At 50.0% G+C, this 140,535-nt stretch overlaps 4 protein-coding genes and 1 long non-coding RNA gene across 11 annotated transcripts in view; 3 read left to right on the top strand and 2 right to left on the bottom strand.

Moving 5' to 3' along the window:
• Fitm2 (fat storage inducing transmembrane protein 2) overlaps window positions 1–893 on the top strand; it is a 5,630-nt gene extending 4,737 nt beyond the window's left edge. The window contains exon 2 of the mRNA XM_048349470.1: window positions 1–893. This exon is cut by the window's left edge and continues 2,420 nt beyond it. The gene's annotated coding sequence lies outside the window, so the exon portion shown is untranslated.
• A 21,583-nt stretch (window positions 894–22,476) lies between these two features.
• Gdap1l1 (ganglioside induced differentiation associated protein 1 like 1) lies at window positions 22,477–40,724 on the bottom strand. 5 transcript variants are annotated; one of them, XM_048349461.1, is made up of 6 exons: window positions 40,545–40,724; window positions 32,599–32,828; window positions 31,594–31,787; window positions 27,012–27,106; window positions 26,311–26,425; window positions 22,477–22,820 (listed from the first exon to the last, which is right to left on the bottom strand). In XM_048349461.1, the coding sequence occupies exons 1-6, from the start codon at window positions 40,722–40,724 to the stop codon at window positions 22,477–22,479; spliced, it is 1,158 nt and encodes a 385-aa protein (XP_048205418.1). The 5 variants fall into 5 exon arrangements, with proteins under 5 accessions (XP_048205418.1, XP_048205419.1, XP_048205420.1 ...); XM_048349462.1 differs by having other exon boundaries at window positions 31,594–31,767; window positions 32,636–32,828; XM_048349463.1 differs by having other exon boundaries at window positions 31,594–31,767; window positions 32,636–32,838; window positions 40,546–40,724.
• Window positions 40,725–51,037: 10,313 nt separating this feature from the next.
• Oser1 (oxidative stress responsive serine rich 1) lies at window positions 51,038–72,800 on the top strand. 3 transcript variants are annotated; one of them, XM_048349466.1, is made up of 4 exons: window positions 51,038–51,216; window positions 67,003–67,120; window positions 69,953–70,066; window positions 71,530–72,800. In XM_048349466.1, the coding sequence occupies exons 1-4, from the start codon at window positions 51,207–51,209 to the stop codon at window positions 72,215–72,217; spliced, it is 930 nt and encodes a 309-aa protein (XP_048205423.1). In that variant the 5' UTR covers window positions 51,038–51,206; the 3' UTR covers window positions 72,218–72,800. The 3 variants fall into 3 exon arrangements, with proteins under 3 accessions (XP_048205423.1, XP_048205424.1, XP_048205425.1); XM_048349467.1 differs by lacking the exon at window positions 51,038–51,216 and adding an exon at window positions 61,180–61,322; XM_048349468.1 differs by lacking the exon at window positions 51,038–51,216 and adding an exon at window positions 61,859–61,959.
• Window positions 64,695–80,600, bottom strand: LOC125353805. Its single transcript, XR_007211353.1, has 3 exons — window positions 80,590–80,600; window positions 79,612–79,620; window positions 64,695–65,149 (listed from the first exon to the last, which is right to left on the bottom strand). It is a non-coding gene; the product is annotated as an uncharacterized LOC125353805 (long non-coding RNA).
• Jph2 (junctophilin 2) lies at window positions 80,442–139,861 on the top strand. The gene is made up of 6 exons (XM_048349459.1): window positions 80,442–81,525; window positions 105,459–106,281; window positions 134,141–134,259; window positions 136,791–137,488; window positions 137,691–137,786; window positions 138,358–139,861. The coding sequence occupies exons 1-5, from the start codon at window positions 81,147–81,149 to the stop codon at window positions 137,769–137,771; spliced, it is 2,100 nt and encodes a 699-aa protein (XP_048205416.1). The 5' UTR covers window positions 80,442–81,146; the 3' UTR covers window positions 137,772–137,786; window positions 138,358–139,861.
• The last annotated feature ends 674 nt before the right edge of the window (window positions 139,862–140,535 follow it).

Here is a 140,535-nt window from a genome sequence, read left to right as displayed (position 1 = left end):
CTGTGTCACCCAGGTTGAAATTTCTCAAGTTACATGTTCAGCACCAGCAGGGAACAGGCACAGGTGTTTCTACAAGTTCACTTGTCACACGTCAGTCTCCAGACACTTTTCTTATGCTCTGATCCAGGCTTACCACTAAATGGACTACAAGTGGGAACTGTCGGTTACCTAGTCTTCTGTGTGTACTGGGCCTTTGCCACCTGCTCATCCTTGATGCCCTTAGTTTTCCTTTCGTTTTGTGTTTGCTTTTGGTTTTTAGTGCTGGGAATGCAGCCCAGGGCCTGGTGCCTGCTGGGCAAGCCCTCTGCCTCTCAGCCACATGCCCAGCTCCCTTTGGGACCCTAAAGAGCATGCTCTCCTACCCTGTGTGAGGCAGCATGGCCTCACACGCCGAAGTGGGGGGCTGGCAAATGTGGGATGTAGGCTTGAACCTGGGTGCCACCCCCAAGTGTCCCATGGCCATGTGGGCAAGATGATACTGTTGGGGTTAAAAGAGATGATGCACGTACAGTGCTGAGCATCGGCACTTTGCAGGTGATCTCTCCCCATCTCCTTTTCCCAGGCAGCCTTTGGGATGGATCTTTGGGCTCCTCTAAATACCCTCTAACATCTCTCGTGGAGCCATTTGCTGTCTGGGTCACCCATCAACACAGTCTCATAGTGTCTTTTGAAGTGTTTATTGTCCCCAGGTGCTGAACACGAGGCTTTGGGATTGCAGAGTCTTGCCATGCGTGTTTTGCCTCTAGGTAAAGGTTCACTCACTCGTTTCCGTGTGCATCTGTCATTGTCTGGGTGCCAGATTGTATTTCGAGAATGGCTCGTGCCACTGTTAAACACACAAATTCTGTGTGGAAACAAGCAGATTAAAGTACACTGGAGATAACAGAAACGCATACCCTGCTGTGTCATGTGTTCTTTTCCACACCCCTGAGCAAGTCCAAGTCCATGGTAGGTGACTCTTTCTTGAGTTATTTGTTGTGGTAGGGTAATTCATACCTGTATGTTTTTTTTGGCTTTTGTTTTGTTTTGTTTTTTTGCCTACATCCCGTATTCTGAGCACACCTATTTCCCTGCCTGCCTTACTCTTCTGTCAGGATCTTGGGGCCTGGGTTAGCCAGAGGGGAAAGGCAGAGCTGGGCCTCTGAAGGCCTAGCTGAAAAGCAGTGACTAGGTTCACACTGGTGCAGACACCTTCCCAAGCACTCACAGCTCCCCCCCCCCCCCCCCCCGCCCCAAGGCCACCACACCCTGACAGTGTCTTGCATCTCCAGTGCCTACTCACTTGTCAGCCGAGCTGCTTTGACACCTCCTGGCGGCATCTGTCAAAAGCTCGATGGCTCCAGGATTAGTAACTCCTCAGGCAGAAGACGTCCCTGTTCATGCTCCTTCTGGGGCATCAGATCAGCCCTCCCAGAGATCACACTGAGCTCAGAACGGTGGGGGGAGCGGGGCACGGGGGACCGGAGGAACCAGAGTTCCTTCCTAGAGAAAGTCCTGTGCTAGGCTTGAAACTTTGACATGTTTCTCCACATTGGCGGCAAAGTCTGGGCCTGAGAACATAGGGCAGGAAATGATCAGCCTAGGTGGATTATCCAGGAGCATTTTCCTAAAAGGTAACAGTTCTCTGAGGTTCTGAAGGACGAAGAGTTGAAGCAGTTTGGTGGAAAAGGAAGCCCTTGGCAGGAAGACAGTACATTCAAAGGCACAGAGAGTCCCATGATTCTTTGCATGTGTGCTGGTACCAGGGCTTGAACTCTGGACCTGGGTGCTGTCCCTTAGCTTTTCTGCTTAAGGCTGTCACTTGAGCCACCTCTCCTAGCTTTTTACTGGTTACTTGGAGATAAGAGTCTCACAGGACTTAGTTGCCTAGGCTGGCTTTGAATCTTGATCCTCAGGTCCTCAGCCTTCTGAGTAGCTAGGATTACAGGTGGGAGCCATGCCTGGCCTGTCCCATGATTTTACTTAGATGGGGAAACCTAATTTTCATGACATTTTTAATACCCGAAATTGAAGAAAGGCACACTGAAACGACTGTCATGGAGGCCATAGGCGTGCCCCACTGACAGAAACCACTGTCAGCTGGGACAGACAGGCCTGGAGCCTGACCTGGGCTGGGTTCTACCAGTTTTGCTGTGGCATCCTAAGCTAGTCACTCAGCAACTCAGTCTCGGTATCCTCATCTGACAGACACTGGGGCCTGACTGAAGAGTTTCCCTAACCTGCTAACCCTCTGTACTCTTATTTCTCTGTTTTGCTTGGTGAGAAGTTCTCCCAAGCTGGCTATGGCTTTTATTTTAGGAAACGAAGTGAGAAGAAAATCCTCCTCAGGGCTGAGGTGGCAGCTGGCTTCCTGGTGAGTGATGGAGAGCAGACTTGGAGATGATCACCGCCTGCCTTTCTTTTTTTTCTCCATGGGCACCCTGATGAGTTCAGGCCTGATTACATGTTTGTCGCAGGAAGCAGCTTCCCCAGAGGAATGAACTATGGAAGTCTTTACGAAGTCTCCAAAATCAAAGTTTGTTGGGGGGGGGGGAGAGGACTGCTGGGAATGGAACCCAGGATCTTTTAAGTATGCCAAGCAACTGCTCCACTACTGAGCCACAGCCCACCCCACTTTTTTTTTCCTTTTAATTTGGATACAAGTTGTTGCTAAGTTGCCCCGACTGGCTTTAAACTTGCTAGGTAGCTCAGACTGGCCTCAGACTCATGATCTTCCTCCCTAATAACTGGATTTACAGATGTGCAAAAAAAAAATTATAGCTATCAAGAAGGTAGGTTTTAGCCAGGAGCCAGTGGCTCATACCTATAATTCTAGCTATTTAGGAAGCTGAGATCTGGGTATCACAGTTAAAAGCCAGCCCAGGCAGAAAAGTCTGTAAGACTTTTATCTCCAACTAACCACCAAAAAGTTGGAAGTGGAGCTGTGGCTCAAGCGCTGGAGTGCTAGCCTTGAGTGGACAAGCTCAGGGACAGCATCCAGACCTCTGAGTCAAGCCCCAGACTGTTACCAAAAAAAAAAAAAAAAAAAAAAAAGGTAGATTCTGTTAAGAGAACCCCTGTACAGCTTAGACACCGCTGAACACATCGTACAAAGAACAGGGACTCTCCTATCTTAAAGGAAAGGGGGCTGTGACAGAGTGGTACCACCTACTTAGATAATCACTTCAGATGTGCAGACCCAACCATCTCTGTGTAGGGCTTATGCTGTCAATTGCTTATGGAAAGATTTTATTACAGCTGTCTACAAGAGTGAGAAATAATGGAGAACTTAAATGTCAGTAGTTGCATAAATGATAGTAACTATTAAGCTAGTAATCTAATGCAGTCACTACAAGAATGATGACAGTAGATATAGCATAGAGTCTGGAGGCAGAAATGTGTGGGTTCATGCTATGAGTGTGTAGTTCTGCATCCCTGAGCGCATTTCTGGAGTGTAAAATAGGGCTAATGGTGCCGTGTTTCAGCAGTCTCTGGCCCATTAGTGGAAGAGCACCCAAGGTGCTAGGCACTGTACTCGGCACAGGGATGCAGCTTTCATTCACAGACTCAGGCCTGCCTTCAGTGAGTTCCCGTCTAGCTGGGTGCTGGGCCAGGATAGTAAAACAATAGCACCGAGTGTCTAGAGCAGAGTTGGTGTCTGTTTTATTCTGACATTCCATCACTGTGACAAATACCTGAGAGACTTTGGGTCTGAGTAAGGCCGAATGTCATGGAGCAGGAGCTTGTGGAGGAGGCTCCTTAACATCGAGTAGCCAAGAAATAGAACGAAGTGCGGAGAAAAGCACTTGCCTAGCAAGTATGCTCTGATTCCTTCCCCAGGACTCCCCCCCCCCCAAAAAAAAAGGACTTAAGAGGTAGAGTGAAAGAATAGGAAGGGCCCAGGGCCAAGCTATATGGTTCAACGGCACACCCCAATGACCTCTCTAGTTGGTGGTTCCCCCTTCCACAATTCCACCACTGCTCAATAGTCTGTTCAAATCTTGAGCATCAGTGAATTAAATCATTGATTACGTCAGAGCGCTCAGGGTCTAATCCGCCTCATGCCCTCTCAGACACATGGAAAGTGTGCTTTACCAATGTAGACGTCTCTCAGTCTCATCAGGTGGCTGATCACAATAAGCTGTCACCAGCCTGCCCCCTGTCCGCTGCACACCCAAGCACATTTCTATACACTAGACTGAATCTCCAAAGAAAAACAATAAAATGTTATAATTTTACTCATCATGGTATAACTACCCTGCATACAACCAAAACCATACCAGTTCCTTCCTCACAATCTCAGTTCCAGTAATGCTTAAAAGTTCAAGGCCAACCCAGGAGCCAGTGGCTCATGCCTGTAATCCAAGCTACTCGGGAGGACAAGATCTAAGGAATGTAGTTCAAAGCCAGCCTGAGCAGGAAAGTCTGTGAGACTTCTGCTAGTCAACAAAACCCTTACTGGAGCTATGGCTCAAGTGATAGAGCACAAGCCTTGAGTGAAGAAACTTAGGGACAGTGTCCAGGTTCTGAGTTCAACTCAAGCTTCAGTACTGGCAGTCCCCCCGTCCCAGAGTTCAAAGCTGTGAGCCCTTATAAAAATCAAAAGGAAAAGCCGGGCGCTGGGGTCTCATGCCTGTAATCCTAGCTACTCAAGAGGCCGAGAACTGAGGGGTTGCAGTTTGAAGCCACCTGGGGCAGAAAAGTCCATAAGACTCATCGCCAATAGAGATCTCAGACAAGCTGGAAGTGGCACTGTGGCTCAAGCGGTAGAGTGCTAGCTTTGAGCAAAAGAAGATCTCAGATGAAAAGAGGAGAGAATCACAAAGGTGCAATACCCAAGTGCCTCTTCATATGTATATAAAATAGTACACATACTGAAATGAACTCCAAAGACACGGAAACAAGGACTTAAATTTTTTTCTGATGATTCCGTATTCTTTACCTTATATACTCTTTGCCTTATATATGGTGTATTCATGTGCATATTTGGGAGGGAGGGGAGGCACAGAATTGGAGAAAAAAGAGTGGAAAGAAAATGCAACATGGGAACGTACTGAATGTTGATGAAAGTGAACTACACAATTCTTGGGTGGTGATGGGAAGGAGGGAATGGGAGAAGAGGGAACAGATGACACTAGACAAAAGGAAATGTACTCATTACCTGATACATGTAAATGTAATCCCTCTTTATATCACCTCTATAATATCAATAAAGTAAAATTTATAAAAGTTTTTTTTTTTTTTTTTGGCCAGTCCTGGGCCTTGGACTCAGGGCCTGAGCACTGTCCCTGGCTTCTTCCCGCTCAAGGCTAGCACTCTGCCACTTGAGCCACAGCGCCGCTTCTGGCCGTTTTCTGTATATGTGGTGCTGGGGAATCGAACCTAGGGCCTCGGGTATACCGAGGCAGGCACTCTTGCCACTAGGCTATATCCCCAGCCCAAAGTTTTTTTTTTTTTTTTTTTTTTTTTTTTTTTAAAAAAAAGCTCTCAGGGACAGCACCCAGAATGGGCACCCCTCTCCCCCCCCCCCCCCCAAAAAAAAGTCAAAGAAAATTTGCATAATTCCAAAGGAAGGAGTTGCAAAGGAGAAAGGAAAGATTGAACCAAAGCAAGACCAGAATACAGTAGGGAAAGCTCCAGATCCAGCAGCTGGGTCACGTGGTGCTGTGATGTGGGCTCTGGAGGGCCTGGGCAGCCCCTCTCAGCTCTGGCCTTGCCTCGTGGCTTCTTTATTGGACTAGCTACACTCACTGCCTGAGGCTGCTTTTAGGCATCCTCCCCATCCCAGCGCCTCCCCTGAAGCTTAGGTAGCCCCTTTACTATTTCAAGCATCACCTTCTTAGGGACTCTGACCTCTAGGGCTTGTCTTTGAAATCCAGGTGGAAGCCTCCAGAATCCTGCCCCTCACCTTTTGCATACCTACAAACCCAGCATTTTTGGATGACACCAAGGTCAGCTGCCAGCTAGAGCAGAGCAATAACTGAACCCTCTTGGTTTATGGCTCTGGGTGCTTGGCAGCGGGGCATGGTGAAATTAATGCTGAGGAGACACCTTCTATGTGACACTGTATGGGGCTTGAAGTCTGGGCCTGGGCATTGTCCCTGAGCTTTTGTGCTTACGGCTAGCCCTCTACCACTTGAACCACAGCTCCACTCTGGTTTCTTTGTGGTCAATTGGAGATAAGAGTCTCCTAGACTTTCCTGCCTAGGCTGGCTTTGGACAGCAATCCTTAGATCTCAACCTCCTGAGTATCTTAGGATTGCAGAAGTGAGCCACTGGGCCTGGCTTTAATGCTGTCTTTTTTTTTTTTTTTTTTTTTTTTTTTTTTGCCAGTCCTGGGCTTTGGACTCAGGGCCTGAGCACTGTCCCTGGCTTCTTTTTGCTCAAGGCTAGCACTCTGCCACTTGAGCCACAGCATCACTTATGTGGTGCTGGGGAATCGAACCCATGGCTTCATGTATACGAGGCAAGCATTCTTGCCACTAGGCCATATTCCCAGCCCCTAATGCTGTCTTTTTAAGGGGAAGACTTATCTAATGAGTTTCCACTTTCATACCCTGGAGGCTGAAGATAGGGCGAATCTTGCTGATTTCTGAGATGCTCTACAGGCATCTTATGGTCCCAGAGCTAAGTGCTTGACTTCTTAATGGAGGAGCTAATCTATTTAGCAACTGCTGGAAACTTGCTTTTACTTGTACTTTTTTACCAAAATTAAGTTTTTCAAAGCCTTCTGCCCTTGCGTCCACTATACACCTGGCTAATAGCAGCCAGCAATACCCATGTGGCAACCTAAATACCAGGCTGCCTTGAAATTTCTTCTGGCAGATTAATTAGCCCATCAGCCTCCCAGTAAGTCTCAAGGTATGGACAAGGTGTAGACAAGTTCTCTGCCATAATGCAATATGAATGGGCTCTCCTGCTGTTGCTAATAGAGTCCTTGTTTCCCTCGGAAGCCTAATGAGCAGTCTTTTCCTGTCTGCATTCCTCCGGACATTCTGACCCTTGGGCCCCCTACCAGAATTGCACATTTATACATTAAGCTCTGTTTATATTCTCGCCCTTCTCCAGCTTGCTTCTCTAACCTTTTTCAAATTCTTCAAAAAAAAACAACAAAAAAACCCAGCTCCTCATGGTTAGGTACAATCACAGCAGTGACCCCACTCTTGGTAGCAACCTATGGGGTTAGACTTTTCGTTGCTGTGACACATGCCTGAGAGAAAGAATTTAAGGGGAAGAAAGGTCTGTTTTGGCCTGTGGTTTCAGACGTTTTAGTGCAGAGGTTACTGAAGGCGATGCTCACCTCATGGTGATCTGTGGAGTGCCGCATCTAACCACTAGCCACACAGCACAGGGAAGGCCACTGCTCCCATCACATCGGTCCACGAACAGTTCATTCCACTGTCCCAAGGTCATGGGAATGCCTGCTGTCCATGCAGCAGGAAATAGGCTCCTCCCACAGTGGGAGGGGCTGCAGTTTCAAGGCAAATGCTGTCAAAGTAAAGTTCTGTTGGGATTTTACAATAATCCAATCTTCCGCTCATACCTTGGAAATTTGAGCTCACTGAGCCTCCATTTCATCATCAATGAAACAGAAATCTTTCCGTGCTCTCTCTCATTCTCTTGTAAAAGTCCTAGTGTCATGAGGTAGAGATCGGTCCATTACAGAAGAGTCCTGAGGGTTTTGGGAAGGGCTTGTAGTTCTGAGACAGGCATCCCTGTCTTTGCAATGGCAGTCACCTCTGAGTCTTCATAAGACTAACAAACTTTCTTTTCCTTCTGATCAATCAGACCTTCCCCTACCCTCAGCGACCCAGGCACAGCCTTCATTTATCATTGTCCACAGCTGCTTCCCATCCCTGCTCCGAGTTCTACTGACTTTCCAGCCATATTTCTCCCTTATGCAATCCCAAGGCTGGAGGTTCCTGGGGTGGGGGGTGGGGGTGGGAGGCACAGGGACCTGGCCTTATTTAAGGAGTGTGAGTCAGGGTGTATCATCCAGCAGTGTTTGTCAGTGGATTCTTCTCCTCACCCTCCTTGCCAGTTACTGAGCCCAGGTCAGCACTACCTTCCTGCCCTGCTTCCTCCTCCTGCAGACAGAAGAGGCTGACACAGCATCCTTCCAGTTCAAATCCTTGAGAGAGTCCAAGAAGGCCCAACACACTCATCTTTGCCTTCTGATCAGAAGTGGAATGACAAAAACATCCTTCACAGAGTCAAGCTATCCCCTGTAAATGAAAGGCAAGTTGCTGCAAATCCTGCTACTAAGACAAAGGCAGAATTAGTGGCCCTCTTTGGATTGGTGAGGCAACTGGTACCCAAGTACATATGCTGCTGTAAAGCATTTACGAATTGTCCCGACACGCAGGACATCAACAGGGGAGACCACCTACGAGAGAGAATGAAGGGAAAGGGAGACGCAAAGAGGACAGCAAGACAAATGGGAGTCTGTTCAAGCTGCCAATTTATTTTGATTTTTCACACACTTATATACTCTTAAAGCAGGAGGGGGCAATCTTGGAGCAGGAGGGGGCAGTTCTTCAGCACCTGTAGGAAGTTGGCTTGGGGTAGCAGGACCTTGGCAGGGTGAAAAGGTTACTGGTCATGCTATAGGGGAGAGTTGCTAAGTGACCTGACCACAAAATGTTCCTATACACTGGGTCCTACCTGGGTTGCTAAGAGACTTGACTGTAGGACGTTCTGGTAGGTTTATTCTCAAGAATTATCTATTATTATTGCTCTATGAACTGGGCCATCTAGTGCAACCAAGGTGGTGCTGAATCAATGGTTGGTTTCTTAGCATGTTTTCTATGGTGGCTTCTAGCCAGAGGCTCAATAGCATGTTTTCTATGGTGGCTTCCAGCCAGAGGCTCAAGTCAGGGTCTCGGTCCCTGACATCTCCTCCCTTTACTTTTATTTAGGACCAAGCAAGAGCTGAGGAGACTTAGAGGGGCGACAGGGGCTCCATCCCACAAGGACATTTTCCTGGAGGCGGCATCAGGAACCGTGGGCGTCCCCTCGGCCCCTGAGCTTACTGGAAAGGCGCAGTTTTGAGTGGGGGCGGAAAGGGATTTCTGCGCAACCGCCATGCAATGGAGTATGCCGCCGGGGTACTCAGGCTTATCGGAGGACTCCACCGAGTCCTTACCTCGCACAGTCCTGGCTGTGCCCTCTTTGCTCCTCAACACTTGAGCCCATGTCCCAAGCACATTAGCATCCCCGCCTGAGATTTGGGGAATGTGCAGGGGGGCTAGGGGCGATGCCCCTGTCCTCTAGGTCTAGCCGATGATAATGGACCTGAATGCGCTTCTCCGAGCTTTCTCTGAGCTGTGTTTGAACAAACTGCTTTAGTCGCGAGAAGGCCCATGGTCCAAAGGTTAAGATGATAATTAGGCCGACCAGTGGTCCAAGGAGGGAGGAAGCAAGGTGGTGAGCCATGGAGAGGTGGAAAACCATGTTTGAAACCAACCAAGCTCCTTTTCTCTTTCTCGCTTACGCTTTTCTAATCCTTCTCTTACTTTGGCCATGCTATCTCTAGCGACCCCAGTGTGATCAGTATAAAAACAACATTCTTCCTTGAGGGCCGCACACAGGCCTCCTTGCTGGAGGAACAGCAAATCTAACCCTCGGCGGTTTTGTAGGACAACCTCAGAAAGGGACGTGAGAGATGTTTCCAGGGCGGAAATGCCTTTTTCTAGTTGTTCTATATCCTCGTCTATGGAGGCCCTAAGTTCAGAATAATGTTTATTGGTTAAAACCATGGACGCTATGCCTGTCCCTGCCCCTGCGGTTCCTAATCCTAACAGAACAGCTAAGGTGATGGTTGAGATAGGCTCTCGTTTTTGTCTAGGGAGGGACATCTCTTGGGCTGGTACACCTTCCCACAGGGCAGAAAACTGTTTCTGGGAGTAATATGTTAGGCGAGGAATAACTTGAACTAGAATACAGAACAGCGGGGAAGCAGCCGTGTTAAGCTCTAGGGAAATGCAAGGAGTTAGGCCATCGGTGCAGGCCCACCAGGTGTCGTTGGTGGGAAGGATGTATCTGGAGGTGTCTGTGCTGTGGAGAAAATCAGTGGTGTTACAGAAAGGCTGCAGGTAGGATGAGGGTTTGGCTCCTGCAGTGATCAGGCATCTGCCCTGTCCCGTAATCTGGGAGAGTGTTAATCGGGACTCAGGTGTTTGTTGCCACCTGCGGACAAGACCAAAAGTTGAATTTCTCCAGAATAGTCACTGTCGAGTATTCCTGGGTGGATTTGAATACCTTTTAAAGCTGAAGAGGCGGGGCCAAGAATGAGGGCATGAGTGCCGGGATGGGGAGGCCCCCAAACTCCGGTAGGAATTACTTGAGTGCCTTTGAGGGGGTCTAGTACTGTGTTGGTGGTGGAACAGAGGTCTAGGCCTGCGCTGCCAGGGGTGGCGCGCTGGAGGGATTGAATACTTGGCTTGGTTGGGGAGCAGCCTGTAAGGCCCCCTGGGGCGCTCCCGGAGGTGTGGGGGCCAGGGGCTGGCCCCGAGGGAAGTTTCCCGACTTCCGAGGGAGAAGCTGACGCCCCTGACTATCAGTCTTGGAACGGCACTCATTTGCCCAATGAAATCCTCGTCCGCATCGGGGGCAGAGAGAATTGGGCAAAGGGCGTGGAGTAACACCTGGGGAGGGCATGGTTGGAAGGGCTGCAGTTCCCCGGGGAGATTGTTTTTGAGGACACTCTCTGGAAAAATGACCAGGCTGTTTACAGGTAAAGCAAAGGCGATTTTGTGAAATGCCACCAGAGGGGCGAAAATTGGCTGCCTTAAGGGCTGCCCCAATGGCCAATCCAATAGCATGGGCGGAACCGACCCCCGCGCAGAGGCGGACATAATCAGAAAGGGTGGCTCTCTCCCGATGGGGGCGAAGGGCCTCTTGGCAAGCCGGGTTGGCATTTTCGAAAGCAAGGTGTTTAACGAAGGTACTTTCGTTTTCCCCGGAGCCGAGCAGCCTCTCTGCCGCATCATTAAGGCGGGAGATAAAATCACTATAAGGCTCGTCTGGTCCTTGCCGGACTTTTGCCAAGGAAGTGGTGGCGGAGCCCTTCTGAGGGAGCCGCTTCCAGGCCTTAAGGCCTGCCATTTGAATTTGTGTTAAGAGTCCCGGCGGAAAGGCCGCCTGAGTTTCATTTTTATCATAAGGCGCCGTGCCTAGAAATTTGCCAACTGTCCAGTTTTGGGAAGTAGGGCTCTCGCTGTTACGGCGGGCTAGTTCCCGAGCCTGTTCAGAATAATCAGTCTTCCACAGAACAAAATCTCCCCCAGAGAGGGTGGCACGGGCAATAAAATGCCAATCATTAGGAGTGAACCATGTCTCACTCTGGTTTTCAATCAAGGCCAATGTAAACGGAGCCGTGGGTCCGTATTGACTGCAGGCGGCTTTGAGACGTTCAAGAAACCGAAGGTCTAGCCTTTTGTAGCGCTGGCCGTGGCCAGTAGTGGGATCTTCACCCGTTCCTGTATCAGGATCGTCCTCCCCGCCCTCAATTGGGTTTTCCTCCTCCCTTTTTAGGGGTGGTGGGGAATCTTCTTCCTCAGACTGAGAGGGACACTGAGTCTGACTGCGGGTGACTGGGAATGCCAGGCGGGTCTGAGCTTTTGTCTTAAGTGGAATGGTTTTAGTTTGTTTATTTTGCAGTGCCAGGTCAGAGAGTTCCTGGTCTAGGGACCGAAGTTCCTTTAAGAGACTCAGGTGCTCGTGGCGCGCCTCCAGAGTGGCCCGCAACTGGCGGATGCTGTCAGGGAGGTTTGAAGGGACCGGTATGGCGATAGAAAGAGAGCCATGGTGCCCATCAAGGAGCGGGCCGCAGAATGGGTGTTTTTTGGGGGAATTTGTATGGTGGCGGCTGGGAAAATTGGGGTCTTGGGTCCTGTCCGAGGCTATCAGGGTTATGATAATGAGCAGCCTCCTCCTCTAAAATGGCGGCGTCGCCAGGGTCAAGGGGTTTTGGGCCCTCAAAGTCTGCTAAGGAGGGATAAATTTGTTTAGGCGCGGAAGGCACTGTCCCCTGTTCCATATCTGACAATTCTACCACTGAGGGTGGGCCCTGAGAGGAAGCTCTGGAGGGGGGTCTACTCTGTTTCATAACCTCCTCTCCTTGGGAAATAACTGACTGAATATCGGGGGCAGGGGTGTGGGAGTGGACTTTTAAAATGTCATTAATTAAGTTCCAATAAGAAAATGTAACCACAGGCACCTTTTCCGGGCCGAAGGATCGATAATAGTCTTTGAGACAATCCCCCACACGAGCCCATCTTTTTACATCTATTGTTCCTTCCTGTGGAAACCATGGACAACAATCATCTAAGCGATTAAAGAAAACTTTTAAATCTTTTTTACGAACCCTCACTCCTCGCGTCTTGAGTGCCTCCTTGATGCCCCTGACAAACTGGTCATGGGCTGAAATGCCCTGTCCCATGGTTCGGCGATCTGCCTAAGCCGAACTGCGTCCCTGTCACCGTTTCTCACCTTAATAGGCTTCTCTTGTGGTTGGGCCGGGTGCTCCCAAAGAGAATGATGACCACCAAGCGCTTGGATCTTCCGACAGGGACGTTCTCGTCTCGTGAGGGAAGGTCGTGCCCCACGTTGGGCGCCAGTTGTCCCGACCCGCAGGACATCAACAGGGGAGACCACCTACGAGAGAGAATGAAGGGAAAGGGAGACGCAAAGAGGACAGCAAGACAAATGGGAGTCTGTTCAAGCTGCCAATTTATTCTGATTTTTCACACACTTATATACTCTTAAAGCAGGAGGGGGCAATCTTGGAGCAGGAGGGGGCAGTTCTTCAGCACCTGTAGGAAGTTGGCTTGGGGTAGCAGGACCTTGGCAGGGTGAAAAGGTTACTGGTCATGCTATAGGGGAGAGTTGCTAAGTGACCTGACCACAAAATGTTCCTATACACTGGGTCCTACCTGGGTTGCTAAGAGACTTGACTGTAGGACGTTCTGGTAGGTTTATTCTCAAGAATTATCTATTATTATTGCTCTATGAACTGGGCCATCTAGTGCAACCAAGGTGGTGCTGAATCAATGGTTGGTTTCTTAGCATGTTTTCTATGGTGGCTTCTAGCCAGAGGCTCAATAGCATGTTTTCTATGGTGGCTTCCAGCCAGAGGCTCAAGTCAGGGTCTCGGTCCCTGACAACGAATGCCCATAGGACTGCCAGTTTTGAATGGGGATTCTGCCAGCTGAGGCTCATGATCAAGCAGATCCACTGGTGCTTAAATTGTCTGCCAGATAGGCATAGCATAGGAAGCTTCCAGGAGGTAAATCTCCATGCACCCCACTGGTCACCATTTGGGACAAAGACATGCCCTCCTTTGCAAGTAAGAATTGTCTTTTCAGCTTGATGCTAGTGGCTCACTCTTATAATACTAACTACTCAAGAGGCTGAAATATGATGACTGTGGTTCAAAGCCAACCAGGGCAGGAAAATCCATGCTCTTTTTTTGGGGGGGGCAGGGGGGCATGGGGCTTGAACTCTGGGCCTAGGCGCTGTCCCTGAACTCTTCAGCTCAAGGCTAGCGCCTTACCACTTGAGCCACAGCACTACTTTCACTTTTCTGGTGGTTATTTGGAGATAAGAGTCTCATGGATTTTCCTGCCCAGGCTGGCTGTGAACCAGGATCCTCAGATCTCAGCCTCCTGTATAGCTAGGATGACAGGCGTGGGCCACTGGCACCTGGCCCCATGAGATTCTTGCCTCCAATAAAGTGCCAGATCAAAGGAGGATACTCTTAGGGGAGTATGCCTATGTGTCTCTGATCATATAAAATAATGTTTATCAAAATAAACTCCAGGAAATGAAAACAAGAGGCTTTTTTCTTTGTTAAAAAAATAAATCACACACCCTGCCCCCACCCACAAACAAAAACCCAGAAGTGGAGGTGTTTCTCAAGTGGTAGAGCACTAGCCTTGAGGGAAAAAAAAAAAAAAAGCTCAAGGACCCTGGCCCTGAGTTCAAGTCCTAGGACTGAAACAAAGAAAGAAAAAAGAAAGGGGCTGGGGATATGGCCTAGTGGCAAGAGTGCTTGCCTTGTATACATGAGGCCCTGGGTTCAATTCCCCAGCACCGCATAAACAAAAAATGGCCAGAAGTGGCGCTGTGGCTCAAGTGGCAGGGTGCTAGCCTTGAGCAAAGAGAAGCCAGGGACAGTGCTCAGGCCCTGAGTCCAAGGCCCAGGACTGACAAAAAAAAAGAAAGAAAAAAGAAAAACAATTGTTATTTGAGAAGTACCATTTGCTTGCTGCTGGTCCCTGGTAGAGACCGAACACTTGATCTTTTTTTTTTTAATTTAATTTATTTATTAATTGAACACAAATTTTTTTGACAAGGTGTTGTGCAAAAAGGGTACAGTTACAGGGCTGGGGATATGGCCTAGTGGCAAGAGTACCTGCCTCATATACATGAGGCCCTGGGTTCGATTCCCCAGCACCACATATACAGAAAATGGCCAGAAGTGGCGCTGTGGCTCAAGGGGCAGAGTGCTAGCGTTGAGCAAAAAGAAGCCAGGGACAGTGCTCAGGCCCTGAGTCCAAGCCCAGGACTGGCCAAAAAAAAAAAAAAAGGGTACAGTTACATAGTAGGGCAGTGTGTACATTTCTTGTGATATCTTACGCCCTGTTTTTCTTTCCCTTCTCTAGGTCAGGTAGACATATATGCAATATACAATGTATTAAGAACATATACAGTAGCCATGTGGCCAAGCCCAAGAAAATTCGCCTAGGGCTTTAAATGTAATATCGATATTAGACAATATGTTGACAGTAGTCTTATATGAACGTACATACATAGCTTTTGAGCTATTGTATTCCACTGAGAGGTCAATTTTTGACCTTTATATGTTGAGTAGTTGTTTGGTTTTAGTTACATACTGTTGGGTCACTGCCCCAATCCTGTGGGAAATACCATTTGACAAGCAGTTTTTGGTTTCACAGACCTGGTCTTTACTGTCTCTCCGTCTCCCTTTCTTAACAGTCATATATCAGGGAGATCATGCCCCTTTGTTTTCTGTGTTCTAGGCTTGTCTCGCTCAACATTATTTGTTCGAGTTCTGACCATTTCCCTGCGAATAACAATATTTCACCATTCCTAATTGCTATGTAGTATTCCATTGTGTATAGGTAACATATTTTTTGGATCCATGTGGAGGGGCATCTGGGTTGTTTCCATATTTTGGCTATTGTGAATTGTGCCGCGATAAACATGGAAGTACAAATGTCTTTTTGGTATCTTGGGACTTGCTGTTTAGGATAGATGCCTAGGAGTGGTATGGCTGGGTCATAGGGTAGGTCTATATTGAGCTTTTTGAGGAACCTCCATACTATTCTCAAAAGTGGTTGTACTAATTTGCACTCCCACCAACAACGGAGAAGGGTTCCTCTTTCCCCGCACCCCCTCCAGCATTTGTTGTTGCCTGAGTTCAGAGTATAGGCCATTCTAACTGGGGTGAGGTGGTATCTCAGGGTTGTTTTTATTTGCATTTCCTTTACTACCAGGGATGTTGAACATTTCCTCATATGTTTCTTTGCCATTTTTATTTCTACTCTTGTGAAGTCTCTCTTTAGCTCCTTTGCCCATTTCCTAATAGGTTTATTGGGCTTGGAGGGGCTTAGTTTTTTGAGTTCTCTGTAGATGACAGATATTAGGCCTTTGTCTGTTGCTGTGCTGGTAAAGATCCTTTCCCATATGGTTGGCTGTCTTTCTGTTTTGGTGGCTATGTCCTTAGCTGTGCAGAAACTTTTTAATTTGTAGTAGTCCCATTTGTCGAGTCTCTCCCCTATTTGTTGTGCCCCTGGGACTATATTCAGGAAGTTCCTTCCTGTGCCTATAAGTTCTAGCGTCTTTCCTACTCTGTCCTTCAGTAGTTTCAAGGATTCAGGTCTGATATTGAGGTCCTTGATCCATTTTTTTTTTTTTTTGCCAGTCCTGGGCCTTGGACTCAGGGCCTGAGCACTGTCCCTGGCTTCTTCCCGCTCAAGGCTAGTAGCACTCTGCCACTTGAGCCACAGCGCCGCTTCTGGCCGTTTTCTGTATATGTGGTGCTGGGGAATCGAACCTAGGGCCTCGTGTATCCGAGGCAGGCACTCTTGCCACTAGGCTATATCCCCAGCCCCCTTGATCCATTTTGAGTTGATCTTGGTGCATGGTGATAGGCTTGAGTCTACTTTGAGTTTTCTGCATATGGCTGCCCAGTTCTCCCAGCACCAGCAGTTGAAGAGGCTATGTTTATTCCATTGTATGTCTTTAGCTCCTTTGTCGAATATCAGCCGACTGTAAGAGTGCAGTTTTATTTCTGGATCTTCAATTCTAATCCATTGGTCTTCTGATCTGTTTTTTTTTTTTTTTTTTTGGCCAGTCCTGGGCCTTGGACTCAGGGCCTGAGCACTGTCCCTGGCTTCTTCCCGCTCAAGGCTAGCACTCTGCCACTTGAGCCACAGCGCCGCTTCTGGCCGTTTTCTGTATATGTGGTGCTGGGGAATCGAACCTAGGGCCTCGTGTATCCGAGGCAGGCACTCTTGCCACTAGGCTATATCCCCAGCCCCTTCTGATCTGTTTTTATACCAATACCAGGCTGTTTTTGTTATGATGGCCCTGTAGTAGAGCTTGAAGTCTGGTATTGTGATACCTCCTGCACTGCTTTTTTTTTGCCTAGAATTGCTTTGGCTATTCTAGGTCTTTTGCTGTTCCATATGAATTTATGGATTGCTTTCTCTATTTCAGTGAAGAATGTGACTGGGATTTTGATAGGGATTGCATTGAATTTGTATAACAACTTGGGCAATATGGCCATTTTCACTATATTGATTCTGCCTACCCATGAGCATGGGAGGTCTTTCCATCTCCTTGTGTCTTCTTTGATTTCCCTTATTAGATTTTTATAGTTTTCATTAAATAGGTCCGTCACATCCTTGGTTAAGTTGATCCCTAGGTACTTTATTCTTTTTTTGGCTACTGTAAATGGAATTGTTTCCATAATTTCCTTTTCTGTTTGTGTATTGCTGGTGTACAGAAAAGCTGCTGACTTTTGTGGATTGATTTTGTATCCTGCTACTTTGCCAAAATGGTAGGAGTTTGGGGACTGAGTTTTTTGGGTCCTTCAGATATAAGATCATTTCGTCTGCGAATAGGGATAACTTGATTTCTTCCTTGCCGTTGTGGATCCCTTTGATGTCCTCCTCTTGCCTTATTGCTATGGCTAGGGATTCCAGCACTATGTTGAAAAGAAGTGGGGAGAGTGGGCATCCTAGTCTTGTTCCTGAGTTAAGGGGGAATGATTTAAGTTTCTCTCCATTTAATATGATGTTAGCAGTTGGTCTGTTGTATATGGCTTTTATTGTTTTGAGGAATGTTCCATCTATTCCTGTTCTCTCCAAAGCTTTTAATAAGCATGGATGTTGTATTTTGTCAAAGGCTTTTTTGAGCATCGACTGAGATAACAATGTGATTTTAGTTCTGTTTATGTGGTGAATTACGTTGATTGATTTATGGATGTTGAACTATCCTTGTGACTGTGGGATGAAGCCTACTTGGTCATGATGTATAATTTTCTTGATCAGTTTCTGGATCCTGTTAGCTAATATTTTATTGAGGAGCTTTGTGTCTGTGTTCATTAGTGATATTGGTCTGTAGTTCTCTTTTTTTGTTGGGTCTTTGCCTGGTTTGGGAATGAGTATGATATTAGCTTCATAGAATGAGTTTGGGATTTCTCCCTGTTTCTATTTTGCAGAAGAGTTTGAGGAGTATTGGTATTAGCTCCTCACTAAAGGTTTTGTAGAATTCGTTGGTGAATCCATCTGGGCCTGGGCTTTTCTTTGTTGGGAGGTTCTTGATTACCTCCTGTATCTCACTGTAAGTTATTGGTTTATTTAGTTGATTTATTTCTTCTTGGTTCAGTTTGGGCAGTTTATACTTCTCTAAGAATTGATCCATTTCTGTAAAATTATTGTTTTTTAGTGAGTAGAGGTTCTGGAAATAGCTCCTTATGATTGTTTGAATATAGTTTGTACTTGTTGTAATTTTTCCGGTGGAGTCCCTGATTTTACGTATGTGAGTCGCTTCTCTTCTTTTTTTTGTAAGTCTTGCGAGGGGTCTGTCAATTTTATTTATTTTCTCAAAGAACCAGCTTTTAGTCTTGTTTATTTGTTGAATGGTCTTTTTATTTTCAATCAGATTTATCTCTTCTTTAATCTTTGTGATCTCTCTCCTCCTAGTCATTTTAGATTCGGTCATTTCTTTTTTTTTTTTTTTTTTTTTGCCAGTCCTGGGCCTTGGACTCAGGGCCTGAGCACTGTCCCTGGCTTCTTTTTGCTCAAGGCTAGCACTCTGCCACTTGAGCCACAGCGCCACTTCTGGCCATTTTCTATATATGTGGTGCTGGGGAATCGAACCCAGGGCTTCATGTATATGAGGCAAACACTTTACCACTAGGCCATATTCCCAACCCCTCGGTCATTTCTTGTTCTCCAGTTGTTTTAGTTCCATCGTGAGGTTATTCACCTGCTCTGCTTCCATTCTTTTAATGTGAGTACTGAGGGCAATGATCTTGCCCCTCAGTACTGCCTTAGCTGTGTCCCATAGGTTTCTTTGTGATGTTTTTTCATTGTCATTGTGGTTTATGAATTCATTGATTTCATCTTTAATTTGGTCTGTGGCCCAAGTGTTGGATAACAGTGTGGGGTTTAGCCTCCAAGAATGTGTATAGCCTCTGTGGTAACCGTTGTTATTAAGGGTTACCGTTAATCCACTGTGATCAGATATAATACATGGGATGACGTCAATACTTTTGTATTTGCTGAGGTTCTTTGTGTGGGCTATGACATGGTCTATTTTGGAGTATGATCCATGGGCTGCTGAGAAGAAGGCGAACACCTGATCTTGAGACACCAAGTGACTTTGTAACCTGAACTTGGTGTTATCTGATCCACCTATCCACACAGTGAGGCATCTGGAGTGAACAGAGAGCCAGCATCCTCCAGAAATGGGGCTGACAGAGGAGCTTTGCGAGGCTCATTTCAGAGAGGGATGAGCATGTTTTCATTTCACTAGGGCCACTGGCCCTGTTGGTGTAAAGATCCTTCTCCTCCTCTTCCCCCTCCCCCTCCTCCCCTCCCCTCCTCCTCCTCCTCCTCCTCCTCCTCCTCCTCCTCCTCCTCCTCCTCTTCCTCCTCCTCCTCCTCCTCCTCCTCCTCCTCCTCCTCCTCCTCCTCCTCCTCCTCCTTCTCCTTATCCTTCTCCTCCTCCTCTTCCTCCTTCTCTTCCTCCTCATCCTCCTTCTCTCCCTCCTCCTTCTCCTAGTCCTGGGGCTTGAACTCTGGGCCTAGGCACTAGTCCTGAGTCCCTTTTGTTCAAGGCTAGCATTCTACTACTTGATACAGAGTGCCACTTCTGGGTTTTTCTGTGATTAATTCTAGATAAGCGTTTCTCAGAGGGCTGGGGATATGGCCTAGTGGCAAGAGCGCTTGCCTCGTATACATGAAGCCCTGGGTTCGATTCCCCAGTACCACATATACAGAAAATGGCCAGAAGTGGTGCTGTGACTCAAGTGGCTAGCCTTGAGCAAAAAGAAGCCAGGGGGGCTGGAGATATAGCCTAGTGGCAAGAGTGCCTGCCTCGGATACACGAGGCCCTAGGTTCGATTCCCCAGCACCACATATACAGAAAACGGCCAGAAGCGGCGCTGTGGCTCAAGTGGCAGAGTGCTAGCCTTGAGCGGGAAGAAGCCAGGGACAGTGCTCAGGCCCTGAGCCCACCAAGGCCCAGGACTGGCCAAAAAAAAAAAAAGAAGCCAGGGACAGTGCTCAGGCCCTGAGTCCAAGGCCTAGGACTGGCAAAAAAAAAAAAAAAAAAGAGTTTCACAGAGTCTGGTGCTGGTGGTGGCTCATGCCAGTAATCCTAACTACTTAGGAGGCTGAGATCTGAGGATCACAGTTCAAAGCCAATCCAGGCAGGAAAGCCTGTGAGATTCTTATCTCCAATAAACTACTCAGAAAAAGCCAGAAGTAGTGCTATGGCTCAAGTGGTAAAGTACTAGCTATAATCTAGCACTCAGGAACAGTGCCCAAGCCCAGAGTTCAAGCCTCAAGACCAGTAAAACAGAAAGAAAGAAAAAGAGAGAAAGAGAGAGAGAGAGAAGGAGGGAGGGAGGGAGGGAGGGAGGGAGGAAGGAAGGAAGGAAGGAAGGAAGGGAAGGAAGCAAGAAAGGTCTCTCACAGACTTTCCTGCCCTGGCTTGTTTTGTACCATAATCCTCAGATCTCAGCCTCCCGAGTAGCTAGGATTATAGGCGTGAGCCACCAGCACCCAGTGATATCATGCTTGAGTAGGAGTTTGACTAGGAGTTGTGGGGTGAATAGTCCTTCAAATTCTAGCCAAAGTCATGCCATTTTGTGTTAGGTCTACATTTGTTTGTTCTTGGTACTGAGGCTTGGTGATAGGTTGCAGGAAAGCAAAACTATCCTTCCTGTGGTCTGACTTCAAAATCTCTGATAAGGACAAGAAAGGCATCCACACGCATAGTTCCTTTCCAGGCGTGGGTTGTTTCTGCTCTCAGCAAGGTGTACCATAGACTGAGCAAATAGAAGCCGGGGGTGGCAACTGTCTGTGAACAGTCCAACGCAGCAAACAGCCCCTAACATTCATTCCCTCATTAAGGTGGACTTGCTCAAGTGATTGTTTGGTGTGTGGGTGCCATCCCAATTTGGAGGCAGGAGCTTCTTTTCTATTTCCCTGGAAAATTCACACAAGAGTATAGAGGGTCTGTATGAATGTTGGACAGCCCATTGGGGTAGGCAGAGCCAGGCAGTGAGTATTTGTAGTCTCCAAGTCTAATCCTTGTCCTGTCTTTTCCCTGGGTATATTTTTCGCCTTGTTGAAAATATACAAACTTTTATATTTTTACAAAAATAAATAAAATTGTACCTTATATCCTATAAATTAATACTTTTTTATGTTTTGAGACAAAGTCTTACTATAGAGTCAAGTCTAGTCTGGAACTTAGTATGTAACCCGGGCTGGCCTTGAACTCATGATCCTCATGCCTCAGCCTCCTGAATGCTGAGATTACAGTTGTGTGCCACCACACCCACCGACAAGTTATATATGTTTCCCACTTAGAAACTGGGGGTAGAAGGAATGTATCCTGTATACATGTATACATGTATCATGTATTCTTGTAAACAAATGATTGGGAATATGCTCTGTAACCTGCGAAGCACTTGTGTCCAAGACAGGTCAGAGGTCTGGAAAAGTCTGTCCAGGAGACAACTCAGACCCAGAAACTTGAGGTCAGAACTCCACTCTTGCTTGCTCTCATGAAGTTTCTATAACTGCCAAGAGAATGACTCAGGGGAAGGGGTCGGAGGGTGCTTGTATCTCCATTCCTCTGCCCGCCCCCCCCCCCCGACTTTGGAAATGAGAGCTGGGTGGACCGCACAGTTCAGAAAAGCAAAGCCACTGCTCCTCCTGGATGCTTTATTGGGGGCTTTCAGTGGTTTCGAAGCATGAGCAGCAGTGACACCCGGGCCCTTTCCCAGCATGCAAAAGGCACAGGAAAGTGAGACCGACCAGGGGGCAGCATGGAGAAGACAGAGGCCCTTCCCCTGCATGCAGCACAGAGGAGCCCCTGGAAGATGGGAAAGGTGGGCATTGAAGGAGGTGGGGAGGGACACACCCTGCACTCGAGCTGAGACTGACCTTCTGGGGGAAGGCCAACATGGCTTTTGCTGAAAGTCCCACTTCACGGGGTGGGACACACAACTCAAGGCGGGGTGGGTCCATGCTGTCACCTTCAGGGATTTCAACTGAAACGTCAAACCGAACTCATTGGCCTATTGGGGAGGCGAGTGAAGGGTGTGTGCTCATGGGGTCCGTCCCGGTCACGGCCAGCTTTGGGGATGTCGCGGCCTTGGCTTGAGCCAGTGCTGTCTCAGTCCATGTCCAGGAGAAGAATGAAGCCCCTTCTGATCTTCAGGAGCCTCTCCAGCCCCAGATGGAGGTACTGGTTAGAAGGTCGAGTCTCTGGTGTTGGCTTTGTCCTGTAGAAGAGGTCCCTGGCGAGAAGGAAGGGGAGGCGAAGGGTCAAGCCCTCTGAGCCCCCGGCACCTCCCAGAACCTGAGCCCTGATGGACGGTACATCCTGGGACTCACCTCAGATCCTAACCAGTCCCCACAATAACGTCTTGAGACCTTGAATCAGAAGAAAAGGCATTCGTGTTTTGTTTTTGTGTTCTTTCTTTCTTTCTCTCTCTCTCTTTCTCTCTCTCTCTCCTAGTAGGGCTATGACCTCAAGTCACAGCATTAGCGACGTCTACTTCTAAACTATGGAATGTGGTCACACTGACGATAGAATTACTGGGAGCAAGGGGCAGGGAAGTGCTGTCCATGTTCACAGGGCTGAGTTACTGAGAGGTCTTTGGGAATCACACAGCACAGAGACACCAACAGTCAGACACCAAGCCCTTGGGGGGGCCTGGCTCTAGATATATTTTTTCTTGAGGTACCAGTAGGCAAAATAGCCCATCCCACCCAGGGAACCCATGAGGAAGGATGCCCCAAAGAATGATGGGGGTTTCCGCTTGACCAGCCGGAATGCGTTGGGGATGACAGCCGACAGCAGGGTGGTGTGGATGTCACCGAGGACTTTCCGGAAGGCAAAGCGTCTCTGGACCCTCTCAAAGAAGGACTGCAGGTTGGGACGGCTGCCATCTTCCCAGTATTTCTTGGACAGTCCTAGGAACTTGAGTCGGTGCAGGGTGGCCCCCAGAAGGACGTCAGCAAGGGTGAAAGCACAGCCACAGAGCCATAGCTCACATTTCTGTCCTGGATGGGGGACAGAGAAAAACCTGTGCATTCACTTCTCTCATTGTGCTGCCATTACCTCCCGAGTCATTGTTCCCATGGGCCTTTGATGATCTCTAATATTGATCCTTTTTTTTTTTTTTTTTTGCCAGTCCTGGGGCTTGACCTCAGGGCCTGAGCACTGTCCCTGACCTTCTTTTGCTCAAGGCTAGCACTCTACCACTTGAGCCACAGCGCCACTTGCAGCTTTTTCTGTTTATGTGGTAGTGAGGACCCAGGGCTTCATGCATGCTACGCGAGCACTCTACCACGAAGCCACATTCTCAGCCCCTGGAGATCCTTATGTGTGCCACCTCTATTCTTTTTATTTTAGGTGTGTGTGTGTGTGTGTGTGTGTGTGTGTGTGTGTGTGTGTGTGTGTGTGTATGTGTGACAGTTCAAGCTAGTGCCATTAGTAGTAGAGCACATGTGTGCATGCGCCCACGTGCACGTGCCAACAGTGTGACTTGAACTGAGGTCCTCAAATTCTTGCTTGGCTGTTTTACTCATGGCTAGGCATCCTGCCTCTTGAGCCATATCTCCACTTCCTCTTCTTCTTCTTCTTCTTCTTTTTTTTTTTTTTTTTTGCTACTTATATGGAGATAAGAGTCTCTCAGACTTGTCTGCTCCAATTAACCCCAAACCTCAATCCTCATATTCAGCCTTCTGAGTAGGTAGGATTCTAGGCACTTGACTCAACTGACTGTTTTGTGCACACACGTACACCAGTATTAGAGCTTAAACTTAAGGTTTCTTACTCTCCTTTGGCTTCTTGTACTCAAGGCTGGCACTCTACCACTTGAACCACAGAACCACTTCTGATTTTTCCAGGTAGTTTATAGAGATAAGAGTCTCATAGGCTTTTCTGCCTGGCTGGATTTGAATCCTAGGATCTCAACTTTCTGAATAGCTAGGATTACAGGCATGAGCCACCACTGTCACTTAGCTAATCAAATTTATCTTCAAAATACATCTTATATCTGGTGTCACCTCCACTTTTGCCATCTGAATCTAAACAACCGTAAGTTCTACTTGCACTATCATATGGTCCCTTGGGAGGCCCTGCTGTTCCAGCCCCTACCCCTTGAGTCTATTCTCAGCACAGAAGCCAACAAGATCCTGTTACAACCCAAAGGAAGCCCTCACTGGTGTATTAGTTCAGCAATCCTAGCTACTTGGGAGGCTGAGATCTGAGAACCATGGTTCAAAGGCAGCCCAGGCAAGAAAGTCTATGAGACTCTTATCTCCAATTAATCACCAAAAAATCTGGAAAGTAAAGCTGTGGCTCAAGTGATAGAACATCAGCCTGGAGTGAAAAAGCTAAGGGACAATGCCTAGGCCCTGAGTTCAAGCCCTAGTGCCAGCGCGTGCGCACGCGCGCGCACACACACACACACACACACACACATCCTTTGTCAAAGCTACACCATATTATGGTGAGAGTAGATGAGGCCTTTCAAGCCATACAAAGCTTTCCTTATGTGATGTGTCCCAGGTGCCTTTCAGACTCCAGACTCCAAGTGTGTGTGTGTGTGTGTGTGTGTGTGTGTGTGTGTGTGTGTGTGTAAGAGAGAGAGAGAGAGAGACAGACAGACAGTTCAAGCTAGTGCCATTAGTAGTAGAGCCAGGAAATGGACAATACTAACACACACCTGAGGACCAGGGAGCAAACCTGGGGTCTCTGGATTTAGAGATTGGGCAACCAGGAATAACCAGCATAGAAGAGAAGGGAGTGTGAAGTCCTGGAAGCTGAGCTAAGAAAGCATTGGAGGAGAAGGCAATGCATGGGTGTGTCAGAAAAGGAGGCCTGAAGTCAGGTACCAGTGGTTCACGCCTATAATCCTAGCTACTCAGGAGGCTGAGATCTGAGGACGGTGGTTCGAAGGCAGTCCTGGCAGGAAAAGTCCATGAGACTTTTGTCTCCAGTTAACTAGTCAGAAAAGGCTGGAAGTGGCACTGTGGCTTACATGGTAGAGCACTAGCTTTGAGCAAAAGAAGCTCAGGGACAGCACCCAGGCCCTGAGTTCAAGCACCAGGACCAGAAGAAAAAAAGAGGAGGCTTGAGCCCTGGCACAGACATTCAGCAACTGGTGATCTTGACAAGAGCACCCGGAGGAAATGCTGATGGCGAAGGCCTGGCTGGAAGGAGTTCAAGAAAGAAAGGAGAAGTGGAGATGGTGAGCAAAACTCCCTCCCTCTCTCCCTCTCCCAAGGAGTTTGCTGTAACGGGAGGGACAGGCTGGCAGTGTGAGGTCAAGAGCATGTGTGTAAGCCAAGAGGAAGAAAAAGGGTGTTGATGGAATGATCCAGCAGAAAGGTCAAAATGACACTGCGGAAAAGAGTGGAGATCTTTGATCTGATGAGTACAGATGGGATCCAGTACGGACAGGGACTCAGAACTGTCTAGTTCAAGAACAGCTCCTCCTTGGTGACAAGCTCACTTGTGCTACCATGATTTGTCATATCTAAGCTACCATCAGAGGCAGGAAGCCCACTCAGAAGTAAGAGAATAATTCGGCTATTGGTTGTAGGAAATGTCCCAATGCCAGAGCTGTTAAGATGGAATTTAATAATGGTGCATCTTGGAGTAGCTAAGTGGACTCTGCTGCTGGGTGGGTGGACTATCCTGAGGTTGGGCTGTGCTCCCATTTCCTGCTACACAGAAAGGAAGAAGCTAAGGTCCCTGAAGGAGAATGCTCACAAGTGAATTCTGCCTGTGTTTCTCCAGTCGTGCATTAAGGCCAGGTTAGTTAGGGTCACAGTTTGCAAGTACTGGGTAAGTGGTGATCCAAGCTTATCTGGATCTGAGGTCTGACCAAGTGAGCCTGAGGAGGCCAGGGAGGGGCAAAGGTGCTGGACATGAAGGCAAGGACTTGCCCGTGCTGATGGCTCGGGGAATTCCTGCTAGGTATGGGGGAAGCGAGGATGATGGATATAAGGTGGCAGGGTAGGATAAAGGGAGTTACTTCCCTGGCCACAGACTGCATGGAGTCAGCAAGAGACTGAATGTGGACAGACTGAGCTCAGGGCCCTCTTCTTTCAACCCTTTTACAGTCTCCTTACAGCAGGCGACACAACTTCTGCTTCATTCAGCAAACAGCAGCCTTTAGTCCCCTCCAGGAAGCCACAAAGCCCTTTCACTAATCTGTGTTAAACACACACCTTGTGTGTAGCCCTGATCTGCCTCTCTGTGTGTATCACTTGATATGATGTCTCAAAAAGGCTCATGTGGGGTTTCACATAACAAGTCCTACTGTATATGTGGGAAATTGAGTGCCTTGTCCAAGTGCACTCAGCTGGACAGTGGCCAAAGAAGGACTTGAACCAGGTCTGCTTCTCCAGCCCATGGCCCAAATGAATATGAGAGGATCTCTGAGATCTTGGGGGAAGAAAAGAGTATATTCCTGGGCAGGACAGGGGGTGGGGTAAATGAGTGGGCTGTGGCATCACCCACCCCAGAACTGGCACCTACCCTCATTCTCCAGCTTCCTCTTCTCCAGTTCTGCCTCGATCTGGTCCAGCACCATGGCCAGCTCCCCGAGGATCTTCTTCAGGTAGCTCACATCATCGTGCTCCAGGATCTTAGCCTGTAGTTAGAATAGGCAGGAGCCATAGGCTGAGCTGGCCTCTTTGGAGTGAGGCAATCCAGGGATGGAAGAACCTTTGCCTAAACCCTTACTGTGCACCAAGCCTCCAAATATCCCTTGCCTTGCTATGGCAAAGCATCTTCAATTACCTGGCACTTAACCAGCCCTGTCTGTCAGCCCTGTCTGACAGTGGCTCACCTGTTCTTCGCTAAGGAAGGAAGCACTGCCTTGTCCAGAAATACACTGCAGTTACCCTCTTACCCGTTGGCAGTCAATGGTTGACTGGCCTGAGGGTACTAAAGGGTGGCCTCAGGCTACAGGTGGACACTCCAGAGCTTCTTGTGCAATTGAGGGAAAGGCTTGGGACTTCTTACCTACCCTCTCATGCTTACTGGGATTTCCTCACAACACTTCTCAGTACCACTCTATGCAAGAACCTGAGTTCAATACTCAGCTTTCAGGCCATGACCTAAGATACAGGAGCCTGAGGCCCCAAGGTAGCAATCTGATCCTCACAGAACTAGCTTTTCTCCATGGGAAGGGGAAGAGGGAGCCCCCCTCCCCCACCGCAGGCTGGGGCTCTCACCATGAGCTTCTTTTGTTTAGAAAGGTAGGGCTCTGATAGCTGAGGCTCCTCATGATCCAGCTTCATGAGGTCCGTGGTGGCATTGGCTAAATGTCCTGGGGAGAGAATAAGAAAGGCCCCTCATACCCAGGGTCTCCCCAGCCCCTCACTGGCCAGAGAAGTTAGAATAGCAACAGCCAGCACCAAGCAAGCCCTTCAGGCTGCCACGTGGGCCTGGATGAGAGCTGCCCTCAGCTCAGCCAGTCACACACACACACACACACACACACACACACACACGGATATCTCATGGCAGCATGATCGGTGTGTAACCAGGAAAGAACAGAATGGAGGACAAGAATGGGGGACACAGAGGGCGGCCTGCCTAGGGCACAAGGGGCCCAGAAATTTTGAGGAGGAGGAGACTATCCTTAAGGGTGAGTAGGAGATTGCAGAAACAGATAGAACCCCAAACCCAATCTCATCATCCTCCCTCCCCACCGCGGCATCCCGCAGCACCCCTCCCCCACAGGAAGCCAAGACAGATGAGGAAGGGGGAGGTCCCAACTCTTCCAGACCCCAGTGGATCTGATCTGCTGTCCAGAGAGCTCTAGCTCCTCCCACTTAACCTCCCCCTCCAGCCCGCCAGCTGCTGCTTCACACAGACGCACAGCCACTCACATACCTGGAGCTAGGCTGTCTCTCCACCCTCTCCTAGCTCCGCAAGAGACCTCCTCACCTACGTCCCAGACCCTACCACTCCCAGTTTGAAGCTCATCCCTGCCCTGATAAGTGTCCCTTCGATAGTGTCCTCTCCATCTCTGTTTCCTCTCACCAGCTCCATGTTCTGTGGGTTCCCTCCAGGGTGTCCCTAGCACCAGACATATGTCTCAGTCACTCCAAAAGCTTCCCACTCCCTGAAGGTGCCAGAACATTCCAAAACTCCAGGCCTCTGTACACACGACTTCTCTCTCCTGGAATAGCCATGCCCTCGATTCCCGGAAGCCTCCTTGGGTACACACACACACACACACACACACACACACACACACACTCCTCTGTGAAGCCCAGCCTTGAGTGTGAGCCTCTGTGCCTTTGTCCCCAGTGAACACTCCACAGATCTCTGACAGGCAAAGCCATGGCGGACTCCCTCCACCTGCGCAGTGCACAACCTTGCTTGCTGTGTGTGGAAATGTTAATGCTAACATGGCAGTCTGTGGATGCAGAGGTCTCCCTATGGCACCTGAGATTTTGCAAGGCAGTCACTGTCACAGATGCAGCTTGGTTCCCTTACAGCCCAGCAATAAAAAGAGCAGAGAAAGCAACGAGTGTAGTTGTGTAGCTTCTGCCCACTGAGGTTTAGCCATGCACCACCCACCCGCAGCTCCACAAGGTCAGTCGCCAGTAAACACTCTCTAGGGCTTTCCAGTGCTGTGGCTATATTTAAGTCTCATGGATGTTTTATGAATGCCAAGGTCAACTTGTCTCGTGCCCATCCCCCAGGGCTTCTCTTGCGGCTCTCTTGAGACTTCAGGAGGTCTTAGATGATTTGGGGTGGTGTCATTTCAGGTTGGCTTTCTGCCCCCCTGCCTCCTGGGAGGTTTCCCTTTGTCCCATCTTAGTTGAAGTCCTTAGATGCTCCCTGCTTCTTCAATGGAGGTCGAGGGCTGGGCCTTCTCTTGACCCCACTGTCTCCCAGATGCCCCACGTAGCTCAGGACAAGAGGAAGGAAGCAGCCCACCCTCAAGAGGCAGGGATCTGTCCCTAGGCCAGGCCACATCACCATTTACCTAAAAAACCACCAGGGCCTCTGAACCGCTCCATCTGCTTTTACTGCCCCCCTGTCACTCCCCACTAACTTCTTGATCGAACCCCTCATCTGCCAGACCCAGTTCCCCAGACTCACAAAAGACCCCCCAACACCCCTTTGGCCTGGGCTCTACTGCGCTGAACTTCCCACAACCCCTCACACATCACGCAAGTCCTCCCACAACCTGGCCCCCTCGCCTCCTGCTCCTTCCCCAGCTGCTCCAATCTATCCTTGGATGGTACCAGGCCCCTAGGGGTCAGGATGGGCATCTTCCATGGCTCCAAACCTCCATTAGACTCCAATCACATGGTTGGGAGTAGATAAAAGATTTTTTTAAAACTGTTTTTGTACAGGGTATACCTGCAGACTTGTTTTTAAAAAATTCCAACAGTGCTAAAGAATGTACAGTAGCAGTAAATCTCTCTCCTCTCCATCTGCAGATGGGCGGCTCTGCTCCTCAAAGCCTATTGCTGCTGGCAGCTTCCTGTGTGCTTCCTCCCAGAACCCCCCTTGCCGGTACTAAGAGCCCCTGTGAATGTTTAAGTGTCTCTTGTCCTTTTTGGGGGGATGGGGGTGGTGTGGAGACAGTCTGACTATGTAGCCCACAATTCACAATCCTCCTGCCTCAGCCTTGCAGGCATGTCACATCAAGCTTGCCCTCCCCTCCCCCGCCCCCTTTCTGCTTTTTCCACTCCTTAGTCTCTCTGAGAGAACATCACATGCCTACTGTTCTTTTTTAAACATCTGCACAGTATTCCACTGTACGGCAAGGCCATAACTGATTTACCCACTCCCCACCCCATGGGTAGCTGAGTTCTTTCTGCTGATATTTCTCACTCCGACCGACTGTGCTGCAGTGAACCTCTTTGCCCATCCCTCTCAGTGGCCAAGTCCAGTGCAACTGCGCAATAGTCTCCAGACCCTTACAGGTTTGATTGAGGCTGTCCAAGCTTACTCTGCGTCACATTGTAATGCCCAGGTCCTTGTCTTCACGCTGGTGGAACTCTGGCCCTGGACACACAAGTCAAGTCCACCCCTGCCCATCCTCAGCCCCTGCCCAGCGGCTTATAAGTGTTGTCAGACCACACAGTAAATAAATCCTGAGGGGCTGGGGATATGGCCTAGTGGCAAGAGAGCTTGCCTCCCATACATGAAGCCCTAGGTTCGATTCCCCAGCACCACATATACAGAAAACGGCCAGAAGGGGCGCTGTGGCTCAGGTGGCAAAGTGCTGGCCTTGAGTTGGAAGAAGCCAGGGATGGTGCTCAGGCCCTGAGTCCAAGGCCCAGGACTGGCCAATAAAATAAAATAAAATAAATCCTGAGGATAAGAGGCAGGGCTGATGTTACACCCAGAGCCCTCCCTGCCTTTGTCAATCAGCGAGACAGTGGAATGGGAAGGGAAGGGATCCTACAAGGTAGAGTCACAGGACCCTGAGGTCCCAAATCCCCAAATCCCTGTGAGCAGCTACAGAGGGACGATCTGACTTAACCAACTTCCACTTTGCTGGGTGCTAGATCTAAAAGGATGAACCGGGCTGTGGACATGTTCAGGCTACTGACAAGGGTAGCTCATGGTTGGCCATGAAATTGAAAACAGAGACACCCCCCCCCCACACACACACATACACACACCGAGCAGCCTTAACAGTCCCACCCCTGAGGTTACCCAGTGACCTGAGCAGCCAGTTAAAGGGCCTCTTCCTGAGCCCCAAGCCCAGGGGTGTGTGGTTAGGACTAATTGAGGATCCCAATCCCTCCCTCCACCCCCTGCCAGCTTCACAGGGACCAAAAAGCCTCTCAAGGACAGAAGACCCCATAGCTTCTGCATGGGGTGGCAGGACCAGGGCCAGGGCAAGGGGACAGAGCCATATTCCATTAGAAACAGTGAAAGGGATGGAAAGCCAGAGAGAAGGGAAGAGGAAGAAAGCAGGAGGAGGGAGAAGGAGAAGGAGGAAGGCGAGAGAGAGGAAAAGGGACAAAAAATATCTCATATTGACCTGGGCATGGTGGCTCGTGTCTGTAATTCTAGCCACTTGGGTGGAGGACATAGAAGGATCTTGGTCTGAGGCCTGCCCCAAGGTGGATAGGAGGGGGAACTAACCTTAAAAATTACTAAAGCTTTCCTCTAGTTTTCCTTTATGTGTTTATGAGGTGGGCACTTTTGTAATAGTTTACCTACTTTCTTGATTTCTTTGTCTTTTGTTGGTCGTGGGGCTTGGAGTCTGGGCCTGGGTGCTGTCCCTGAGCTCTTCAGCTCAAAGCTACTACCCTACCACTTGAGCCACAGTGCCACTTCCGTACCTACTTTCTTTGCTGGTTGCAATCATATTTATTTCCCTACTGGTCTACTTTGTATAGATTTTGATCATTACAGATTGTACATACTTACTGAATTACCAAACTGTACTCCATGAAGACAACTGTTATCTCTATTTAAAATACGTTAAATTTGATATGTTGAATTAATACTTCTTTGTACAACTATTTAAAGATTTAAAAAATTAATGTAAAAAATGTAAAGCAAAAGGGGTTTCAGGTAAGGCCCTGAGTTCAAGTCCCAGTACAGAGAGAGACATAGAGACACACACAGAAGTGGAAAGAGAGAGAGAGAGAAGAGCATGCCAGCTCCCAGTAAGAGACAGAATCCCCAGTGACACACAGAGAGGCGAGAAGGAGAGAGGGAGGAAAGGGGAGGACAAGGAGAAAGAAACCCAGGCTGGAGGACAAATCACAAGGCCTCCTGCCTACAGGAGGGGGGACAGGGAAGGGCCTCCAAGCTGCTCGCACTCACTGCGAATCTCGGCCGTGGCGTACTTGGGGATCATGGAGTCAGTGGTGAGCTCAGGGTGCAGGATGCAGCCGTGGGTGTAGGCGTCCATGGGCAGCGCGTCTAGCAGCTCCCTGTACTGCAGCACCCGGGCATGCTGCGGGCTGCCAGCTTCAGGCATCAGGGCCACCACGTGCTCTGCGGGGCATGGCCACAGGCTGGGCCAAGTCCTCAACTGGCCCTGCCTCAGCCACCCACCCTTACCATCCCAGAACCCCAAATGTCACCCCCAGAGGTCCCAGGCACCTTTGTTCCCAGAACTGGGACTGGTTAACTGGACATAAGAGTCCCACGGACTTGCCCACCCAGGCTGGCTTCAAACCATGATCCTTAAATCTCAGCCTTCTGAGTAGCTAGGATTACAGGGGTGAGCCACCATTGCCCATCATAATGCATCATCATTATTATTATTTTACCGTATAGCCACTGTGCTGGCCCCCTTCAGTGGCTGCCTGAGTCTCTGCCACAGGCAGCTAATCCTGAGCCTGTTGAAGGCCAAGGGCGGGAGGGAATACAGGGCCCCTACAAGGTTCTGGGGTCTGCAGGGTGCTCAGGTGGCTGGCACTCTGTTTGTGGTGTGCCTGGGAGTCTGGCCCCTACTGGGTTACAGGTCACACGGTGCTGGATTGGAGGAAATCTGTGAGACATGGGGGGAACCCCTAGAGTGTCTGTGTCCTGGCCTGGGTCTCCAGGGGTTCTGGGGACTGGAGCTGCAGGTCCTTCCTAGGTCCCCACCATGTCCTCTCTGCAGGCCAGGGGAGCAAGTTGGGGGGGGGGATTGTAGGGGGCTAGACCTGCAGCAGTCCTTACCACTCTGAGATTCTTGGGGGGCATCTGACCACTGCCTGTAGCCCAGGGAAACATTTGGGTGGTAATGGGCCTCACCAAAGGTCCAGTGGCTTTCTGAGACTCCAGGGCCTGGCATAAGCCAGTGAGGCCTGTAGGGCCTGCGGCTGGGTGTCCCCCTGCCCCTGTGGCCCGGCGTGGGGTCCCCCCCACCAGGTACCTCCAGTGAAGGTGCGCTCCACGTAGTCGATGATCTGGTCGTAGTCACTGATGATGTTGTCCCGGTGGATGATGACGGGCACCTCCTCACCCAGGTTGAGCCGCATGAACCAGGGCTCCTTGTGCTCGCTCTGCGGCAGGCTCACGTCCCGCTCCTCGCACGCCAGCCCCTTCTCAGCGATCACCAGCCGCACCTGCAGGCGCCAGGGTCAGAGCGGGGACGGCAAGGCGGGCGAACACGGGGACACTCTGCCCGGGTGGGGCGGGGCGTGTGGGGAGGGAGGTCAGAGGTCACACACAGGAGGGGACACTGTTGCTTTCAGCCCATTCTTGGTCATGGGGGTGGGGAGTTATGTGTCCCAGGGGCAGTGCTGGGTGGGGAGGAGGGATGGGCCAGTACCAGAGCTTGAACTCAGGGCCTGGGTGCTGTTTCTTAGTTTTTTTTTCACTCAAGGCTGGGTCTGTACCACTTGAGCCACGGCTCTGTTTCTGTCTTTTTGGTGGTTAATTGGAGATAAGAGTCTCATGAACTTTCCTGACCAGGCTGGCTTCAAACCACAATCCTCACATTTCAGCCTCCCGAGTAGCTGGGATACAGGCGTGAGGCACCAGCACCCAATATTTTGGGAGCTCTTAGAAACATTAGGAGGCGGTGCTTGCCCGCAGGAAGTGGGTCACTAGGAGTGACTTTGAAGGCTGTGCCTCATCCCTTGTCCCTTCTGTCTGTTTTCTGTCCGCCATGAGGTGAACAGTCTTCTCTCCACCCTACACCGTGATGCCCTGTCTTACATAGGCCTAGAAACAAGGAGCCAGCAACCATGGGCTAAAACCATGAGCCACAAATACTGCCCCCACCCTTTATTTTTCTCAGTTGTTTGTAGCAATGCTGACATAACTACCAGGTATGGGCAATTAATAGGACCCATTCTAGTCTCCAAACACCTCCCAGCTGATCACCCAGTTGGGTGCTCACAGCAACTCCCCACACAATGGCAGAACAGGCACTGATTCCCTATTTTCCTTACTGAGAAGACGAAAGCCCAGCGAGATCAAGTGACTTACCTGAGGTCAAACAGCAGTTCAGCAAGGAACTTAAAATGGAAAGGACGGTTCCTGACTCCCACACAGAACCCTCTTCCCTGAGTACTCTGGGGAGTCCTGACTTGCCCCCCTCCTGAAATGGTCTTGTGTCTCCAGGGAGCGCCCAACAAACACTTGTGATGGAATCTGCCAGCCTCAAAACTGGCCTGGGAGATGGCAGAATCCCATCTTCCCTCTGTGCATTTCAATTGTGCCAACCTCAGACCTTGTCCCAGGTCCCCAGCAAGAGGTGGCAGGGACTCTGATCCATAGAGATTGGATAGGGAGGGAGAGAGGGAGGGAGGGAGAAGGAGGAGGGCACCCCTGTGAGGCAGGGGCTCATTCTCCTCCAACATCCCATCCTCACACACTCCAGGGGTGCTGGCCTGAGAACCAGGCACCCCAGCCTTCCTCCTAGGTGCCAGGAGTTCAGCTTCCAGAAGAGGCAGTGTGGCATCTGGGGAGCGCCCTCATGCCATGTCACTCGAGTATCAGCTCCCGCCCTGCCTTGCTGGATGCTTGGCTTTCTACCCTGCTTCACTTCTTCCAGAGTTCCCTCCAGGCTTGTGGGAGGATGAAACGCCTGACACGGTAGGAGCGATGGGTCTTAGCTATGTGCATGAAACCAAGTGTTGGAGGCAGACAGATCTGGAATTGAAGCTTGGCTCTACTGCTGTGTGACGTTGGACAGGTCACGGGACCTCTCTGACCTCTAGTTTCAGTGAGGTAAGGAGTGTAATCTGCTTGAGAGTGGTGTGAGGTTGAAGGGGAGTGATATGATGCACACACCTGTATTCAGTAGTGGCCTAGTTCCCTCCTACCCTCCCTCACAGCTAACACAAACACTTTCTTTTCAGTTGCCTGTGGGAAAGGAGAAACACTCACTCACAGGTCCATTTGCTCCGTTAACCAAAATCCAGTCCCATGGCAGGGAGGGGAGAGGAGGGGCACGATGCTGGAAACATCCCTGGGCTGCCGGCAGGGCCTTGGCTCACCTCGCTGACAGCTGTGGCAATGCTGTGTGACCTCAGAGCCTCACTGCACCTTTCTGAGCTTCGCTTTTCATACTGGCCGTGAAGTGTGGGGGTGGATTCCATCCTAGGAGCACCCAGCAGCTGTGCTGTGGGCTATGAGAAAGAGGCCCCTGCAGGAGACCCAGCTGCTCTGTCTCGCCAGGGGGCCGTGGGAGGGGCTGCTGGTTCTGCACCATGGATGGAGAGCAGCAGGCCTGCAGAGGGTGAGCTGCCGGGGTTGGGGGGGGGGGGCGGCATCTGCTCAGGTTTGGGTGTGTGAGGAGCATGTGTGGGTGAACAGGCGTGTGAGCTTGAGCATGGCAGTGCATGGATGAGTATACAGAGGTGTGTGTACTCAGGCCATGGCTGAGGGTTACTGCACATCTGTGTGCACAAGTGAGTATGTGTCCATGTGTGTGTGGTGTGCCCGAGTGAGCGCAGGTGTGGATGGGTGTCTGTGGGCACTGGATGGCCCATGCCCTGGAGAAGCACAGGGAGTCCAGGCTGGAGCTGCATGGGAGAAGCTCACTCTCCCGGCATGCTTTGGGTGTGGTAATCCCAGCTGGGAGGGGCTTCTGGGTCACCCTGGCCTGTGGTCAAGGAGACGCTCACCTTTAGCTGAGCTGCAGACCAGAGCCATGTGCCATTCTGTGGGGGGAGGGGAGCCCAGAGAGGAAGCTGGGCCCTAGGGAAGGGCAGGCAGCCACCAAAGCCATCTGCCATCTCTGCCTCCTGGAGGCTTTATAGACTTAAATGGTCACCACTTGGTGTCCCCAGACTTCAGCCATCTCTGGGTACAGTCTTCCCTGTGGATGCCTGAGAAGGGGCCACTGGTGTTTCCTTTCCTGCGTCACATGGGATGGGTCCCCCTTACCAGGCCTTGTTATGTGATGGATGCCCCAGGTAGGCCGCTCTGACCAGCCCTTTAGTTGCTGTGTGACTATTCAAGGAATCCAGTCTCTGAACCTTATTAATCTCAAATATCTTCTCTTTAAAAAAAAAAAAAAAAGTAATAGATTTTTTGTTTTGTGTGTGTGTGCACATGCACATGCACAGGCTTAAGAACTGGGGCTTGAACTCAAGAGCCTCACACTCACACTTGGCTTTTTAACTTAAGGTTGACATTCTCCCACCTGAGCCATACCTTCATGTCTGGCTTTTGACTGGTAAATTGGAGACAAGAATACCCTGGTTGGCTTAGAACCATGATCCTCAGATTTCAATCTCTTGAGTAGCTAAGATTATCGTCATGAGCCACCAGTGCCTGGTCGATTTTAATTTTAGAGCAGTTTTGGGCTTACAGAATCCAACACCTTCTTCATCTTATGGCTTATCAACACATTGCTTCACAATAAGCATTCACGGAGTGCTTGCTAGACCTAGACTTTGTTCTGAGTCGGGGTGGCTCTGTCCTGAATGAGACAGATCACTGCCCTTGGGAGCTGGGGTTCCAGGGGGGCAGATGCACATTAGGCACTTAAGACAACAACATGCTCAGAGGCAGAGGTGGTTTTAAACATGGAGGTCCAGCAATCAAGGCCCTGAGGAGGTGACATTGGAAGGAAGTTTGGAACAGGGTAAGGGAACAGTCAGACAAGGGCCTGAGGAAGGAGCTCCAGGCAGAGGGACAACCAGTGTAAAGGCATTAAGGAGGGGGCATGGGGACAGGTCTGAGGCTAGTGTCAAAGCCAGGGTGGACAGGGATGAGAATAGAGGGGCAGAGAAAGGATCATGTGTAAATGCTTTAATGGGGACTCCCAGACTCAAGGTCTTTTCCATGAGCAAGTCCCAGAAGCCTATAAGCTAGGCTGGGAGATGACCAGACTGGCACCGTCATAGGAATGTGGGTGCTAAAGGGGTGTAGGACTGGCTTCAGGGTTGGTATAGCTACCACCAAGTGCAGTAAACACTCACAGCCAACTTCTACGTGGCAGTAATTGAACCTGCCACCAGATCACATGAGAGACACACTTCCCATCATGTAGCCTGGCCTGGCCCTGACTGTCCTGAATGTAGCCAGGTGAGGAGTCTGGGGCCATTGTGAAGACTCTGGGTGTCTCCCAGAGGAACTTGGGGAGCCATTGCAGGTGCCTGCAGGAGAGTGGTGCAAAGTGAAGTATAACCAAGGCTTGAGCCAGAGCCCAGGTGTCTGAAAGTCAAGGCCAGAATGAGAGGTGGAGGCTCATCCTTCTTCTAGACCCCAGGGGTCAGGACTGGTCTCTGGCAGGACCCAGACCTGGATCTCTTCCCCCTGAGGATGGAAGGCTGGGGCCTCCAGGTCCAGCACAATGGCAGAGCCTGGGATAATGGGGTAAGGGGATCGTGAACAGGAAACTGGATGGACCTCAGAGACTGGCCCTCAGAGACTCACCCTAGTGGAAACGCAGGCTGTCACTCACATTGCCTTTCGGCTGTGCCAAGCGCTGGGCTGAGAATTGTACATGTAATGACTCGGTTAATCCTTACAAATACTCAGGGAGGTGGGACTGTCACCAACTAACATCCTAGCTCCTACTAATATCCTCGGTTTACAAAGGAGGAAACAGGCACAGAGACAATGAGTAACTTGCTCAAAGTCACACAGCTAGGAAACAACAATACTGGGGTTTAAAAGCTGGCAGGTGTGAGATGAGCGTGTAGAAAGTTTGGGGGAAGGAAGGAGTGATGCAGGGGGTATTATGCATCAAGTTCATTTTCCCAGGAGGCAACTTAGGATCAGAGGGCCAGACAACACAGCCAATCAGTGGGGATCCTGCCGTTTGCTCCTCTCAACCTCACTCCTACCCCTAGATAAGGGGTTCCTCACCCCTGTCAGGTCATGGAAGGCCCTCAAAATCATTTGGTGCATGATGGGACACAACCCACATTTCTCATTGGCTACCCGTGGCCATCTGCCTGTATTGATCATTGTGTGATCCATGAATGGTGATATAAATATCCAAATGATCCTTGGCAAGGAACAGGTTCCTCACCACTATCCTCATGGCAGGGGAGGCTGGGGCAGGAGTCCCTCACATTTACACTCTGCATTTACAGGCTCTTTTACACCCTTGGTCCCAAGTTGTCCCCCATGATGGTTCCTGAAAGTTCACCATCAGCCTACAGTTGTGTGCCAAGGTGTGATCAGGTATGATACACTTGGTCTTTACAGCCCCTGGAGGGAGGGAGGCAAACAGATGAACCAAGTGTGACCTAAAGGGGTGAAGACTCTGCCCCTGGCCATGCCACCGGGAGTGGCAAGGTTGGGATTAGACCTCGAGCCTGGGCTCACGCCACCACCCATGTCTTCACCATGGCAGCCAGCGCTCATGGCTGACATCCTATGCACTGCGCATGTGCTATTCTGGGTGATGCACATGCGTGCATGGGCAGCCTCCTCACAGTGGCCCTATCGAGGGGCCTCTTTCTACTCTCAGTGTGCAGGCTGGCTAGCGAGAGGTAAGGCAGTGTGTACAGGTCTCCCAGCTGGTCAGGGCGGAGCTGAGCTCCAAGCTCAGATCAGCTGGGTCCACACTGCCCTGATGCCTTCTGGATCTGGAACAGCCCTCAGATGCCCGGGGAGCTGCCATGGTTGTTTTCTGCTATCAGCAGCCCATATTCCTTTAAGGCCTGGTTTCTCTTACGATCATCTGCTGTGAGGAGCTTCTCTACCTTCCAGCCAGACCCTTCAGTGCCAGAGGGAAGTTCCTGCTACCTGCCAGGCACTTAAGCCTCTGGCTGTGGAAACCCTAGAAATCCTGCAGAGGATTCTTTAGATCAAGGATTCTGCAGGGGGTCCTGGAGAAGGCTGGACCCTTTTCCAGATGCAGCCATTGAGTCACAGAGGGGTGACTGTGACTTGTCCAAGGTCACTCAGGCAGCAAGAAGCCAAGAAGAGACTAGAACCCAGGGCTGTGTGGCTGCTGACCCATGCTCTTTTTGCCAGGCTGTACTCACTCTGGGCTCCACCTGGAGCCCCCAGGCCAGGGGAGGCCACGGCAGAGGAGATGGGAGGATGTCTCAGATAGCATGGTAGAAGCTTGGTCCCAAGTACAGTCGCTGTGGTCGTCCCAAGCCTGATTCCAAGGCCACCTATGCTCTGATCCCAGACTAGGTAGAAAATATTCCAAGAAGGAAGAGCAGGAAACTTCCACCCCCTTCTGGCGTGCCAGCGTTCTGTCCTGACCACTGAGGCCTGATTCATGAGAGCCAAGAGGAAGGGGTTCTGCAATTTGGAGATTTGTTGGTTCACCCCCAAACTGGTGAATCTATTCAAGTTCAGCATGTGTGCGGCCCAAGCACCTGGCCCAGCCCCTGGTTTGCAGTACATGTATAGAACTTACAGATGAGTCCCAGAACGACCTTGGTTAACTTAGGCCTTCCTTTACCTAGCATTTTCTGCCTTATTTTTTTGGTGTTTGAACTTGAACTCAGGGCCTCCCATATACTAAACATGAACTCTACCAATGAACTCTACCCATAGCCATATCGCCTACCATTTAACACCACACCTCCTATTCCCAGAGCCTTGGCCCTCTAAGTGGGCATCACCAGTAGCAGGTTTTTTTTTTGGGGGGGGGGGCACATCCTCTCACTTTTCCCTTACAGTAGCCCATGGAGGAAGTAATTGTGTTAGCCCTATTTTACAGATTACAACACTGAGGCTTTGGAAAGGCAATGCAACTTGTGCAAAGCTCTACAGTGGGCGAGGTGAAGATGGCTCTCCTGCTGGGGGTTGGTGGGGCCTCAACTATAGACTGTAAAATGGGGACAACCCAAAAGTGGCTGATGGAAAGGTAGGGCCTGGGCCTCGTAGACCTAGTGAGCCAGGTCTTCTCTGGGAGAATCCAGCAGGCTGTGTCTTAGCTGGGATCACACTCAAGCCAGTACCAAGTGATGCCTCCCGGTTCACAGACGTCCTGGCAAGCACGCAGGACTAGAGTTCAAGGGGGCTTTTGGTAAATCACCATTATCATCATCCCAGTCTCCAGATGATGAAACTGAACCTGGGCCATGGCTCAAACCCCAGAGGCTTTGGTTGCAAAGCCCTTTCTTTTCTTTTCGTAGAAAAACGAGTGAATGAAAGAAAAGGATCTTCCGGGGCGAGGAAGAGCCCGGGCAGGCGGGGAGGAAGCTCTGGGGCTCGGCTGGACCAGGCTTCAGGCTCTGGCCATGGTGCTGAACCCACACTCCCGAGAAAGGACCGCGCTCCAAGTGGGAGAGTCCAGCCCTTCGAGACAGCTTTGTTTTAGGGTGCAGTTCCTTCCTCCCTAGGATGCCGGAATCGAGTCCCGGGCTGGATGTCAGCTGTCCCCCAGCCCTCCTGGGTCTGAGAGGGGCTTTGGGGGTACTGGCCCATCGGTGCCTTTAAGAGCAAAACACAGCTCGGCAGGGCTGCGAGCCGGTGTGTGAGGGGCTGGGTTAACGCTTTCCTTCCCAGCTGGAGAGGAGGGGACGAATCTTCCAAGCCCAGGCCCGTGGAAGGCCCTGGCCCGGATAGAGGGGCGCGGAGCTCTGAGCGGGGTACAGTGTCCTGGAGGAAGGCTGGGCCCGCCGGGAGCGCTTCTTCCCCGCCCCACACCCCGGCAGCCCCCGGACCCGCACCCCGGCAGGCCGCTCCACAGCAGTGCCCGGCGCCCCGCGCCTTTGTCTGTTCTCACCCCCACCCCACCCCAGGACAGGTCTCCGGGAGGGGCTGCGCCCTGGGGCCCAGGGAGTACCGGCCACCGCCGAGGACAGTCGCCGGGATCCCTCGGGCCCCTTCCCGCCTCTGGGGTCCCAGGCCCCCCCAGCCCTGGCTGCGCCCCACCTCCCCGGCCTCCGGGCGCCCAGCTCTACCTTCTGCGAGCTGAAGGACTGGGTCCAGTGGTAGAGAACCAGGCTCTCCTTGGGCCAATGGGCGGGGCTGGCCGCCTCGGGCGCGTCCGGGGCCTCGGCCGGCTTGGCCGCATCGCTCTCCAGCGCCGAGATGGGCCACCAGCTGCAGTTGGTGGGGGTCAGGTTGTTGGGGGTCGCCATGACAGCCGGCGATCGGAGGAGGAGGAGGAGGAGGAGAAGGAGGAGGAAGAGGAGGAGGAGGAGGAGGAGGAGGAGGAGGAAGACGGCGGCTCCGCGGCTCGCTCGCCCAACATCACATGGCCTCGCCGAGCCTGCCCCTCTCCTTCCCTCCCCCTCCCCGCCAAGTCATTGCTCACCGGCCGAGGGGGAGGGGAGTGGGGATCCCGGGCGCCGCGCTCCCCTCCCCCCCCGCCCCTCCCCGCGCCCCCGGGAACGCCACGGTCCTCCCCCGGCGCCCCGCGGAGGGCGGGGCCCGAGCATCCCTGCAAGTGGGCCGCACCCCCCCCCCCCCCCATCCCCGGGGCGCGCACGGCTGGCTGGCTGGCTGGGCTGGCCGGGCACCTGCTCGAGGGGCCACCATGACGGGTAGTAGGGGCGTCTCCACCTTTTAGCAAGGAATAGCCCTGCTCGCTTTGAAACTGTTATTTTCTGACTTGTTCCCACCCCCTTCCCCCCCCCTACCCCCACCCCAGGGGTTCCCGAGGGTGAAAAGGGAGCCAAGGATGAAGTATTTAACCAGGCAACAGGCACTGACTGAGCTTCTAAGCCCACGCCCCTCCCCTCAAAATTTGCCCCCCCCCCAACCCCATTAGCCTATCTTCTGGAGGAGGAAACTAAGGCAAGAGAGGCTAAGTGACCTTGGGCAAGGTCACCTGGTTACTGACTGGTGGGCCCTGCGATGCCAGCCCAGGCAGCGTGGCTCCAGAGCCTGTGCTGTCAGCAGTAGGTCAGGACAGGATGCCACACCAACAGCACAGCAGACCTGGCCTGCACCGTAATCACTTTTCCCAGATGAGGAAGGTGAGACACAGATGCCACCAGTCCAAAGGCCCACCTGTACTCCCAAGAGACGGGGACACCCTCAGAGGAGTCCAAAGGACGCCTGTGACACCTTTGTCCGTAGGGATGACTTGAACATTCCTGGAAACCATGTAAAGTTCTTTTTTTTTCTTTTTATGTCAGGCTTGAACTCAGGGCCTGGACGCTGTCCCGGAGCTCTTGTGCTCCAGGATAGGGCCCTACCACTTTGAGCCACAGCTCCACTTCCCGTTTTTGAGTGGCTAATTGGAGATAAGAGTCTCACGGGGACTTCTCTGCCTGGGCTGGCTCTGAATCACTGTCTTCAGATCCCAGCCTCCTGAATAGCTTGGATTACAGGTGTGAGCCACTAGTCCCCAGCTCATGTAAGTTCTTAAATGCACCCTTGCTTCCCATAAAGAATATTATTTTAATTTACCATTGGGCGAAAACAGGAGCAGGCTTGGAGAGGATCCATGTACTGGTTCAGCCCCTTGTTGCTTCACGTGAGGGATGTGTTCTGAGAAATGTCTTCAGGCAACATCATGATGCAAACATCACAGCGTCCTTAGATTAAACCAAGATGACTACGACACCATTAGGTGATGTAACCGCACGGGACCACCACTATATATGTGCTCCATGGTTGAACTAAGTCTGTACGCACCACATAAATATAGTCAGGAAGATCAACTTTTCAGTTTGCTACTAGAGATGCGTGGTCTCATAGCCTCCCAGATTGTATGTGTTACTAATAAGTACCACTCATCAGTGTCCTTCCTCCTACCAGGCAACAGAAGTTCTGTGGCCTGTGGATTTCCCTTTTCAACTTGGCTGCCAGGAAGCCTAGAGCTACTTTCTATTAAGTTCTAGTTGTTACATTAGCCTACCAGGTTCAACAAAGTCTCTGTCACTCCTGATTTTTCTTCTTCTTTTCTCCTGAGAGTGTCCTATTGTTCACTGATTTTGCAAAGAACATGATAAATAGTGTAGGAAAAATTAATTTGGGTGTGTGAAATTAAAGCACTTCAGTGTTTGATGGAAGCAGAAAATTTGTCTGTTGCTGCCTGAAACCTGCCTGAAATCCACAGAGTCTAATAGAAGTCATGTTCGAGTGTGTATTCAGTCCTTTGTGTAGTATTCACTGTGCAATGATGTGTGCCAGGCACCTTACCAGGCCCCAGAGGGTTAGTGATAAATAGGACAGACATTAGCCTGACTTTTCCACTATTTTCTTAGCAATACATCTCAGAACTTCCTAATAGCACAACCTGTCCAGTCCATGGATGGGCTGTAAGATATTTAACAACTCTTACTGACAGGAATATATACTGTCCCTAACCATTTTGTTATTGAAACAGAGCTGCAGTGATTTATTAATTGTGTACATCTGAGGAGAATCTGCATGTTAAATTCTTAGATGTAACAAGATGTAACACAGGACCTTTTTGTCAAGGGTCTCAACTAGTACTCGCTCTGATCAGGCTAAGAAAGTAAGAATTTCACCACACTCTGATTTCTTTTTCTTTTCTTTTCTTTATTTTTTTTTGCCAGTCCTGGGGCTTGGACTCTGGGCCTGAGCACTGTCCCTGGCTTCTTTTTGCTCAAGGCTAGCACTCTGCTACTTGAGCCACGGCGCCACTTCTGGCCATTTTCTGTATATGTGGTGCTGGGGCATTGAACCCAGGGCCTCATGTATATGAGGCAGGCACTCTTGCCACTAGGCCATATCCCCAGCCCTCACACTCTGATTTCTACATGCAGAAGATTTTAAAACATTTTTTTTCTATGCAAAAAAATAATCTATGGATAAAGATAAAATATCTTTAATATTCAATTTTAATTTTTCTTTTACTTTTTCAGACATGAAGAAACACTGAACACATATATATCCATCACCTAGACATCATAATTGTTGAAAACATAACATACTTGGGTAATGTTAAAAACACACCATACCAGGCGTAGTACTGCATGCCTGTAATCCCAGCCCTTGGAAGCAAGGGGATCATGAATTCAAGGCTAGCTTGAGGTACAAAACCAGACTCCATTTCAGAAACAAACAACTTACCATCCTTGTTTAAGGGGTGGAGCTCTTGAAGTAAATTACAGGTACTATAGTATTTTTCCAATGAAATACTTCAATGTTGGATACTTCATAAAGTATGCAAAACACAGACCATTTGCTTATGTAATGCACATTTTTATACTCTAGAAATAAATCCCTAGTCATTTAGCTTGTATTTAAATGTTTCCAATTTGCCAGAAATATCTTTGTAGTTGGTTTCATTCAGAGTTCAGCCAAAGACCACACAATGAATTGTATTAATTTTTTCTCTTTTCTTTCTGCAGGACATGGACTTACTTGTGAAGAGATTGGGAGCAATTTCTTGGTCAAGGTCTTACGTTGGGAATTGTCTGATGGCCTTATAATGGTGTCCCTTAAACTTTAAAATGAAAACTACATTTTCATGTGTATTTGGGTTCCTCCTTCCCTTCCCTTCTTCTCTGCCTCCCTCTCTTCTCCCTTCCTTTTTTGCAATGCTGGGATGGAACCCAGGACCTCACGTACCTTAGGCACGCACTCGGCCACTGAGCTCCTGCCCAGCCCCTGCCCCTCTGCTTCTTATAAACTAGTATAGGTTAAACATGTCGAGGGTGAGAGTTCATGATTACTTCCTGGTGCTCTGTGTGCCTCAGTGCACCTCCTATGAGGGGGCGCACAATGGTTTGTTGTCCCCCCCCCCTTAAGGTGGGGACCACATCCCACCATGGTGAGTTTCCATTTCTCCCCTTTGGCCATCATCTTGTGGAAACCCGGATGTTCACCCGCAGAGGACCTCCACGAAGCCCATCCCAGAGGCTGTGAAGTGATTTGCTAATTTTGTCTTTTCACCTGCATTTACCAGCCGCATTCCTAACTTGCATTTCATTAATTATGAGTAAAGTCTACCATCCCCTCAAGTGTTTAAAAGCCATTTTAATTTCTTTCCCAGTGAATTGTCTGTGTTTCTGTGGGGACTTGGGCAATTATAGCCCAGCATGCTAAGTGCTGTCACCAGGACAAGAAAGGGACTGTGGGAGCCAGTGAGGAGAGTGGAGAAAGACCTCTCCCGGGAGATTCATAATTTAGAAAAGCATTTATTTTCTCCTTTTAAGTCAAACTTTCCCTTGAGTACTGATAAAACAGCTGATGAGGATGAAAGCTCTTGAAAATAATAGTTTCAGACACACACGTCCAATTTTCCAAAGATAATACCAATTTCAATTGTGATTCAAAATCAATAAGCCTTCTGTAGCTTAACTACAGAGGCAAGAGGGGTCCCTACGGAGGGTGGGAAGGATGCAATGGCCCTCAAGATGCAGTGTTTAAGAAAGAAACAACTGTCACAATGTTTCACGATTTGCTAACAAGGCAATAAAGATTCCTGGGCCAGGCTGTATGTAGCTCAGCTGCAGAGTTCTTGCTTGGTGCATGCAAGGCCTTACATTCATCCAGCAGCACAACAGCAAGCAAGCAAGAGAACAAACAAACAAACAAAAAGCCCACCTGGAAAGAAGGGCTGAAACAGTTAAGATAAAGTCCCCATCCTTGTAAAGTCTCTGCTCCACATTGTCAGTTTCTTCGTTCCTGTCTAGAACACTAATTCTATCCACTGGGTGTTGTTCTACCCTTAGCAAAGGTGATTTCTTTGCCACTTTGATGTTTTCCTCTCATAAAGACTTCAAGTCCATGTTGGAAGCTAGGTACCAGGGAGCATACCTAGGGGCATGGGAGCTGAGGAGGGGGACTGAGACGGGCACATCACTCTGGGTGACAGAGCAAGGCCTTGCCTCAAAACAAACAAACAAACAAATAACATGCACATGCACGTACACACACGCACCCTTCTTGGACTGAGTGATGCAAGGGCTGGCAGATTTGACACACAGAGCTTAATATCTTTTGTTGTGCAAGAATCATTATGAAATTATGTTAAGCAATTGACTAGGAGAAATACTGACAAACTTAGAAAGCAAAAAAGTAGGCGTCATTGATAAAAGCCCTTACAAACCAATATAATGTAATAAAACTATATGTTTAAAGAAGGGCAGAAGATGTGCTTCAAGTAGTAAAGCACCAGCCTAGCAAGTACGAGGTCCTGAGTTCAAAACCCATGACAATGCACTTCATAACAGAATCCACAGTGTGGACACTGTGGTTATCTCTCTACATCCATCCTACCCAGCTTTCACCTCCATATGGAATGAGCACCGTGCCGGTGGGTGAGGTTTTCCTCCACTCCAGTCCTCAACAGTCAAAGCCAGTTGGGATAATCCTTCTCTCCAATGATTCCCTCAAATACTTGAGCATGCCGGCCTAGAACATTCCTCAGGCAGTCTAAGGGTGGTCCTGTGAGAGCAAAGCTGGGGGTTTTATGCAATGATCAGAGGACATTGCACTGCACAAAATGTCTTCTGCTGGTTATCAGTGAGGACACCTGTAGCTTCAACTGCTTCTGGTAGCCATCCTTGAGGGCAGTCAGACTTGGTCTTGCCTGAAGCAGCCAATGGGCGAAGGGAAAGCAAGTGAAAGCAAGGGAAAGCTCAGGGTGAAACCACTGGGTTGCTGCCTTAAGCCACTGGGAGCCCCAGCCAAAGAGCCCTACCAGCAATTCTAAAACCCAGCAAGGCAAAACAACAACAACAACAACAACAAAACTAGTCTCTCTCCTTGAAGATCTATGAGGTAGTCTCACTTGGGACAGCACCTGAACTGATATTTGGCAACCTGTAATCTTTGTCCACAATGGGTCGAGTAATTTCCCTGTGAGGGGCTGCCCTGGCTCCCTCCACAAATGCCAACATCATAGGCTATAGAACCTTACATGACTCTAAAGCCATGAGACCTGAATTCCAAAACCCGTTTCAGATAAAGAGATGGTAGATTTTGCGTAATCATTTAGGAGACAAACTTGGCAGATGGTAACAAAAGTCTTTTTCAAAGGCACCAGAGGTGTTTGACTTCTAAACAATTCAACTTACGGAAACCACTGGTTAGATCCCCAGTCTCAGGCTCTACCCTGGACTGGCTGGGTCAGCACACGCTTCAGTGTGAGAAGCTCTGCTCTATGGTGTACAGGCTCTTTCTGGAAGGACAGTAGATTAGGTTCTCAAACCAGGACTGCCAGCTTCTCTTCTGTTCCCCACATCTGGATGCTGCAGTATCACAGGCAGCATAATCAAAGGTCTGTGCTTTGCTGCCCCAGGCCATCTGCTACTGGATTCCCTGCTGGGAGGACTGGCCTAGTGCCGGCTTTGGTGAATCAACTACAACTCCTCAGGGAGGGAGCAGACCTTCTGGCTGGGTGTTTCTCACAGGGCCCTATAAAGCCTTTAGATTGGCAGGCTAGAGAAAAGGACAAACTTGTATCCTGACATTCCTGGCCAACCAGAGGGAATTACAGGGAGGGAGATTTCCATTGGAGAGGGAAAAGTTTCAAGCAAGCAGGAAGGGGCGGGGTTAAAGGGCAATACACTTCCTGTTCCTGACAGAAGTTGGATGGTTTTTATTCTAGGTTTTCAACCTGTGATTGAAATGAAGCCTCCACTTGAGGCAGAAACGTGCAGCCTCCTCAAAGGCAAGGAGGCTGGGTTACATGGTGAGAAGATGGTCGTCCTGCTGTGGCCAAGTTATTGTCATGAGGACGGGCTAGTTAGAAGAAGCTAGTATATATGTCTGAGACTTTCCATGTCGGTCTCTTCTTATTTGTAAGCTCTATGACATCAGTGATTTATTTATTTTTTGCCTGGTGAGTACCCAGCATTTGACCTGGGGTCTTGCTGGAAATAGCAGCTGCTCAATAGATATTTGTTGCCTTACATGGTATTGGCTGAAAATGGATGTAATTCCTATCTTCTATTGGTCATTCTTGGGAACTGTAGGATAACTTGGCATCTGTTTATGTCCTTTAAAAACTTGTCTTCTCTCGTGTCATATCTAGATTTAAACAAAAGTCATGAATGTCGAAGGGAGACAATTTGAGAAGAGGAAATGGTGAAAAAGAGAGAAGAAAGTAGCAAAGACTGTATGGGGAAAATGAATGCAATCAAAGTAAATTATATACATGTATTAAAACATCATGATGAAACTTGTTGTTCTGTACAATATATGTTAGAAAAAGATTAAAAATAAATAACAAAGAACAATATTTATGAAACACCTAAAAAAGCATTTTTGTCAAGGGCTGACATTTTCTTTCTCGTATTCTTTCTTCTGGCTGTGTCTGCACTGCATTCCTTACAAAAAGCGCAATGACTAAAATACCCTTAATGGTCCATATGGGGGGGGGAGGCGCTCAATTAGATTTGTCTTAGCAATGAAGTACTGTGAACAGGTATTCATAAACAAGCCTGCAGTCTGTTTTTCTTGCTATGACAAAATACCTGACAAAACAACTTGAAAGGAGGAAGGATTCATTTTGGCTCATGATTTCAGAGGGTTCAGTCCATGGTCTTCTGTTTCCATCTTTACTGGGCCTGTGATGAGGAAGAATATCATGGCGGAAGGGTATAGTAGAACAGCGCTGCTCACCTCAGGAAGCAGCAAGCCAGGAAGCAGCAAGTAGACAAGAAGGGTTGTGGAGAGGGAAGACAAGGTACATGTTTTCAGGGTATGCTTCCAATGATCACTTCCTCTAACGAAGGCTTAACTCCCACTTTCCACCAATAATGCCATCATATTATGATGCCATCAATGGATAAATCCACGGGTCCATTCAGAACCCTCGGAATCAATCCAATCACTTTCCAAAAAGCCCATCAGCTGACAAGCACATATGCTTACATGGTCCTCAACTGGAGGTGAGTCGGAAACTTCTGTGCACAGAATGAGAGGTAGAAATTCCAACTTGAGCCCATAATTTTAGTGGCTTTAGTGGCACTGTGGCTCAGGTGGTATAGTGCTAGCCTTCAGCAAAAGAAGCTCAGGGACAGTGCCCAGGCCCTGAGTTCAAGCCCCAGGACTGGCAAAAAATAATATTGTGAAACAATAAATATAAGTAGAGAAGGTGAAAAAGGGAAAGAGAGAAAGAGCAGAATTCCCCTGGAGGAGATCCAGCTGCAGGGTTGAGTCCCCAGTGCAGCAATCACACAAACCACCATCCAAGATGCCCAAGTTAGTAGCAGGAGTAGTTTCCTCAATTTTTCAGTGGGGAAATTGAGATAGAGAAAGTGCAACTAAGGGCCCACAGGAAGCAGTGTCCCAGGGAAGTCCAGAGAGAGCCCAGACTTCTGGTGTTCTAGGCTGCTTGGCTGTCCCTGCCTCCCCCTATGTACCAGAAGAGGCCAGCGCTAGGATCTTAAAACCAAGGGCCTAACCTATACCTTCTATCGGAGGCCTCCTCAGGGCTTTGTTCCTTCAATGATAGATGCAAAGCTAGTATTCACCTCTCCACTTGTGCAGATCTGCGTCCCTCTGGCCCTCTTCTCAGAAGGCAGTGTGCTTTAGCAAGAGTGAGGATTTGGAGAAATCTCCAGAACCCCAGTTCCACAAGCAGTCCCAACTCTCAGCCTCTTCCTCTCCTCAGTAATACGTATGTGTGACTCCTTGAAGGAGTCAAGCAAGCACGTGTGGGAATGTGCTTTATGAAAATAAAGCACTTCACAGCACTCAGTTGAGAGCTACAAAGGAAAGCTCTAGCTCTTTCCAGAAAGCTAGAATAACACTACTAGAGTAACTACAAGTGAGAAGGTGCTCAACAGAAACCTGAAGTTGCAATAGGCTCAGATATGGGTCTGGGAAGTGGGGAAGGCTTCAAGGTTCAAAAAAGTGGTCAGTCTACCTAGCTCCATACTTACCAGCCTCAGGATTCTTTCAGTGGACTTTGGGACCTATGCTGTCACCAGAGACATGCCACAGTGCTAAACATCAAGGTGTGTATGTGTGTGTGTGTGGGGGGGGGGACGGACAAGGAAAACCCCATATTACCAGCACCACAGGTTAGACTGCTGGCACAGAAGCAGGCTGATACATCCATACAAAGTTTATGGGACTGCTCTAATCCATCAAAGTATAAGAATATAACATGGGTGGAAGTGTCACTGAGACAAAAGTGTGCCAAGGAGGAAACCCAAAGGGAGGGGAGCTCCACTTGGGGCTAGTGGGTTCATGGTATCACAGAGAAGAGTCTGGGGACAGGTAGAGGTAGAGGCCAGTGGTGTTTACTAGTAAAACAAAGGACAGGACACCCCCAGATATGGGTGCAGGCACACAAAGAGAGGTGTGCCCACTATTCCATTGAACTCCATTCAATTCTACCTGCCATGTTTCGCCAGGTGTTTGTGACAAGGATGGGTGCTGACAACAGGTAAAACAGGGTACAGGTGCTAAGTATGCATAATTAAGCAATCCTGGGCAATGGGTGGCCTGGTCTGTCTTCATCTCAGTTCTGGTTCCATGAGAAGTCCTGGAGAGGTTTTCATCGTTCACGTGAGGAGAGTAATGTGCCCTCCCTCCCCACCCCCCCCCCATCATGAGATCATTCCTCCTGACCCAGAGTTCAGCCTCATCTTTTAGGAAGTTATCCCATTTGGGGAGGGAGGTGTCCTGCAAGGCTCTGCCATTCCTCAGGGGTAGTGGGGTAGTTCCAGCCTCTGCCATAAGGATGCTGTGTTATCTGGGGTAACTGAAGGACAGAGACTCAGAGTGAAGGAGACAGATGCAAAATGGAGGCAGGGATGTCAGGTTTTTTTGTCACCTGTGGGCTCAAGTGAGAAGTCAATGCTTTTTGGCAAAAGCAGTGTCTAAGTATCTGTAGAAGCACCTGGGGCCTCTGGAGCATGGGACCGACTGCCAACATCTCAATTGTGGTCAAAGGAAAGAGCAAGAGGAGTGACTTACAAGGCATCTCTTACTACTCAGTAGGGGGTGTGAGGCGGGCCCCACTGAGCATCCTACCAAGTGTGCAAATGGTGATAACTTTTCTTTTAGTGTTGCCAGACACTTTAAACAGTTTATGTTTTCTCACTCAGAAGATCTAGTCTAGGCCTAAAATTCTATTTTAGGAAAACAATCAGACTCATGGTCAGATGTAGATATAAAAAGATACTTATGTATGCATGGGGGGGGGGGGTTGTTGAGATGGGTCTGGTCTATGTAACCCAGGTTGACCTAGAACTCTTTCTTAGAACTATTAGTCTAGGCTGGCCTCAAATTCAGTGCTGGGATTACAGTTGTGAGTCACTGTAACTGGAAAAACATGTACATGTATACAGATATATGTAAATTTCAAGTCAGACGTCTTCATTTTAGAGAATACAAATATACACTACCCCTAATTGTCCAAAAGAAGAAAAGAGAACGACCTCAGAATAAATTAGGAATGTATTGAAATGATGGATTATTTTATAGTCACTGACTATAGTATGGTTTTTGTTTTGATTTCTCAGTACTGAGATTTGAACTCATGACCTCACACTTGGTTGGCAGACTCTCCACCACTTCAACCCTACCACCAGCCCTGAAATCATGTTTTGAAGAATATTTTGTGAAATGAAAAAAAAAAATGCTCCTAACATAAAAGTGAATGAAAAATCCGGGTCGAAAACGTTCAGCAGCAATGCAAACCCACATAATTAAAATAGTAGCAATGACGATGACATTGGATGCCACAAAGTAGGCGTGTCCTCTCTCCCCACTCCTGCCGTCCTCCCCATGTCCCTAAGGCAGGCCCAACCACGAGCCTCACTTTTCAGAGGCTGAGGGGCGCAGAGCAGGGCTGGCGAGGCGAGGCAGGAGGCCTCACGGGGCACTCTGACCCAATGATGGCAGCCATCCTCCATGGCTGGAGCTGAAGGGCATGTGGCTCCCTCAGTTTTCAACTCAAGGCATATTTCCTTCAATTATAAAAATGTTTCCAGGGGCTGGGGATATAGCCTAGTGGCAAGAGTGCCTGCCTCGGATACACGAGGCCCTAGGTTCGATTCCCCAGCACCACATATACAGAAAACGGCCAGAAGCCGCGCTGTGGCTCAAGTGGCAGAGTGCTAGCCTTGAGCGGGAAGAAGCCAGGGACAGTGCTCAGGCCCTGAGTCCAAGGCCCAGGACTGGCCAAAAAAAAAAAAAAAAAAAATGTTTCCAGAGCAGGAGGAAGCACATAAGTGGCCTAGGGACCTGACACGGGATGACGGAGTCAACTCAGTTCAGTTTGACTTAGTTATATCAAGAGAGACCAACACGGGCCAGGGGACTAGGCTTAAAGGAAATGAGAACCCCATTCAGTTCCACCCGCCATGTTTCACCAGGTGTTTGTGACAAGTGACTAGCAGGACAACTGGGCACAGGGGTGACATGTGTTCCTGGATATAGACATGAGGTCAACAGCAAGTGGCCATTACCAGATGCGTGGAAGACACACACTGTCTCTGCTGTCCTCTTCCTGTTGTTTTTTTTGTGGGTTTTTTTTTTTTTTTTTTGCCAGTCCTGGGGCTTGAACTCAGAGCCTAAGCACTGTCCTGGCTTCCTTTTGCTCAAGGCTAGCACTCTGCCACTTGAGCCACAGCGCCACTTCTGGCCCTTTTCTGTATATGTGGTTCTGGGGAATTGAACCCAGGGCCTCATGTACACTAGGCAAGCACTCTTGCCACCAGGCCATATCCCCAGTCCCCACTTTTGGCTTTTTCTATATATGTGGTGCTGAGGAATCGAACCCAGGGCTTCATGTATAGGAGGCGAACACTTTACCCCACTAGGCCATGTTCCCAGCCCCCTCATGTCTTCCTTTTGAAGAACCACCCCATCCTTCCCACAGTTGTGCTGAGACATCAAAGTGCCATGCCACCCAAAGGATGGGCACATCTGCCAAGAAGGGTGTGAAAGAACATTCCTAGAGATTTAAAGCCAACACCCTTGGATGCTGGCACTTCCTAGCTCCTAGTTAGTTAGCGTGCAGTCCCAATCAGTGAATGGCCTTTGTGGCTCAGCTCTGAAATGGAATTCCATGTTTTAGTCTGGAGGGAGCTAAGATCTGGCTCTGTTGAGGGAGAAATCGACTTCCTAATCTCTGTAATCTCTTTGTAGATCAAGACTACAATTTGGGGATGAGTAGACAGATTTTTTTTCCCCCTAAGCCACAGTGCAAGGTAAGACTAAAAGATAAACTCTCACGGAAGAGAAAGAGAAAAAGCCTGGTGCTGCTAAAGAAAAGCAAGACAAGCGCTCAGAAGCAAGGGCTCGGGTCCACCCTCCCAGGAGGTCAGCCCCTCGGTGGAGGGCTAAAAAGCACAGAGACAGATCTGGAAGATGCTGGTGCCCCATTTCCCCAGGCACAGCAGGAGAAACCTGGCTGCCTGGAGAAGTGCCCAAGGCCCATGCCGCAGTCCCAAGTTGGCACCGGGGCTGTAAAAACAGCCCAAGTATGGAGGTCAGCGGCAGCTCCATTTCCCCCGGACTTGTGAGTGCCATTTTGGTGATCCAGAACTGTCCTTACACCCCAGCAATGTGTGGAGTGGATCGACAGGTGAGGAGAGGCCAGGCGACAAGTTGTAAAGGTCCGTGGTCCATGAGGCCCTCATGACCAGGGCCATTGGCGATGCTCGGGTGCACTGCCTGAGCCATGGGCTGGGGTACTGCTCAGGATCGAAATCAGGTCAGTTTCGTCTTGGTGGGCTCAACCATAATCTACATAGTCTAGGGGCAGAGGACAGCACTGAACCATAATGCTTACCCTGTTACCCCTTAAACCTGTTGTATGCCAGACACACAGGTGGGCCTCGAACCCATGATACTAAGGTTACCAGCATTCAGTCAATCAGGCTAGGAGTCTTAGCTGTGCACAGTGTCTGTCCCGTCCCTCTGCATTGGGAGTCAGTAAAGAACAGCCCTGGGCTTCAGTAGGGCTGGGGTTTTTAAAGGCAAAACACCACGCAGGTGGTCACATACCACACACAGGTGGTCAGGCAAGTTAGGCAAAGCAAGCAAACAGACATACAGAAGCAGAGTTGGTGGTTAGTGATAGCAATTACAATTCAGATAAACAAAGCAATAGATCATTTAAGTAAGCAAACTATTCTCTTTGTTCAACTGTTGGTTTCTGGTGTGACTGCTACGTACTGCATACCCGTTTAACTCTTTAATTTACCTTAAATTTCTCTATCTCTGGAATTGTATGCTGGTCTTCCTCATTCCTTTTGCAAAGGCCAAGCAGCTCTAGGTCAGGCTGCTTTCTACCTGCTTGGGATGGCTCAGCCTCCTTAGCTAGGACTAAAGGTGAATTTCTTGGTCTGGATGTCTCAAACCCAGATGCTACCCTGAGAGGAAGCAAGAAGAAAGGGGAGCAGAGAAACCCTGACACATTGAAACGTGTGCAGACCTGAGTGCAGACCTGAGCACTGTCCACTCCTCAAAGCAGGAAGAAGGAGAGTTGGGAGGAAGAGGATGCTAGAGGAAAGATACGGGAATCTGCAGTTTTGATCCATGTCAGAGCCATCCGGGCCTCTCTCTCTTGGGAATCTGAATTAACTCTAACTACAATGCCTCTGGAGATCCTGGCACCTGGGAGAGAGAGATCTAGCTCCCTAGGCTCAAGGCCTGCAGGCTCTACCTTCCTTTTTTGTTGAATCAATTTCCTGATAGTGTTTTCATTCTGCCTCGTCGTGGTGGCTTTCTATATTCTATACACACGACCCTCCATGGGGTGAAGATAAGTGTTGGAGCAGGAAAGGTACCTGATCAGTGAGTTGGCGGAAGAAAAGGAGCCTGTGATGACGGAGACAGGCAGGATGAGGGGATGTGGAGAAAGGGAAGGAGACAGACACTGCGAGGTCATGGAGAGTGAAACAGACCTTATGGTTTCAAAGGAGGAAAGGGATGTTTTAGGTATCCTAGATGGAAGGGAGCTTTGTGAGTTTGGATCTCCCTACCTGGCTTGGTTTTGTAAAAGATGAGTGTTCTCCGGCTACAAATATAACCTGCCCACGTGGTAGAGTTGGACATTCTGACCACTTTTGGTCCCTCCCATGGCCTGATTCTAGAGGGGCAAAGAAAGTCACTTAAGATCTTCAAAATCAAATAACCACTCCCCCCACACCCCCAAAGGATAAAACTTGGTATGTTTGCATGTACCGAAAAAGAATCCAGCACGTTTCCTGAGAAAGTAGAGGGGTAGCAGTATCAGTGATACTAGAGCAGGGATTGGTCTCAGGTAGCAGGTGTGGGGAGCAGATGGAGAGACTTGGAGCAAGAAAGGTCTCCCTTCCACGGCCTCTGAGAATACAGGTGCACCTTTCCTGTGAAACATTTTCCTCCCCCTCAGGAAGAACTAGATGCTCATGGATGCTTGTATAAGCAGAGAATGAAGAAATATTCCGAAGGATTGTGGTCCGGTGTTCACACCCAAGGGGGAAGTATGCCGAAGGCTAAGGAAGGAATTCGTGGAATCTCAACAGGATCTGGACTGGAGACTTTATCAAGATACAGCTTAGTTCAAGATAAAAACCAAACCCAGCCATTCTAAAACTGGCCAACTATAAGAAATATGGATGCCTAAAAGCTCAGCTCAGCAGCTTGAGAGCAGGGGCTCTTTAAATTGATCTTTTGTAATAGGTTTTTTTTTTTGTTGTTGTTTTGTTTGTGCCAGTCTTGGGGCTTGAACTCAGGACTTGGGCACTGTCCCTGAGCTTCTTTTTGTTCAAGGCTAGTGTTCTACCACTTGAGCCACAACACTACTACTAGCTTTTTTTTAGACTAGTTCTGAGATAAATCTCATGGACTTTCCAGCCCAGGCTGGTTTCAGACCACAATATGCAGATCTCAACCTTCTGAGTAGCTAGGATTACAGGTGAGCCGCTGGCTCCCGGCTACACCTTGCTTTTCTGCACTTACTATGTACCCTATCATTCTCTCCTTAGTATACAAACTTTACCCCAGTGACACAGCATTCCACTGTGTGGATGTGCCAGGCTTTTTTCCCCAGTTGCTCACAGAGGGACACTTAAGTTCCCTCCAATCTTTGCTATTGCAACCAATGTTGCAATGGATAAACTTTCACAAAAGCCATTATATGTTTGTACAAATGTCATGTACAGGGCTGGGAATGTGGCTTAGAGGTAGAGTGCTTGCCTAGCATGCATGAAGCCCAGAGTTCTATTCCTCAGTAACCACATAAACAGAAAGGGCCAGAAGTGACGCTGTGGCTCAAGTGGTAGAGTGCTAGCCTTGAGCAAAAGAAGGTCAGGGACAGGTCTCAGGGCCTGAGTTCAAGCCCCAGGAATGGCAACAACAACAACAAAAAAAAAAACCAAAACAAACAAACAAAAAAAAAAACAAAACCCAAAACCCAAAAAGCCCAAAACCTAACCAAACCAGTATCAACTACAGGGTAGATTGCTAGATGTGTGTTCTGATAGGCACTGCCCAACCAAGCGGGCTGTCCACCACAGTTCAACCAGCATTGGATCAGTGTCTCCTGCCCACTGTTCACCCCCTCTCTGCCCCTTATCTACAGAGGGCACCACCTAGTTTGGGATTTCTGTCAACCTGATGGGTTAGAAATGGCACCTTGCTGCACTTTCAATAAGCATCATCTTTTGAAGATGGCAGCTGAGCATCTTTCCATGCTCAAGTCCATTTCTATGTCTTGTTCTGTGAGCTACCCGTCCGCATTCCTTGTCATGTTCCCTTCTGATGAAGCGGGTTTTTTGTTTTTTTGACAGTCCTGGGCTGGAAGTCAGGGCCTGAACACTGTCCGTGGCTTCTTTTTGCTCGACTAGTACTCTACCACTTGAGCCACAGCACCACCTCTGGCTTTTTCTATATATGTGGTTCTGAGGAATCGAACTCAGGGCTTCATGCATACAAGGCAAGCACTTTACCACTAGGCCGTATTCCCAGACCAAAACAGGAGTTCTTAACTGGAAGTTTGTGCTTTCCTCAGGGGGGTTTCATGACCCAGAGCTGAGTAAGCATTTCAGAGGGATTACAAGACCAGCTTACCTAACACACTACCTGTCTTGTTGTATGCATACAGATGTTTTTCAAGCTCTTTACTGGAGTTTAAACACAGAAAAATGTACAGATCCTACATTATACTTTCATGGGTTTGGTTTTTTTTTTTTTTTTTTTTTTTTTTGCCAGTCCTGGGGCTTTAACTCAGGGGCTGGACACTGTCCATGAGCCTCTTGGTGTTCAAGGCTAGAGCTCTACCACTTGAGCCACAGCACCACCTCCTGCTTTTTCTCAGCAGTTTATTGGAGGTAAGAGTCTCATGGATTTCCCTCCTGAGTAGCTAGGGCTACAGGGATGAGCCACCAGCACCCAGCCTCTCGTGGATTTTTACAAATGCAAATACTTCTATAACCAGCATCAATCCGATTAAGAAAAGGACATTGCTAGCACCCCAGACCCTTCTCAACATTCCCTTCCCGTCCTCACCACACGCAATCTGCTATGGCGTTACTTCTTGATTCTTTTTTCCTGCCTTAAACATTTCTGGTGTTACTATGTGGTTTAAGCTGTAAAGTTCAAGTGAATGTAAATTTGAGCATGGAGACAGGCAATTTACAAACACAAAGTCTTCAGTTTTAAAAGCCCAAGCTGAAAGGGCTTTACTCTCAAGTAAGGAAAGCAAAGCTGTGGCCCTAGGGCGCCCTCAGCTGGTGATAACACAAGCAGTGTCTTCTTTTCTTTCTTGTTTTGTTGGTCCTGGGGCTTGAACTCAGGGCATAGGCATTACCTTTGAACTCTTCTGCTAGCACTCTAATACTTTGAGCCACAACTCCACTTCCAGTTTTTGGTGATTATTTGGAGCTAAGAGTCTTACGATGACTTTTCTGCCCAGGCTGGCTTCGAACTGCAATCCTGAGATCTCAGCCTCCTGAGTAGCTAGGATTAGAGGTGTGAGCCACCCATTCCCAGCTGTATCTTCTTTTCTTTCTCTTCTTATTCATTCATTTCATTCTTTGTTGACTTATGTCAGCTAGCAATGTCTCTTTCTTGACCTGATTGATGTTAGCTATAGGAATGTTTCCATTTGGTTTTGCTTTTATACCAGTCCTGGGGCTTGAACTCAGGGCCCGAGTACTGCCTCTGAGCTTAGTTCCCTACCACTTGTGCCACAGATCTGCTTTCAGCTTTTTGGTAGTTAACCGGAAATAAGAGTCTCACAGACTTTCCTGCCCGGGTTGGCTTCGAACTGTGATTCTCAGAGCTCAGCTTCCCCAGTAGCTAAGATTACCAGCACCTGACAGGAGTGCTCCCATTTGTAAAAATCCGTGACAGTATAATGTATGTGTACATATTTTTGTTTTTGTTATGTTTTTCTGTGATCAATGGCTTCCAGGAAAAGGCACACTCACTTCCTTCTGGAGCCGAGGACTAACAGGAGTCCCAGAGCTGGAGTTGGAAGTCCACTTACTAGACCATCAGGAAAATAAAGATGGTAATGGTAACCACAGGATTGCTCTGAGAATTCAAGTGTTTCCTGACACATAAAAGGAGCCATAAAATTTTTAGCTGTGATTATTATCCTCATTCATACAGTTTTTGTCGTTCCAGGCAACAATGCTCATTAGGTCCTCAAACTAGAAAGCCAAAAGTCACTGTAGACTTCGCTTACTGCTCCTCTTAACACATGCAAACTCTCACCAAAGCCTAATCTACACAGCTTTCCTACCCATTAACTTGCTCTTTCTTCCTAGTCCTCTTTAGATACCAATATCTCTGATCTGGCTAATGTGTCACCAACTCCGAAAGTAGCGTATTCTTTCTACCTCAAGCAGGCTATTCTCTTTCATAAGGCCATGGTTCTTAGGAGAAATCTTAGGCTAGCTCTTGGACTTCATGACCTGATTCCTGCTTTCAGCTGTACTTCCAATGCCTTAGTCCAAACCAAACTCCCCATTCCCACACATGGATCTCCTGGATTCACATCCTCCTTGAATAAATGAGGTCACCTACTGACTTCACTGGGCCAGATGGCTCTGCTCTGCCCAGCACATTTCTGCCAGTCTCTTAAACCCTAGCTCCTTACCAGCCATCTGCTGTAGTGGCAGTTCTACTTCTTTTATAGTATTTCTCCTGCATGCTTCTTCTCCCCACATGCTTTTAAGAAGTTAAACAGCACATCAAACCATCATGAAAATAGCTCATGATCTTTAGGACAAAATCCAGGCTTCTTAACTTGATTTTCTCCTGACACTGAGTTGGCTTCATCTGAATAACATGATCTCTAAGTCTCATCTCATCTCTCCCCACTGATCAGCAGTGCCTGACTTTCAAACTTTCCTCTAGGAAGGCTTCTCCAAGACACACCCTGTACCGCCAGAGAGGGCTGGGCACCTTCTGATGCCAACGCAGCTGTGCCTCTACTGGTTAGCAGCTCTCCCATGGTCTCATGGACTTCTCAAGGGCTTGTGTGTAGCACTGAATAAGCAGTAAAGTCTGTGGAAAGGAGAGGTATTGAGACAAGGGGCATGCTGACATGTCTCACATCAATCAGGTCTAAATGTACTTAAATAGTTTTAACACAAGGTTAACACTCAATGCATTCCTCTTATCAGTAATAATTGATCAAAGTATGTGTTACCCAAGAATTTAGGCCCTGGGGATACACTCACTGTATTTTGATCAACTTAAGATCTACCTCAGGATTGGACAAATACTCTATCACTGAGCTACTTTTTAAAAATTTTTATTTTTTATTTTTTCCAGTCCTGGGGCTTGAACTCTGGGCCTGGGCACTGTCTCTGAGCTTCTTTTGCTCAATGCTAGCACTCTACCACGTGAGCCACAGCACTACTTCCGGCTTTTTCTGTTCATGTGGTATGAAGAATGGAACGAATGGAACCCGGAGCTTCATGCATGCTAGGCAAGCACTCTACTACTGAGCACAGTTCTAGCCCCTGAGCTATTTTGAATTAAGAAAATATGGCTTGGAATGTGGCTTCTTCTACTCACACCTAGCATTCTACCACGTAAGCCATGACTCCACTTTTATCTTTTTTGCTGGTTAGTTGGAGATAAATGCATCTTTGTCGATCCAGGTTGGCTTTGAATATTGATCCTCAGCTCTTAACCTCCTGAGTAGCTAGGATTATAGGTGTGAGCCACTGGTAAACCTGGAGGCTGGGCATATTTTGAACCCATGAGGAAAAAAGATCAAAATTCAAGATCTGAAGCACAGCTTCTATTGAATGTATATGGCTCTCACGTCCTTATAAGGTTAAAACAGCTAAGTGAAATCATAGCAAGCTGGGAGCTATGTATAACTAAGTTAGATTTTTCCCCAGATGTGATCCAAACACTCCTTGCTCCCGAGGTCTGCTGTTTCCAGCAGCCCATTCAGCTAGGTCACTGCATCACCTATAGCAGAAGCCAGGTTGGATTCAGGGGAACCCTTTCCCTCTGGGGCTGAGTTTTCATTACTAAAGAAATCCGCCTTTTCCCACGAAGCTTGAGAACTCTAGCTGCAAGATGGATAGCAGGTGAGGAGCACCGCTAGATGGAGATAGGTTCTGGTGACGGAGGTAGGGTCACCTTTATCCAGCTCAACCATTCCATCCCTGCTTGCTACCTGAAATACCAATCACAGACTTAGGTAAACCGCTGAAAACCTTCCTGGTGTACACAGACATCTATCTGTTTCTCTGAGGAGAGACTCTATGTTCTCACCAGAATCTCAAAGGAGTCCATGCCTGCAAAAAATAAACGTAAAAGACAAAACCGACATTGGCAGATACCATCCAACTTCCAGATGAAGAAAGCGAGGCTCTCCGAGGAACTTGAGTGGCCTCAAGTTAGCATTTCCCTAGCCTCTGGTCCTCAGCTCCTCCCGCTCGCCCCCAGATCCACCCATACCTAATGAGCCACTCCTACTCTCTACCTACTTCCCCTATCACCATCAGACAAGCTGCCACCTGGATAAGATACAGACGCCACGTAGCTCCCTCTCCCGTGGGAACTAGGGCCCCACTAATAAACCTCCTTATGAACCTCCGTCTCCTGTCTGTGATTATCTCCGCATGGTCCCCTGGGATGGCCGGGACCTATCCTTTCAAAGTCTAACAGCAGCGACGTCAAAAGCGATGGCACTTAAATTCCAATTCCAGCTTAGCCTTCAGGATCCTCCAGGCGCGGTGCCGGTGCCTCCCGGCTTCTCTGCAGGTCCCGCAAGATGCCCATCCGGCGGAGGGGGCGGGGGCTGCCGTTCGGGCCCAGTCGCAGGCGGAGCAGAAGCCAGCATCCGGGCTCGCTGGTGCAAAGGCAGCCGCATCCCACTCTCACCCTTCGGAATCCCGCCGCCCGGATGACTACCGGAGCCGAACTAAGCTGCAGCGACCCGGGACAGCGGAGGAGGACAGCCCACTCGCACGTTGGCCAGAGAGGAGGAAGCGGGCACGCCCCCAAAGCCCGCCCGGAGCAAACCAGCGCCTGAGGGAGTGGAGGGTGTGTATGGGGGGGGGGGGGGGAGGGAGAAGAGAAAGAATAACAGGAAATGACGCAAGGCGCACGTGCTTCCGAGAGGGGCGTGTGCGGGACGTTCTAGAGGCGCGGCCGCCGCCCTGCGCCTGCGCAGCTGCCGCCAGTCGCGCTGCCTAGTCACTGGGGTGGGAGGAGCGAGCGCAAGGGAAGGGGCACGTGCCCGAGTGACGCAGGCGCAGTGCGACTCCGGAGGCGCGGGCCGCCTTCTCGGCTGGTTTGGATCCGGGTCAGTCCGGCTCGGCGGTCGGTGAGAGCCGGTCTGAACTGACGAGACCGGACCCCCGGAACGCCCCTGCTGCGTGAAGGTGAGTGCCGGGAGGTGACGGGGTGGGTGGCCGACGGCCTCGCGGCTTCCAGGGCCCGCCCAGGGGTGGGCGGCTTCTCCTGGACCCGCCCGTCTCTCGTCGCGTCGTTTCCCGGCGCCTGCTGCCCGCTGTCTGGGCCGGGTCGGGTCGGGCCTGGGCCTCTCCGCGCCACTTCGGCGGCGGCCTGGTGCGTCGGCCGCGTCGCTTCCCGCCTCCGGGTCCTCCCGCGGCCTCCCGCCCCGCCGCCCCGCCGCCCGCCGTCCGGCCGGAGCTTCCCCTTTTCGCCCTCCTCGGCCGCGCTTTGCGCCTTCCCGCCTTTTCCCGCTCTCCTTCTCGTCGGTTCCCTCTGCGCCTCTGCTCCCGGTCTCTTCTGTATTCCTTCAGTCTCGGCCCGACTCCGTCCGCTCCTAACTAGCTCAGGGAACAGCTTCCCCGCGGGGACCCGGGCGGGTCGAGACGAACCCCTGGACAGCTCCCGGCCCCGCGCCCTCCCTACTCCTGGAGTCCCCCTTCCTCGTTCTGACCTACCCCCGCCTCCGGGTCCTTTTGGACTGCGACCAGCCCAGATTCCGGCGGAAAAGAATTAACGAGGTGCTTTGACTGTCTTGTAGGGGTTGGGCGAGTGTGCGGAGGAGAGGTGTGTTTGGGGGTTGGGGGGGTGAGATTGTTTTCACCCCTGGGCTTCCCTCCCCAGGCCCCACGCTTCCTGGTGGTCCAGGGAAAGTTTACCAGCCTTGTGGATTATTCGCAGGTCTTTTCCAGAATCCTGGAAATGAGGAATTCGACTTGAAGTTTAAGGAAACTTCTAGATGTAAATTAAGATTGTGACACATTCTTTCTATTCGTTGAAAGTCAACGAAAACTAAGATTTTTTTTTCCTCTCCCCTTCTGATGGAGGAACTTACAAGGACTTCATTTTTGCAAGGTTGAAGGGAACTTGGGGGGGAAAGAGAAAACGGTGTGATTTTATGTCAATGCATAGTAACAAATACAGAGCTTGTTACAAGTTTGATCTAGTTGGAGATTGTTACTAAGTTTTAGCAAGAATGTCTCCCAGAAATTTATTACTGATAAAAGACAAGGAAACGCATTGTATCTGCTGTCCCGAGATAGGTTTAAGCTCTTGCTTTGAGTGAATGGGAAGTTACAAATACCGAGGAGCATAATAAGCCTTCATAATTGCAGAGCTGCATGATGTAGCTCTTAAATTCATGTCTGGGATTTACCTTTGCTCCGAAAGTAAGGAAAAAGGTGAGTAACCAGAATGCTGAGTCTGAAAATAGGCTGTATTCATTCTTGAAGTTTCAGTCTAGTTAGATCTTACTTTTTAATGTTTTGGTTTTATAGATAGCATTCTTTTAGCATGTCAACAGGAATGCTAATCAAGTTTGTATTAACACCTATGGTGGTCACTAGACAAGCTATGAAAGTTAGCACTGCATAATTAAAAGTTACATATCTGGCTACAGAGGTTCTTAGCAAATGGGTTATATTTTAATTTCCTGGAGCACAAGAATGAGATTCTAGCCTTTACAGAAATGGAGTTCCCAGTCCTCCTATGTTCATCCTTCTATCCCTAGCATCCAGTCTAGTATCTACCTGGGAATTTTGTAAATGTTTGTGAAAGGAAAGAGCTTATGCCAACAAATTAGCAGTGTATGCTTAGATGTGTTAGAGGTACTTAAACATTGACTGAGTTCCAGCAAAACCCAAAGAGCACTGTGTGGAGGTCTTGAGGTTGGGAAGACTGACTCAGGTGATTAATTCTGTTAGGGCCCATGAGCTGAGTGTTGGCCATAAAGTTATTGAGGAACATTATAAATAAGATTTTAGTTCTGCAGCAGAATTTATTTACAACCTACAGTAGCACCTTTTAAATTGATGTGGAGCTTCAGATGTTTTAGTATATATGATCTCTGCCAGCCCTCTACCTAGGTATTTCAGAAGACGCTGTTGTATGTTACATATTTTGCATGTCCTATTAGAAATGAAGAATTAGAGCCCGCTGAAGCATGGAAATCTATGGACTGTTTCCTCATGTTTATATCCTGGTTAACCAAACCAGCCAAATATGCGTGGAGAGTATTTATATGTTTTTTTTTCCTGGGGGAGGGGAAGCAGTCTGGTTTTGAGCTTTCATCTGGTTTTATCACTTGAGTGACTCCCCTAGTCCTTTCTGATTTCGTTTTCCACATGGTCTTCTGCATTTTTCCCAGTGATTTTCCAGATTGAGATCCTCCTACTTTTGCCTCCTGCTTAGCTAGATTTGCAGGCTTGTACCACCACACACAGATTGTTTCTTGAACTAGTCTAACTTTTGTCAGGGCTAGCCTACAATTGCAATACTCCCATCTCTTCCTCCTGTGTTTCTGGGATTATAGGCTATGCGGGTCACTACACCTGGCATTATAGTTAGTTTTTTTGTCTTATGAAGTTATGTTTTTGTTATTATTTTGGCAATATTGTTTGTTTTGGCAATACTGGGATTCAAGGATGTGTGTGTGTGCGTTCACAGGTGCACACGTGCCTGCCTGCTTGCCTGTCTGTCTGTCCGTCCTGGGGCTTGAACTCAGGGACTGGACATTGTCCTTGGGTTTTTTTGCCCAAGGCTAGTATACTATCAATTGAGTCACAGTTCTGATGTGTAAAAGTCTCATGGACTTTCTTGCCTGAGATGGCTTTGAACCATAATCCTCAGATCTCAGTTCCCAAATAGCTAGGATTACAGGATGAGCCACTGGTGCCTGGATTCCTTTTTTTTTTTTTTTTGCCAGTCCTGGGCCTTGGACTCAGGGCCTGAGCACTGTCCCTGGTTTCTTTTTGCTCAAGGCTAGCACTCTGCCACTTGAGCCATAGCGCCACTTCTGGCCGTTTGCTCTATATGTGGTGCTGGGGAATCGAACCCAGGGCTTCATGTATATAAGGCAGGCGCTCTTGCCACTAGGCCATATTCCCAGCCCCCCCCCCCTTTTTTTAACCTGGACTGCAATTTTTCTATTACACTTCCTCACTTCCTGGATAGCTGGAATGTCAGGTGTACCACTGAGCCCAGCTGTCTTTTTTGTTTGAGATGGAGCCCTGTGAGAGTTTTTGTGGGTGTGTGCCAGTAATGGGGCTTGAACTCAGCCTAGCACTCTCACTTAGCTTTAACTCAGGGCTGTTCCACTACTGCCTGAGTGCCATCTCCACTTTTGGCTTTTGGCTGGTTAATTGGAGATAAGAGTCCCATAGACTTTTCTACCTAGACTGGCTTTGAACCATAATTCTGAGATCTGAGCCTCCTGAGTAGCTAGGGTTAGACATGAGTCTGTTTCAATTCCTTTTCGTGTGTGCGCGCGTGCGGGGGGTGGGGGAGAGTGCTGGTCCAAATCACCTAATCCTAATCCTAGACATTAGCAAAGTTATTTTGAGACTTTATCGTTTTTTTTTTGCAGAGATTACCCTAAATTCCTTAACTTCTGCACACAATTATATGTATAGACAAGTCATGATTCCTTGCTGCTTTATTTTGCCATTTATGCTACATTCTGTTAAACATATTGTGACATCTAGACCTTTGGAATATTAGAGGTCTCATCAAATCCACCCCTGAGAAATGAGCAGATGTGGAGTCAGACAATACCAGAGGATCCATAGAGAGGCACTGCTCCCTCTGAGAGTGCCTAGGGGGGTGGGGGGATGGGGTTTAGGGTACCAGGTTAGAAACAGGTAAAGTGAATCCTTGGCTCAAATTTTCTCACAGATTTTTCCTGTCCAGGTTGGCTTTGAACTGAGCTCTTGAGGTCTCAGCCTTCTGTGTCCTTAGGATCCTTCATACCTGGCCTCTGCTATCTTTTTATTTCACCTTTTTTCTTTCTGGGTTCTGGTTGCTTATTTTTTGTTCAAAACTTGGTACCATTTTCTTTTTTAACCGTGGTCGAAAGGTAGTTTGCAGACTTGTTTCAGTAATTAAAAAAAAAAAAAAAGATTTCTCTGTTGCTTCTAGTTGTTCTGGCAGTTTTTTGCTTAAGAGACTGGAATTTTGATTAATCAGAGTAATTGATTAAGAGTATATTAACACATTAATAGTAATTTGTGGTTTTTACTTTCTTTTGACAAAGAAAAAACTTTTTTTTTTTTTTTTGGGCCAGTCCTGGGCCTTGGACTCAGGGCCTGAGCACTGTCCCTGGCTTCCTTTTGCTCAAGGCTAGCACTCTGCCACTTGAGCCACAGTGCCACTTCTGGCCGTTTTCTGTATATGTGGTGCTGGGGAATCGAACCCAGGGCCTCATGTATACGAGGCAAGCTCTCTTGCCACTAGGCTATATCCCCAGCCCCAAGAAAAAACTTTTTAAAAATCATTTTTGTTTATGGGTTTGTTTTTGCTTGTTTTTTGGCCAGTTCTGGGGCTTGAACTCAGAACCTGAGCGCTGTCCCTGAGCCTCTTAGTGTTCAAGGCTAGCACTTGAGCCACAGTGTCACCTACAGCTTTTTGTAAGTAGTATTGGAGATAAGAGTCTCACAGACTTTCCTGCCTGGGCTGGCTTTGAACCTCGATCCTCAGATCTTAGCCTCCTGAGTAGCTAGGATTATTGGCATGAGCCACTGGCACCTGGAATTTTTATCATACTTTGAATTGCAAGTTGTGTTTTCTAGTATAATAACTATGTTATTCAAAACTAATTTTACAAAGCTGAAGGTATCTTTAGGTAGTGTATGGGATTAATTAGCATCAAGCTAAGTTTCTAGTTTTAACAATGATATCTTGTTCTCGAGATTGGAGGTTGTGGCTCATAGAGAGCCAGCCAATGATCAAATCGGGCACCAAGTTTGAGTCCTGGTCTTGCAATAATAACAAAAAAGATAATCTTATTCTCCTGAACATTTTTGTATTTACTGATGATGTGGATCAGGATTGTTTTCCAGAAATGCTATCTGTTACAGTTAATTAGAATAGTTAGACTAGACAGATAGCAGTGATTGAAAGAATTAGTGTGTTACAGTTCAAGCTTTTTGCTTTTTTTCACCTGATGATAAATGTCAGTTCATAGATTTCTAGACATCCACAACTGGGGAGACTTTCTCTCCTGTTAAGATACAAATACTCTGGACACTAGTGGCTCATTCCTCAAATCCTAACTACTGAGGAGGCTGAATCTGAGGATTGTGGTTCAAAGCCAACTTGGACAGGAAAGTCTGTGAGGCTCTTATCTCCAGTTAACCATCAAAAAGCTGTAAGTAGAGCAGTGGCTTGAGTGGTGGAGTGCTGGCCTCAATTCAAGCCCTAGTACTGGCATTTGCACATACATACATATGAAAAAAAAAGGAACAGAAATGTAGAGTTTTTTAGATTATACTCATTCCAGAATTATGTAATAAGATTCTGGCAGCAAGTGTCTGAACAGTTGACATTTTATCATAATACATGTATTAGGTGTATTTTGTTAAGAAATAAAAACCTACAGTCTCCTAGTCATCTACACTGAAATTTTCTTTTAGAAATCTTCTCTCACCCAACACTAATATTAGGAGTACAGAATTTTTCGTTTTCACTGTTGGGGATTGAACCCAGGCTTTCTCACCTTTGCTAGGGAGGTAGTCTATTACTGAAGTATAACCCTCACCAATAACAAGTTATTTAATAAAAGGTGTACCTTGGTCCTACCTGATTTCATTTTGCTTATATTCTTTTCTTGTTTAGAATTAACGGGAACATCCATAGTAGTGCAGAAAACGTTCACAATGAAATCTGAAGCCAAGGATGGAGAGGAGGAGAGTCTACAAACAGCTTTCAAGAAATTAAGAGTGGATGCATCAGGGTAATGGAATCTGTAGCTTATTCAAAATTATGCATTTCCTACACTTCAATTGTCCTTTTCCCTTAAATGGCCCTTCTTCTAATATTCCTCACTCTTCATAGAAGATGTAATACTGATATTGTGTCATTTTGACCAGATTTGACATATTTGAAAAATGTTGCTGCTTAAAGTAGCTCATTTGTATTCTAAGATTGAGTGTTGATTTTCTTTAACTTTGAGAGGATTTCCCCCACCCCCTTTTAATCAAAGATTATCAAGCAGTATTTCATCAGGGATTTCCTCATATTTCTCTAGGGAATCACGGTATTTTTCACCAAAAGTGACTTGACCCAGTAGACATCCATGAAGACATTGTTGATTTCATGGTGTCTGATTGCTGAGTCTATCACTATGGAAACCTTTATTCAGTAGGGTTTTGTCACTGAGATCAATAATCTTTGGACCCTTTGGCCAAACTAATTAGAGCACCTGCAGACCAGCTGCTGTCTGAATATTAGTATTTCACCCTTTCCAAAATGTTCTGTGCAAGTATGGCCTTTTCCCCCTAGCCAGAAGAAATGTCAAACCTTTAGTGAATATAAGAATTTCTATTTTTGTGAATGGAAATCAAACACTTAATGTTTATTATTTCTCATGTCCTCAGTACTGGGTATAATACTTTCAGCATGAGACTCACACAGATAACTTTGTACTGGTTATGTTGGCAAGAAGCATCAGAGTCAGGATTTGAATCCAGACAGTCCAACTCCAAAACCTGTGCTATAAAACCATTTCTTTATATAGTACCTTGAAATTATTATGAAGAAATGCATGCAGTACTCAGCGTAAGGTAAAAATTAAATAGATGCAAGTTTTTTGTTATAGCTTTTTTTTGGCTTACCAAATGAAAAGCTTTTGCTGACAGATTGGCACATAGATATTAAGATTCTCACTTTTGCTTCCCTGGTACTCTCCCATTGATTTTTCCAATATGATTTTCTCGCCATTTTATATCAATAATATGATAAGCTGTTTTGAGAAACAGAAATCTGTATCCCAGATTGTAGATACAGTGCATTCTTTTGTGATTTCTGGTGTAGAAATAGCTGCTGCTGCTTCTTTTTTTTTTTTTTTTTTGCCAGTCCTGGGGCGTGAACTCAGGGCCTGGGCAACAGTCCTTGACATTCTTTTGCTTAAGGCTAGCACTGTACCATTTGAGCCACAGCACCACTTCCAGCTTTTTCTATTTATGTTGTACTGAGGAATCAAGATTACCCAGGGCTTCTTGCAAACACTCTCCCACTAAGCCACATTCCCAGCCCAAAATAGCTTCTTAAAATTAGGAATATGCATACAAATGTATACAAATCTCTAGGTACATAAGCATATGTGTGTGTGTGTGTGTATAATTCTTGATACACAGACTCTGCTGATGTTTTAAAATATAGGAATATAAAGTTAAGCCATTTTAGTCCCACTAAAAATTATTTGGACAGTTACAACATTCTTGCAAAGTATCTGTACAATGTAGGATTGAAAATCAAATATTTATAGTATGTGATCTGCTTTGAGTAAAATTGTAGAAAGGAAAGAAGCACTGTCTAGCGTTTGAGAAAACAAGTTGAGTACAAGAAGTGAGTCACTGGTGTGACTAAGCAAATAAGACTCACATAGTGTAGCCTACATTTCTGTGATATTATTGCCTATTGACTGTGCTGATGGGACCTCTGAGCAACTGACTCATGACTAACCCAAGCTTTGCCAGGAATTCAGCAAGATCCTGTTGAACAGGTTTTGATTGCAATGGTATTTGTTTTAGCAGGACAAATGTATCTATATTAAGTCAACATCCTTTTTGTCAAGCTATGAAATAAAACTTGTTTATTATAGAAAAAAATTTGAAAAGGATAAGAATAAAAAATAAGTTTACTACAATCATTTTATTATGTAGGTTATGTATACATAATAACATACCTTTAAAATTTCAATAGAGATTATAGTGCATATAAAGATGTTTCTCCATGCTATTTCTCCTAATAAAAATACATTGTCTTGTCTTAAAAAATTCTGTACCTGTAATTTTTCATAAATTACTAATATTCCATTGTGTAGATGAGTCATGATCTGTATAATACAGCATATTTCTCTTACTAGATAATTAGGTTATGTCCAGTTTTTAAGTTATATTTGGGTATATGCTTTTAGTATAGTAGATAGTCTCTTTTAAAAAGATTTTTATTAATTTGTGTGTGTTTGTGTGTTCTGGAAGGATTTATACCAAAATGTTAACAGGAATAGTTTCTAGGTTATAAGATGGTAAATGATTCTTTTTTTCTCTTTTAATTTTTTCCTGTTCTTTACTGGGAACTTATATTCCCTGTATACTTTTAGACTAAGGATTTAACTCTCTGTAGAATTATTAATTGCAAAAATTAGATGCCTTATCTAAAAATTGAGTAGTAGTTAAATGTGTATGTTTTTCAGGTTGGATTGAGTCTCTTTAAGGTTTTGTTCCTAAACTTGGTTTCCATGGCTCTGATTTGCCTGTGTAAAAGAAGTGGTCGGTGTCAGTAGCATTCCCATCTGCACAGAAGGCCGATCTGCCCTAGATAAACAGCCTAAAAGTCTATTTATATCCTGCTACTGCTTATACTTTTTGGCTTATGATTTTTCAACCATGGACTTTTTGGGATTCTAAATTTGTAGAGGGAAAAATTATACTCAAAGTTGACTGATTCTTGAGAAATTCCAACTTGAAAGAAAAGTATTGCAAAAGTGCTGTTTGGGCTGGTGAGAGAGCATTGAGCTTCATTTAACAGTTTCCACAGCAGTAAGCCTTGTTCTTGTCTTCAGGTCCATCGTGTCGCTGTCGGTTGGAGAAGGTACAAGTGTCAGAGCACCAGCCAGAACCACGGCAGATGATACCAAGCCTAAAAGCACATGTCCATCGAAAGACAGTTGGCATGGGTAAGAGTTGCTTACTGAGAAGATACTTATTCTAACACCTGAAAATATTGTTGCATTTTTCTTTCTTGAGTGTCTGGAAAAAGAGTATACTTCAGTACAGAATCCAGGACCCAGTGATTCTCTGTTGTGAATTTGGCCTGCTCCCAGCATCTGTTTTTTAAAATGTTGTGTGTGTTTTTCAGAAGAATATGTCTCTAATTGTTCTTGAATGAGTTCTGTGACTATTTTTGTCAGCTTGTGACCTATTAGTAATTGAGAGATAGGTTGAAATCTTTTTTATGAAACTTACTGTTTGCCCTTTAAGTTTTAAATTTTGTGTTACTTAATTATGGAATTGTTTTGTTATATTCATATGCCTAGGTTCATTTTTTACGTTTAGGATATTTTCTTCCTGGTGTATTGAAACTTTCATTATGTAGTTTTATAATGGCTTTTGCTTAAAGGCTTTTTTGGAATTAGCATATAGAGTTGGTTTTCTTTTAGTGCTTGTGTATTTTCTCTATATAACTGCTCTGTGCTTTAAAGGCTTACGTATCTAGATAACATGGCATGGTTCTGTTTTATTCTCATTCATTTTGCTGAATTTAGTGCATTTACATTATTTTTACTTACTTGAACTTGGTGCTGCCATTTTACTTTTATGTTATTCTGCTTTTTCCCCTTTTCTCACTTCTCCCCATCTTTTAAAAGATTACTTGAAAGGCCTTTGGGGTGTGTGTCACTTTTCCCTCTACTGGTTTGGAAATTGGGGAGTGCAGTTCTTTTTCTTTTGTTTCCTGTGTGTTTGTTTTGTCTTTGGTTGTTGTGTTTGGTTGGTGTTTTGAAGTGAGTCATGATTTTGGCATGGCTCTTTTGTAGGGTTAGCCTTCCTTCCCATAGTATGGAGTTAGATGCACTCCTAGAGTATTTTGTTTAGGCTTCAGCGCCGGGTTGACTGTGTGTGTTGCTTCCCTCACATGCACTGGTGAAAGGTTCCTGGGCCTTAGGTGGATACCAGGCAGGTGTTGCACACCCCATATTTAGCCCAGACTATCAGTTATCTCATTTGTTTCTATAGCTTGTTACTAAGGGGATGTTGAACTTTTTTTTGGCCAGTCCTGGGCCTTGGACTCAGGGCCTGAGCACTGTCCCTGGCTTCTTCCCGCTCAAGACTAGCACTCTGCCACTTGAGCCACAGCGCCGCTTCTGGCCGTTTTCTGTATATGTGGTGCTGGGGAATCAAACCTAGGGCCTCGTGTATCCGAGGCAGGCACTCTTGCCACTAGGCTATATCCCCAGCCCCGGATGTTGAACTTTTTGAGACACAAAAACTTTGGCAGATTGAAAACAGAGACAGAATATCTCTGTGGGGGGAATTCATGATGTAATACTACTAAACCTGAGAAGAGGTAAATTTCCAAGTATCATAAAGGGTCTCAGGATGGCTTCTATATCCCAGCCTCTTCTTGTATGTTCTCTCTTAGGTCTACAAGAAAGACGTCACGAGGAGCAGTGAGAACCCAGCGTCGTCGGCGTTCTAAATCTCCGGTCCTTCATCCTCCCAAGTTCATACATTGCAGTGCAATAGCATCTTCTTCCAGCAGCCAGCTCAAGCACAGAAGTCAGACGGACTCCCCTGATGGCGGCAGTGGGCTGGGAATTCCAACCCCTAAAGAGTTCCCGGCAGGAGAAAGCTCTACTTCTCTCGATGCTAATCACACAGGGGCAGTCCTTGAGCCTTTGAGAACTCCAGTTCCAAGGCTCCCATCAGAGAGTAAAACGGAAGAGTCTTCTGGTACTACCCAAGTCTCCCAAGCAAGTCTCAAGGCCAGCGATCTCTCTGACTTTCAATCCGTTTCCAGGCTAAACCAGGGCAAGCCGTGTACATGTTTAGGCAAGGAGTGCCAGTGTAAGAGATGGCATGATATGGAAGTGTATTCCTTTTCAGGGCTGCAGAATGTTCCTCCTTTGGCCCCAGAACGAAGATGTATGCTTGAGGACTACTCTCAGTCACTGCACACCAGAACTCTCTCTGGCTCTCCCCGCTCCTGTTCTGAGCAAGCTCGAGTCTATGTGGATGATGTAACCATTGAGGACCTGTCGGGCTACATGGAATACTACTTGTATATCCCCAAGAAAATGTCCCACATGGCAGAAATGATGTACACCTGATAACAAGAAGTTAGTACATATGCTTTAACCAATGAAGCGTGTCAGAGATTTAGTTAATGGCAGACCTTGTGGCCACTTTGTGTGAGAAGACATCTTTCTACTCACTGTGCTTGCAATAAAAACTTTTCTTGGCATCTCAGTTAATCTTCATTCTTTAATCTCTTGAGTTCTTTCATACCCATCAAGGCAAGCAGATCAAAGAAAATTCTTCTCATCTAAAAATGTTCCCGAGAGATGAAGAAAACATTACTTGAGAACTGGCAGTCAGTTGGTGAAATCCTTTGTAAAATTTCATTTCTCTGATGTTTAAAATTTGCTAGCCAAGGAAATTAAATGTGGTTTTCTCACAGAACTGAACATTGTCATGTAGTTGCCAGCCCAGAATATTAAGAGGTTATAAGACTGATTTAAACCAACTCTGAGTTAGCTAGCACAGGATTGATTTTGTAATGAAAGGTTTGATATACGTTATTGTTGAGCCAGAGATCTAAGGTTTAGGTTCAGTTTGAATAAACTAGCTGGCCTGCCTGGTGTTGTTTGAGTCATTAACCATCACTCAATAAATCTCTGCTTGGTGCTGTTCCTCTTGAGATAAATGATGTGAAGTTTCTTGACTATGAAGCTGCCGGGAGCAAGCTGCTTCATGTGGAGGGAGGGTGTAATATCAGAGACTACTGTGTATCTTTGGCATCTAGTGTGTACATATGCTGCAGTCAGCTGTAGGGTGTGGCTCATACTTCAGTTACATGTGTTCTAGATGTTCGTCTTGGAATTGCCCTCTCCACCAACAAACACCACAAGAGATTTTTTTTTTTTTTTTTTTTGCCAGTCCTGGGGCTTGAACTCAGGGCCTGAGCCCTGTCCCTGGCTTTTTGCTCAAGGCTAGCACTCTACCACTTGAGCCACAGTGCCACATCTGGCTTTTTCTGTTTATGTGGTGCTGAGGAATCAAACCCAGGGCTTTATGCATGCAAGCCGAGCACTCTTAACACTAAGCCATAGTCCCAGCCCTACAAGAGAATTTTGTACATGGTATATTCTAATACATTTCTGGCCTGCCATCCCAAAATTCTCTCCAAAATTGAGTTTAAAAAAAAAAGGGGGGGGGCTGGGGATATAGCCCAGTGGCAAGAGTGCCTGTCTCGGATACACGAGGCCCTAGGTTCGATTCCCCGGCACCACATATACAGAAAAAACGGCCAGAAGTGGCGCTGTGGCTCAAGTGGCAGAGTGCTAGCCTTGAGCGGGAAGAAGCCAGGGACAGTGCTCAGGCCCTGAGTCCAAGGCCCAGGACTGGCCAAAAAAAAAAAAAAAAAACCCACAGCTGGGGATATGGCCTAGTGGCAAGAGTGCTTGCCTCCTATACATGAAGCCCTGGGTTCAATTCCCCAGCCCCACATATACAGAAAATGGCCAGAAGTGGCACTGTGGCTCAAGTGGCTGAGTGCTAGCCTTGAGCAAAAAACAAACAAACAAACAAAAAACCAGGGACAGTGCTCAGGCCCTGAGTCCAAGCCCCAGGACTGGCCAAGAAAACAACAAAAACCCACAAAAATTTCATCTGGAGAATCAGTCCCTTATCTTTTTCAAGTGATTACAAAATGATTTTTTAGTGTTATATAGTTGACATTTTCAGACTATTGTATGCTAAATTTACTGAGTATGGCCATGTTAACAATGTCCTCTAGTTGATAAAATAAGTTATTCAATAAAACATTGAATAGACTGTACAGTTGATTGATGACAGTAGGGTCTGGGCCTCATGAATGAGTGATTTATACTTGGGAGAGGTAAGAAGTGTGTTTATTAGAAGAGTCCTGAATCTGAAGTTATAGATCACTGCTAATTTCTAGCTTAGTAAGGATTTATTAACATCTGGAAGTGTGGTTAGAGCAAGAAAACAAATTGCTACCACAGTCTTGAGTTGCCATTTTTGTTTTTCTTTGATTTGATCCAAAGTCTCACTGTTGTCTAGGCTTGTGTTGAAATTATTTTCCTCCCTCAGCCTCCCAAGTGCTAAGATTACGGGTGCTGAGGAATCAAACCCAGGGCTTCATGCATGCTAGACCAGGTACTCTACCACTAAGCCACATCTCCAGTCCCTAAACTAGTTCTTTTTTAAAATAATGGTAACAGTGAACTTTGTTGTACATATGTGTCAGTACTTGAGCTTTTTATTTTAGAAACTCGGGACCTCAAGGAAATTGGGCTTATGTGGATTCTAGCTCAATATTTACGTATTAGAAATTAAAGGTTAAAAATAATTTAAAATAATGGACCCGTTTCAAACTAGCCTTTCTGGAAGAGAAGTTATTATAAGGGTGTGTGTGTGTGTGTGTGTGTGTGTGTTAATATACATTAGCTAAGGAAGGGGTTACTGTGACATTTCATACATGCCTGCAATGTACTTCAATTTCACACGCACACACACACACACACACACACACCACGGCATCATTTTATAATTTTGTAAATCTCTTTGCTGTTTGACTTCTTAGAAGACAGAACCGCATTTCTGCTCCTGCATTCATTCAGGACATCACAAATTACATGCAGTGAACACTTACTTGTGAGGAAGAGCAGACACGGGCTTAGTGCCAGGAGAACTGTTTGCTCTCAGGTTCCTGAGAGGAGCAGGGCCTCCAGGCCACGGTGGAGAACAATGCAAAAAGGCCACGGCAGTGTTGCCTTGTCAAGGTCCCACCCTGCCCACACCACCACGGTTGTTTGCCTGTCTTTAATATATTAAATATATAAATATATCTACTTCTGATAAAACAACATTGTCTCCTAAGCCCTTTAAGTTCTTTTTTATAAAGGGACAAGTTTCCCATGATCTTGTAACTGCTCAAATCCAACTTAAATGAAGCTCAGGCATTTCGACTTTGTGGAATCAGTTGTAAGTTAGGAATAACAGTCAAAGTCTCTCTCAAAATGTCTTGTCTTGCTCAGTGTGGTGGTGCGCATTTGTAATCTCAGTGCTTGGGAGACTGAAGTGGGAAGATGGTTTGAGGACAACAAGATGTCAAAAAGCAAAAACGAGTGGGGAATGAATTGTAAACTCACTTGGGCTCACTTCAATATGGGTGTCCCTCGCGAGAACATTTGACTTTGTGTTTTTGAATGTGACAACAGATTTACTTCCCTGATGTATCCTGGGAGGTGGGTTCGGTCATCCACGGGCTTGTTGAAAAGTACTCTCGTGCTCTGAAGAATGACTTCTCAAGTTCACGGATCTCCAAACACCCATTCAGATATTTGTTGAGTGCGACACAGCAGGTGATGGCACTAGGTGCTGGGACCAGGGCAGTGGGCAGAACAACACCCTGTTCTTGGTGGAGAAGATGATGAGCCCTCTAAATGATGGAGAGGGAAAGGATTAGGAGCCTGGAAGAACTGCATTATGTTGGACAATTGGAGAAGGCTCTGTGATAAAGTGATGTTTGGGGAGAAACATGAAGGAAATAAGACATGAGCGCTGTGGAGACCTGGACAGAAGGAACCAGAACACCTGCGCCTGAGCCAGGTGACCAAGGCCTGAGCTGGGACCCTGGTGGAGGGCCTTGTGGGCTGTGGCAAAGGCTTTGACCTTCAGTGGCGTGGGGGCCACTTGGAGGATGGCCAGACGAGAGAGGCATCATGAGACTTCTTTTTAGAATATAACCCAGACCAATCTTGGATTCGCAATCCTGCCTCAGTCTCCCCCAAACTGGTATTACAGGTGAGCACTACCACACCCCATTCTGAGGCTTAACCTTTTAAAAGGGCACTAGCTGCTGAGCTGAGGCAAGAGGACTGTGTTGGGCTTGCAGTGAGCCAGGCAGTGGCTTTGGATACTTAGTGGTCCAGGACATGGAATGAGTTCTGGAAATGATTTTTTTTTTTTTGCTCAAGGCTAGCCCTCTGCCACTTGAGCCACAGCGCCACTTCTGGCCGTTTTCTATATATGTAGTGCTGGGGAATCGAACCCAGGGCTTCATGTATAGGAGGCAAGCACTTTTGCCACTAGGCCATATTCCCAGCCCTCTGGGAATGATTTTGAAGGTAGAGGTGAAGGGATTTGCTGGTAGATTGCGTATAGGGTGTGAGGAAACTAAGATCAAGGATGACCTCAATGCTTTTGAGAACTTGGGAGCCGTTGATGAAGATTTGGGAGGGGAATCGAGAGTTTGGGTTTGTCCCTGTCAATCTGAAATGCTTATGGGGATGTGAAGATGATGAATATGTGGCTGGATAATGACTGAAGTTTGAAGCACAGACTGGGGAAACAAATTTAGGAGCCATCCATACACGGATGTTTTTTTAAAACCATGAGACCAGAGAACCCTAGGCAGTGGATAAAGAAACCAGAGGAGCTGAGCTAAAGAAGAAGCTTTTGGGCCAGCTAGGACAACATTGTCAGACACCCTCCCCCCCCCCCCATAATCTCAAAAAACAAGACAAAAGGCTGGTGGCTTGAATTTGTCATCTTAGCTAGTCTAGGAGGCAGATTGTGCGAGGATCAAAGTTTAAGAGATGCTCATCTCAACCAAAACAACAACAAAGAGCTAGGCATGTTGTGGAGCCTGTCATACTAGCTAGAGGGGAAGCATACGCAGGGGGTTGGCAGTCCAGGCCAACCTAGACACAAAGTAAGAACCTTTTTGAAAAATTAGGAAAGTGAAGAGGAGTGGAGGTATGGCAAGTGTAGAACTCCTGCTCTGGAGATGTTCCCAAGGCGCAAAGCTCAGAGAATGAGGAGTGGAGCCAAAAGAGAGGGGTTCTAGAAGTTTAACAGGAAAGCATTTCAAGAAAGGCGTCTCGCTGCTTCACTTGCATAAGATGAAAAAGAGAGGTCTACTGTGTGCAGTGGAAACACACAGGGAAAGCAAGGTCTAACCGAAGGAATTCCTGTGCTTTTTGGAAAGATAGTCCTCACTTCAAAGGACAGGTGGTTGGGGGTGTGAGGAGGTGGGGGTGCTCCCCTGTGCAGGTGACCCAGTCCAACGCCTGTCTGGACAAGTCTCTGGGAAAGGAAGGCTTCCTTGGCTAAGCTTTTGGGGAGGCTCACACCTCAAGCACACCTCTGGGTGCAATCTCCTCTCTGTCCCGGAATTTCCCCTTAACTCTTCCCTGGACTCCCAGCTTGACAAGTGGAGGAGGTAATGGACCAAGAGAATGCCTCTCACCAGAACAAGGCCAGGAAATGAAAAACGGCTTAGGAAAAGTCTGTTGTAATGTGTGTGGCCACCAGAGGCCGCCCTTTCCTTGAAAGCACAGAACTAAATAGGGAAAGACTTAATGTTGATGTCTTTCTTGGCCAGGAAGCTCAGCACTGGGCAGGTAGGGACAGTGCCAAATTTGGTAATATGAATTTTGCCTATTTCGGCAAAATCAAAGTGTCCTTTCACCAGTGACATGATTTATCAGTTAATAAAATGAACAACCATAAGGCAATGTTGGGTGAACCTGTGTTGGGAAGAGAAGTGCTTCAATGCAATTGTATTTCATGTTTAGTCCACTTTGGAAGATAGTTTAAGAAGCAATTTTTAAAGATGTATTGTTATTATTAAGGTGTTGTACAGAGGGGCTACCACTTCATAAGTCAGGTAATAAGTGATTTCTTTTCTTGAATAATGTCACTCCTCTGCTTTCCCTAGTTTTCCCCTCCTCTCCTTGCCCACAGATTTAATAGGCCATTTTCCACATTGTATATACTGAATACTGTGATTGCATTTGTTCATCCTTCCTCCCTTTCTGTGTCTCCCCTTTTGCCCTCCCTGTAAAAAAAAACAAAAACAAACCCAAGGCAAAAACAAACACCTTCACCAACAATAAGAATAAAAACTTATGTTTCCATTTCCTAGAATTCATTTCAATAAATAGTATTTCAGATGTTGAGAAACAATTGTATATGAGACTAATAGTGGTAACAGTTTCATGCATTTGATCCTTTTTTATAAAAAAGTACAAACGTGTGTACTTCTCATCCAAATAAGGTAGATAACCATCGCCTTTGATTAGATAATCCTCTGATGTAGGGACAGAGACTTTGTGATATAAAATAAACAGTGGGTTCAAGGTTGCTCAGCTGGTGAGGAGCAGACCTGGGATCTGAACATGTCGAATTCCCAAACTAACAATTTTATAGTCATGAACTTAGAACATTACTAAGAAACGACCTGGTCATTTGAAAACTTGTAGTTTTTTATTTTCATTTTATTTTATTTTTGGTGTTGATCCTGGGGCTTGAACTCAGGGTCTGGACACTGTCCCTGAGTAATTTTTGCTCAGGGCTAGTGCTCTACCACTTGAGCCACAGTGCCACTTCCATTTTTTTGACATTTAATTATAGATAAGAGTCTCATGGATTTTCTTGCCCCAGCTGACTTTGAACCTTGGTCCTCAGATCTCAACCTCCCAAGTAGCTACGATTATAGGTATGAGTCACTGGTGCCTGACTTGTAGTGATTTGTTTTTATTTAATTTTTTGCCAGTCCTGGGGCTTGAACTCAGGGCCTGGGCACTGTCCCTGAGCTTCTCTTGGTCAAGACTAGCAGCACTCTACCACTTGAGCTACAGCGCCACTTCCAGCTTTTTCTGTTTATGTGGTGTGGAGGAATCGAACACAAGCTTCATGCAGGCTAGGCAAACGCTCTACTACAAAGCCACCTTCCCAGCCCTTGTGGTGATTTTTTTTTTTTTTTTGCTTTTTTTTTTTTTTTTTGGCCAGTCCTGGGCCTTGGACTCAGGGCCTAAGCACTGTCCCTGGCTTCTTCCCGCTCAAGGCTAGCACTCTGCCACTTGAGCCACAGCGCCGCTTCTGGCCATTTTCTGTATATGTGGTGCTGGGGAATCGAACCTAGGGCCTCGGGTATACCGAGGCAGGCACTCTTGCCACTAGGCTATATCCCCAGCCCCGCTTGTGGTGATTTTTAACAAGGGATAAAAGTCAGATTTGTCCAGCCTAAGTCTTCTCCCAGTAAGATTTATTTCTGCAGGTGTGGGCAGGACTCTGGGGTTGGTTTATGTCTTCCCCTTTTCTAGGTGACTCTTCTGTGTGCTCGCTCATCACAGGGGCTTCTGTGGGTGAACATTTATGCGATGGAGCAGATGACAGTGACACATCTAAGCCTGATCAGGAGCACAGAGATTCACCACTGAACTATGGAGGATATGGGGTGGATATGGGGTGGGGCGGCTCACACTCCCTTCCCTTGCAACCCATCTTCCTTCTTTCCTGGACAGCAGACCTGGAAAGACAGGATCCTGCAAGGCCTCTGGGAGAATGGCAAGGCGGAATTCCCTGGAAGCGGTGTGGGTCTGTTCTTAGCGGTCACGTGGCCTGAGCAGGCTGCTAGTGGGTCTGCCTAGCCAGGGGTGAGCCACCTGCCCACAGGACCATCTTTGTCCACTGCTATTTGCTTCCAGGCCAATGTTTCACCCTGTGCTGGAATTTAAACAATGGCAGGGCCCTTTTTAAGGTCAGAGGTTGTGCATATGATGAAAATAAGTCATAGGAACCGGTTGTCAGCAAAGGAACATTTTCTACCCATTTCTGGAACAAGAATGAAACTCCTGCAGTCAATCTAAGAGTCATCATGGAATTTGCAAATACGTCAGATGCGTTTGAAGTTAGATGATAATTTAATGTTGTAGTGCCTGTGCATGCGCATGGGTGTATGTGCATGTACCCACGCATGTGTGCACACATGCACACACACACACACACAGTTTCATAGTCCCAGTGGGTTTTACCTTTCCCATAACTATCCTCTTCTCCTGTTTCTCCTGGGCTGGCTTGGGGTTTGCGCCCAGCCGCTCTGACCACAGCATCTTTCTTCTCGTGGGATTTATTTGTTCTCCCTCCTGGAGCTTGGTGGGAACCTGCGTTCTGGAACACGCTCAGGCCCTTGGCTCTTGACCCTGCCCTCAGCGCCTTCAGAAGTCTGCCCTCGTGGGCTCTCAGGACACTAGGGCAAAAGAGAGCTTGGAGAGGGAAATCGTATTTCCGAGGGCACCTCACTCCCTTCCCACCCACCTCTGTTTTCGAGTGGGGAGGGCAGCTCCCCTCTCCCAGGAGGAAGAAGCTGGCCGGGCCGTGGGTGGAGGCAGGAGTGGACTCGTGCTTTTTTGCCCTGGGCTGGAGGGGACCTGGAGTTATGCATAAGCCCTGGGACCCTGCTTTGCAGAACCTTCTAGACTCTGTCACCAGAACCACCCCCCACCCCCCCCACCCCCCCGCCTGCCCGCCCTCCAGCTGCCTGGGTGTGCAGCCACGGCAGGCCGCGGGGCTTGAGACCCCCTCCCTCCCGCTCGGGAGGAGGCTGGGCCGGCCAGGGGGTTATTTTGGGAGCCGCCTGTGAGATCCAATGGCCTTGTTAGGGCAACACTGACCTTTCTGTCCCGGGAGGAAGGCCGGGCTGGGAAGGGGCGGGGCGGCGGGAGCTCGCAGCCGCACACCCACACCCACCCGGGGGGAACCCAGGGGCCCGCGCAGGAATCCGGCCTTGGCAGGGGGCTGCTGCCCAGGGACGGGACCCCCCTCGAAGCGCCCCGAGGACCCCCCCCGTCCCCCCGTCCCCCCCGTCCCCTGCCCACTGCACTGTGCTTCTTAACGGGTTCCCGCTGGTTTCCCCCCACTTGGGCCCCATGGAAGCCAGGCTCGGGACGCTTGGTGGGGACTTGGAGTCTTCCTGGCTAGCTCCCCTCCCGAGTTGCAGCCTTCCCCGGGCTGACTGAGGGGGGCCCCCCCTAGGCATGGCACCCACCAGCGCCCCCCGTGCGCGCCTGGCTGCCGGGCTCTCTCTGCCTGCACTGACCTCTGGCTTCTCCTCCCCTCCTGGGGCGCGGTGGTGGTGAGTCGGGGGGCCTGGAGCGCGTCGGGGACCCCCGCCACGCCCTGCACCCCAAGCTGGAGGACGGGGCGGCTGTCGGGGGCGAGGATGAGATGAGTGGGGGTCGCTTTGACTTTGACGATGGCGGGGCGTACTGCGGGGGCTGGGAGGGGGGCAAGGCCCACGGGCACGGCCTGTGCACCGGCCCCAAGGGCCAGGGCGAGTACTCGGGCTCCTGGAACTTCGGCTTCGAAGTGGCGGGCGTCTACACCTGGCCCAGCGGGAACACCTTCGAGGGATACTGGAGCCAGGGCAAGAGGCACGGGCTGGGCATAGAGACCAAGGGGCGCTGGCTCTACAAGGGCGAATGGACCCACGGCTTCAAGGGGCGCTACGGGACCCGGCAGAGCTCCAGCAGCGGTGCCAAGTATGAGGGCACTTGGAACAATGGCCTGCAGGACGGCTACGGCACGGAGACCTATGCAGATGGAGGTGAGCCGGCTGGGGCCAGGGGCAGTGGGGTGGGGTTGGGGGCCATGGGGAAGGCCCGGGCCAGAGGGTCGCAGGGGATTGGCTGTGGGGCTTGGGGGCAAGCTCCTCTCCTCCTCTTAGCCTGCATTTTTCTGTGGTGGTTAGTAAAGGCAGGAGGAGAAATGCTTAGTGCAATGCCCGCTATAGAAATATGCACTCAGCACACACTCAATAAAATGGAGCTATTTGGGTTTGCAAGCTAGGCATAGAAACAGCTGCGGACTAGGTACTAATGTGCCCTGGCGGATTTCAGATCCGGTCTCAACTTGAATTATTTTCAAGCAATAGATCATGAAGAGTGCTCTTGCATTTGTTCACCCATCTACCCACCCATCTGTCCATCCATCCATCCAGTCATTCATCCACGCGCCCATTCACTCACTCCCTCATCCATCCACCCATTCACTCACCCACTCCTCCATCCAACCATCGGTGCACTCATCCATCCACTCACTTGCCCACCAGCCTACCCAGGCAGCCACCTGCTCACCATGCTTCTTTCACTCCAGACATACTTCAGTGGGACCCTCTCCTAGTTGCCTGGCTTCACACAGAGTTAGACATGCAGTCCCTGGCTTCGAAGGTCAGAAAGCAGATAATGCCAGGCAGATGGGTAGAGAGAACTGAGGCAGACCAGAGCAGGCAAGTTTGAAGAAGACAGGAAGGGCATAAGAGGACGTGACCGATGAGCTGTGCCTTTGGTGGGAAAATCATGCTTGTGAGAGGGGAAGCCGGGGGTCATGGGGCAGAGGGAGGACTTCCTATGGAGGCTCAGAAGCTTGAGCGAGACTGTGGGTTATGAAAACATAGAGCTGTTTTCTGTGGCAAATGGTCCTGGGAATTGCCAGTGTAGATACCATTGCCTCTTCTGCTGGGTTGGACCTGACACAGTCCTTCTCCGCGCTTCAGTGTCCCCATCCATAAAGTGGGGGAGCTTTTGGAACAAAGGGTGGTAGGTGGCATTGGGGATCAGCCGTCACTTGGGCAGAAGTGTAGATGCAGTAGTGCCACCCGCACCTTCTGAGGCACTCTCGGAGTGCAGGCCCTGAGAACTGTTTTTAATAAGATCATCAGGCAAAGTTTTACATGTGTTAAAGTTTTGAAAATACTGCTTTGCTGGCATGGTGGCGCGTGTCTATAGTCTCAGCTCCTGGGGAGGTGGAGACAGGAGGATCAATTGGGTCCAGAAATTGAAGACCAGCCTGGACAACATAGTGAGAACTGGCCTAGGAAGGAAGGGAAAAAGAAGAGGAGGGAGGGAGGGAAAGAGAGAGGGAAAGAAAGAGGAAGGAGGAAAATATAAAAGTATTGGTTTTAATCAGGGGTCAAAAGTAGCTTACTGCTAGGTGCCAACGGCTCACACTTACAATCCTACTACTCAGGAGGTTGAGATCTGAGGATTATGGTTCTAAGCCAGCCCAGGCAGGAAAAGTCCATGAGACTCTTGGCCCTAATTAACCACAAAAAGATGGAAGTGGTGCGGTGGCTCAAGTGGTAGAGTACTAGCCTTGAGCAAAAGAAGCTCAGGGACAGCGCCCAATCCCTGAGTTCAAGCCCAGGGGCGCATGCACACATGCGCGCACACGTAGCTTATTTCCTATTTCATACAGTTTGTGAACTGAGAGTGGTTTTGCATTTTCAATTATTTGAATAATAATAACAATATTTAATGACATGTAAATTATATGTACAGCCCCATATAATATTCTTAGTTTTGCCTGTTGCCTTGCAAAGCCTGCTGTATTTACAGAAAAAGCCCGCTTTCTACTTTTTCTTTCTTTTTTTTTCCTTGATGTATACTCCTGCTAGGTAGTCCAAGCCTTAAACTGTTGATCCTCTTGCCTCAGCCTCCAAAGTACTGGGATGATAGGCACCTCAAGAGTCTCCTAGTGGAGAAAATAGAAATAGAAAACAAGCACACGCGCATGCGCGCATGCACACACACGTTACGAACAAAATAGCAGGGAAGAGGGTATGCTTGGCTGAGGCGGTCTTGGAAGGAAGGAAGGATGGACAGGACTACAGGAGGTGCAGACCGTGCTCATGTCTGGGTGAGGCCCTGCTCTTAGATGTGTCCAGATGTTAACAAAATATTGGGGAAGAGCTAGATAGGACTGGGGGGGGGGACTGGATAGAGAGAGCTAGATAGGACTGGCGGGGCCCAAGTAGAGAGAGCTCGGGACAAATTCTGCCTCTACCACTTACTCATGCGGTGACCTTGAGCCCTTTGCTGAATCTCTCCAATCCTGTGCAGCTCAGCTCTGCAAAATGTTTATAGTGACACTTGTGTGAATCATGGGGATACCAGAGTCCACGCCTCAGTTTCCCTAGCTATAAAATGGGCATAGTGCTTGTGAGCTTGTGAGGTGTCCATTACCTATGCAGAGTAGTATGTGGTGGGCATGTGTTGAATACCGCCTCTGTTCCTTCTTCTCTCCCTTCAACCAAGGGGTGTGGGTGTGTGCAGGGGTCTGGATCGGAGACATGGGGCCGTATTGCTGGGTTGATCTCCCAGAATGTTTAAAGGGAGAAACCCCCATTCATTCTAGGGGCTGGAGCAGGGAGCAAGATGAGACCCTTCAGTAGTCTATTGGAGAAGACAGAAAGGAGCCAGAAAACAAGCAGATATATAGCTTACAGAAGTTGCCTGTGTTCTGGGAAGAGAAATAGCTGAGAGGGAAGAGGGTGGTATTTGGATAAGGACAGGGAGGACTGAAGAGGAGGTAGAGACTTTCAGGTAGGAAGTATGGCAATGCGAAGAGTCTGGGGCAGGACACATGCCCGGGATATAGGTGACAGTGTAAGTTAGAATTGGGCATGAGCCACGTCACCGAGGCTTTGCAGGCCATGGGTTTGACCCCAGGGGTGACCAGCAGCTCTTGAGTCCTGATGACCTGATGAACCAGTGATCGCGACTTCTCCCAGGTGGCATGGCCCTGTACCCAAGAGGCCCTAGAAACTCCCAGAGTCTCTGGACCAAGCCACACATGAAGTGTAACTCCAAAATTAGATGTGGCCATGGCTTCGGAAAGTCTCTTTAATCAACCTGTCACCGGTCCCCTGAGGGTTTGTTAAGGACTTGCCCTTTGCCCTAGCGGGGGTAGCACTGAGAGGAATGTGGACCAGTAAGATCCTGGGATCAGAAGCAGTAAGGAGCTGGTCAGCCCCTGGCTTATGACCCCGTCTTCTGGTATTATTCTCTCTCTCTCTGAGCCTTCATTTCCTTGTTGGTAAAGTGGACCTACCCCAATGTGTTGTTGCCCAAGATTCCTCATGAGATTAATGAGATCCCACAACAAAGGCTCATTGCTATTGCGACTACAAGCTATTATTCATTCATTCAGTAAACGTGTCTTGTACGATCAAGAAGTCAGTAGCACGCTCCCCTGGAAATGAAAGGAACGGAAGAGCGGAGAGTCTAACAGAAAATTGTGCTATGGGGGCTAGGCAGGGATAGACAGAGGGGGGCTAAGGAAGCCTGAGGTGGGAGAGACCAGATCTGAGCCCAGAGGAAGGCCTCCTGGAGTAGGAGCCGAACCGATTCCCACAGTCTGTGTTGAGTGAGGCTGGCTACTTTGAGTCTAAAGACAGAGTCCAGGGGGAAAAAAAGCCAGGAGGTGCAACACTTGCTGTTCAACCATCAGAGAAAGTTGAAACTTGCATCTTATCCCCCAAATTGCCACACATTTTTTTTTTTTTCCATTCACCACCTTACCTGTGGTCAGATGTTACAGGCGACTACCTACTCTAAACCAAAGAAATGAGGCATTGGGGCGGAGGGGGGCGGCGGGGGGAGGATCAGGACCTGCATTTTTCAGAATGAAAAAATAGCACAGCATAGAATAAAACCGATCAAGGTTTTATTCCACCCCCCTTTTGTTTTATGTCGATACTGGAGTTTGAACTCAGGCTCACGGATGGTACTCTGCCACTTGAGCCACAGCTCCACTCTGACTTTATTATTGGAGATAAGGGTCGTCTGGATTTTTTTTTTTTTTTTTTTTTTTTTTTTGGCCAGTCCTGGGCCTTGGACTCAGGGCCCAAGCACCGTCCCTGGCTTCTTCCGGCTCAAGGCTAGCACTCTGCCACTTGAGCCACAGCGCCGCTTCTGGCCGTTTTCTGTATATGTGGTGCTGGGGAATCGAACCTAGGGCGTCGTGTATCCGAGGCAGGCACTCTTGCCACTAGGCTATATCCCCAGCCCTCGTCTGGATTTTTGTGCCTAGGCTGGGTTTGAATTGCGATCCTCAGATCTCAGCCTCCTGGGTATCTAGGATTACAGATGTGAGACACTAGCACCTGGCTGAAACTATCAGTATTTCACAGAAAATACGATAAGCATGGAGGGTGTATGTGTGTACACATGGATGTGAGTGTATGTGTGTGTGTGTGTGTATGTGTGTGGTCAGTGTATGTGGATTAAAGATATCTGTGTTGATGTGAAATGCAGTTCTTACTGCAGGACTTTTGTCACAAAGCTTGAAAATCCCTGTTCCAAAGGAACTTGACCTGGCATGTTCTTCAAAGCCTTTGGCGTTTCCACTGCCATCTCCCTCCCTCTCCCCCAAGCCTTGCTTTGGTCCTAGCTTAAGCTTTTCAACCCTGGCATGGGAAGGTGGGTGGGGGGATGGGAAAGCACATGGACTGTTGCCTTCCAAACCCTCCCTGGTGCTATAGCCCTCATTCTTCCCATGGCCATATAAAGCAAAGCTAAAAACAGCTGCTGACTGAAATCTCCAGCACATACCCGAGTTCTGAAGTGGATCTGAGTACAAGTCTCCACCCCTGAGACTCCCAGACTCCAGCATTAGAGGAACTGCTCTGGATCTTTGCTTTCTGCCGCTCTAGACTTGGGCTCCAGCCTCAGGCTACAGACAAGACCTGCACACAAGTGGCCAGGCTCCCTGTGCCTTCCTTGATGGTGGGGGTGGGGGGATTTTCTCAGATAAATGCAGAAATTGGAATATGCATTGGGAAAACTAGGCCTGAGATACATTTTCCCTATAAAGCTAACAAGATGACTAATTGTAATAATAGTTAATGTTTCGTTCTTTCTTTTTTTTTTGCTGCCAGTCCTAGGCCTAGGACTCAGGGCCTGAACACTGTGCCTGGCTTCCTTTTGCTCAAGGCTAGCACTCTGCCACCTGAGCCACAGCGCCACTTCTGGCCATTTTCTATATATGTGGTGCTGAGGAATTGAACCTATGGCTTCATGTATACAAGGCAAGCACTCTTGCCACTAGGCCATATTCCCAGCCCCCTAGTTAATGTTTCTTAAAGTGCTTCTTCGGGGCTAAATTCTTGGCACTCAACACCAGTTGTGATTTAAAGCTTCACAGCCTGAGGGGCACTACTCCTGATAGAAAAATGAGAAAACCGAGGCTGATCTTACACATATTCTCACTCTAGGGCAGAGATGGATCTCTGTAAGAGCCAGTAATGATCAAAGATGCCTCATTATCAATAAGCGTTTTGAACAAATGATATAGCACAGCACAAAATAGTTGGGATTAGCGACATGATTTGTGGGGCCTGGTACAAAAGAAAATGTGGGGTTCCTTGTTCAAAAAGCTGATGAGAAAAGAACACGAAGCTGAGTTTCGCACCCTGTGCATCTGCACAAGTGAAACATTCCTGAAGTTCATCTTGTTGTTTTTTTTTTGCCAGTCTTGGGCCTTGGACTCAGGGCCTGAGCACCTTCCCTGGCTTCTTCCCGCTCAAGGCTAGCACTCTGCCACCTGAGCCACAGCGCCCCTTCTGGCCGTTTTCCATATATGTGGTGCTGGGGAATCAAACTGAGAGCTTCATGTGTAGGAGGCAAGCGCTCTTGCCACTAGGCCATATTCCCAGCCCCCATCTTGTTTTATTTTGTTTTTGTTGCTAGTCCTGGGGCATGGACTCAGGGCCTGAGCACTGTCCCTGGCTTCTTTTTGCTCAAGGCTAGCACTCTACCTCTTGAGCCACAGTGCCGCTTCCAGCTTTTTTCTATATATGTGGCGCTGAGGAATTGAACCCAGGGCTTCATGTATAGGAGGTGAACACTTTACCACTGTGCCATATTCCCAGCCCCCTGAAGTTCATCTTGATTGAAGGAGTAGCAGCACATTCCACTTAGGGAGTTTTCATTGCTTACTAGGCTCCCTGCCAAGAAGCTCACATTTGTTGATTATTTAGGCTTCTCATCTACTGCACGGTGGCGGGGGTGGGGGGGCGCTTTTAAGGTTTTCTGATGGCAACTCCATTATGAAATATATATATATGTATATATATGTGTGTATATATGTACATATATATATATTTCAGCTGGGTGTGGTGATATAAGCCTGTAATCTCAGTACTTGGGAGGCTGAGGCAAGAGGATTGATAGAGGCTAGTTTAAGCTATACAGGGAGACCCTGTCTCAAAAATTAAAACACCCTTAACCAACCTTCCAATGATGGTTTTTATATTGTAATCCTGTACTACACATTCAACAAAAAAATAGGAACAAACCATCCTGAAATAACATTTCCCTTCCTATGTGCACTGCCAACTACTTTTTCCCTTACTCTGTCTTTCTGGGAGAATTAAGTGACACGCTGATGTATGGAGATCTCTTAGAACAGTCTGGCTTGTGCGAGTGCTGTGTGATTCTGGCTTGTGCCCTCACGGTTGGTTTGACACACTGAAAAGATGAGACCCTTAGGTTTACCTTTCACTGCTGGGGCCAAAACTCAAGTGTCTGCAACTCAGGCTCCAGATCACTTTTTCCTTTCCAAAGCTTACTACTTAAATTCATTTTGGTCCCATAGACCCTGGAGACAGGAGGTCAGCGAATTTGCTAGAAGAAAGGCCATAGTAGTAAGGAGGAGCTTGTAGAAGATTAACTTCCATGTTCACACATTCCTTTGTATTCCTTCCCCAGAGAGAATATTTTCTCTCCTCCTGATCTATTTGGTCTTTTAAGCCAATAGTGCATTGCTTTCATTACTGTAACTTTATAGTAAGTGCTTTTCTTATTTGTTTATGGAGACAGAGTCTCATTTATGTAGCCTAGGCTGGCTTCAAACCATTGATCCTTCTGAGTGCTGGGATTATAGACATGCATCACATTACCAGTCTTATAGACAAGTCTGAAAATCAGAGTAAATAACCCAATTTTTCTCTGTTGGTTTAGGATTCTATTACTGTAGGTCACTTCCATTTCCATATACATTATAAAGAGACAGCTGTTGGCTTCTAAAAAATAATAGTTAAAAAAAAAAAGGTTGCTGGAGTTTTTTTTTTTTGAAGTTTGGTACTTGCAGGTAGCTTTTAATGTTTTTTGAAATTTCATGTTTGATTTAAAAAATACCAGTTATATAATAATTGTACTGTCTACATCAGATTTCTATGGTAGGGTGCAATCTAATAATAGTTAGAAGTTTTCTGTGTCTTGCTATTCCCTGCACTTAGTTCATTGTCTTCTGTCTTTCATTTTGGCCAGTCCTGGAGCCTGATCCCAGGGCCTGAAAAGTATCCCTGGCTTGTTTATGCTCATGGTTACCACTCTCTCTCTCTCTTGAGCCACAGCACCACTTCTGGCCCCCTTCCATATATGTGGCGCTGAGAAATGGAACCCAGGGCTTCATGTATACAAGGTGAGCACTTTACCACTAGGCCATATTTCAGCTCTATTTTCGTCTCTCTTAATCTGACATATTAACGTTGTGGCCCAAGTAGAAACCTGCAACACATCGCTGAAAATCCAAGAGATCCAGAGAGGAGCCTGGGTTACAGTTGCTGGAGTTTTGACTGCAATTGGGTTAGGTGACTGTGGGAGAATGGACATCTTAGCCACAGTGAATCTCCCCAAGCATGGACATGCGTACATCCTAACATACTGAGGTGTCTTGTTGCACTTCCACTGTGCTTTGAGGTGTCACATGTGTGAATTGCACATCGTTTTGTTCTAATTTCCTGATATTACCCAATGGCCCTTGCTTTTTTCTCCTTCCTTCCTTCCTTCCTTCCTTCCTTCCTTCCTTCCTTCCTTCCTTCCTTCCTCCCTCCCTCCCTCCCTCCCTCCCTCCCTCCCTCCCTCCCTTCCTTTCTTCTTTTCTTCCTTTCTTTCTGTTGGTCATGGGGCTTGAACTTGGGCCTGGGCACTGTCTCTGAATTCTTTAACTCAAGGCTTTAGCGCTCTGCCACTTGAGCCACAGTGCCACTTTTGGTTTTCTGGTGGTTAATTGAAGAGTCTCACAGACTTTCCTGCCTGGGCTGGCTTTGAACTGAGATCCTCAGGTCTCAGCCTCCTGAGTAGCTAGAATTACAGGGCGGGAGCCACCAGCACTCAACTCCAGTGGCTTTTTACACTCCATTTTCTTCCAATGGTTTGTGGCTAGTTTACAGAAATACAACCATTTTTGTTGACTGTGAGGCATTTTACTATACTTAATAAGTTTCTTAGTTCTAATGGGATTTCTTAATTTTTGTTTTTTGTAGATTTAAAAGGAGTATCTTTTATTTTAATTTTGGTCCTGAGAGATCCCATTACTAGAGAGAGTCGAACGGCATTGAAGTACTGGGAGTGGTGGTGGGGGGAGGTGTACCACTTTCCCTCCGGAGTTGTTAAAAATCTCCCCCAAGGGCTGGGGATATAGCCTAGTGGCAAGAGTGCCTGCCTCGGATACACGAGGCCCTAGGTTCGATTCCCCAGCACCACATATACAGAAAACGGCCAGAAGCGGCACTGTGGCTCAAGTGGCAGAGTGCTAGCCTCGAGCGGGAAGAAGCCAGGGACAGTGCTCAGGCCCTGAGTCCAAGGCCCAGGACTGGCCAAAAAAAAAAAAAAAAAAAATCTCCCCCAAGCTCTGTGCTGGTGGCTCAGCCTTTAATCCTGGCTACTCAGGAGGCTGAGATCTGAAGATGAGGATGGAAGTTTGAGGCCAGCATGGGCAGGAAAGTCTATGAGATTCTGATTTCCAATAAACTGCACCCCCCCCCCACAAGAAGCCAGAAGCAGAGCTGTGCCTCAAGTGGTAGAAAGCTAGCCTTGAGCAAAAGAAGCTCAGATACAGCACCCTGAGTTCAAATCCTAGGGCCAGCACATGCGTGCATGCACACACGCGCACACACACACACACACACACACACACACACACAATCTCCCTCTGATTATGTTTGAGACAATGCCATAATACATACAAAGCACTTGAAGTAAGGAGGTCAGGCCTGGCTGGTACCATCTAGGCCCCAAGGTGAATTGTGCTGTCTGGCATCTTGTCTTCAAGCCTGAATTCCTAGAGGAAGGGAAGTCCCACCCCCAGGTGATAGGTGTGCCTGCCTAGAGACAGGGTGGGCACTTAGCCTATAGGTTAGTGAACCTGTCACTCCAGTGCTTGGGACTGCCTGTGACCCTGCCCCCACCCTCCCACCTGACCCTATTTAGGATCAGACCAGCTCAGGTGCCATTTTGCCATGCCACATGTCTCTGTGTTCTATCTTTCCTCTCTGGCCTGTTTCCTGACAGTGTTAAGTGTATTTCTGGCCTGCAGGCCTTTGTAACAACTGGCTGCCTGCAGACTGCTAATGCTCTAATAAAGACTCCATGATTCGATCCTTTGATATGTGGCTTCTTGGATAATTCACTTTACAACAACTTAGCATAGTGCCTGACTTTTTCCCCCCAGTCCTGGGGCTTGGACTCGGGGCCTGAGCACTGTTCCTGGCTTCTTTTTACTCAAGGCTAGCACTCTACCTCTTTGAGCCACAGCACCACTTCAGCTTTTTCTGTTTATGTGGTACTGAGGAATCGAACCCAGGGCTTCATGCTCGCTAGGCAAGCACTCTACCACTAAGCCACATTCCCAGCCCATGCCTGACATTTAATAACATTAAAGAGTACGTGTTCTATCCCTGTTTTCTTCATATCCTTCGGGGTGAATTCCTTCTGAGTGGCTTGAATCATTGATGTCCTTCTCCTTGGGATATTTGTGTTTTTGCACACAAACTCCAGCTTTCAAGTCTGGAACAGGTGATTCACTTAGTTCTCCCTTGCTACTTGCCAGGGCCGATGGAACTCTTGCCAGCGTGAACTTATTTCCAACGTAGAATCAGCATAATTTAACCTCATCTTGAAAATTGCCTGTCCCAGTTCACAGCCAGGGGGTCAGCGTGGCGCCGACGGGGTGGTGGTGTCTCAGCAGCTTTGTGGTCTGCTCAGGGGACCCCGGAGAAGGCGAGCAGCCCCTCCATGAGACAGAAAAGCGGACACGGTCTTTCCGCTCTGTGGCCTTGCTGCTCTGATTCATGTGTCCTGTTAAAGCAAGGATCCCCATAGACCTGCCAGGTCCAAGGCAGGCCCCTCAGGATTTAGGGGGCTTGCTTGTTTCCAGGGCCTGCTAATTCCGGGCCCTGGGCAGCTGTTCCCCGGGACCAGCAATTGCCTGCCGCACCCTTGTGAAGAATGTCCAGTCTCAGCTCTCCCAGCTGAGAGCCTGGGACGGAGGGGGACAGGGTACTTCCTGCAGTAGACCAGAGCATTGTCCTCACTCCTTCGGTCCCTTCCCAAGTTGGGGGTACAGGATCGCTGGGCAGCCAGCGGTGCCCTCCTTGCTGCCGTGTGACCCCCTGCCCAGCAGTTGTGAGCACCTTATGTGTGCAGGTATTTAAGTTCACACTGGCTGGCCACGGCTGCCGATGGACACATGCTGCAGAGGGGACTTGCACCAGGCTTGGGCGAGCAGGACCCAGACAGTGTGCACCCTTCATGGGACATATGGAGCACATGACATCTGTAGAATGTTCTGTCACAGAGGCTCGGAGGCAGGTGTTTCATGCACGGCTGTGTAGGCCATTGTTAGGTTTGGCTTTTAGGCTGTGAAAAATAGACTCTATAGTGACAGGATGGTAAGTAGACACTGGTGGTAGACAGCTAGCTAACAGGTATGTGTAAAGCCCTGGATTGGATCTCCAGCACCACAAAAGCAAAACCAAGAAGCTGGGATTTGTCCACTTGATTTGGTTTCGTGGGATTCCTTTAGCTTCTTATATTGGGAAGAGACTTGGAGTGTCGAGGCTCCTGGTACTGATTCAGGTGAGAGAGGATGATGGTGTGAGCCATTGTCTGGTTGTAGCTGCCGGTGTGTTTTGAAGGAAGAAGATAGGTTTTGCTGATAGACGAGACAACAAGAATTCAAGGGTGGTTCAAGGTACACTAACAAGAATTGAGGCCTGGCTCTGGTGACTCACACCTGTAATCCTACCTACTCAGGGGGCTGAGATCTGAGGATTGCAGTGTGAAGCTATCCAGGGCAGGGAAGTTTGTTGAGACCTTTATCTCCGGTTAACCATTGATGTGGCTCAGAGTAGTAGGAAGCTAGTAGCCTCGAGCACAAAAGCTCAGGGACAGCACTCGGGCCCTGGGTTGGTTCAAACCCCATGACTGACAAAAAAAAAAGAGTGGAATAGGAACACCATGGTAAGAGATGTTGAACTTGCCAGGTGGCCTGAAAATGGTGGGCCGTCCTGTGCACAGGCAGGGTGAGCTTCCTGAACTTAGATCCTCTTGCCCTGACCAGCTTTGCCTCCACACACCCCAGCGGTCCTGCTTGCAGAGGCCTCAGGGCTGCTGGCTGCCCTCATGGGGCTGCGTGGACCCAGGCCGCAGGTCCCAGCTGTCAGCACCCAGCTGATGTCGCCTGGTTAATCCCAGGCTTCGTGTGTGAGCTGTGGGGTGTCATCCGGGGCAGCAGCCCTGGATGTGTGTGTGTGGGGGGGGGGGGGAGCCCCGCAGGCTAAGGAGAACTTGTCATCTGTGTCTGCAATTTAACCCTGCTCCCAGGAGCTGTCACAAAGGCTGCCAGCAACATGGCTCTGGGCAGTCTGTCGGTGATCCCAGGAAACTAGAGACTTCGGGGCTTTGATGGACAGCAGCATTTGGGAGCCAGGGAAGGGCTTCGGTGCCAAGCCACGAGGGAGCCAGAGAGCAAGGCCTTGGCACTGTTAGGGAGGAAAAAAATGTCACACAGCCCAAACACTCAGTATAGGTAGACCCCCCCACATTTGGGAAGCAATCCAATACATGTTAAGAGATCAAGATTTGACGAGTATGTGTTGAGCACCTACTATGTGCTTACTCTCAGAGATGGAGTGGTAGCGTGGTGAATGGCACACCTTTTGGTCTACTTGTTATGTCATGTATTGGTAGCAGGAAGGCCCTGAATTGTTAGTAGAGGTTAGTTCTCCCTCCCCCCCCCCACCCCCCCCCCACCAAGAGACAGGACAGAGCTATTGTCTTCTAGAATCTCATCGGGTTAGATTTTTCACAATGATCACAGATAACTTTTGTCATTTTTAAAGTGCTCCTTCTCCAGAACAAAAGTATTTATAGGTAGACCTGACAAGAAGAAGTTTGTTAGACAAACAACTTAGGGAGTTTTCCTAGAATCCAGGCTCAGAATCCCCAATGGTCTCATGCTTATCCTTCCCACTCTAAGCAGTCAGCTATTCAAGGGAAAGGAAAGTGAGATGGGGACATCTGTTCTCTACACCCAGCTGAGCTACTTCCTGGCTGTGTGGCTTTGGGCAACTTCCTTGACCTTTCTGTGCCTAAGATTTCCTTCTGCATTGTGAGGGGAGCCCTGGGCCACACTTTCCCTTAAAGGGAAGTTGATTTTTTTTTCTCTTGTGCATTGCACTAATTTATTGATGTAGTGAGGGGAAGTGGCGGGGCTATCTCAGGACTCAGCATCGTCTATCATAATCGATTAGCAATGTCTGGTAGACGCAGGACAGGGAAGAGGTGGCCTGTATGCCAGAGAACTTGTTGGGCAGGGTATCTCCAACAGCTGTGGCTGTGTGACACACGTGGAGAGATCAGGAACCCCACCGCCTGTATAAAACATGGGGTGCTGGAGCGGCTTCTACTGCCTCACGAGAACCTCGGGCTTACATTTTCAGGAACTTTTCAAGCCAACTGCCGGCTCTGGGCGAGCTGGGCCAGGCGGGGTGAGGGTGCGCCCAGGTGGAGAGGGACGAAGGTTGCAAATCCAGGTTTGTTTGTGTTTCCTGAAGAGCTGGTTCGCCGGGGCACCACTGAATATTGTGCTAAGATCAAATGCCCTTCTCAGCCAAACTCCATGTGCCTGGAGCTGCCCCGAGACGAGCGCTCACAGTGCCACATGCAGGAAGCCCTGCAGCCTCAGGCCACGTGGGATGAGCAGTGACTCCACGACAGCCTTGCTGTGGTGCCATGCGAGGGTCAGCCATCTCTCCTCACCAGCCGCGCAGTGCTACGGGAGACCTGCTGGCGAAGCCTGCCACGCCTACTTCCTGGATGGGAGAGAGACAGAGAGCTTATCCAAAGCCACGTGCTCCTCCCTCCCAGTGTCTGGGGAGTCCCTTTCCCGCCTTGTGCTAACACCTGGATGCTGGCTGTGTTGGGCAAGGCCAGGTGGCCCCTCTTTACACGACCCTGTGTCCTAACAGCAGAGGCCTGCCTCGGACAGTGACTCAGAGTACTGTGTGAGCTGATCACAGGAGGAACCTGGCTAGCTTCCTGGAGGAGATGAGGTTTGCGTTGAGATTTGGAGGACGGAAAGGAGTTGGCTGGGTCAGGAGAGACCATGCAAGGACAGGCAGAGGGAACAGTCAATGCGAAGGCTTGGGTGTGGGAGCAGAACACACTGTGTTCCAGGAAAGAGGAGGTGTGAAGGAGACGGGGCTGGAAGTCTGGGTGAAGCCCAGGTTCTGCGCTCTCCATGGGTCACTTATCCTCAGGATGGGCTCTGGGCTCTGGGGTGTACCCTCCTTCACCCCTCAGGACCAGGTCCTCATTTTCCCATATCTGCCAGGGCTGCTGAGGCTCCTGTCAGGCAGCAGCCGGCAGGGCCGGGAGCCGCGGAGGCTCCTGTCAGGCAGCAGCCGGCAGGGCCGGGAGCCGCGCTCTCCTATGGCTGGTAACTACCGAGCGCACTGGCAGGCAAAGCCCCGTGATGGTGCTGGGCAGCTCTGAAGGGCTCCCCCGGCTCAGGGCGACCCTGCTTCCTTCCCCCTCATACACATTCTTCCCAAGGCCCCTCCTCCTGCCTAGAGTCTCAGACTCCAGATCTGCTCCCAGAACCCCTCAAGATACTAGGGAGCCATTGCAGATTCTTAAAATTGTTATTATTTGGTGATCCTGGGGCTTGAACTCGGGACTGGGAGGCTGTCCCAGCGATTTTTTTCTCTTAGGGCTAGCACTTTACCACTGAGCCATAGCTCCACTTGCAGCTTTTTTGGTAATCAACTAGCAATAAGGATTCCGGAGACTTTCCTGCCTCGCTGGCTTTGAATCATGATCCTCAGATTTTAGCTTCCTGAGTAGCTAGGATCATTTCCGAGTTTTTTGTTGTTATTGTTGGTGGTGTTTTTTTTTTTTTTTTTTTTTTTTTGGTCATGGGGCTTGAAATCTGGGCTTGGGCGCTATCCCTGAGCTGTTCAGCTCAAGGCTAGTGCTCTACCACTTGAGCCACAGCTCCACTTCCAGGTTTCAGATGGTTAACTGGAGATAAGTCTCATGGACTTTCCCGCCCAGGCTGGCTTTGAACCACAATCCTCAGATCTCAGCCTCCTGTGTAACTAGGATTATAGGAGGAAGCCACTGGCGCCTGGCTTATTTCAGTGTTTAGGAGATGAAGTGAGCACTTGAAATCTGTATTGGATAAAGACAACGATGTCAAGTGGCCTACTGCTCCAGTCAGCCAGGAGGAACGGCTATGATGGAACTAAATGTGCACACGAAGATAAGGGATCTATAAACACGGAGCCCCGAGTAGGTCTAACAGTTCCCAAAGTGCGTGCAATCTCCCTCAGTCTCTGCTGCCCTAGGCACACAGCTGCATCTCAACTCTAGCTGGCCATTGGTGGTTCATGCGTGTAATCCTGGCTTTTCAGGAAACTGAGGTCTGAGGATTGCAGCTCAAAGCCAGGTCAAGCAGGAAAGTCTTTGAGACTCTTATCTCAACGAACCAGGAGTCTTGCTGTGGCTCAGCCCTGAGTTCAAGCCTCAGTATTGGCACCAATGTCACACCTCTGACTTGCCTCTGGGACGCTGAGTTCACAGTCTTTATCAAGATGGGTCAGAGCTAAGACTGGATGGGTCCCCTGTGCACAGGCGTGTTTGTCCATAGGCATGTCTGTTCACCAGAGTGAGCATGTTTGAACAGGACCCACTGACCCTTGGACTTGGGCTCACTGCATAACTGCCCCATGCCATCCTTAAACCCTGTCTGAAACCAGTTCATGGCCTGTCCTGTGTGAGATCCAGTGGTGTGTCCTGGCGGTGGGGTGGGGATGGGGGAAGATTGGGATGGCTGCTGGAAGAGCCAAGAAACACACAGGGAAGCAGGAGGAGGAGGGAAGTGAGGGCACGCGTTTCAAGGATGGAAAGCGGCCTCCTGACTGAAGCAGGTAGCGTTAAAGAGGGGCTGGGCGGGATTTAGCGAGATGAGGCTGGGAAGATGGTGAAGGGGCTGGACTGTGAGGTCGAGGCAGTAGGACGCCTAGTCCAGGACCTACTTCTCTCCTCTCTATCTCCACTTGTCTCCACGGGATATTGGTGGTCTAGCCTCAGACCACTATCTACAAGTAAGAAATTGTAGGTGAGGTGGCATCCCACTCATTCCATAGAACAAGGCCCAGGGCTGCTCCTCGGGTCTCTAGGTGATCAAATTGCCCCGGCTTCCCTTGGGCTTCCAGAAGGGCCGGACTTTCTTCCGAGCTGAGGTTGGGATAGAAGTCCACATGTTGAGCTTCTCAGATTCTTAGACAAGCCCCAGAGACGCAGCTGTGACCGCCAACAACGGCCATACTGTGTCACCATCGGCAGGCCCTTGAGATTCTTACTTTCATTAACATGAAAATACTTGTGTCGGCTAAGATATTGTTTTGGAGCTGGAGGCTTGACTTCAATGGTAGAGTACCTGCCTAACTGTAGACCCCTAGTATTAAAAAATGTATTTTTGGGTCTGCAGAAAACTGAAAACCCCAACTCCAAATGACTTCAGCTAGTACTTTCCAATAGAAATATAATTATGTATTTTGCTCTTCCTGGGGCTTGAACTCAGGGCCTGCGCACCGTCCCTGAGCTTTTGTGAGTTCAAGGCTAGCACTCTACCACTTGAGCCATAGCACTACTTTAGGCTTTTTCTGTGTATGTGGTACTGAGGAATTGAACCTGGGGCTTCATGCATGCTAGGCAAACATTGTACCACTAAGCCACATTCCCAGCCCTGGTAGCCACATTTTTTTTTTTTTTTTTTGGCCAGTCCTGGGCCTTGGACTCAGGGCCTGAGCACTGTCCCTGGCTTCTTCCCGCTCAAGGCTAGTGCTCTGCCACTTGAGCCACAGCGCCGCTTCTGGCTGTTTTCTGTATATGTGGTGCTGGGGAATCGAACCTAGGGCCTCGTGTATCCGAGGCAGGCACTCTTGCCACTAGGCCATATCCCCAGCCCCCTGGTAGCCACATTTTAAAAGGTGGAAAAATTTTTTTTTTCTAGGCCTGGGACTGGGTGCCATCCTTGAGCTTTTTGTGCTTAAGGCTAGTGTTCTAGTGCTGGAGCCACAGCTCAGTTTCTGGATTTTTGGTAGTTAATTGGAGATAGGAGCCTGGGCTGGCTTTTTACCTGTGATCCTCAGATCTCATCCTCCTGAGTAGCTACGATTACATATGTGAGCCACTGGTGTCCATCTACAAGGTGAAAATGGTTGTTTTTTTAAATTTTTTATTGACAAACTGATGTACAGAAAGGTTACAGTTTCATACATTAGGCATTAGATACATTTCTTGTACTGTTTGTTACTTCCTCCCTTATTCCTCCTCCCCCCTTCCCCTTTCCCATTCCCCCCCATGAGTTGTTCAGTTCATTTAGACCAAACAGTTTTGCAAGTATTGCTTTTGTAATCGTTTGTCTTTTTTTACCCCATGTCTCTCGATTTTGGTATTCCCTTTCAGTTTCCTAGTTCTAATACCAGTATACAAGGTTTCCAATGTGCTGTGAAAATGGTTGTAATAAATTAAAAAAATTTTTTTAAAATTTTTGCCAGTCCTGGGCTTGGACTCAGGGCCTGAGCACTGTGCCTGGCTTCTTTTTGCTCAAAGCTATCACACTGCCACTTGAGCCACAGCGCCACTTCTGGCCATTTTCTATATATGTGGTGCTGGGGAATTGAACCCACGGCTTCATGTATAGGAGGCAAGCACTCTTGCCACTAGGCCATATTCCCAGCCCTTAATAAATTTTATTTAACCATGATCCCAAGTATTATTTTTGTAGATAATTAATAAGTAATTATGGGCAGTTTGAGGTCATCTGGAGCAAAAACTTAGTGAGACTCCCTTCTCAATAAATAAGCCAGGGGTGATGGTAAACTACTGTGACCCCAGCTACCTAGCAGAGATAAATAGAAAGATCATCGTTCGAGGTTGGCCCTAGGCAAACACACAAGAGCTTAACTGGAGAAAATAACCAATTTGTGTGTACTTCAAGTGGTAGAGTCCCATCCTAGCAAGCTCAAAGCCCAGAGTTCAAACTCCAAAAAAATCCAGTTATCAAGCTATTTTATTGAGAGACATTCAATCCGTGAGTCATTTTCCATGGCTTACCAGCCAAGTCTAACACATACAAAGGGAATAGCTATAGATTTTTCTGGCAGGAATGATGCAGACTGGTCACTCTCAATCTGGCTTTCAGATCAGAGTCATCTGAGGTGCTTCTGTTAGTCAGCTTGTGGTGGTGGTGGCGTTGGTATCTGTGTGGTACCCAGGGCCTCATGCATGGTAGACAAGCACTTTGCTTGCCCTATTCCTATTCATTAGCTTTTCATTGCTCTAATGAAGTCCTTGACACAGGTTACTTATAAAGAAGAAGAGGTCTTCTTAACTCAAAGTTCAAGCTCAAGTGGCTCTATTAATATGGCCTCTGGGGAGGGCAACATAGCACACTGTGGTAGAAGTGCATATGTGTGCATGCATGTGTGTGTGTATGAGTGTGTGTGTGTGAGAGAGAGGGGAGAGAGAGAATGTTCACATCATTCAATAGGAAGTCAGGTGTGGAGAGAGATCAAGATTTCAGTGCTGGGCTGGGGATATGGCCTAGTGGCAAGAGTGCTTGCCTCATATGCATGAGGCTCTGGGTTTGATTCCTCAGCACCACATATACAGAAAACGGCTAGAAGTGGCGCTGTGGCTCAAGTGGCAGAGTGCTAACCTTGAGCAAAAGGAAGCCAGGGACAGTGCTCAGGCCCTGAGTCCAAGGCCCAGGACTGGCCAAAAACAACAATAACAAAAAAAACAGTACTCATACCAAATAAAAAGGCTCACACTTAAAAAAAAAAAGAAAGAAAGTAATAAAAATAAAAAAAAAAGATTTCAGTGCTGGGCACCAGTGGCTCACGCCTTTAATCCCAGCTACTCAGGACGCTGAGATCTGAGGATCACGATTCGAAGCCAGCCTGGGCAGAAAGGTCCCCATGAGACTCTTATCTCCAATAACCACTCAAAAACCAGAAGTGGCTGGAGTGGTAGAGAGTGGTAGACTGCTAGCCTTGAGCATAAGGAGGCTCAGGGACAGTGCCCAGACCCTGAGTTCAAGCCCCACAATGAAAAAAAATCCAGTATCCAGGTCAATGAAAGCAGAATCTCTGGCCGAGAAGTTGGATCTGGCTTCCAGAAACTATTCTGCACTCTGTATTTAGGGAGAAGATGCACAGAGATGAACATTTTCTCCTTCTTAAAGATGGCAACTGAGGCCTTCTTGAGTCGATGGTACTCTCAACACAAGCAAGCTTTTTTCTTTCTTTTCTTTTCTTTTTTCTTTTGCCAGTCCTGGGGCTTGAACTCAGGGCCTAAGCACTGTCCCTGGCTTCTTTTTGCTCAAGGCTAGCACTCTACTTCTTGAGCCACAGCACCACTTCTGGCCTTTTCTGTTTGTGTAGTGCTGAGGAATCAAACCCACAGCTTCGTGCATGCTAGGCAAGCAAGCACTCTACCACTAAGTCACATTCCCAGCTCCACAAGCAAGCTTTCTTATATGCTCCAATACCAAAGCAGAAAATTGGAGCTGGGCTCCATCTTTCCCTGAGTTCTCTCTGTCCTTCCTGGCTCCTTTTCATCTATACAGTTAATCCTTTCTGGGCTTTTTAGAGCAAAGGCTCTGACCTGCCAAATCTAGCCTTTAAGGGGTGGAGGTGCAGCTCAGTGGTAGATCACTTGTCAAGCAGGTGCAAGCCACTCAGTTCCATCAAAATAAGCTAGCCTTCAGAGAGCACTTCCTGCTCATCAGTCCTCACAGAGCACTTCCTATGCATCAGCTTTTGTGGAACACTTCCTGTTTGCCAGCCTTTGTGGAACACTTCCGGTTCACTGGACTTTATGGAGCATTTCTTGTGTGCCAACCTTTTGGAGCACTTCCTGTGTGCTAGCACTGTTCTAGCTGTTTCCCATGTAGCTCATTTAATTGTTAGTCAACCACCACAGGCCACTCAATACTTGGACCATCGTTTCTTGTCTCACCCTCTGTTGTGGCTGCCACATGGTTCTTGTGTGATTGGTTGGTTATTTTTTTGTCTACCACTGGCACTAGACTCCAAGCATAGTGTGTGTAGAGTTCACTGCTGTATCTCTAGCACATAGATGATGAGTGTGTGGTCTGTAGTAAATGCCTACCCAAATTCAAAGTGGGGGGCGGGGGGGGGGGAATGAATAACCAGGAGGACCAACTGAGTCTCAGCAGGCTTAAATAATGTCTGTATATTTTAGAACTACTTAAACTCCAGATTATTCTATAACAACTAGAAGAGCAACTGTTGAGAGACTCTCCGGCAGCCGCCATAACCCACTTTTGAGCAGCTGTTTTAGGCTGAATCATGAGAGAAAGAGATGTGAGCCTACATGAAAGTATTATGGAAGAAAAGTTAGTCACCAATGATTAGCTATTTACGGAAGGCTTCCTTGGGCCTGGGAACACAGTGGAAGATACTGGGGACCATCTTGGAAAGAAACTAGACATTGCTTTCTTCCTCTGGGAAGCCAAAGATGGGGATAGAAAGGGACAGAACCAATGATCGGAATCATTATTACACTGCCCTTGGAGGAAATGTGAGGAAGGTAGGTGACCTTTCTGGCAGCACTCAGGGGAGGGACTTGAGATCTCTTCCGAAGTGAAGTCACATTTCAGCTGAGGCTTGAACCATCTGTCAGTCAGGGTTGGGCAGGGGAAGAGGGACAGGAGGAGATTGCCAACAAGAGGAAAAAATCATGTGCAAAGGCCCTGAGGTGGAGAGGTGAGTGCACCAAGGAAGTGCTCAAGATGAGGCAGGAGAAGCAGTCAGGGGACAGGCACACCGGGCTGTGTAGCTGCTGGGGACCTTTGCTGTCCCCTGGAGGACAGTGGGATACCCTAGAGGCCGTGCAGCATGAAAGGAAGCACTCCTCTTCCTGTGGAGGGTCCTGCTCAGCCAGACAGCTGTGGGCAGGCCCCGCCTTCTCTCCCCCGGGCAGATGTGCTCCTCTTGTCCCCAGGGAGAGCCGTCTTGTCTTGGACAAATGTGGAGAGATAGCCCACACTTGGCTTTTCCTTCTTCCCAAGGCCCAAATCACTCCCAGCCTCCCTTGGGTGTTGCTGCCTCTGGCCATTTGCTTCTGTTTCCTAATATAGCCTGGCTATTTCCTCCCCAACTGGTGGCCAAGAGCCTCGGGTCTGTTGCAACTTCAGGTTTTTTCTTGGGTTTAAAGGGGCCACGTCAGCCCATCTCATGCCAGATTGAAGTTAAAGGTAGGCTGCTGGGTTTAATTTCACAGGCTTCCCTAGCCCAGGGCATTAAGTGTCTTCTCTCTTTCTCCCCACCCACCATCCGCTCTGCTCTATCCATGGGTCTTCCCTTTACCTCCCCTTTCCCTGTTTCGTCTGAGACACGGAAGAGGCACACGGAGACTGTGGATTTTGGCGCTGGGGATTTCTTGGCTCTGTTAAATCATTTCTCCCCAGCCAGACCTTAATTGTTTCTCATCTGTAGAAGAGGAATGTAAAATACCTCTGCACGTGTTTTCACAGAGCTATTTTCCATACAGAAAGAAGCAAAGAAACAGCTCTAGGATATATATCCCTTTGGCATTATTCTAGGCCCTGAGGACACCACAGTGAACAAAATAGAAAGCAGAAATGCCAGGCCTTTCAGGAACTTCCATGCCAGCAAGGTGATGGCCAAAAAAAAGAAGAAGAAGAAACACACTGTATTAGATACACTACGAGGACTAGAACAACGTAAGGAGAATAGAAACACCTCGGGAATAAGGGTTATCATGTTAAACGGTGTGGTCAGTGGCAGCGCCAAGGACCAGGTAAGGATGGAAGAGCGCAAAGGGTGAGCCATGGAAATACCTGAGGACGAGCTTTCCAGGCAGAGGCAACAGTAAACGCCCAGGTCCTGTGGCTGAGTAGTTGGAGGTGGCTATGTCATACCTGAGGCATGGCTGTGTAGGAGCCAGCACCTGCCGCTTCCCTGGGCAGGGTAGGGCAGAGAATGTCTTTGGGCAGCGAGGGGGAAGGGCAGGACATCCGTGGCAGTGAGAACACACTAGATGATGTCATCATCCAGTGACAGCCAGTGGGACCCAGCTGGTGATGGCCACGTAGTGGGATGGGGGTGTGGTGTGAAGTCACTTGGGCAGCTTTGTGTCAACTGGTTCATGCAGCTCAGGTGACCTGGCCTCAGTGCATCTTTGTAGAATCACAGTGTCACACACACACACACACACACACACTTTTTTTTCTTTCAGTATTTTCACAGCTATTCACTCATTTAAATCTCAACACTAGAAGGTAAGAGTTATTGTCCGGCACCAGTGGCTCACGCCTGCCATCCTAGCTACTCGGGAGGTTGATATCTGAAGGGCTGGGAATATGGCCTAGTGGCAAAAAGTGTTTGCCTTGTGTTCATGAAGCCCTGGGTTCGATTCCTCAGCACCACATATATAGAAAAGGTCAGAAGTGGCGCTGTGGCTCAAGTGGTAGAGTGCTAGCCTTGAGCAAAAAGAAGCCAGGGACAGTGCTCAGGCCCTTAGTCCAAGCCCCAGGACTGGCAAAAAAAAAAAAATAGGGATATCTGAAGATTGTGGTTCAAAGCCAGCCTGAGCAGGAAAGTCCTTGAGATTCTTATCTCCAATGAACCACCTAAAAGCTGGAAGTGTAGCTGTTCTAAGTGGCAGAGCATCAGCTCTGAGTGAAAAAGCTGAAGGACAATGCTTAGGCCCCAAGTTCAAGCCCCAGTACAGAAAAAAAAAATTACTCCTTACCTTCTCCAGATGAGGAAGATGAGGAAGCTGAGGCAGGGAGAGGTTAAGTCACTTGCCCAGCGACACACAGCCAAGTGCAGGTGAGGCTGCACTGGAGGCTGAGGTCCCCATGCTCCCTTTCTACTCATGGAGGACTTGAGTGGTCTGGAGCTACCCGGCGTGGCTGCCGACAGCTGTGTGTCCACATCACAGTCCTGGGCACACGGGTCTCCCTTTCACTAATGCCACAACCCCACACACTCAGTCTCCTGGGCCTCCACAGTCTGAGGGGTGATATCCACAATGTCACCTCCACGGGACCTTGGACACTCAGTGCTCTGATGCCAGACAGTAGAAGACGCATGCATACCCACATGTCTTGCATGCATCATCCTAACACGAGCACACACGGAGAGTCTCACAGGAGTGTGCAAACCCTGCCTTATGTGTTCACGATCTTGGACGGTCACATCACCTTGGACCTTCAGATGGCTGGGCATGTGCATATAACCTGACACACCCCCAGGACAGCCTGGCTGCTCCCACCACTATGCACTCTGACCTCTGACTTTCACACTCTACCCTCCGACCTTTCACTCAACTCTACCTCTACTTGCACGCTCAAGACTCCTAACGTCTCAGCACCCTACGTTGTATCCTATTACGCGTTTCTCACGAGATCTCAGTGTGCACTCTCCACTGATACCACCAACAGCCAGTGCTGCTTGTTGCATGGGCCCACTTGTCTTGCCCACGAATGATCTAGCACATTCCAGAATCAGGGCACTCTCAGTGAACGTGGCATCCACAGAGCCTCCCGACCTGGGCTCGGGTAACTGTACTTGAACACGGATGTGGCCTTGGACAGCACGCTGGGGTGCGGCTTGCCCTCCACGGGGTGGCTGTGGGTGCAACTCAGCACTCAACCCCATCTTGCCCACTGAGGGCCTGGCGGTGGGAATCCCCATGGCGCCCCGCTCCTTCTCATGTGCTGGCACATGCCATGGGCCTTGGGCTCTCTGTGACGCTGGCATCCTGGGCAGTGGGGGGACCCGCCTGGGGCCCCAGTGCCCGCTGACTGCTCGGGTCCCCCCAGTGCGCACTGACCACCGCCCCCCCCAGTGCGCGTTGACCACCGTCCCCTCCACCCCCGTGCGCGCTGACCACCGACCCCCACCCCCCATGCGCGCTGACCACCATCCTCCCCAACCCCGTGCGCGCTGACCGCCCGCCCCCCCCAGTGCGCGCTGACCACCGTCCCCCCACCCCCGTGCGCGCTGACCACCGCCCCCACCCAGTGCGCGCTGACCACCGTCCCCCCCACCCCCATGCGCGCTGACCGCCCGCCCCCACCCACAGTGCGCGCTGACTGCCCGCCCCCCCCCAGTGCGCGCTGATCACCGCCCCCCCCCGTGCGCGCTGACCACCGTCCCCCCACCCCCATGCGCGCTGACCGCCCGCCCCCACCCACAGTGCGCGCTGACTGCCCGCCCCCCCCAGTGCGCGCTGACCACCGCCCCCCACCCTCCCGTGCGCGCTGACCACCGCCCCCCCACAGTGCGCGCTGATCAGCCCCCCCCCCGTGCGCGCTGACCGGCCCCCCCTCGCTCCTCGCCCGCAGGCACGTACCAGGGCCAGTTCACCAGCGGCATGCGGCACGGCTACGGCGTGCGGCAGAGCGTCCCCTACGGGCTGGCGGTGGTGGTGCGCTCGCCGCTGCGCACCTCGCTGTCGTCGCTGCGCAGCGAGCACAGCAACGGCACGCTGGGCCCCGACTCTCCGGGCTCCCCGGCCTCGGACGGCCCGGCGGCGCTGCCCTCGCCCGCCATCCCGCGCGGCGGCTTCGCGCTCAGCCTGCTGGCCGGCGGCGAGGCGGCGGCGGCGGCGGCGCGGGGCCCCGCGGGCGGCCTCTTCCGACGGGGCGCGCTGCTGGGCGCGCTGCGGCGCTCCGAGTCGCGCACGTCCCTGGGCAGCCAGCGCAGCCGCGTCAGCTTCCTCAAGGGCGACCTGAGCTCGGGCGCCAGCGACAACGCCTCCACCGCCAGCCTGGGCGAGGGCGCCGAGGGCCCCGACGACGAGGCCGCCGCCGCCGCCGCCGCCGCCGCGCCCTTCGAGGCCGACATCGACGCCACCACCACCGAGACCTACATGGGCGAGTGGAAGAACGACAAGCGCTCGGGCTTCGGCGTGAGCGAGCGCTCCAGCGGCCTCCGCTACGAGGGCGAGTGGCTGGACAACCTGCGCCACGGCTACGGCTGCACCACGCTCCCCGACGGCCGCCGCGAGGAGGGCAAGTACCGCCACAACGTGCTGGTCAAGGGCACCCGGCGCCGCGTGCTGCCGCTCAAGAGCGCCAAGGTCCGCCAGAAGGTGGACCACGCCGTCGAGGGGGCCCAGCGCGCCGCCGCCATCGCGCGCCAGAAGGCCGAGATCGCCGTCTCCAGGTAGGCCCTGGGGGCGGGGTGGGGAGGGTTGGGGTGGGGCGGGGTGGGGTGGCTGCCAAGGTGGGAGGAGGCCACCTGGAGGAGGCCCGGTGCCCCCCCCCCCACTCTCGGGGGGGGGGGCCTAGGTGGCCTTTCCGACTTTCACTTGGAGTGACTGGGAGGCCATGTCATCTGCCCATCCGTCCAGCTAAGTGAATGAATAAATGCTCCTTCATTCGTTCACTTCCCGCCTGCCATTCATCCAACCCCCTGGCCAGGACTCACATTCGTGGCACTGATCGAATAACCCAGGCTCCACTCAGTCACCCTCGGACCCACTCCATTTTGGTGTTTACCCACCCACATCCATCAGGCATCCACGCACCCAGACTTGCCTCTCACCCCCCCCCCTTTGTCACCGCCTAGCACCCCATCCTTCCAAAGGCTTTTCCATTTATCCAACAACCTCCAGTCACTCAACCCAATGTCCACCCACCTACATAAACATTCACTCCCTTCTATCCAGCTATCCATCCTTCCACTTACTTGCCCATCCAGTTATCCAGCCACCTATCCATCCAACTGTTCATCCGTTCCCCCATCCACTCATCACCTGTGTTCATTCAGCAGGACCCACACACCCATCCTGACACCCAACCATGCACCCATTCGCCAGCTTCCTCCACCCACTCAACTACTTCCACCTCCGCCTACTCACTCAACCCCACCACCACCCAAACACCTGCCACACTTCCGTTCACTCGGCCCCCTTCACCCACCCAGCCACCCTTCCACACACGAAGTACCCTCCCCGCCACCTACATTCAAACTCCTCATCTTCTCATCCTCTGGCAGAGTAAGTTCTCCTGGGGCCTGGCTTTTGTAAGTTCTGTGCTGAGTGTCCTAGCCTGTATGATCTAGTCTCCGTGCCTCCTTCCTCCTGCTGCCCACAGAAGTACTGTCTTCACTGTCATTTTCCAAACTGAGAGTGAGTTACAGGGACAGCAGTGTGGCCACATGATGCGGCGAGAGGCGCTCACCTGTCCAGTGCCCGTAGCGACACCGTGGGCAGCCACAGGAGGCCCGGGACACTGGTTGAAGCCTTGAGAGTGAAGCAGACCTAGCGATGAATCCTGGTTCCGCTATCTTTTATGGGGCAGGAGCCTGGGAGAACCAGGTTCCCGCTATGTGGCCTTAACAGGTTGAGTCTTCTCTAATCTGAATTGTCTCATCGATAAAAGCAGGACTGGTCTACGGTTGGAGAGAGCTGGTGTCTCAGGGCGCAGGGGCTCCTGGTGCTGCTGTGGAGTGTGTCCCTGGGGAAGTGGAATGGCCTGGAGACCAGAGCGCAGCATGTGCCTAGGGTGCATTCTCCACGGATGCTCCCAGGGGAAGGAGAAGCAGGATAGGGCAAGGGGGCCGCTGGGCCGCAGTGCAGTCTCCCTTCACAAAGGTCTCTGACAACGTCGAGGGACCCACGGGAAGTGGAGATGGCCTTCACAGTCTTCCAAGGTTAAGGAGAGGGGCCTGCGTCTCCACAGCCTTTGCATGGGAATGCAGGCTGCCTCTACCTGGTTTTTTGCAGCCAAGGACAATCCTGGAGTACAGCTGCAGGTGCAAGAATCTGGATGTAATAGTACAATATCCACCGTAACACTACACACCAAAGACAGGCGCCATAAAAGGTCATTGGCTGATCATTATTCAGTGAGTTTATTTGTCAGAAGTGAAACTGAGGCCCAAGGAAAGAATTCAGTATGCCCAAGGCCAACTGGAAGCAAGAGGGAGAAGACTTCAGCCCTGGCTCTCTGCTCCAAAGCCTTAACCTGCATGGCATGCTCTCTCTAAACTTCAGATTGTTGTGAGTTTGGAACAGCCAGTATCAGGAGGAGGGAAAGGACTTACAGGCAATGTCCTTAAGACTTCTTAGTCAATGGCTGCTGTCTAGAATGCTGGTTTCCTCTAACACACACTGCCATTTAATTACCCTTGCAACAGTAGGAGGAAGTGGGCTGAGAGATGGTTAGGCTACCAGAGCTCTGCCCACATGGGCAGGACCAATGCCATTAAAGAGATTATTTGATCCCTTTTGCCTTTTGGTCCTTCTGAGACTTACCCTCCCCTCTGGGGAGGACATTGTGGGCCGGGTACCATCTTGGAAAAGAATGGGTCTCGCCAGATGCTGAACTTCTTTCCTGGCACCTGGACCTTAGACTTAGCCTTCAGAACTATGAGCCAATAGCATTTTATTCATTGTAAATTATGCAGTTTCAGGGATGTTGTTAGAGCAACACAAATGGAATAAGCCACAGAACCTGGCTTATGACCAGGTGACTATATACTTATTATCTAGCCCTAAACGCTTTTTATAAGGAAAAAGAGGGTTTTGTGTGTGTGCATGCGTGTGTGTGTGTGTGTGTGTGTGTGTGTGTGTGTGCACTCATGTGCCTGTCCTGGGACTTGAATTCAAGGCCTGGGCACTATTCCTTAGCTTTTATGCTCAAGGCTAGCACTCTTCCATTTGAGCCACAACTCCGCTTCTGGCTTTTTGGTGGTTAAGAGCCTTATGGACTTTCTTGCCTAGGCTGGCTTTGAACTGTGATCCCCAGATCTCAGCCTCTTGAGAGCTAGGATTACAGGTGTGAGCCACCTGCACCCTGTACAGGGTACTTTTGTAAAAAATTTTTTTTTATGTCACCATGATTTTAGGTTCACAAAAAAGTTACAGAGAGAGTTCCAAAGTGTTACTATAACTTCCCACCCCCATTCCCACAGCCTTGACTTCATACGTCACTGTAATGCCTCCGTCAAACCCGAGAGGGACACGTTACCATTTGCTACACTCTAGGCTTCATTTGAACGTTGTCAGTTTTCCCATGAATGCCCATTTTCCATTCTAGGATCCCAAGGCACATTAAATTGTCACATCTTGTCAGTCACCTCTGATCTGGGACAGTTTCTCCATCTTGCCTTGTTTCTCTTGACCTTGAGCAAGGTCAGGCATTGTGTAGGTACTCCCTCCCTCCCATTGGCATTGGCCTGATAATGTTCTCGTAGTCAGACTGAGGCTGTACATTTTGGAGTCCACCGTGGAGATAAAAATGCCCTTCCCACCACATCGTACTGGGCACATGAAACCCAAAGTGACTCCTGGCGGCTGACACCTGCGTGGGTCACGTGAGTAAGGTGGCGTCTGCCAGGATTCTGCCATGCGGGTGGGTGGCTGTTTTGTTCTGCTTTTTCATGAGGGCTTATAGCCTGGAATTAAGCTTCACCTTTTTCTTGGGGGGTGGGGAGGCGGGGGAGTGGGGGGCTAGCCATGTGCATCTGAAATTCTTCCGTAGGGAAGAGTCATCTCTTTGAGGACCTATTTATGTCTTGGCTCCCTTGGTTGTGCTTGTAGTGCTAGGGATCGCGTGCCAGGCAGGTAGGTGCCTTACGGTTGAGCTAGGTCCCCAGTCCCTACAGAGGACATCTTAGGTCGTGACACCGAGTGCGCGTGGCTTAGGACAGGCAGAAAGCAGGACTGCCCTGGGACCCCTGGGACATGATGGAGAGGAAGAGGAAAGAGCTTGGGTTCTGGATTTAGCCGACCATGAAATGAAATATTAGCGCTTCTTTGGAGTGGCTGTGTGATCTTGCCCAAGTTATTCCACCTCTCTGAGCTCAGGATCCTCTCTCTTCACAGTGTTGTTAGGAGGGGATGAGCTCATGTCCCACACAGAGTAGCTGACAGTGAACACAGCCAGCTGTAGTCTCTCATGTTTGGCTTAAAAGCGAGGAAATGGACACTGGAAGAGGAAGAGGGATTGGTTTGCCTGAATTCTCCTTGCTGGGTGAAACCCTGCCACCTCCTTGCTCCGCCCACTTTTCCTGCATCCTTGAGCTTGGAGGAGTGGAGCTCCCAGTCAGAGGTCCCCAGACCTGCTGCTGGCCTGAGCCTCCAGAACAAAGCTGGTCCCCGGCCTCCCCTGTGCAGGAGAGACCTGGAGTCCTCCTGGGCACTGGGGCAGTCCTGGAGCCCCTCAGGTGGGGGGGCCCTGTGGGGTTGGCTGCTTGGCCCCAGTTCAAGCTCAGACTAAATCTCCAATTAAGGGAGTTCTGGGGGTTAGGCAGAAACACAGGGTTGCGATCACTGTCTTCCTCTGAGGCTCCTCTTCTTGCTGAGGCTTTAGGGAGCGATCTGGCTGCAGAGGGACAGGAAGTGTCCCCAGAAGCCCCTGGGATCCGGAGACTGGCTCTGTCTCGGTTCACTGTGGCCTCGAGCACTCGGGAGCAGGGCTGGGTGGAAGTGGTCAGCTCGGGTTCTATGACTGGGATCAGGACGTCTTCCTCAGGGAAAGGAAGGTGTGGCCACATCTCACCCCAGAAACTGGACTCTGGGTACAAGAAGATTCTAGACCTGCCTTCGCAGTGGTGGCACAAAGAGCTGTGCACAAATGAGAAGCACAGAGACGGTATAGAACAAATGTAGAGTAACCTGTTGAGAACATGAGAAGTATTAGCTATAGGTTGAAATGATTGTATATTAGACATACTGAGAGGAAAATATATTGTTGAACAACTAATTTTATTTATTTATTTTTCCTGTCCATTTCTCTCTCTCTCTCTCTCTCTCTCTCTCTCTCTCTCTCTCTCTCTCTCTCTCTCTCTCTCTCTCCTGAAACTAAGTTTTCACTGTATAAGAGGCTAGACTTTTACCTGTGATCCTCTTACTTTTGTCTCCTAAATGCTGGAATTACAGGCGTGTACCATCATACATGCCTTTCTTGTTACTTTTCTGAGTATGAGTACTCGAAAAAAATTAATTATATATGTAATTTACATTGCCCTTCCACCTCCCTCCCTCTTTACCTCCCTCCCTCCTTCCCTCCCTCCCTTCCTTCCCTTTTTTTTTGTTGTTGTTGTTTTGCCAGTCCAAGGGCTTGAACTCAGGGCCTGAGCACTGTCCCTGGCTTCTTGTTGCTCAAGGTTAGCACTCTTGTCACTTGAGCCACAGCGCTGCTTCTAGCTTTTTCTATATATGTGGTGCTGAGGAATTGAACCCAGTGCTTCATGCATGCTAGGCAAGTACTTTACCACTGGGCCACATTCCCAGCCCGCCCTTCCTTCCTCCCTCCCTTCCTTCCTCCCTCCCTCCCTCCCTCCCTTCCTTCCTTCCTTCCTTCCTTCCTTCCTTCCTTCCTTCCTTCCTTCCTTCCTTCCTTCCTTCCTTCCTTCCTCCCTCCCTCCCTCCCTCCCTCCCTCCCTCCCTCCCTCCCTTCCTTCCTTTTTTGTGTCAGTACTAAGGCTTATACTCAGGGCCAAGGCACTGTTCCTGAGCTGTTCTGCTCAATGCTTATATTCTACCACTTGAGCTACAGCTCCACTCCTAGATTTTGGTTATTAATTGGAGATAAATGTGTCAGACTTTCCTGCCTGAGCTAGCTTCAACCCTTAATTCTCAGACCTCAACCTCGGAGCCACTGGCTTACCTTGCATTTTCACTGGACCCTGTTGCTCTAGGTCCACTAAAGCTCTCAGAGATAATCTAGGTCCTTCACTCACCAGAAAAGGAAACAGATAGAGAAAGGGATGAAGACCGACCCCCAGTGACTAGGTGATAGACGGGGATGGGGCCCAGGCCTTCTGATTCTGCATCTAAGAGCTCTTTCTGTAATGCCTTTTATGGTCATGGATGCTGGGTTAGGGAGCTGGGTTAGGGAGGTGCCTAAGCTTTCCTGGTTGTCACACCAGCCCCCTGATAAATGGCTGCTTCTGCAAGGATCAAGCCAGTGGCTGACGGTGGGACTCTGGCTGCCTCTTTCTTTGCTCTCCAGCCTTCAGTTCTCCCCTTCTAAAAAAGAGAACGATGGGATACCCACCTTGATGTATTTTCAGGTAAATAAGAGCTTGCAGAGGAAACCCTCTGTGTAGGGCTGGCGAGCAGGAAGTGAGGGCTCCATTAGTGTCGCCTTTGATCATCATGACCTGGTGTTTGTGTGGCACCCCATGCCCCAGGATGGGGATACGGCCAAGAGTTCCCAGCTGGCCTAGGGTGTAAAGCAGACTTGTTAGGTTTTGCCCAGGGATGACATCCCTGAACACAGAGATGAGGTCTGTCTTCTGTCCCCCTGTCCCTTCACTACCTGTAGATCACCCCCAGGGATGAGTCACTGGGGACACTGGGAGGGAGGGGTGGGACTGGGGAGGAGGCCACCAGGCTGCCCTGGCCAAGTCTGGGGGTGCGATGTGCCCACCCAGGGCCCCTCCCAGCTCCAGCCTGGGCTCATGTTATAGCCTTAGCCTCGGTGTTACACAGCTCTCTTGAGTTTTCAAGAAAAGCTAGAGATTGGTAGTTCCTTTTTTGTCTTTTTAGTATGGAAAAAAAAATCAAACAAGTAAAAAACGGGCAACGAATACACAGGACTGACTCATTCATTAGATTTAACACTTATTGGTCATTTAGTCATCTTTACTTCATCATATATACGAATTATATATAAAAATCATATATAAGTCATATATCTTTTTTTTCCAGAAATAGTCTAAAGTAAATTCTATGTATCGTGAGAGACTTCACCTGAAATACACCTCGACAATGCAAGAGTATTACCTATGTGACCCTAAAGCCATCAGCATACATAACAGAGCAGCGATAAATAATTTCCTTTTGTTTTATCCACTGTGTTTCTTGCCTGGTGTTCAAATGAGGGGTTGTCTTATTGTGACTTCAATTTGCCTTTCCACAATGACTAATGACAAGGAACATCTTTCTTGTGCTTATTAGTCATCTGTGAATTTCTACTCAAATCTTTAAAAAAATTTTCTCCTGGTTCTGGGGCTGAAACTCAGGGCCTTGGACTTGAACTCATGAATTTGTGTTCTCACTTCGCTTTTTCACTCAAGGTTGATGCTACACCACTTGAACCACACCTCCACTTCCAGCTTTTTACTGACTAGTTAGAGATAAGAACCTCAAAGACTTTTCTGCCTGGGCTAGATTCTCAGATCTCAGCCTCCCGAGTAGCTAGGATTAAAGGTGTGAACCATTGATGTCCAGCTCTATTGAAATCTTTGCACATTTTTAAATTGAGTTGTCTTTTTTTTTTTTTTCAAGTTTTTGAGACACAGTCTCAATGCTTAGCCCAGGTTGGCCAAAAACTTGATAATCTTCCTTGTGCAGTTTACTGAATGTTGGGATTATAGGCATGCATCACTGTGTTTGGGTTATGTCTCTTTTTATTATTATTATTATTATTATTATTAAGTTCTAAGAATTCTTTAGAAATTCTGAATACAAGTCCTTTATCAGCTATGAAATTTATGTGATTTGCAAATGTTTTTCCTCATTCTTTGGCTTTAGATCTTCCTTTCCCTTCTCTTCCTTGTCTTACTCTCACATTATTTTTTTGCCTGGGGCTAGCCTCAGACTAAGCTCTTGCATAGCTTCGATTACAGGCATGAAGCTTTTTCCAAGGCATAGCAAAAGTAGATAGTAGCATCTTCAGTTACACACGCTGCTTTTCTTATGCATCATCCCTATGGGGAAGTTTAATTTATAAATGAATGAGAAGAATTAGAGCTGAATCACGATGACTAATAATAAAATGGCACAGTTACAACAAAGACTACAAAGAAGTTAATTAAAAAAAAAATCATGAACTGGTAGTATCTGAACCATAGTTCGTTTGCCTCCCTGGGGATGGGCTTGAAAGAGGAGAAAGGCCTGCAGCCCAGACCCCTGCCCTTGCTCACACCCCTTCTCTATGAACTGCCAGGTGGACAAACTCCCTGCACACCCAGAGCCTGAGTGAGGCCCTGGGGCAGATGGAATTTCCTGAGTTGTCAGGGCAGGATCCTTGTGACATACACGAAGCAGCTGTGACTCCAGGCCGAGAGGTGTAGGGGGGAAGGAGCCGCTTGTCTGGTCCCCAGCCGCCCACGTGAGGACTAAGGAGTCCATGGGTCCAGGGAACTCAGGCTTCAAGGCTGGGAGAGCAGAGAATTGGGACAGAGACCCTGCCGGCTCCGATCTCTCACAAGAAGCCAGTCAGACTGGAAGGTTCCCACGTGGGGAGGTCGAGGCGCAATGTGCTGGTGTCACAGCGGTGACACTGAGGCTTAGCGGGAACAGGCACACAGCCAGGGCCACACGGTGAGCTGGGTCCCAGCACGGAGGGCCATGGAGGGCAGTGAATCTGGGCCCTTTCATTTTGGGGCCTGAACTTGGGGTATAGGCGCTGTCCCCGAGCTCTTCAGCTCAAGGCTAACGCTCTACCACTGGAACCACAGCGCCACTTCCAGTTTTCTGGTGATTCATTGGAAATAAGAGTCTCACTGACTTTCCTGCCCAGGCCGGCTTTGAACCTCGATCCTCAGATCTCAGCCTCCTGAGTAGCGAGGATTACAGGCGTGAGCCATCAGCACCCAGCAATGGGCCCCGTTCTTGACTCTCATGGTCAGAGGACAGGGCTTTGTGAGGCAGGCATGAGATTTTTGTCAGGCTCACCGCAGCCCCGTGATCTGGGCCTTTCCCATCTTGATTTTTCAGTCTTACTGTCCTTGAAAAGAAAAGTGCTCCCTCAACCCCACAGGCTAGAGCTTCCCCGTGCTCCAGGATGGTCAGTGCTTGGCCCTCTCTCTGGCACCTGAGCTAAGCACCAGCACTGAGAGGGCACAAACGCAAGCATGCTGGGTTCAGAGCCAGGCATGGATGGACGGTGCACACCTGCAACCCCAGCTACTCAGGGGACTGAGATCTGAGGATCACCGTGTGAAACCAGGAAAGTCCATGAGATAATTAACTAATTTCCAATTAACCGGAAAGTGGAAAAGCCAGAAGTAGAAGTGTGGTTCAAGTGGTAGAGCACCAATCTTGAGCAAAAAAGCCAAGTGATAGTGTGAGGCCCTGAGTTCAAGCCCGAGTACTAGAAAAAGAGGAAAGAAGGAAAGAAAGGAGGGAGGGAGGGAAGGAGGGAAGGAGGAAGGGAGGGAGGGAGGGAAGGAGGGAGGGAGGGAGGGAGGGAGGGAGGGAAGGAAGGAAGGAAGGAAGGAAGGAAGGAAGGAAGGAAGGAAGGAAGGAAGGAAGGAAAAGTAAGTAAGCTAACTCACAGTATGCTGCAGGCTACCACAGGGCCGGAGTCTGAGGGCTCGGGATTGGGGTCAAGGTCAGATGACACACCTGTTGGCCATGTGGCCTTGGGCCAGCTGAGCTCACCTCAGGCTTTCTGTCTAAGCTGGAGGTCAGGAGACCAGCTGTCTCTGGGGATGGGAAGGATGCTGCCATTGCTCTTACAGTGCCCCTCTCCTGCCACCTGCAGCCCCATGCTCAGACCCTTGATGGGCTTTGTTTCACCAAGCCCACAAGAGCGGACCTCTGCTTACCAGATGAGCCCACTTCCCCATGAGGAACGCACTCCAACTCATGGAACCACAGACACAACCAGAGGCCCAGACTCCGTCCCCTTGATCCTCTAGCAAGAGGAGACCCTTTGGGCTTTTCCGAGCCATGTGACTGTCCTGGCTGTCCTGGCCTCATACTTGCGTTTGTCTGGCAGAACAGTGGAGACCACAGTCTGGGGAGGCTGAACCACTGAAGTTCAAATCCTTGCCTGCCAAGCATGTTCCACCCTCTTTCAGCCTCACTTCCCTCATCCACACAGTGGGGGCAATCACTGCCCTGTATCCGGGGCCTCGGCTAGGACAGAACGAGATACCGTGTGTGTGAAGGGCTCCTTGGCATGGGCCAGTGGGCACCTGATAAGCTGAAGCCAGCAGGCCACTCCTCCACGCTTCCTCCTTCCCCAGGCTGGGTTTGGGGTTGGGTTGGGAAAGACGAGTTCAACTTCCACTTGCCTTCCTGCTTCCATCCCGAGGAGTTAAAAATAAAGCAAGGCTTCACATCTTTCAAGTAAACACCCAGCCCTCTAAAAATAGCCCCGTTCGTAGCCCAGGAGTCAGGCTGGAGTGTGAGGTGGAACTTGGCCTGGCGAGCCGCCGCGTGCAGTCAGCCATGGCTGGGCCAAGCGTCAGAGTTGCCCCATCTGGCCTCTTGAACTTCTGCTCCTGCAGACAAGCAGGTGCCCTGCCCCAGCGTGTCTCCAGCTGCTCCTCTCTGCCATCTCTTCCGGCGGCCCTTTGCCTTGCCCCCTGCCCTGGGCTTCCTTGTCCTGTCCCAGGCTCTCCACACCCAACTCTTGAAAATGTGTCAGCCCAACAGTGTCACGCTGGTGTGCAAACCTTTCACCGGAGTCTTACTTGGAGTTCCTTCCAGAGCAGAGTCTGAGGCAAAGGTGGAATATAAGTCACTTATCTGGGAGGTGATGGCCAGAAGGAGGGGGTGAGAGAGGGAAGAAGGACCGCCCATTCCTTCTGGGGTCATTGCTGCAGACCAGGGGACTGGACGAGGCTGGGGACATGTCTGTGTCCCCAGGATTGGCCACCTAGGGCTGGACCCTGGCTCCCATCCCTAACTGGGTGTGAGGGCAGAAATGTCCCCACCTTGGGGTTGTGCTAGGGCACCAGTAAGGATGAAGGGACGTCCTGTAGCATCTGAGCAGGCTCTGGGCAGACTGGACAGCTGGACTAGGGTGCCCTTGTCTGTGTCGGGTGAGTCACACGGACCTGTCCTCTACAACTGCGGTGAGATGGAGGCGAGACCGAGGGCATAGGATGCAGACACCTGGATGTCTGTTCTGGAAGAAATTCTGCTCCTTTCTCACCTTACCAGACGCATCTTGCCTGACTCCAGTTCCCCTACTAGCCCCACCTCAAGCCACAGTCTCCTGCCCTCACCTTCAGCCACAGCTCCCCGCCCCCCTCCAAATCTGTCTGCTCCGTGCCTGTGGCCATTTGCTTGTGCTGTTCCATCTGCCTGAAATGCTTTTCCCTTGTCCTCACCTCACAAAGGCCTGCTCACTTCCGGTGTTTCTTCCTCGGGGAATCTCTGAGCTCCCTTCTGCCTGGGGCTCCTTGTTTTGTGTATTCCTGGCGCCTTCATCTAGATACAGTGTCAGCAGAGTATCAGCATGCCTTGGAGACACCGGAAGCAGGTGGGCCTGGGCAGTGCTGGCTCTCAGCCATCTGACAAGGGGGAACCCTGCAGTACAAAGACTCCTCCGTGTTATCTATTGAAGCCTAAATATCTGGGGAGATCTGACTGTGGGCAGTTAGTGCTGTAGACTCGCGGAAGGAAGCCTGAAGATCCAGCCCTGAAGGCCTTCCCAGGCTGTCTGGGAGACAGCCCAGCACACATGATAAACTACCGAGCCCTGGGAGGGGGCGATTGCCTTTTCCCTATAAGTGGCCAGGGTAGGCTTCACTGACAAAGGCCTCACTGATGTCCATGCAGAGACAAACAGGAATTAGAAGAGAAGGCAGAGCCGGGGTGGGGGCTCTGTCCGGGAGGGGCTGCCCCGTGGAGGGATGAGCAAGAAAATGCTGTAGGGTGGGTCTGCGCCTGGCATGATTTAGGGACGGCAAGGAGACTAGTGGAGTGACTAGGGGTAGACAGTGGTGGAAGAGGCCAGGCACTGTGTGGGGAGAGGCATGTGGAAGCAGAGGGCTCTGTGGTCTCATTTGGAAGCCAGTGGCGATGTACAGCAGTGTAGACGAAATGGAGTGAATGAAAGGTTCTGTTCCTCAGTTGTAGTGGCCACATTCCAAAGGCACAGGTTGGACAGCACAGTATGGACCAGTGTCCCACCAGCTGCTCCCTGCCCCACCCCGGGGGGCCTCGCAGGTCACTACATGAAGCACGTGCCCATCTTTCGTCCATAAAGAACTGGGCAGGCACACATCATGGGGTCTTTTCCTTACCTTACTAAATGGGCATGGTTGAAGTGGACAAGGCCATCTGGCCCAGCCCCAGCCAAAGGCAGAATGCCGTTCCCCTCTTCCTGCCCAGTGGCCATCCCCTCCTGTAACTGGAGTGTCGAGATACTCCTGTATTTCCAGACCTGGGACCTCATCTGTCTCTATTCAGGCCAGGCCAACTTTGCACAGCTTCACATTGGCTCTTGTGAAGCCAGCCCGGCTTCCTGCCTCTCTGTCCCCCTCTTCTTTCCATGGGCCCCCAGCGCTATCCTTGAGGCCTGGATCTGCCAAGCTGGCCATGAAAGCCGTGGGTGGTGCCTTTCTCACCATCTGGGGCTTGCTTCCTCCTAACAAGACCAGCCAGGCTGGCAGCGCCTGGGCCCTGAGGGCCACACTCCATCTGTCTGTCTTCCTGCCGCCTTTAGTGTTGCGTTTGTCTACCTGTCTCAAGATGGCCTCCTGGCAATGCCGCAGCTCTTCTTCCTGGGGGCGGAGGGGCTCCCCTCCAGACACAGATGAATCTGGGGAGGAAGGGGATATTTCTAGCCAGCCATGCTGTCTCCTTGATGGCAGAAGGCCTCTGTGGGATGGAATGGGAGCTTGGGTATTTTATGAGCAGTTAGCAGAGTCTGCCCCGCCATTCCTGCAGGGATATAAACTGTGATCTCACATCGCTGAATCTGCTCCGATGAAAACGTCTTCAATCAGTTCACCGTGGCACTCTCTTTTCAAATCCTCTCATGATCCTCGACTTTCCAGTGGGGAAACAGGCACCAACATTTATAGTCAGAAGCACAGGTTTTGGGGAGGGAGGTGGCAAGCTGCTTCCCTATGCCTCAGTTTCTCCAACTGTAGAAAACAATAGACATGGACCTTGTGGCGAGGTTATTGTGGGGCCAGAATGCGACAAGCTGTGAAAAGTGCTAACAGTAGCTACCCCTCCACCATTCGGGGGTGGTCGTCATTGTTATGAGCATCACCTGATCTCCCTAATCCCAACGAGTCCTCTTAGTTACTGACTGAAGAACCAGAGTCCAGGGCAGGGTGAGTTGTGCATAATCTGCCCAGTGTTTCTGTATACCAGAGGTCCCCCCTCAGACAGGTTCCTGGGAGGTGGGGGGGTGGCGTTGAGGGGAGCTGTGGGTCCACAGATAAGAGGGAGGGATGGGCAGCGTGGGGAGCCATCTCTAAGCGCCCTGTAGCCAGGCCCTATCCCTCCTGTGAACCTATGTATCCTGTCACTGCTGAAGCGCCCTTCCCATCCACCCAGGATTCACGCCACCTCACCTGGGAAGGGGTTCTACCGAAAGCTCATACTAGCCTGGGGCCCGAACTCTAAGCTCACAAGGCTTGCTGTGGCCTTGTTTAAACCTAGCTCTTGTGGCTCCTGGAGCTCTGACCCCACCCGATGGGGGGAAATACCACAGAACAGGTGCTCTAAAAGGGAACTTGGCAGAGGCTAACCTGGGCTCAACCCACACCGGCTCAGGCCTTTCTGGTTCTTCTACCCAGAAGCCTCAGCTGGTGGGGCTTGGGGACGTAGAGACAAAAAATCATGATTGCAGAAAACTTGTGCGAAGAGGTGTGTGTGTGTGTGTGTGTGTGTGTGTGTGTGTGTGTGTGTTTGTGCTGGTACTAGGGCTTGAACTCAGGGCCTGGAAACCGTCCCTGAGCTTTTCCACTCAAGGCTGGTATACTACCACAGTGAAGCAAAATGTCACAAAACATCCTTCGGTGGAAGCTCTCACCCAAGGCTGCTTGCTGCAGTCCACCTTGCAGCTCAGGTCTGCTGGTGAGCCCTGGAAGAGGAGCCCTAGAATGGATGGAGGGGCACAAGAGCACTGACCACTGGTCTCAGTGGGCTCCTCAGTGCATTCAGGCCAGAATGACCACACAGCCCTGTGTGCCGGTCCTGGTTCGTGCCAGGTCACAGGCTGCCTTAGTTCTCATCACCCTAAACAAGCCAGAGGCCCTCCCGCTTACTCCGCTCAGCCCCTGTGGGGCGGGTGCCCTTTCCCTAATGCACAGAGCCACAAAGCAACCTGCTGCAGGTCAGACAGGAGGAAGCAGGGCTTGAATCCAGAGCCTGAGTTCTGCTCACGCTTTCCATCCACAGGACCCTCTGGTCCAGGGTCTTCCCTGAGCCCTTGCACATGCTCAGAGGGGCCGTGTCCTCCTCACCCACCAGGACACGGGGCTGGGGGTGGGGGAATGACTGCATGCCTTCTGTGAGCTGCAAATATCTGCAGCCTGGTGCCTGGTATGGCTGGTCTGTTACAATCTCTGCAAATGTCTTTAGACTCAAGGGGTACAATTTCCCGGGCGGGACTGAACTAGGCTCCTCCAGGGGCCTTTTCCTGCCCTGTCCCTGTGGCTGCATGGGGTGGTGGGGGCAGGGATGACAGCCCCCAGAGCAAATGGAGCTGCCTGGAATTCCTTCCAGAGCTCCTTATCAGTTCCCACGCACCCTGGGGAGGACGGCTTGGGGGCTGCTCTGGGGTGAGCTGGCAGGCTCAGGGCCCCACCTGGGGAGGGGCCGAGGCGGGGCGGGGCTGGTGAGGAGGGCTCAGCTGTCACATTCCTCCCAGGCGACGAAGTTCCTGGGTGCTTTGTCCTTATTTAGACTGGAGATGCCTGCTGACACCACCGGCGGCTCACCTCACCAGCAGGGCGGGGCAGGGCACAGGAAAAGCCAAGTCAGCAGGCTCTGGGCAGCAGGCAGCAGGCAGCAGACCCCAGTCCCAGGCTAGGAAGTCCACCCTCTATGAAATAATAGAAATGGCAGCTCCTGTTCATGGGGTGGGCGAGTGGGGGGAGGGGTACGGTGCCAGCACCATGCCATACTAATCAGTGAGCCCTGGAGGTGTCTCCACTGTTGTGTCCCCAGATCCAGCCCAAGACCCAGCACACAGTAGCTGCCTAGTCAGTGCCCATCACGTTGAAGATTACGCACCTTCCCCGTCACGGCTCACTTAGTCCTCTACAGTTTTTATTGATTTATTTTGTTGTTGCTCGTGGGGCTTGAGCTCAGGACCTGTGCACTGCCTCTGAGCACCTTTGCACTCGAGGCTAGCGCTCTACCACTTGAGCCACAGCACCACGATCTGGCCTTTGAGGGGTTAATTGGAGATAATCATCTCATTGGGACTTTTCTGCCTAGGCTGGCTTCAAACTGCGATCCTCAGATCTCAGCCTCCTGAGTCGCTAGGATGACAGGCGTCCAGCTCCTCCATCCTTTTTCTAGTGGTTATAAGTGCTGTTATTAACCCATGCTACAAATGGGGTAAATAAGGCCTAGAGAGATTCGGTGACTTGGCGAAGGTCATACAAGTTGGAAGTGACTATGCTTTCTTCTCCTTCTCTTTCGTTTCTGATTTTTGTTGCAGCTGTTTTTTTTTTTTTTTTTTTTTTTTTAATGCTAGAGAATCAAACCTAGGACCTTGCTCAGGGTTGGCGAGCATTCTACTCTGAGCTACACCCATAATCCCTTCCATCTTCTTATTTAGGTGTAAGCTGAAACAGAATGCCTGGCTTTCCTTTCACCTGGCTATATGATTGGGGTTAATAACCTTCTCCCCTGCTTCATAGAATACTCTGAGAATTAAGTAAGATAACACAGTGTCTCAGCATCGTATCTGACACAGAGAAAGTACTTACCAACTACTACCTGTTAATAATGGTGGTGGTGGTGGTGGCAGGCCCCAGTCACTTCCTGCAGGTTTGTACCCAAGTGGCAGAGTAGGCAAATGGTAAGGCCCTTCCCCAGCAGGCTTTGTCTCCCTCTCAGAATGTGGGGACAGGCATAGTCCTCAGGAGAGAGTGACAGAAACTCGGTCCCACCTCTGGTTGTCTACAGAAAAACACTGAGTATTCCTAGGCTATCTGAAGTCCTACAGGTCCCAGGACAAGAGGCTATAGTAGTGTCAGTGATTAATTACCCTCTGTTGCACCTGCTACAAGATCATGTTCGTGAGTGTGTGTGTGTGTGTGTCCATGCGGGTGTGCCAGTACTGGGACTTGAACTCTTGCTTGGCTTTTTGGTGCAAAAGCTGGCACACTGCCACTTGAACTACACTTCTACTTTTTGCTGGTTAATTGGAGATGAGACCTTCAGATTTGTCTGTCCAGCTTGGCTTTGAACCTCGGTCCTTAGATCTCAGCTTCCTGAGTAGCTCAGATGACAGGTGTAAGCCACTGATGCTCAGTGACCAGTACACACATTCTCCTGTCTGTTTGGCTGCCTGGGGCTTCCAGGAGCATTTACTGTGAGCCCAGGGCTAGACTCTCTCAAGCCTCCATGTTGGTTGGATAAATAAGTGTGCCAGGCACCAGCCTCTGTGGGCAGGGCCTCAATCGTTACAACTTTTGCCTCTTGGGAGCTCACAGGCTAATTGAAGGAAGGTAAAGTAACATGTCAGCCACGTGCAGGGGTCTGAAAGAGCAGAGAGAGGGTGGTCAAGGTAAGCTTTCCTGTGGAAGGGTCTTGAAGGATGAGTAGGAGTTCTCCAGGTAAAGAAGTATTGGAGGAGTGGGAAGAAGAGTATCCAGGAAGGGGAATGGCACAGGTTTAATGAAAGGCTCCAGAGGTAAAATAATGGATAGGATACAATGGAGGAACTGGAAGTTTCTGTCCAGTGGGCTGAGTTTGGAGTCAGACTGGAGAGGCTGGTGAGAACTGGCATACAGTCATACTAAAGCACCCTCCACCTTATGTCTCACACCTGGACAAGGCCTTCAGCCAAGGGCCAAGCTCAGATGTGCTGGGGTGGCCTCTGGGGACCAGATGGAACAGAAGGAACCCGCGCCTGGGTTAGTCCTCAGTGGGATAATCCACCAGGATCATGCGGGATGCCAGCTTTGGAAGTAGCCTATGCTGGCCTGTAACTAGCAGCTGCCCTGCGGTGTGAGCCCCCCCCATCCCCTTCCCCTGCCCCCACTGATGTCCTGTCTACTTGGCTTCTTGCCTGAAACACCATCTTCTCAGCACCCCCAGAAAGCTGGGTTCTAACCCATCCTTCCTTGCTCTTGCTGGGGAGGCAGGTCAGATGGAGACCTTGAGGCCATCCTGCACCATCAGGCTGCCGCAGGGGGACCTGTGGGTGCACCCCCACTGTCTCAGCCCGCCCCCCCGGGGCTCCCTGGCTCTGCACCCACAGATTGCACTGCCTCTCAGAGCTTGATTTTCCTGCCCATTGAGTGCGTGCCATTGATACCCGCCCCTTGGGTTGTAAGGAATGCATTAAACCACACCGGCAAACGTCCTTTCTAGCACCAAACAGATGCTAGATTTTCAAATATATATATAGTCATCTGCTTATTTGGGGATGGGTGTGGCGTATGCGTATATGAAACCTAACGGGGTTCCAGCAGGAAAAAGTATATTCCAAGGGCTTCCTGGAAGCCTTGAAGGAAAGTACTGTTGGCAGAGTTGTGGGAGAAGGTTAGCAAAGAGGGTTCAGGCATCCCGGATTCGTGGGGATGGGAAGCCCCAATTGCCCTAGTTCTGAAGGGCAGAGGTGGAAAATGGTTTTGTTTTCTTTTGTTTTTGTGCTGGTCCTGGGGCTTGAACTCCAGACCTGGGCACTGTTTCTGAACTTCTTTCACTCAAAGCTAGCACTTTACCACTTGAGCCACAGTGCCACCTGCGGCTTTTTTTTTTGATAGTTTATTGAAGATAAGAATCTCATGGAGTTTCCTGCCCAGGCTGGCCTTGAACTGTGGTCCTTAGATCTCAGCCTCCTGAGTAGCTAGGATGACAGGCGTGAGCCACCAGATCCTGGCAGGAAATGGTATGCTTCATGGTGCGAGGTAGAAACGTGTGAAGGAGCCAGCTAGGAGGAAGAAGTTACACTTCCCTCTATTTGTAAAATGGCCTTTTAACGTTGGGAGTACGTTTTTGTTTGCTTTGCTTCTCGTGGTGCTAAGGATTGAACCCAGGGCTTCATACCCAGAGCCTTACCTAGGCTAGGCAAGTGCTTTGCCATTGAGCCACACCTCAAACTCATAGGTAGACCTTCTGTCAGGGAAATCCTCTGCCGGCCAATTCCTGCCGGAGAGAGAGAGGCCCCAAGGACCCCCAAGGACCCTTTCCTGTCCCCCCCCCCCCCCCCGCCCATTGCGGAAGGCCCAAGTCCCATGGTCAGCCAGGGCCAGCCTCGCTGGGGAGAGGAGCAGAGTACTGTGGGTGACGGTTAGCTCGGTGGCCCTCAGGTGGCAGAGATGCCGGGGCCCCTCCCCGCCCCTGGGGGAAGAGGCTGGCTTGGAGCCAGTGACAGCTGTTGCAGAAGTGGCAGGCAGGGAAGCACGGGAGCCGATGGGTGTCAATGCAAACATAGGCGCCAGGGGCCTGAGTTCCAGCTCCAGCCAACTCTGGTACTTGCTAGCTGTGAGCCGTGGGCCAGGGGTTTTCTGAGCCGGGTGTCTTATGGAAGAACGTGGTTTGTTTTAGCTCCCTGCTGCCGCCACAGTGAACACCTCTGGTTCGGTGGCTTCAAGCAGCCCCAGTTCCTTCTCTTACGGAGTCAGGCAGGCTTTGTCCTTAGGCTCAAGTCAAGGCGTCAGCAGTGCCCGCTCCCGCTGGCAGGGGGGCAGAGCTTGGGCCTTGCGTTTTGGCTTCTAGTAGCCACTCTGAGCTTTGGCTCATCACTCGACCTCCATCTCCAGGGCACATCCATCCTCCATCAGCTCCTCTGCTGTCAGGCCTCCCTGCCTCCCTCTCCTGACACTTGCCTTTATCGCCAGGGACTGCCTGTGTCATTCAGGACAGTGTTCTTCTCTCCCGGGATTTATTTTTATCTCATCTGCCAAACCCTTTGCCATAGAAGGTAACATTTGTAGGTTCCCAGAATCCACTGACCTCATAGGTCACATGGCTGGTGTGTGGTCAACAGCCAACAGGGCTCTCCATGCCTTTGCTTCCTGTGTAGACTGAGAGGATTCCACCCCCCCCCCCCCCCGAACCCGTCAGAGGCTTCTCTGCAGGCCGGGGGCTCTTCCTTAAGGGACAAGCATCACCATGAAATGTGATCTGGAGGGAGCCATCTTCTTGAAGAGAGCTTGGGCTGGGTTTTCTAGGTGAGCGAGGCTCTGTGTAGGGTTCCAAACTCAGAAGCCACATACCTAATGCCACCCTACCCCAGTGGGGACCAATCCACTCCCAGATGCTCTCTCCTCTCCAGGCCTTGTTCCAGAAGCCTTCTGCCTGTGAATTTCTTCTCTAATCTCAGCAGGCTGAAGAGGTAGGGCTTTTGATATCTCCATTTTCCAGATGAGAAAATTGAAGCACAGAAAATTGAAGTTCCCTGGTCATAGGACTGTGCCCCCACCGCCTCAAAATACCAAAATGTCAGCAACAACTTGTGTTCTTTAAAAAAATGCTTGTTTCTCAACTTTCTTTTTTTACAAGGAAGTGATATCATTTGTATACACATTATTGTTATTATTATCATTATTAATTTTGTGCTGGTACTGGGGCTTGAATTCAGGGCATGGGCCCTCTCCTTTAGCTTTTGTGCTCAGGGCTGGTATTCTACCACTTGGGCCACACCTCCCTTTCTGGCTTTTTGTTGGTTAATTGGAGATAAGAGTATCATGGACTTTTCTGCCCAGGTTGGGAAGAAAACCTCAAACTAAATATTTTCTAACAGAATATAGAAACAAAATACATTTATGTACATTTTACTTGTATGTGTATTGTAAAATCCCAACAGTAAAACACCACTGTGACCACGTGACCCATCAGGTAGCTTTGTTGCCCTGCTCTCGGCACTGCTCGCCTTGTCTTCATGTCTCTCCTACCAGACTCCTCATCTTCCCCAAATGGGGCCATGTACACCTTTCACTTCAATAGTCATGATTAGCATCTGTTTCTCAGTTTCCTCATCTGTCCAATGGTGGCAGTATCTACCTTGCAAGGGGGATGTGAACCTTTAAGCAGATACTTCCTCCCTTCCTTCCCTCCCTCCCTCCCTCCCTTCCTCCCTCCCTCCCTCCCTCCCTCCCTCCCTTCCTCCCTCCCTCCTTCCCTCCCTCCCTCCCTCCCTCCCTTCTTCCCTCCCTCCCTTCTCCTCTCCCCTCTCCTCTCCTCTCCTCTCCTCTTTCCTCTTCTGTCCTCAACTCTCCTCTCTTCTCTTCTTATTAGAAGCAATGCTCATAGACCTAAGCAAGAGAACTAAAACTACAAAGCTCATAGAAGAAAATATAGACGAAATCTTTGTGACCTTGGTTCAGAAAAAATATGACCCCAAAAGCTCATGTGCCAAAAGCCCACATGCCAAGAAAAAAAGTTATATTGGCTACTTTATTAAAACTTGAACCTTCTGTGCTTCAAAGGGCACCGTGAAGAAAATGAAAAGTCAATCCATAGAATTAGAAGAATGCTTATGTATGTTAGGGAACTTGTATCTATACTACATAAAGAATGTTTACAACTCAATAATTTGGTCCTTTTTTTTAACCAAAAAAAGTGTACAAAGGATCTGAGTAGACTTTACTGGCAGATGTACAAATGGCCATTAAACACATAGCATTTTCACAATCCTTATTCATCGGGGAAGTATAGCTTCAAACCACAGTGAAACTCCACTTCGCTGTTCACAAATGAGGCAATGAGGGGCAAGAGTGAGGATGTGGGGAGCCTGGAACCCTCAAGATTCCTGGCTGCATTCAGGAAGGAAGGTACGGCCTCTTTGGAAAAGAGTCTGGTATCGAGCTACCATAGGACCTGGCAATTTTCTTCCTGGAAATGGACCAGACCCACCTAGGAGACACGCGTCCACTCAAAAACTCATACCTGTAGCATCGTGATTCATAGCAACTTAAAGTGGAAACAGCTCCCACTTCAATTAACTGCGAACAGGTGAACAAATAGAGATCATCCCCATGATGGAATATTATTGGTAATAGTAACGGACAGTACATGCTACAATAGGAGAGAACTCTAAAATGATGTTTACATAGCACACCCCCCTTGGTTGGCTGTTGACCGAATTTTGCAAGGGAATACTGCTAAGCATTGTTAGAATAATAACAAAAAGAATGATTAATAATAATGCAAGCGATTTGTTAAGTGCTCCGGTTGTGCCAAATATTCTTGCACATCCTTTCACACTCCCAGTCATTTGATGAGGCCAATATTACTACTCCCTTCATTTCAGTGATGAAGAAACGGAGGTAGGAGCACAGACATCAGATGCTCAGAACTTAATTTGCCTTCTCAATCCCTCTGGTGAGGGCTTCCTGCTGGGGGGTTGGTTCATCACTGCCTCATGGTGGGTAGCACCCAGCATAGGCCGGGGCCCAGCCAACATTTGTCAAATGGGAACGATGGATCCTCAAGTGGAGGGAGGAAGAGCCTGACCGCCAGGGCTCCTGGTCTGTACCCACGCCTTCATCCTCAGCAGAGGCCCTGTGCATCCTCCTGCGTGCTCTCTGGGCCTGGGGCTGCACACACACTGTGGTCTTCCTCTTGATTAGCTTGGCTGTGACTGTTCTAGAGAGACAGTCCTGACCAGCCTGAGCAAGGCCGAGGGGCTATTTTGGGAGAGAGCAGGATAATGGCATGTGAAACATCCCGTGGGTGGGGGCCCGAGCCAGGACTGACTTTCTACTCCTGTCCTCCAGCCCTTCCTTTGGCTTTTTTTTTTTTTCCAGGCCTGGGGCTTGGACTCAGGGCCTGAGCACTGTCCCTGGCTTCTTTTTGCTCAAGGCTAGCACTCTACCACTTAAGCCACAGCGCCACTTCTGGCCTTTTCTGTTTATGTGGTACTGAGGAATTGAACCCAGGGCTTCATGTATATGAGGCAAGCACTCTACCACTAGGCCATATCCCCAGCCCCCCTTTGGCTTCTTGATCTATGGAGTTACTTTTTTTTTAATTTTATTTTAAAGTGAGCAGTTAGTAAGCCAGGTGCCCATGGCTCACACCTATAATGCTAGCTACTCAAGAGGCCGAGATCTGAGGATCATGGTTTGAGACCAGCCCAGGCAGGAAAGTCCAGTGAAACTATCTCCAATTACCACTAAAAAGCCTGATGTAGAGTCATGGCTTAAGTGGTAGAGTGCCAATCTTGTGTGAAAGAGCTACAGGACAGTGCCCAAGCCCTGGGTTCAAGCCCCAATACTGGCACACACACAAAAAGAATGAACAGTTAATAACATTTAGTACTTTGAGGAGTCTGTACAAATCTGCGCATCTTACTTAACTAGCACTTATATGGCCTTTCCTGTGGTCAGCCACATTTCTGAAAATCACACACGTGTTCGCTGTGTACTCTCTGTGCCATCTCTCTGTAGGAACTGTGCTTATCCCCATTGCTCAGATTTGCCAAGAATTAGAAAAACCAGAGTCAAGGGCTGACTCAGGCAGCTTGGCCAGAATTGTTCCATTAGCCCCACCTCCGTACCCTTGCTCTGAACCCCTGTCCATCCACTAATTTCCAGAAATGTGGTCTACTGGGCCTGGCAGGAAGGCTGTAAGCTTCCCAGGCCCATTCATCCCCCTCTGGGGTCCCTAGCAGCAGATGCCCTGGCCCAGGAAGGAGGCCCCGAGGGCCTGGGCAGCTGGGTGACAGAGTGTGGTCAGGGAGGATTAATCAGCAGACTGTGGACCCATCGGGAAGGCCTGTGAGTTCCGCCTGAGGCAGACATCCAGGACAGTACGGGGTGGTTTGCTAGGGACTCCCAGACAGAAACTTCCTCTGGCTATGTGCCGTCTTGAGGCTTAAACTAGGGGCCTACATGCTGTCCCTGAGCTTTGTTTGTTTTGTTGTTGTTCAAGGCTAGCACTTTACAACTTGAGCCACAGCTCTACTTTCAGCTTTTTAGGGGTTAATTAGAGATGCGAGTCTTACTTTTGTGCCTAGGCTGAGTTTGAACAGCAGTTCTCATATCTCGGCATCCTGAGTAGCTAGGATAGCAGGCGTAAATCACTGGTGCCTGGCTAATGGTATTAACCTTAATAATGGAAGAAACATTTCCTGAGTGAAGGTATTAAAAGAGAGGGCAGCAGACTTTTTCTGTGAAGGATCAGATGAGAAATATTTTTGGCCTTGCTCACCCCGTGGTCTCTATAGCAACTGCCTAACTCCAGACAGTACATAAACAAATGCCAGTGGCTGGGTTCTAATAAAACTTTATATGGACACTGATATCTGAGTTTCATGCAACTTTCGTGTGTCACAGGAGATTATTCTTTTCTAGTCATGTGAACGCACAGGAGGCACTCTTAGCCCTGAGGCGGTGCAGAAGCAGGCAGACGCTACATGTACCCATTCACCCTGCACTAGGATGGAAGCTGTAACTAGAATGTGGGGGTGTTCTGCTTGGCACCGAGCCCACAGAGCCAGAAAGGTTCCTAGCATGCTAGACAATTCCTAAGTCGAACTGAGTGAAGGAAGCATGCGTAGACTGGGTCTTGAGCAGATACCTTTAAGGCTGAGAGCATGGAGAGGGGACAGCCGAGCTAAGGCCTAGAGATACAGTGAGTTCCACTTTGGCCCTGTGAAGCCATCAGTGACTGGCAGAGAGAACTGGGATGTTAGGCTGGTTACAAGCAAGCAGCTAAGGGCCTCCAGGCGAGGAAAGGAGGCCCAGGTGGTGGTAGTAGTGGTGGTGGTAGTGGTGGTGGTAGTAGTGGTGGTGGTAGTGGTGATGGTGGTATTGGTGGTGGTGGTGGTAATGGTGGTGATGGTGATGGTGGTGGTGGTGGTAGTGGTGATGGTAGTAGTGGTGGTGGTGGTGGTGATGGTGGTAGTGGTGGTGGTGGTGGTGATGGTGGTAGTGGTGGTGGTGGTGGTAATGGTGGTGGTGGTGGTGGTTTTGGTGGTAGTGGTGGTGGTGGTGGTCATGGTGGTAGTGGTGGTGATGGTGGTGATGGTGGTGGTGGTGGTAGGTACTCCCTGAAGTGGTTCTGTTGGTTGAATGCCCTGCCACATCTCAGAATCACCAGCCTTATTTTTAACACTGCTGACGAAAGACAATCCAAAGGCCATCAAGCAGAGTGGCCTTCCCTGGCCCCTCCCCTTGCCCCAGTTACTGCTCTCCTCTCCCCGCCCCCCTGCTCCACACTTAGAGGCCTGGCCTGACCGTGCAGGTGTGACCTAAGAAGGAACTGCCTACGGCTCCTAGCAGGGCGTAGGCTCTTGAAGGGAGCTTGGTGCTTAAGGAAAACCATTCGAGGCTTCAGGGACAGTGGTGGTGGGGAGCAGGGGGCTTTGTGCAGGCTGGAAACAGCCAAGAAGAAACAGGGTCTTCTCTCTGTCTCCTCTCCTCAAACTGCAGCTCACGGCGGAGAGTCTGGAGTGCTGAGGAAGCACCGGCTCAGGGCTCGCCCTCCCATTCGGACTCACTAGGCTAGGGCAGGTGGAACCTGAGAATCTGCATTTGTGGTAGCTCGGGGTGGGGGCTGGGCACAAGGAGTGGCATTGGATTGAAAGCAATTCTTCTGCCCTTTACCCAGGGGCTCCTGGTCTAGACTCCCTTGGGAGGCAGGCTGCAGGCTGTGGGGGATGGGCAGATGGGGACAGAGGAGCTGGGACAACACCAGGATTCCTGGCATGAAGGCTGGGACCCCAACAGCCCCTTGAGGTCAGGGATGTGGACAAAGGCTGTGGAGGGGAGCCGAGCCTTGGGCTTCCTCACGCCTGGGGCTCACCCCCATCTCTTATCCTTGTGCTGGCTGTCGGTCCAGGCAGGGTCCCCTAGCTATTCCAGCCATCCAAGCCGGGCAGCTTAGCTCCCCAAGGCGTCAGAAAAGCAGCTTCCTAGCTGCTCACATGACCATAAAAGGCCATCTTCTCCGCGGGAGGCCTGGCCAGGGCTCCCCCTCCTCCCAGCACCTGGGGTTTCAGGTTCTGGGGAAGTGGCTCTGTGTCCATGCCCACCCCGTGCAAGCCCCACGGAGCCCCAGGACCCACGCCTTCCTCCTCTCCCCCCCCCCCCCACCATCCCATCATCTTCATCTGCCCTTCTCCTCACAAGCTGCCTCTCTTTCCCCAGCAACTTCACTTTACACACGAGGAAACGGAGGCACAAGGAGGAGAAAGCCATACACCCAAGGTTCTAAAAGCCCAGCAGGGCAGGGGGCGGCCGTGGGTGGTGAAGGAGGGGGGGACACGAGGACGGGGTGCAACCCAGCCTGCATGTAAAATATTCTTCATGGTTTGCTCATGGATGGTGGGGGGGGGGGGGTTTGCATTCATTCTGACCTCTTGAAAACATTTTTCTTAGCATGAATGAATTGTACAAGGGGGTTTCATTCTGACAGGTTTGTGGGTGCACACCATGTACCTAGAACAGACTCATCCCCTCCATCGCTCTCCTTCCTCTACCTCCTCATCTGCTTAGCTCAACAAGCTTCGTGGATCCATTTCACACACAGTCACTCCTTCCATCTTCTCCTTCCCCTCCCACGACTCCAACCCAAGCAGGAGTTTTGCACTGGGTGCTGCTGGCTCACACCTGTAATCCTAGTGATGCAGGAGGCTGAGATCTGAGGATTGCAGTTCAAAACCGGCCCAGGAAGGAAAGTCCATGAGACTCTTAGCTCTAATAAACTACTCAGAAAAAGCCAGAGGCAGCTTTGTGGCTCAAGTGGTAGAGTGCTAGCCTTGAGCAGAAAGAAGCTCAGAGACAGTGCCCGGAGCCCTGAGTTCAAGGCTGCACACGCACGCACGCGCACACGAAAATACTGTATTAAAATATGATTTTTCTCAATTGCTCAGATTTTTAGCATTGGTGTGACTCGCTCACCACACCCAGACCCCTTGCTGCAGAGCCACACTGGGAGTGAGGGTGGCCCTTACCCCTCCCCTGTGCTACCTACCGCCTGGCACATGCGCGGTGGCATGTCTGGGGGGGGGGGCACTTGCGGGTGGGCCTTCTCCAGAGCATTCTTTCCTGCAGTAATTCGTGATGAGCCGGGGCAGCCCAGTGGAGAGGATGGGGCTTGGGAGGTTTAAAATCCGACTCCCCTCTTCCTCGCTCTCTGGAAGTCCAGCCTGTGGGAAGGGCACACACAGCTCTAATCCCAGAATGCCTTGGCTTCAATCCTGGAACCATGGCGTCTTCTCCTTGCAAGCTGAGCCCTCAGCTCCTAGCCATGTATGGCATGGTCGAACACTGCTCAATTGAACACAGTTCGGGTTCGGGTCCAAAATCTCAACTCCTTGGGGCTAAAGGTGTGTGGCCCAAGCGGTGGAGTACCTGCCTAGCAAGTGTAAGAACCTGAGTTCAAAACCCCAGCGTCATCCTCTCCCCCAACACAATCCTAAATCTTGGATTTCAGGACCCTGTGACCTTCGGCAAGTTACCTGTGTATGCCTCAGTTTCCTTCAGTGTAAACTAGGGAAAATAACAGCAGTAGCTTCCTAGAGCATTGGGATGGCTCCCTGGGGCGATCTTCATGACTCCTTTAGAACCGTGCCTGGCCTGTTCGTAAGCAGAGCTGCTGCTGTTGCTGAGGTGGTGGCGGTCTGCACTTCTGTTAGTCTAGCCTGGCAAGATGGCGGCCAAGACCAACATCTCCTATCTGAAGTGCTTAGCGTAATGAATGTCTAAAGTTTGTTCTCCCCACATTCCAGCGCGGGGCCGTGGGAAGGGGTGTGCGTCCTCACCCTATGTGGTCATTTAGGGCTTTCCTTCACAGCTCTTGATTAGAGCCCACAGCGTGTTCTGTGGATAGAATTCAGGGCGTCCATGCCCTTGTGTGGTGTGTCATGAAGAGTCCTCACCAACGGGGCTTGAGAAAGGGATCCTTGAACATGTGATATGCTGGGGAAAGACTCTCCGGAGAGGGAAACAGAGGCCAAGAGAGATCAGGTCCCAGAAGGTGCTGCGCCAGGGCGAGGCCTCCGCTGGAGTCCTCCTTCAGCGGCCGTGCAGGGGCTCTGGAGCAGCCGACGTCCCCTGGTGACAGTGGGGTGCTCCAGGGGGAATAGAGGGCTGGCCGGGGCTGCCGGGCGGCTGACCGGGGAGTGGCACTGTCACATCTGGACCCGTGTGACTTGTTGGTTGCAGTTCTCCGGGGCAGCACCGAGCCCTGGCTAGCAGCACTCATGTGGCTGGGAGCTGGCGGCGACATTTGCCCAGTGAAGGGGCCTGGCAGGGTACCAAGTGTCCAGACAGAAAATCGGTCTGTATATTTATTTGACTAATTTCGAAGCAAAACTTGGCGTTGCCTTTGAAAAATGGCTGTAAACAGCAGATCACATCACACCAGCAGTATCTGTGACTTTCTCACTAGTAGAAATCACATGTTTTGTGTCACAGAACTGTTGTGTGTGATACATATGCTTGAGACTCAGTAGTTTGTTTAGTGTGTTAAAGGATATGCATTTTTATAGTGCAGATTTGTCTTCAAATATTTATTAACAGGGTGTCAATACAACTGCAGCCTAGTGTGCTTTAGGACTTTTAAAATTTTTATTGCCAGTACTGGGACTTGAACTCAAGGCCCGGGCACTGATCCTAAGCTTTTTTGCTCAAGGCTGATGCTCTACCACTTGAGCCAAACTGCCACTTCCAACTTTTTGGTGGTTAACTGCAGGCAAGAGGCTCGTGGGCTTTCTTGCCCAGACTGGCTTTGGACCACCATCCTCAGATCTCAGCTTCCTGAGTAGCTAGGATTATAGGCACAGGCCAGGGGCACCCAGCAGGTCTGCGCATTTAAAAACATTCTTCTGAGAAGGAGTCAACAGGCTTCCCAGGCCACATGACAGGTTAAGCACTCTATTCTAGGACCTTGGTCTTTTCTTTATTCATCCGAAATGAGAATTTGTTTCTCAGACTAGACCTACAATTAGTATTCCTCAGGTCTTCCCATAGTGCATTGGCCAGAACACAGTCACCTGACCACACCTAACTGCAAGTGAGGCTGGGAAATGTAGTCCATCTGTGCGGCTATAAAGTAGAGGAAATGGCATGGAGAATGACAAGTGTGGGCCACAGGGCCCGATACCCATCAACAGCCTGGGTGAGACAATGACATCTCCAGGGTGTCTCTCTTTGGGTTGCGGGAGGAGAAGTGGAGAAGCAGAGAACTGGTTTGCTGGCGGATCCCAAGTCTTCTGCCATGTTGTCTCTTTAGGACAAGCCATGCCAAGGCCAAAGCTGAGGCTGCAGAACAGGCTGCCCTGGCCGCCAACCAGGAGTCCACCATTGCCCGTACACTGGCCAGGGAGCTGGCTCCGGACTTCTACCAGCCAGGTAGGACTGGTCAGGAGGGGGTGGCCATTCCCTGGGGTGGGGACTAAGTTTGGCTTGCTGAAAGTGAAGACATCTAAACTGACCCATGAATGTTTGAATTTGGGAAGCTGTGGGGTGGCACAAGGATGATAGGGGAAGAGACACATCTCTGCCTTCTTGCGGAGACTCCTGGCTGTGGCTGGGACCTGCCCTGGTGCTCGCTCTCCTCTCTGCTCTGAGCTAGGCTGACAGTTGGAGCTAGTGAGGTTTTGAGAGGCATGGATCTCTGGTGGGTTAAGGGACCAAGGGGCTCCCTACACCTGCTTAATAGTTTGTAGAGGCTAACTGAGCGCTGCCTGTGTGTCAGGCACTGTGCCAGGCTCTGGGGCACACAGTGAGGCCCAGAATCTGGACAAAGAGGATAGTGGAGCACGGGGGTGAAGTAAATTGACTGATCTGTGCCACGGCATAGGTATTGTGGATACTTCTTTGTGCATGGACTAGATCTTGGAAGCCCACAGTAGGTACTCAGTGGTGAAGACAGCTTTCTCACTATGGTGGTTACATTTCACCAGGTGGGACAAGCGCCAGGCTGGGTGCATAGAACAGGGGGTCATGTGAACCAATCCTGAGGGCCAAAGCAGGTCTGTGGGTCTCACACATGGCCCAGGTTGCTGACTTCCTAGCTCAGCAGGCTGAGTGGAGCCCATGAATGCACACACATTGTTAATAAGGACCACGGGCACCCATGCTGCCAGTCCGGGGCCCTACTTTGAGAGCCACTACACCAGGTAGCTTTGGGTGAGGCAGGCAGAGACCAAAAGACAGGGATGCAAGTACAAAGGCACAGAATGTGGGAACCAAGTGGCTCCCAGGTTAAAAACAGGCAATGAGTGGAAAGAAGGAGCCCGCTGGGTGAGGAGGGACTCGGCTGGGTCTCAGACCCTGAGCCTGGCCGAGCTGGGCAAACGAAGGCAAGGTGGGTGTTCTCTGTGCTGGAGGGTTTTAGAGTGAGAGGTGTAGTTACTGTGTTTTCAACACTGATCCGGTACAGCACAGAGACTAAAGTGACCTAAGATGGTAAAGCTAGGCGCACAGCCTTCTACTCAGAAGGATTCATCTCTTCTGGTCCCAGTGCGCCCCCTGCTGGGCTCCAGGAAGAGCAGCAAGCAGCTTGCTTGGATGGTGGTCGCTTTGGCGGTAACATGAGAGCCCTGGACTCAGCATCTTCCACCATGCGCTTCCTATGGCAGGGGGAGAGAGGCCCGCATCACAACTAGGAGTGTTATCTCTGCCCTCTGTCTGCTGTGTGACTTTGGACCTCTCTGGGTCTCATCTCCCCCATTTTGTTGTTCCTCTGTAAAGTGGAGGCTCACAGCCACACCACTCAGATCTCTGAGAGATACGAAAAGGAGCTCCTGGCCAGATGCGAAGGGCTCACACCTGCCATCCTGGATACTCGGGAGGCTGAGATCTGAGGGGCAGGATTCAAAGCCAAGCTGGGCAGGAAAAGTCAGTGAGACTCTCATCTCCAGTGAGCCACCACAAAAAGCTGGAAGTAGAGCTGTGGCTTAAGTGGTAGATCACTAGCCTTGAGAAAGAGAGCAAGGAAAAAAAAAAAAAAGCTCAGGTACCGCACCCGGAGTTGAAGCCCCAGGACCAGCACGCACAGGAAACAAGAAGGAGGTGTCGATTCCCATTAGGAAACTGCTCAGATTGGCTAAGTGGCTGGGGACCCTCCAGTGACTGGGTGGTGGTGGTGGTGGTGGTGATGGAGGTGTGGGGTGGTGGTGGTGATGGAGGTGTGGGTGGTGGTTTTGGTGATGGAGGTGTGGGGTGGTGGTGGTGATGGAGGTGTGGGTGGTGGTTTTGGTGATGGAGGTGTGGGGTGGTGGTGGTGATGGAGGTGTGGGTGGTGGTTTTGGTGATGGTGGTAGTGTGGGGTAGTGTGGTGGTGGTGATGGAGGTGGGGATGGTGGTTTTGGTGATGGTGGTGGTATGGTGTGGGGTGGTGATGGAGGTGGGGGTGGTGGTTTTGGTGATGGTGGTGGTGATGGAGGTGTGGGTGGTGGTTTTGGTGATGGTGGTGTGGGGTGGTGAAGTGTGGTGGTGGTGATGGAGGTGGGGCGGTGGTTTTGGTGATGGAGGTGTGGGTGGTGGTTTTGGTGATGGTGGTGGTGGTGCTGTGGGGTGGTGATGGAGGTGGGGGTGGTTTAGTGATAGTGGTGGTGTGGGGTGGTGATTTTGGTGATGGTGATGGTGGTGGGGGGTGGTGATGGAGGTGGGGGTGGTGGTTTTGGTGATGGTGATGAAGGAGGGGGTGATGGGGGTGATAGAGGTGTGGGTGGTGGTTTTGGTGATGGTGGTGGTGATGGTGGTGGTTTTGGTGATGGTGGTGGTGTGGGGTGGTGATTTTGGTGATGGTGATGGTGCGGGGGGGGGGGGGGTGATGGTCCGTGACGGTGGTGGCGATGGCTGGGTGGTTGTTGGTGGCGGCTGGACGGCAGGGCCCGGCGAGGATCCCACCGCGGCGGTGCCGTCCTCCCCGGCAGGCCCCGAGTACCAGAAGCGCCGGCTGCTGCAGGAGATCCTGGAGAACGCGGAGAGCCTGCTGGAGCCCCCGGAGCGCGGCGTCCCGGAGCGAGCCCGCGAGAGCCCGCAGCTGCACGAGCGCGAGAGCCCGCGCCCCGAGGGCGGCGCCCCGGCCGCGTCCCCGGCCGCGTCCCCGGCCGCGACGCCCCCGCAGCCCAAGCGGCCCCGGCCCGGGGCTCCCGCGGGCGGCCTGCTGAGCCCGGGCGCCTGGAACGGGGAGCCGGGCGCCGCCGCGCCGCCCGAGGGCGCCCCGAGCCCGGGCCGCCGCAGCCCCGCGCGCCCCGCGGAGCACATGGCCATCGAGGCGCTGCGGCCGCCGCCCGCCGCCCCGGCCGAGCCCGAGGTGGCGCTGTACCAGGGCTACCACAGCTACGCCGTGCGCACCGGGCCGCCCGCGCCGCCCCCCGACGACGACGAGCCCGCGGGCGCCGCGCCCCCCGCCCCCGAGCCCGCGCCCGAGCCGCCGCCCGCGCCGCGCACCCCGGAGCCCGCGCCCGAGCCCCCCGCCCGGCTGGAGCCCAAGCCCATCGTGCCCAAGGCCGAGCCCAGGGCCCGCGCCCGCAAGGCCGAGCTCCGGGGCTCCACCAAGGCCTCCGCCAAGAAGAAAGCGCGGAAGGAGGCGACGCTGGCCGCGGAGACCGAAGTGGAGGTGGAGGAGGTGAGGCTGCCGGCCTGGGGGGACCCCGGGGCTTGGCGGCGTGGTTGCCAGGCACCCTTGGGCCTCAGTGTCTGCCCCCCAGAGTGCAGGACCCAGCAGTGAGCTCCCAGGGGTGTCCTTCTAGAAGCGTCGCTGCCCCCCCCCCCCCGCCCGGCTTTCTGCCGGGGTGGGGGACCCAGGCAGCCTCTGTCTGCCGCTGCAGGTCCCCAACACCGTCCTCATCTGCATGGTGATCCTGCTGAACATCGGCCTGGCCATCCTCTTCGTGCACCTGCTCACCTGAGCCGCCGAGCGCGGGGTGAGGGCCGAGGGGCGTGGCGGGACCCCCCCCCCATCTCTGCCTCAGTCTTTCCTCTCTCAGTGCCCACCCACCCTCCCTCTGTTTTCTCCCCAGGGCCGATCTGGGGGGGAGGGGCTGGGCTGGCCCGCACCCCATCTTAGGGTGAGGTACAGACAAGGTAGACACCGTGACCAGAATTCCTACTTCCTGCCCAGCCCCCTCTCCCCTCTTCTTTGATCTTAGTGTTGTTGGGGGGTTCCTGCTGGGCTCCCCCCAGTAGGGAGGTGAGGTCCAGGGGCAATTGCTGAGCGCTGGGGGTCCCCTCTGTGCCCCCGGGCTGCGGGAGCCCTTCCTGCAGGGCTGCTGAGTGGGGAGGGAAGGGTGAGGAGTCAGATGGCAGGGGGGAGGAAGGAGGGAAGAGCGGAGCCTGCACCCATGGAGCCTCAGGCCTGAGCTCTGCACCTGCTTGTGGCTCAGCCTTGGGGTCCCCACCCGTCGCCCCCCTCCCTGGCCCCGTTGCTGTCTCTGGAGCAGCAGGACACGGACGGCCCCAGGACGCACTTGTGGCTTTGTGTTTTCGCAATGCCAGGCAGGTGACCCAGGAGGACGGCATGAGGAGCGCATGCGCCCGGAGCCCAGCGCCGGCTCCCAGCCACGCCTCGCACGTGTGCAGGAGGCCTGCTGTGGGTCTCTGCTGGATGGTGGGGTGCCAGAGGAAGAGAATTTCTGAGAACCTTCCAGAAGCACTGCCCCGGGGGCTGGAGAAGCCCCAAGGAAGAGCCCTGGTCTCCTGAGCCTCCCGATCTCCGTCCCCCTCATCCCTGTCCACTCTCTCGCCTCGCTCCTCGCCACTCCCTCCCCTGGGCTTCTGTGTGTTTTGAGAGAACGTACCCAAGCCGGATATGAACATTAAATTGCTCCCTCTTCCTCCTATCGCACCCCCACTTTTATTGACTCCTTCAGCTGGCCCTGCCCAGCCCACCCCGTGCCTGACCCCCCGATGTACGCAGCGGCGGCGGAAGTGGACCCGCTCGGTGGAGTATGGCAGCGTGCAGTGCTCTGCCTCATCAGTCCTGTGAGCAGCGGGGCCTGGGGCCTTGGGGTCTTTGGGAAGCCACTGAGCCCGAAGAGGGGTGAGGTACAGTTGCAGGGGCCCCAGACCAGGTCCCGGGCAGGAGCTCCGAGCCCGTGTCCTGCAGCATCCTGCGAATCCGGAGCCAACAGCATCCCAGGCCCCAGGGAGCAGGACATGGAAACTCCTGGAAACCCAGGCAGACGTCCCTGGGCAGATTTTCTCAGGCAGGTGCTGGAGATACCCATTTCCCAGGGAAGAGTGGAGCAAGTCCGGGCAGCTGGGTGGGGGTAGCTACCTGTGCAGTCCTGAGCCCCCCTCACTCACTTGGTGGAAGACGACGCTTGCATGCACCTCCCTTAACGAGGTTTGTGCCACGCTGAGCTCCTAGGCCCTCAGGCTTGCTGGAGGTGGCATGGGGGTCGAGGATGGAGGAATAGGACTTCAGACCCCTCCGCGCGCTCAGGAGGAGGTGGCGATGGCAGAGCCGGAGGGAGCTGCTGCTATCTTGTCTTTGTTTCTCTGGGACACTGAGGGCTTGGAATGGAGACTGGGCTCCCCAGCTCCCCCAGGAAAGTGTGAGACCCTAGAGACCCGACCCACCCATGGTGTTTGGGGCCAGCTTCCCCCATTCCCAGTCCACAGGAACTTGCTCCTCCTCCTGATGGGCCTTCATGGCTTGGCTGGAATAGCCAAGCCCTGAGGAGAGGAGAGGAGAGGAACTACGGAGGAACGGAGGCGCGTGGGCACACACTCGCTCTGCCTTTGGTCTCTGCTGGACTCCCAGGAACTAAGAGGGTGCTGGGGTTAGGGGGGAGGGGCTGCACAGCGCTGATAGGCTCTGGGTCTCAGCTCTGAGGTCACTGCTCTGGGGCTTGGGGTCTCATCTGGGGCTTGGGGGGTCTTATCCACTACTGGGGACACACCTGTGGCTATCAGAGCTGCTGGGCCTGGGGTTGGGCTCCGGGTGAGGGTTCAGGTTGCTGAATCTGTGCAATAATAAACCTGTGTTTGCTCACGGGGGGCGGCTGGCAGCGTCTGCTTGTGGGCCCAGGATGGGGGGCTGGCTGGGAAGGTTGGGGGAGGCTGGGTCCTGCTGCCCGTTCTCCAGACAAGGGGAGCTGGGCGTCCCCACAGATCCTAGTGGGAGGATTAGGAAGAATGAGGACTATGTCCCCAGGCCAGAAATATGTCCCCCTGGCCAGAGGCCCGGCTTGGGGTTTCCCACAAACAAGTGCAGCCATTCATCAAAACCAAATGGGAAGGAAAGTCACAGTGATCCACGGAAGGAACGAGAGTCCTGTCGCTGTGCCAGAGGGGCGCGGAGGCCCCGCGTCCTTAGCTCTGTCTTCAGGGATGTTGACACGAGCTCCCAAGTTCCACAGAGACAAGCCAGCTGGAAGCGGAGGCAGCACGAACAGTCCAGCCGTGCTGGTGTGGTAGCCTTCTCTCAGGACGGGGCAGGTGGCCTGGGACAGCCTCGGCTATTTGGGGATGAGGGGAATGAGGTAGATTTGACTCGTCACAAGGTGTTCATGCATCAGACCTGTTGTTCCTGGCATCGCAGGGGACTGTGGGAGAGAACAGCTCAGTGCACAGGAGACAGATGTGAAATGAAGGCGCAGGTGCACAGGTTTAGGTTTTTTTTTGTTGTTTTTTCCTGCTGGTCTTGGGGCTTGAAACTTGGCCTGGGCA

This window comes from Perognathus longimembris, chromosome 6, assembly GCF_023159225.1.
Source record: "Perognathus longimembris pacificus isolate PPM17 chromosome 6, ASM2315922v1, whole genome shotgun sequence".
NCBI lineage: Eukaryota > Metazoa > Chordata > Mammalia > Rodentia > Heteromyidae > Perognathus > Perognathus longimembris.
Note: the sequence above shows the minus strand (reverse complement) of the source record. Positions and strands in the feature narration are given on the sequence as shown.

Bases quoted from the DNA above. Each gene is read 5' to 3' on its own strand.
- Gdap1l1 (XM_048349461.1), bottom strand. From the start codon at position 40,724: ATGGCGACCCCCAACAACCTGACCCCCACCAACTGCAGCTGGTGGCCC. The intron at 32,829-40,544 runs GTAGAGCTGGGC...TGGCGCCTGCAG, and splicing joins AGTCCTTCAGCTCGCAGAAG to GTGCGGCTGGTGATCGCTGA. The intron at 31,788-32,598 runs GCAGGGGGACAC...GACTTGGCCCAG, and splicing joins CCCCACGCCGGGCCACAGGG to CCTGTGGCCATGCCCCGCAG.
- Jph2 (XM_048349459.1), top strand. From the start codon at position 81,147: ATGAGTGGGGGTCGCTTTGACTTTGACGATGGCGGGGCGTACTGCGGG. The intron at 81,526-105,458 runs GTGAGCCGGCTG...CCTCGCCCGCAG, and splicing joins GGAGACCTATGCAGATGGAG to GCACGTACCAGGGCCAGTTC. The intron at 137,489-137,690 runs GTGAGGCTGCCG...CTGCCGCTGCAG, and splicing joins CCGAAGTGGAGGTGGAGGAG to GTCCCCAACACCGTCCTCAT.
- Oser1 (XM_048349466.1), top strand. The intron at 67,121-69,952 runs GTAATGGAATCT...TCTTGTCTTCAG, and splicing joins TTAAGAGTGGATGCATCAGG to GTCCATCGTGTCGCTGTCGG. The intron at 70,067-71,529 runs GTAAGAGTTGCT...GTTCTCTCTTAG, and splicing joins TCGAAAGACAGTTGGCATGG to GTCTACAAGAAAGACGTCAC.